The 121,896-nt window shown below is 41.3% G+C and overlaps 10 protein-coding genes, 1 long non-coding RNA gene and 1 pseudogene across 14 annotated transcripts in view; 6 read left to right on the top strand and 6 right to left on the bottom strand.

Moving 5' to 3' along the window:
• The window catches only part of LOC139632391 (olfactory receptor 11A1-like), a 2,900-nt gene extending 1,506 nt beyond the window's left edge, over positions 1-1,394 (top strand). Inside the window, exon 1 of the mRNA XM_071497312.1 lies at positions 1-1,394. This exon is cut by the window's left edge and continues 1,506 nt beyond it. The gene's annotated coding sequence lies outside the window, so the exon portion shown is untranslated.
• A 3,150-nt stretch (positions 1,395-4,544) lies between these two features.
• Positions 4,545-9,276, bottom strand: LOC139631937 (olfactory receptor 11A1-like). Its single transcript, XM_071496608.1, has one exon. It carries the CDS (start codon positions 6,519-6,521, stop codon positions 5,574-5,576), a length of 948 nt encoding a protein of 315 aa, XP_071352709.1. The 5' UTR covers positions 6,522-9,276; the 3' UTR covers positions 4,545-5,573.
• Positions 9,277-22,081: 12,805 nt separating this feature from the next.
• Positions 22,082-25,812, top strand: LOC139632080 (uncharacterized). The gene is made up of 3 exons (XR_011693497.1): positions 22,082-22,246; positions 23,631-23,746; positions 25,386-25,812. It is a non-coding gene; the product is annotated as an uncharacterized lncRNA (long non-coding RNA).
• An 11,985-nt stretch (positions 25,813-37,797) lies between these two features.
• On the bottom strand, positions 37,798-43,302 carry LOC139632109 (olfactory receptor 11A1-like). Its single transcript, XM_071496873.1, has one exon. It carries the CDS (start codon positions 42,483-42,485, stop codon positions 41,520-41,522), a length of 966 nt encoding a protein of 321 aa, XP_071352974.1. The 5' UTR covers positions 42,486-43,302; the 3' UTR covers positions 37,798-41,519.
• A 12,293-nt stretch (positions 43,303-55,595) lies between these two features.
• LOC139632224 (olfactory receptor 11A1-like) lies at positions 55,596-57,198 on the bottom strand. The gene has a single exon (XM_071497045.1). The coding sequence runs from the start codon at positions 57,196-57,198 to the stop codon at positions 56,233-56,235; it is 966 nt and encodes a 321-aa protein (XP_071353146.1). The 3' UTR covers positions 55,596-56,232.
• Positions 57,199-61,446: 4,248 nt separating this feature from the next.
• On the top strand, positions 61,447-86,041 carry LOC139632225 (olfactory receptor 11A1-like; annotated as a pseudogene).
• On the bottom strand, positions 63,154-65,744 carry LOC139632226 (olfactory receptor 11A1-like). The gene has a single exon (XM_071497046.1). It carries the CDS (start codon positions 65,343-65,345, stop codon positions 64,419-64,421), a length of 927 nt encoding a protein of 308 aa, XP_071353147.1. The 5' UTR covers positions 65,346-65,744; the 3' UTR covers positions 63,154-64,418.
• On the bottom strand, positions 79,759-81,848 carry LOC139632227 (olfactory receptor 10J5-like). The gene has a single exon (XM_071497048.1). It carries the CDS (start codon positions 81,032-81,034, stop codon positions 80,108-80,110), a length of 927 nt encoding a protein of 308 aa, XP_071353149.1. The 5' UTR covers positions 81,035-81,848; the 3' UTR covers positions 79,759-80,107.
• A 6,124-nt stretch (positions 86,042-92,165) lies between the features above and the next one.
• LOC139632061 (olfactory receptor 4B13-like) lies at positions 92,166-95,470 on the top strand. Its single transcript, XM_071496804.1, has one exon. It carries the CDS (start codon positions 93,026-93,028, stop codon positions 93,956-93,958), a length of 933 nt encoding a protein of 310 aa, XP_071352905.1. The 5' UTR covers positions 92,166-93,025; the 3' UTR covers positions 93,959-95,470.
• Positions 95,471-96,678: 1,208 nt separating this feature from the next.
• Positions 96,679-100,035, top strand: LOC139632142 (olfactory receptor 4B13-like). Its single transcript, XM_071496921.1, has one exon. It carries the CDS (start codon positions 97,697-97,699, stop codon positions 98,624-98,626), a length of 930 nt encoding a protein of 309 aa, XP_071353022.1. The 5' UTR covers positions 96,679-97,696; the 3' UTR covers positions 98,627-100,035.
• A 2,479-nt stretch (positions 100,036-102,514) lies between these two features.
• On the bottom strand, positions 102,515-121,422 carry LOC139632143 (uncharacterized). Of its 4 annotated transcripts, none has more exons than XM_071496922.1 (4): positions 117,357-121,422; positions 113,396-115,388; positions 110,178-112,697; positions 102,515-104,752 (listed from the first exon to the last, which is right to left on the bottom strand). In XM_071496922.1, exon 4 carries the CDS (start codon positions 104,750-104,752, stop codon positions 104,150-104,152), a length of 603 nt encoding a protein of 200 aa, XP_071353023.1. In that variant the 5' UTR covers positions 110,178-112,697; positions 113,396-115,388; positions 117,357-121,422; the 3' UTR covers positions 102,515-104,149. The 4 variants fall into 4 exon arrangements, with proteins under 4 accessions (XP_071353023.1, XP_071353025.1, XP_071353026.1 ...); XM_071496924.1 differs by having other exon boundaries at positions 113,396-113,556; positions 115,261-121,422; XM_071496925.1 differs by having other exon boundaries at positions 115,261-121,422.
• or60a1 (odorant receptor, family 60, subfamily A, member 1) lies at positions 104,752-110,184 on the top strand. Its single transcript, XM_071496920.1, has one exon. It carries the CDS (start codon positions 108,694-108,696, stop codon positions 109,621-109,623), a length of 930 nt encoding a protein of 309 aa, XP_071353021.1. The 5' UTR covers positions 104,752-108,693; the 3' UTR covers positions 109,624-110,184.
• Positions 121,423-121,896: the final 474 nt, after the last annotated feature.

Genomic DNA, 121,896 nt, shown 5'->3' on the forward strand with positions numbered 1-121,896 from the left:
TTTGGATTTGAGTTTTTCTTTTCTGGATCCAAAAAAGGAAATATCAACTGCTTTGTCACCAAAAACTGATATAAGTAATAAATAAAAGTAATATGACATATTAAATACAAAAATAAATAAATAAATAAATAGTTGCAATTTGTAACCATTATTCTACAAATATGTAGCTTCGTGAAATTTAATGACTCTAAATTTAACAGCCACCCAAAAACAAGGTTGACTGATGTTATCTACTGGATCCATTCTAGCCCCAGTACTGACCTTAATGAAGAATCAAGATCCTCATTGTTTGGTTCTGATCTGTTCATGTGCTGCAGTTACAAAAAGTGTGTTGTTGAGTTAATTTTGGATTGATAAAATTTTTCCTCCATCAATCTATGTTAAATTGATTTTAGTGTGGATTGATTGGGAAAAAATGTATTGAAAGACATAGTAAAGACCCACATCTGTGTATATCCACTCAGTAATCACTTTATTAGGAACACCACACTAACACTGGGTAGTTCCTCAGTTCCTCATGTCATGGATCCACCGGATGTTTCTCAGAACTTTCCTCTAAGACTCTGCTCCATGTTGACATGACTGTATCACATTAATGCTGCAGGTCTCGTGTTCTACCACATCCCAAAATGGGGCTCTACTAGATCCAGGTCTGAAGACTGGCAAGGCCAGAAGATAATATTAACCCAGCAGCAACTCTAAGTGTGTAATTTTCCACACTGATTGTTTGCCTTTTGTGTCACTGTCTACCAAAGCAGTGCTGGTAAATGATTTCTTTCTGGAGCTTAGTCTTAATATGACTGGAGCCTGTGCCAAGGCCACTCAGCATGTTAAGCAAGATGAGGTTGATGCCTAATTAACAATTTAGGCCTTTGAAGCACTTGCTTTATGTCCACCAGCCATGACTAGGTTAAATAGACTCCAATTTCATTTGACCATGTTATGCTCCATGCCCTGTGATTCATCACACAAATCACAATATGACATGATCGTTACAATTAGGGATCTCAAAGGAGTTTTAAATCGAAAGCAACTGGACTTGGTTATTTGTCTAGGAAGACATTTCACCTCTCATCCAAGAGGCTTCATCAGTTCTTTCTTGCACCTGACCAGGCTGGGACTGGTCTTAAGGAGAAAGCCCACTCCTTTGAGGACAGCAATGTTCACATCCTGGACAGAGAGGACAGGTGGTTCGAAAGAGGAGTGAAAGAAGCCATCTATGTGAAAGTAGAGAAACCATCCTTCAACAGGGGAGGAGGCCTCAGACACCACCTATCTCCAATTTACAATGCTGCCCTTTCATCCCTTCCCAGGAGATTCAACAATTTAACCTCTAAGAAAAACAACTGTTCACAAGTGGCATGTGACTCCAACGACTGTCGTTATAACACAATAGGGCTCTAACGAAGTCGAAACCAGCTCCACCAAGACAGTCACTCTAACAACTGTTGTTGGCACATGGAGCACAAAAGGAACCAGTGAGATCATCAGCCTTGTGAAAGCCCCTCCCAGAGGTTAAAAATACCTGGGTCTCCACACCAGATAGTTGGACCAGTCCCAGCCTGGTCAGGTGCGAGAAAGAACTGATGAAGCCTCTTGGATGAGAGGTGAAACGGCTTCCTAGACAAATAACCAAGTCCAGTTGCTTTCGATTTAAAACTCCTTTGAGATACTATGACCTGGACAAATGAGAATATTCACAGGCCTACAATTAGGGATGGGTACTGAACTTCGTATGTTTAAGGGTACCGACTGTAAATTGTATAGGAGAATTGAGAGAAAGAGAGAGTGACACTGACATAACTATGTCACCCAGGAAATGGGTGTGGTTACATTTTTCAAAAGTTGATGCAGACAACACTCCCTGCAAATACCTGTGAGGCGAATTGCAAAACTGGACAGGAAAACACATCTGATCTGAGCAAACACCTAGTCAAACAAAATATAGCAGCTGCTCTTTTAGAGCTGCCACAGCAGCTGCTGCTAATATTATAATGCCTGCAGCCAGTACCAAAGAACTTGAACCCTCCATTGAGAACAAAACATCAAGTAAGGTATTATCAAAAACTTCATCAACCAAACCTCCATCACCAATTGGGCAAAAGGCAACACAATTGCACAATTGACCCCAGTGTATGAATACTGGTTCTAAAGATGTGTTTTTCTTTCTGCCGTCTCTGTCCACAGCAGTGTATTGTAGCACTCCTGCCTGCCTCTCCAAACTGGGAGCCAAACCTACTGCAGGTATTACACTGACTTACAGTACCTCATATAACTCCATGTCACTTTAATGTAGGCCAGATGGTGTCAGGAGTAGCAAGTTTAGACTAAGATTCCTTTTATGGTCATTGCATAATAAAACACTTTTCACTCTCTCATACTAACAAAACCAACACATGCAGTTTCATACATGCACATGAATGCCAGCATATGCAAATCGTACAAATAAATAATAAAAAAGAATACTGGAGTGAAGTATGAGAGTTCTTATGTTGCATATTTAAGGGTTAGAATAGAATAAATTAAAAAGTGCAGTGCAGAGTTCAGGGTAGTAGCTTTGGAGGTGTGTGTTTGAGATTTTCTCTGCGATTTTATGATTCTCTGCAAGGCTTTTTTGTCAGCTGTAGAGCTGTTGCCATACCACACCAAGATCCCAAAAGTCAAGTCACTCAATGGAGCAGTGGTAAAAGGACACCAGCAGCTGTTGTGGCAAGTTGATCTTTCTGAGAGTTCTCAGGAAACAGTCTCTGTTGTGCCTTCTTAACCAGAGAGGTTCTGTTTCGTGTCCATTTTAGGTATCCTGAGATGTGAATGCCCAGGAATCTGAAACTGGAGACCTGCTCCACTCTTTCTCTGTCTATGTGCAGTGGGCAATGTTCATCCTGCTTCCTTCTGAAATCGATGATCATTTCTTTTGTTTTTTTGGTGTTAAGTATCAGGTTATTTTCAGTGCACCAGTCAGTCAGTCTCCTTACCTCCCCTCTGTAGGTAGACTCACCTCCCTCCATGATCAGCCCCACCACTGTTGTGTTGTCTGCAAATTTAATAATGGCACTGGTTTTATGGAATGTCATACAGTCATGTGTATACAAGAAGTAAGGAAAAGGGCTCAGGACACAGCCTTGTGGGTCTCCTGTACTGAGTAACAAAGTGGACAAGTGATGAGGGCTCATCCTGACTGACTTTGGCCAGTTTGTAAAAAAGCCCTGTATGCACAAACAGATGTTATGTTGGAGGCCCAGGTCGGGCATCTTGGAGAACAGTCTGCTGGGTATGATTGTGTTGAGTGCAGAACTGTAATCCCCAAACAGTGGTCATGCATATGTAGTGGGTTAGTACTCTCTCTTGCGTGTGTAGTTGAAATAATGGTGCACACACACACAGTCGCTGTCCAGCTCGACCCACATTAATTGCTGATCGTAAACACAGAAAAGTTAGCTCTCCACAGCCAGCCACAGTGCAACACAGCATACACACAAGGTCCAGTAACTGCAGACTGTTGACTAATTACGGGGTGCACCTGAGGAGTCTGCAGGGGCTTGTCAGAGTGTGGCGTTCAAATGCTTCCAAGAAAATACGGTAATAAATCTCAGTGGCAATATACAAAGCAATAAAAACAACAATTGAGACAGCAATCAACATAATATTAAGACAGGTAGCTGTGTAATAATAAATTAAATTCAGTGCACTTTCAAATATGACAGCAAGACAGGTAGTGATGGCGAGTCAGATCACTAACTCCACTAACTCCGTTATACATATGCCTCTCACTGTTCCAGGTGAAGCAGTGCAGTGTGGAGGGCAGTAGAAAAGGCGTCATCTGTTGACCTGTTCGTTCAGTATGCATATTGGTGAGAGTGCAGAAGTGGTGGGAGAGCAGCTTTGATGTATTTGGGAACAAGTCTCTCCAGGCACTTCATGATTACAGGTGTTAGAGCCACTGGCCTGTAATCATTGAGGCAGGTTATTACAGTCTGCTTAAGGCCTGGCACTATTGTAGATATCTTTAGGCAGGTGGGGACTGTGCACTGTGATAAAGATAGATTGAATATATTTGTAATTACCCCAGCTAACTCCACAACACAGTCCCTGAGAACCCGTTCTGGAACACCAGTCCAGCTGTTTTACACACGTTGATGTTCCGGAGTGTGTACGTGACATCTGCAGTCTGTATGAGTGTCTGGCTGATGGTAACTGGAGCAGTGGTCATGACTGTCTGCCTGTTCTCACCCCCTCATGGCAGCCAAAGAAGTGCTTGAGTTGCCCTGCCAGTGAGGCACTACTGTTGTTGGTCAAGTTGGTTATTTTTTATTTGTGATGTGGTGTATACCTTGCCATACATGATGGAGGTCTGGGTTGTCAAAATGGCTCTCAATTCTTCACTTGTAGGCTGCCTTGGCGTCTCTGATGCCCCTCTAGGTTTGACTTGGCTGCACTGTACTGCTGTGTGTTGCCAGCTTGAAAGCCATGTTGCAGTCTTTCAGCAGGAGCCGCACCTCTTTGGTTATCCTTGGTTTGCTGTTCGGGAAGACACAAATTTGTCTTGTGGTGGTGACAGTGGAAATGCAGCTTTTTATGTAAATTAGTACAGTGGATATGTAGGTGTCAATATTATCATCCTCAAATATAGTCCAGTCAGTGCATTTAAAGCAGCCCTGGAGCTGTTTAGAAAGTTGAGATGAGATCTGTATGCCAGAGTCAAAAACAGAGAAATGTGGACAGACTGGCCTAGATGGGGCATTGAACCTGTGCTTAATGTTACTGTACACTTGGTCAGGTGTGTTTTTTCCCTTTCATGGGACACTGGAAATGTCGGTAAAATTTGGGGAAGTCTTTAGGTTTGCCTGGTTGAAGTCTCCCGCTATTACAAACACTTTTATTCTCCAATTGACGCACTGGTTCAGTGGTCCACTCTGTAAAGTGGTCATGTATAGTAGTCATCTTGTTCCAGTTGCCATGGCGCCGCGGATGGCTGCCTCGGTGTGTTGGTGTGCACTTTTTTGCCTTATTTTCTTTATAAATTCAGTTTTCTGCCTTGGTTTCCGGAGCTCTTTCACCAGAGAAGAGCTCATTAACATCAGAGAAACAACTCCAGAGGATTTTTGATTTTTGTTAACCTGATAAAGGTAAGCATAGTCAAGGCAGCAGAATCTCAAAATGACTCAAAATTTCGCCCAATAAAATCTAAACAAATAAGTCTTTCACCTCTATACCCATATCGGACAACTGATTTACACATGCTGGTTTGCTACAGGCCTGCACCAGTTACCTCTGGCATTGCAATGCCCAGAATGCTAACATTTGAGGATTTTCATGTGCAGTTGCTACATATACAGGGGAATACATATAGATTAAAACACAACAATGTGAAAATAAGTAAATAAAAGTAGATCACCTTTCACTGAATACAGATAAAATTGTGTATCAACTGTTTGTCGTCAGACAGACCAAAGTTTTAATTTGGTAAAAACTTGGATGACAACTTTGCCACTATTTGATACAATATGTTAACTGAAGAAACTGATATTAGTGAGACTAGAGTAGTTAAAGCATATATTTATTGTCTTTTCTTGTTATTCAAGCTGTACAAACCTGTTGGATGATCTACAGACTAGACTTTTACATATCGTGCGTATTTTGGACAAGTCCAGGCCATACATTACAGGGTTGAAGAGTGGCTGGCATGTAAGAAAGTACAATGATAAAAATATTCGCAGCATATTGGGCAAACTGTTCATATCAAACCTGCTCTGTAATACTTCAAAGCAAACCCCAAAAGAAAAGTTCAGGACAGAAGCAAGGTGAGGTGTGCAGGTACTGACAGCTTTCTGTCTGGTCTGCTTAGAACCAGAAAAACACACTTTAAGGATCTTCATGTAGGTGTAAAGAATCACAGATACGGGAATAAAAACTGTCAGAGAAGCAGCAATGAGTTCATAGATGTTATTGATTCTGGTGCTATAACATGCCAGTTTTATGACTGAGTAGTTGTCACAGTAAACTTTATTAATGATGTTCCCACACAGCTGTAAAGAGGCACTCAAGAATGTTGTAACAGAAACAGCAACAACAGGAGGTGACCAGATAACAGCAATAAGCAAGGAAACCTTATTAGATGTCATATGGGCATTATACTGTAGAGGATAACAAATAGCAAGGTATCTATCATAAGACATGACAGCTAAATTAGTAAATTCTACACTTACATAAGAGTACACACAGAAAATCTGCAGGAAACAGAAAGGCATGGAAACAGTGTGAATGTCAGAGAGGATCTGAACCAGTAGGAATGGAAACAACCCTGTGCTACCATACAGTTCATTTACAAACAGGCTGCACAGAAACAGGTACATGGGTTCATGTAAGCTCCTGTTCATACAGATAACCACAATCAGCATAAAATTGGCACAGACTATTATAATATATAATGACATAACAATCATGAAAAATAAGTATTTAAATATCTCTGTGTCAAAGTAGGCACCAAGGGTGAAATATGAAACCTGTGTGGAGTTGATCATGATCCTAATATTGATTCAAATCACACTAACACTGTGCACAGAAAGAACTGAGTGTAATACAAATGTTACATTATGTTATAGATCTATAATTGTACAACTAGTTTAACCCTAACATTAATCACAGAGTACAACTAAAGCATCACCACAAACAATATTCAGTCTACTCACAATCGAGAAATTAGTGAAGGAACATATGTGACAAACAATGCAAACTTACCACTTTCTTATTTAAAGTCAACATAATGGTTAGGTGAGACACTATAAAATTTAATAACATTGTGATGATGATACTGTGACTGCTTCCCAACTGAACTGTAACTCTGTTTTTGCTTCTTTTAAACTTTTCAAGTCAGTGGAGCCAACAGCAGCAGACTGATCTCATTATCAGAGGAACCGCTGTCAAGGATTTTCTTATTGGTGCCATTGGTGGGTCCAGGGAGTGGCCTTGGGTGGCACGGGCCACCCCTGGAATCTGATTAGCCACACCAGGAGCCACTGCATTATTCTAAACTATGATTGCCTATCTGCCCAGTCAAAGGTGGGATTTAAATGAGTCTTTGGTGAGTAAACCTAACTTTCATTGAAATGTGCAATTCTGTCTTAAACTTGAGAGGCAGTAATGCACCATAATAGTGGCAACCATAGTCAGTCACGTCAGATCTCTGGATTCCTGCTGGCAGTGTTTTTATACTGGAGTTGTCTTGCTTCTTTTCACTCCTAAAGGATGTGGCTAAAAGCTGAAATAAACAACAGAGATGCTTTGCTACAAGCAACCTGCAGGAGCTACTAATCATGGTGTGACGACCAGTTCTTCCTCTTGATGGTATTGCTTGGTGACAGTGAGGTCAGAGCATTGTCAGAAACCCTTTTTCATCTTATGTCTACAGCCTCACCTGGATGGAGCAGCAAAGACTGACTAGCCTTCACCTGCAGAAGAGGTCCAATGTTGGCCATCTTGCGCTGGTCTCAGCTGCTGTTGCAATCTCTTCATTTCTTCAGTTATTTGGAGTCCAAACCAATCTCCTGCAAGAAATAGCACAGTGATGTTGCAAGAAAACTGCAACAGCTCACTTCGATGAGGAATACAGCTGCATGCCATCCTTTGACAAGAGCCTCATAGATCAAATCCTGGTACTTGGCTTTGTTCAGTTGGTGAGAGATAGAGAGCCTGTCTTCCCAGGGCACTCGGAGTTTGACTACTAAGATGGTTTTTGTGCCCCTGGATAAAAGAATCATGTGTGGCCCGAGTGAGGTTGCTGCCAATCCTCTGGGAAGACAAGTCTCTTCTTCAGGTCTACCTCCATCTCCCAGTCTGTTGCCCGATACAAAATATGGGAGGGATCTAGGCGGTTGCACTTTCTCTTCTCTCTGTAAGTGAATCACTTTGGGTGGTAATGCCTGGTGTTTGTCTTTGACCCTCTGTTGGTCCATCCCCGTTTGGCAATTTCAATAATTACCTTGTCGTACCTTCATTTGAATGGGCCTCCACCCACTACTTACTACTTACCAGTACTTTAGGACAACCAGTCAAGATGTTATTCAAGGTGCAGATGGTTGCTCAACGTTGCTTACGAGCTATGTGTTCTTCTTAGCCTGGTTCTTCTGGTTCTGGCTTCTGGTTCTTTGGAGTTGGCAGGAGGTGGGCCACAGCATGCAGGAGGAAAGTCAGCTTTACCCTGGTCAGTTGCCGAGAGTTCTTTCCAGAACAGTGATCCGTCGAGAGCTTGATCCCACGCAGTGCTCCTCTTCTGCTGCCTCTCAGAACCTCTGCACCACGAGTTTTCTCTTGCCTTTGGAACTGGCCTTGCTCCACTGCTTGTTTTGTTGTAGTTTCAAAGTCCTTGGTAGACTACCCTAACAATCTCCTGGTGTTTCCAGAAGGATTCTGTTTCTCTGACTGCTTGCTGGAGCTTCCACTTCCTGTTGTACTTGATAGTCTTGTTGGTGTGTCATACACCTGGCCACCCCTGCACAGATTTACTGCACAGTCTCTCCATTGCTTCTATTTAAGTCATGGGAAAATCGTATTACATGAATAGCTAATGCAGTCTGGTATGATGCTGTACTGGGAATATCATACCTTGAACTGCAGCTGGCTGTTGTCAATCACCTTGAGCCAGATGTTCAGTTGAGCCATATTGTCTTTGAGGCTACCACTGTCATTCAGTGTGCTGTCGAGTACTTTCCGATGCATCAGATTACCTGTTCTTGAATTGTAGAACTCTTAGACTCTTGAATATTTAAGGTGTTTCTATCATATTTCCTTTCAGGATACTTAGGCTGCTAGATTTTCTTAGGTTGAAATGGATCTGTTTCCATGCCACCATCTTTTCCAGTGAGTTTAAGATTCACTGTGTTGCATGGATCAGTGAAGTCATTACAGTTATGTCATCCATGAAGGCCTGCAGGCTGGATATTTTGTATTGTTGTCTGCTGTTGGCCATCTACACTGCATTGCTCTTACTTTAAGTAGTAGGTTCATGGCAGCCACAAATAGAATGACAGATTGTGTATCCTGCCATGATGCCCTTCTCAAACCTCTGCCATTTAGTGGTGAAATTTCCCACACTGAACCTCATCCTCAGCAAATCCATATGTTACATCACAAGCTTAACTACATCTGATGGTACTTGGTAGTGCTCCAGTGCATGCTGGATCAGCTGGTAGGGTACATTTAGGTAGTCTTTGGTGAGATCTAGCCATACAACTGCGAGTGTGCTCTTTGATTCTTCATCTGACCGATCACTGAGGTATGTTGAAGGCATCCAGAGTACCCTGGGACTCCTTTCTGGACATCAACATATTTTTTGGCAAAAAGATGTTAGTCTTATGGCAATGACGGACCAGAATATTTTTCCTTCAACTTCTAGAAGGGATATTTCTCAATTTTTTGGGAACAAAGCAGTCCTCAGCAAGTGTCCAAAGTCAGGGCTCCTTATTCTTTTTCCAGAGTGTCTGTGGCAGCTTTGCTAGCCTATTCAGCAGCTCTGGGAAGTTCTTGTAGATCATGTAAGAGGATGGCCTGATGGTCCCAGGGCAGATCCTGCTCTGTATTTTCTTCATCGAAAGTGAAGTCTCCCATGTTGAAAGGGGTGTGTGGTTTCAATGTTGGCAGCTGGAAAGGACAGTCTCTGCTGGGGTCACCATGGGCTGTCACACTATCATCCACTTCCTCTTTGGTGCATATCAGTCTGTCACTTTTTGGCTTGCTGAGGAGGTTGGCTGCAAAATGGAAGGGGTTGTTAAGGACGGATTTCCTCTGCCAATGCTTCTCTCTCTGCTTTTTCTTTATCTCCACCCTGCAAAGCTCAATTAAGCTTTTCCACAACTCTGAACTTAATTGGTTCAAATGTCTTCTCCTCATTATCTGCTTTCCACCACCTTTTCTTGAGCATCCCCAGTTCTTTCCACAATTATGTAATCTGACAGTGCCTGGGTTTGCGGTTTCCTTCACACCAAAGGCGTTTTTGCATGTCTGATAAACAATTTGTACCATGTTCTTTATCTTCTTGGTTGCATCTCCTTTCAGGCTTTTGTCAGGCTTTTCGCCCCCCCCCCCCCGGGGTGGTGTGTGTGTTTTCCTCAAGCTCAGGTTCTCTACCAGAGGCCTGGAAGTTTGAGGGTTCTGAACATTATCTTACCTGTTCCTAGGACTGTGCTCTTCTGGACAGAGACTTCAGATGTTGTACCTGGAATCTGCTAGAACCACTCTCCCAGTTTAGTGGTCACATCCCCCAGTGCTCCAATTACCACTGGCACCACTTTAATCTCCACATCTTTTTGAGCTCCTCTTTCAGCCCTAGATATTTTTCAAGCTTCTCATGTTCCTTCTTGATTTTGCTGTTGCTTGGGATTGCTACATCTATCACTACTGCCTTCTTCTGTTGTTTGTTGACCAATTCAATGTTCAGCTGGTAAGACATGACCAGTTTGTCAGTCTGGATCTGGAAGTCCCACAGGATCTTATCTTGGTCATTCTTGACCACCTTAGGAGGTGTCTTCCATTCTGACCTTGGGACTTCCTGCCTATATTCAGCGCAGATGTTCATTAACAGTTTGCCAGCCGCTGGGTTATGATGTTCCATGTACACTGTTCCTGCCTGCATCTTACACTGTGCTGTTATGTGCTGAACTGTCTCAGGGGCATCTTTGCGCAGCCTGCACCTGGGGTCCTGTCTAGCCTCTATTGATCTTGTACTACCATGATTAGTTCTTCTGTGCTATCTTTCAGTTCAGCCTTTTCCAGCCACTGGTAGGGTTGGGGTCTTGATATCAGCCACTTCTTCTATCTGTCGGTTACACATGCCATGCAGGGGCTTGTTGGCTTTGTTGTTTTATCCTGGACAGTGGTTCTGACGCTCACTAGTCCTTGGCCTCCCTCATTCCGCTTAATGTATAGTTTGTAGCTGTAGAGAGTGACAGATAAGAATTCAGACTGGACAGTACAGCAGTAAATTCAACACCAGACATTTGTTCTTCCTTCACTGGATCTTTCTTTAATAAAATTCTGTAGATCTAGGATGATCCCACAGATCACTGGGAGCTGTTGTCCTGAATCCACCCTGCTGCTCTGCTCCTCCTGTCTGTCTGCACAGTTACTGAAATATCTGGATTTTTCTGGATCTTAACTTCTTTTCTCTGAGAAGTTCAGCCACTGGTTTTTTTTTTTTTCACTTTGTTATTCATGTAAACGAGTCAGTCAGTCCACTGCTGCCTCAGTGTTTAAACTTTGATAAAGATACAAACACATAAAGGTAAGCAGGTGGACAGAGCTGTGGGGCTGAATCGAACAAACTTATGTGGGGACACAGTGAGGGAGATGATGGCAACACAAAGCCACAGTGTCAGTCTGCTCCACTGGGGTGATCGTTTGATAACTGTCTTTCTCTCCCTCCCTCGTGCCAGCGTTCAGCTCGACCCACCAGGAATCTTCCCATGTCTCCCAATCAGCAACTCCGTGCCAGAACATGTATCATTACCACAGAAACATCCACTACTAATCAGTGATATTTTTATGACCAGACACAGGTTAACGTGGTGAACGTGGATATAACTTACAGCACTACTGTTCACACACAACCTGTTTACTATGCTAACAAAACTACCAGAATGATATATTGAATTTGTCTAAATGTATGTTTTACACACGCACACACACACGGCCAAGACACATTCTATAGTATTTTTGCTAAGAAGTAACATTACCAAGCAGCTGGTGACTTTTAATTCAATGGCTAATAAGAAATATATCCATTAAATTGTGTCCATCAGTTAGCTCAGACTCTGGGTGCTCACTCTGTGTTCTGTTTAACCAGCACAACAAGCTGTGACTGAGGGGGTAGATGGACCAGTGTTATGAGTTAAGCACTGGAACATTTCAGCTCTCCTGCTGAGTGACAGTTTTTATAACTTTTTCCAACTTCAACTCTGCGCTTGGTTGAGTTTGTCATTTGCTAATTAAGTAAATTATAAATTGTAGGCTATAAATTCCTTCATCCTGGAGGCATCCTGGTTCAGATCTCTGTTCGTCCCGAATACATTTTCTATCATCCCTGGGGCATCCCTTGAGCCCTGCACTCTTTATGATGATCTTTCTGAGGGGGTTCAGGCCTATGCAGAACAGCAGCAGGGATAGTGCATCGCCTTGGTATATGCCTCACTTGGAAGTAATTTGTGATATTGGTTTTGAGTTGGCCTCTAAAGTTGTTTTCCACAGCCCCAATTAGTTGTTGATGAAGGATCTTAGTGTCCTGTTGATGTTGTGCATTTCCAGGTGTGGCAACCGGTTTGAGGTTAGCCAATTGATACACTCTAACCTTAGCTTAGTGTTGCCAGACAACGCCAGACAACTATTATAATCTTAAGGCACTCAGATCTGTCATACAACGGGGCAGAGATGAGGTAAAGTTACAAAATTACTAAACATATCTATTATATATATATATATATATATATATATATATATATATATATATACATATATTAAACATATCAAATAATAAAAAGGAATCCAATAGCATCCACACTGTTGTTACCAGGAAAATAAGGGAGACCAGTCAGGGTGGAGGCCTGCCAGCAGGGAGATGGGTCCAAGGAGTAAAAGGGGTCCCAGGAAAGTCACCCCAACACTCGTGACACACACGCACACAATAGTGAAAATCAACCTGGGGTGAAAACACACGCACAGCACACAGAAAGGAGACACCGCCACCAATGACACCACATCCACCACCATAGTCTCGACCTCTGAAAGGACAAAAACACAACTAAAAAGGTATAAAAACAACAAAAAAATATAAACAAAAATCTAACCTCCTAACTGTACAAAAAAAGTAAATAACTATACTGGGTAAATAAATCAATATAAGACAAACTGAATCATAATTGGACAGACAGCCATTATCAGCGACCTGCTCAAAGTAACCACAATACACATACAATTAACCAAAATTATTAATTGCAAGTTGCAGGCAACTTAAATTCCCACAAACCAAAACAACTCAAATAAACATCTAAGCTCAATTGCATGTGGACACTCACATAAGGCAAGTGGGCGCACACCACAAAATATAAACATATAAATTCCCTTCCCCAATTAACATCTATCATCCACACACACACACGCACAATAAAACACAGGGCTCAAAGAGGCCGACAGGCCGAAGGGAACAATGCCACGGGTGCAGACAACCCTCCGCGAGGCAAGGCAGTCCAAAACAGGGCAACAGTGCTCGGTTCCAACAGGCCAAGCTGTGCGGCAGAAACAAATCAGTCCCCACAAGTACAGTAATTCCCTAGAGAAGGCAATCCTCTAAAATTAGAGTATTTCTCTACAAACAAAGCAATTCTTATAGGCAAAGCAATTCCCCGTAGGCAAAGCAGCAGTGGTCAAGCGGGCAGTGAAATGAGAGCTACTCCGAGCTCTCTCCGCGACTCGGCTGCTGAAAGGGAGCAATCTGCAAACATTTGACCTGTTTCCACAACTTCTTAAAGCCCAGGTCACAGTCTTCCACTCGCAGGCCAAGCGCACACTCAAAAAAATGATTCTTGGCCCCAAACATGAAGCATTATTTTCAAGTAAATTGTAACTGAAATTGGTAAAACTGAAAGTTTATTTGATAAGAATAATTAAATAGTATGTAAATATGCTCTTTACAAACGGAATGTAAACAAATTGAGTAAACTTTATCTGACTGGATCCCATAAGAGGACAGTGGGGGTGTGCCAACATGTTGTCACCAAGGTAACTGCAGTAATCTACGGGTTCGCCCACCTTGCCTTCACACTTGACACTGCGGACCACATGTTGATCCTGACTGATGGAGGGCGACGACTGTGCTGTTTATGTGAAGGTAAGTTTAATTGTTTGATATATATTGTGTTAATGGTAGTAATATCCCAGAGGAAAGGAAAATTCGAAAAGAGATCTCAAAAATGTTTCATTTACTTCTCCTAGACAACTTTGAGATCTGTGTGACACCAAACTGAGACTAAGGTTTATTTCTCCTGTGTCTAATTTTTTTCTCCTGAGCAATAAGATGCACTAAATCTCAATTTAGTCTCCTTTTAAGTTTCAGAAGAGATCTCAACAAGCTCTAATATAATTCTCAGAGTTTCTCAACTTTTGTCTCTTTGTGATCTCAGGCAGAGAAATCAGAGAGCTCTCTCTATGAACTCAATCTATTCTCATCCCAGCTTCAGTTCATGCATCTCATACTAAGCTCAGACAGAACAAATGAAGAGCTCTCCACAAGCACTCATTGAATTCTCAGACTTAGATCAACGTCTTGGTTGCTTTTAATCATCTATCATGTTGACTTTATTGTAATCCACATCATATATTTTTTTAAATTATGTATTACTGTATGCAGAATGAATTGATTGAAAATGTATGCTTGTGGGCTGCAAAGACCTTCTGCTTTTATATTAATTACATTTTCAATGAATAATTTTAAGTATTCCACTACACATAATTCAGGTTTTTTTTCATGAACCACATAAAACACATTGTAAAATAAAAACAACAGCAATTTATTGGTAACTTGAGAGCAATAAAGTTACTATTTCAACAAAGTGCAATATCAGAATAACGCCCTTTTTATTTGTCACTTAAAAATACTACTACCACTACTATTGCCTCCAATAGTGGACACATTTGTGAATATAGTTAGGAAAATAACTATCAAAGCAGTAAACAGAATGCCACACTTTTGACATTTGCATTGCGGAAATTTCATTTTACAAAATGCCAACAAAAACCATTTGAAACAACAATCTGTTTCACTGGACATCTCAAAATCAATAATCTAACAATATGAACACATGTACATGGAACATTGCAGTTATAACAGTCTTTCAAGTTCATAAAACTATATTAGCATCCAACAATGTAGCCTTTAAGACCAAGAAAATACATTTCAGCTGTATCAAAGTTTAACTGCCAAAACTCAGACCATTAGTGGTGTCAATGTAGTATATTCAGATGTCTGTATCTTCTCATGTTAAGCCCCAAAGTGACCTTTTTGTGTGACAATAGATTTGCCCACGTAAAACTGTTGAGATCACTGACATTTGTCTTAGTATGGCATCACAATATAAACTTTCTGTCCATCAACTTGAGGCTTAACATTTTCAGTAAGGAATTTCAACTGGTTGAAAAAATCATGGGCTCTTCTGTTCACAATAACATCACGTCTTTGACTTCATAATATGTTTAGTCCCTTTCAAGTTTGTTAGGGAAATGTGCAGCAAACACAATACCAGGCATTGAGGACAAATCAATGAACATCAACTTGCCCAAAATACTTTCAAGTCCAACTACTGTCCTTTTTACAGGAACTTCCAGGAGGCTCACAATATGGAAACATGTCCCACCTGTCAAAGTATCCCGTAGAAGATTTATGCCTGCAACTGCAAATTCATTCACAAATGCAAGATTTATCTCATTCTGAGCTTCACTGGTTTCTTTGTAGGAACACAATAATTCAATCTGGCCATATTTGATCTGCATACCATCACAAAATAACACTGTGGAATTGTTCCGTCTTTTGGCTTTGACATACTGCTTGGAAGTGTAAACCATTTTCCCTATTTGAGCTCTGTTATATGCCTTGACAACATTATTATATAAACCCTGACCAAGAAACTGTTCCAGAAGAGACATATCATCAGTTTCAAGAGATCTATTGAATGGTACCCCTAACATGGCCACACTATTGACAACATTACTTGCTTGATAACTAACGCCATTTGTCATTCTGGTCAAAAACTCGGTAGCTACTGTGTTCAGCTTTATGTTTTGTGTGATGCTAGGGAGAGATTGTATAGTCTTTACAGCATTCAACATTTGGACAGGTATATTCTGGGTCCCATGTATAAGACGAAGTAAGTACCCATTTTTGTCTTCAAAGTGAAAGCAAGAATGTGTCCACAGAGGTCCAAGAGTTCTTACACTATCTGCTAAATGGACAAGTAAGTGCATATTGGCTGTCATGTATCATTCACCATAAAGTCCACTCATTTGAGAACAGAAATTCCAGAGTAGTTTTTCAGCATGATCTATTTGCGCAGGGGTTACTGACTCCATTGTAAGAATGAAGATTGCTTCACTAAGGAGCAGGAAATGGTTGTAGTACAGGCCTGCAAGAATGCCCCGGAATACAACTGGCCCAAAAACAGCAAAATGGACCGATACTCAGATGCTTTAAAGAACATTCTGTGAGAAGACACAGAACGAGGGAATCTAATCAAAAATGGCGGTCTTATTTCTTTCATCCGTTCTCTGATTGACCTGACCATACTGAATGCACATCGGGAAAACTCTGTGGAAAACCACAAAAACATCAATAGACGCATTACTCCCAGTAGTACAGAGTGCATATAGTCTATACCTGTACCCAAGACCAAATCATAGCTTTTTAGTCTACAGAGAAAGGTAGGTCCCTTCACCCCACGTACAATGCTGTTGGAATCATAGGCCATCTTAGCATTATCTACAAACCCTGTGTGGGTATGAGGCGGGCCTTTTGGATCTGTTTTCTGGAAAGGAAAGGCATGGACATGACCTCTTTCTCCTGTCTTTACTGTTTGACCTGGCTGTTCACACTTTAGACACCCAAACTGTCCATTGAATTGAACAGTATTAAGTACCATTGCTTTTGCGGGCAAATCGCAGGTTCCTGCAATGGTAAAGGCTTTGCATATGAAAGGCTCCTGAGCTCCTGCAAACTGAACAGAAATTCCATCTCTTTCGATTTTGTTCAGAGTGTCACATAGTGGTTCAAGGAATGTCAACATTGACGGCTTTGAGTCCCCAAACCAAAGACCTGCAAATATCATGTTTTCTTGTTTAGTGCGTTCAACAAAGTTTAGCTTGTTTATGACACAATAAAAAGGCCAAACAGAAAACTTTGAAGACTTAAAAATGAGTATGCCATCTGTGTTCCACATTAAAGAAATGTTTCTGGAATCACTGAGAGGCCCATTGCAAGTAGTAAATTTCTGATAGGCTTCTCTGTCATATATTTCCTCAATACTGTCATGACACTTTTTATGTCTATTAAACCTGAACTTGAGTTTTTCTTCAAAACCTTCCTTAGCAAACAATCTCTTCAGTTGTGCTTCAGTGGGAACCTCAATGAAATAGGAAGTTGACCCCTCCATCAACACATTGGCTTCACAGGTTTTACACTGGGTGTCTGTACTCTCAACAGTCATGAAGCATGCACTACAATATTTGTGCAAAAGCAGAGAGGAGGAATCGTCAAAAATTGTTTACATTTGTGTAAATTCTGAAGACATTCAGTCTGCATATCAGAGGGGCATTGCAGAGAGATTAGTGTAAGCAAGTCACTGAGAGCTTTTCCTGTTATTTTGTGTCTGTTTGCAAAAGTTATTATGAGGAGAAGACTCTCTGCAACAGAAATTGGTGCATTTCTGTAAAGTGGATGATCTACAGTGTTTGAAGAGCTTTTGGGTTCTGTTCCCTCATCTTGGTTTAGCTCTAAACCGTCCTCAAATGATAGGCCATCATCATCCAATGACAGGTCATTATCAAATAACACATTTTCATCTAAAGTCCCTTCTTCAACAAATTCAGGTAGGTGATCAACAAATGTATCTATGTGAAAAGGCTGTTCAGGCTCTGATTCAACATTAAGTCCAGAGTGATGCATCTCACTTGTGTGTCCATAGCACTGGGATGTATGGTTTGCGTTATGGAGGTCACACAAATTTGTGATTGAAGAGTCTTCCACATCAGCAACGTCATCAGCTTCCAGATTAGTGGAACTGGTCTCTTGCTCGGTACTTGTTGATTCTAGAAAAGAAAAAAAAAAAGTTGAAATATATTTAGCAAAATGTTAGAAAATTTGTTTTCTTATAGCAATGAGTCATTTACACCAATTGTCAAAAAGCAATATTGGTGCATTTATGGCTTACTAGTCTTGACATGTTTATTTTTCATTATACTTCTGCTAAACACATTACTAATTACTAGACTACTGAAGTGTTATAGTCACCTGAGCTGCCAGTAAAACCTTGACAAACCAAGTGAGGTTTGCAAGTCTCACATCAGTAACAGTGATTTATTGGATACATTAACTTTTCTTTCTTTCTTTCTTTTCTTTCCATTTAAAGCTTTACAACATGCAATTTCCTACATGTCTAACAGAGTTAGTTGTTTACATTTTTGCACATTTGTTACCTCTGTTCTCCAGTGCTTGTGTGTCCTGCAGAGAAAAATAATACATTTAAAATATTTAACACTCACATGCAATTTTATTAGGCATACCTGGGTAAAACTAATGCAGTATATGAGAAATCCTGCTATAAATCCTCCCTTCATGTGGATTAAAATGTTAATATTTTATTGAATCTGTTTGAGAGAGGTGATAATTTACTTGAATGGTTATTTTGGACGCTGTAATTTGTGGTGCTGCTGAACTGTACTAGGTTATGCTCAGGCATGTTCTTAATATTAATTAATAATTAATAATTAATTACCTAACTTAATTGCCCGACCAGAGAGGGGAACACTCTGGACCACTGTTACACCACAATCAGTGGTGCTTATCACGCCGTCCCCCGGGCTGCCCTGGGCCACTCTGACCATGTCATGGTCCACCTGATTCCCACATACAGGCAGAAACTAAAACTGTGTAAACCTGTTGTGAGGACATCGAAGCAGTGGAGCAGTGAAGCCATAGAGGATCTGCGGGCATGTTTGGACTGCACTAACTGGGAAGTGTTCAGGACTGCTTCCAACAGTCTGGATGAGTTCACAGAGGCTGTGACGTCATACATCAGCTTCTGTGAGGACTGCTGTATCCCATCACGCACCAGGGTGAGTTATAACAATGACAAACCCTGGTTCACAGCTAAGCTCAGTCAGCTCAGGAGGCAAAAGGAGGTAGCTTTCAGGAGTGGGGACAGGGACAAGTTTAAAGAGTCCAAGTACAGGTTTAGCAAAGCGGTGAGAGAAGCTAAACGACTGTACTCTGAGAAAGTTCCAGTTCTCAGCCAATGACTCTGCTTCTGTCTGGAAAGGGCTCAGAAAGATCACAAACTACAAACCTAAACCCCCCCCACTCCATTAACGACTTCCGTCTGGCCAACGATCTGAATGAGTTCTACTGCCGCTTTGAAAGACAATGGGACAAGCCTGACACTAACCTCCACATCAGAGCCACATCAGAACCCCCCTCCTCCCCTACCAAAGGAACGTCTCTCTCTATCCTGGAGAGAGATGTCAACAGGCTTTTTCAAGAAGCAGAACCCCCGCAAAGCAGCCGGTCCTGACTCTGTCTCTCCATCATCCCTGAAGCACTGTGCTGATCAGCTGTCTCCAGTGTTCACGGACATCTTCAACACCTCACTGGAGACCTGCCACGTGCCAGCCTGCTTCAAATCCTCCACCATCATCCCTGTCCCCAAAAAAACAAGGCCCACAGGTCTAAATGACTACAGACCCATTGCCCTGACCTCTGTGGTCATGAAATCATTTGAGCGCCTTGTCCTGTCCCACCTCAAATCCATCACTGACCCACTCCTGGACCCCCTGCAGTTCACCTACAGAGCCAACAGGTCTGTAGATGACGCCGTCAACATGGCTCTCCACTTCATCCTCCAGCACCTGGACTCCTCAGGGACCTATGCCAGGATCCTGTTTGTGGACTTCAGCTCTGCCTTCAACACCATCATCCCGGCTCTGCTGCAGGACAAGCTCTCCCAGCTGAGCATGCCTGACTCCACCTGCAGGTGGATCACCGACTTTCTGTCTGACAGGAGGCAGCACGTGAAGCTAGGAAAGCATGTGTCTGACTCCCAGACCATCAGCACTGGATCCCCACAAGGCTGCGTTCTTTCTCCTCTGCTCTTCTCCCTGTACACCAACGCCTGCACCTCCAGCCATCAGTCTGTCAAGCTCCTGAAGTTTGCAGACGACACCACTCTCATTGGACTCATCTCTGATGGCGATGAGTCTGCCTACAGGTGGGAGACTGACCGTCTGGTGACCTGGTGCAGGCAGAACAACCTAGAGCTAAACGCTCTGAAGACAGTGGAAATGATAGTGGACTTCAGGAAGAGCCCAGCACCACCCATCCCCATCACCCTGTGCGACTCCCCCATGGCTACCGTGGAGCATTTCCGCTTCTTGGGTACCACCATCACAGAGGATCTCAAATGGGAGCTGAACATCAGCTCCCTCATCAAAAAAGCTCAGCAGAGGATGTATTTCCTGAGGCAGTTGAAGAAGTTCAACCTGCCAAGGACTATGATGGTGAACTTCTACACCTCCATCATTGAGTCCATCCTCACCTCCTCCATCACCATCTGGTACGCTGCTGCCACGGAGAGGGACAATAACAGACTGCAGCGTATCATCCACTCTGCAGAAAAGGTGATTGGCTGCAATCTTCCATCCCTCCAGGACCTGTACACCTCAAGGACTTTGAGGCGTGCAAGGAAGATTGTAGCTGACTCCTCCCACCCTGGACACAAACTCTTTGAGTCACTCCCCTCTGGCAGGAGGCTGCGGTCCTTCAGGACCAAAACCTCTCGCCACAAAAATAGCTTCTTCCCATCTGCTATTAGCCTCATCAACAAGGCTAGAGAGCCCCACTGTTGCTGATCCCCCTGATCCTCAATTGCACCAATCACCAGAAAAAATTCCTTGTATGTGAAAACATACTTGGCAATAAAACTGATTCTGATTCTGATTCTGATATTTTGTAAACCCTACATATAAATGCGATCTTATCAGACTGTCATTTCAAACCAAATTTAATTGTTATATATATATATATATAAAATTATTGAGGAATGTTGTCAGAAGCAATGTAGCTGATGAAATGTAGCTGAGAGAAGAACATAACAGCTTTTAATAAAATACCTAAAAGTCAAGTCAAAAGTAAATGTAATTATATTCAATCACTGCAGGTGACAATATAAAAATAATAAAATGTACATTTCCATACCTTTCTTCTGTATCTTTTGCAAGTATTTTGTTGGCTCTTCACTTTTCTCCTCCAGCGTGAGTCGTGCCTCTGTGCCATTTTCAAATATGCCCAACTGTTTGCCTGAAATAATTTCAACAGTAGAAATAAGCACTTGAAAATTATACATATACAAATTATACAAATATAATATATAATATATATAAGGTGCGTTAGCATTGATTTTACAAGTTTCTAGAACTCTACTGGGGGGACGGGATAGCAGGTGGTAGAGAGTGCTGTCTAATACATCAGTCCCAAATTTCTCATAGGTGGTCAATTTGGGTGGAGTGAGTGTTGGTGTTGGTGTTGGTGAGTGTGAAGGTTGTGTTTTACTAGGTGGTGTAATAAAGACTCACCTCACTACCATCTGTAGCTTCTATTGAAGAGCAATATTCATGCTTGACTGGTGTCAGAAATGGAGCTGCAGGATGACACAAAAAAAATGCACAGATAGTTCATACATTTAGGAGTTTGCATATAGTGGTGCACAAAATATGATATGCAATTTATTCTGACTGAAAAGGGTTACAGAAATTGAGTAATTATACACATGTGCAACCTTTCCTATTAAAAGAAGATTGATTAAAGATGATTAAATCATAATCATAATGAAAACGATCACAGTAACATTTATAAGCTGGTAGGTACACTGATTTCACATTTTTAAAACGCACAAACTCTTACTGTCATATTATAATCACTAACTTATCTTTCTCACCATTTTATTATTGGGGTATTATAGGTTATTAAAGTTAATGAAAACAAAAAAATATGATATAGAAATAATGAATGTATAAAAAATAATTTCAGTCAACTGAAATAAAAATAAAAACAAAAACTAGTCATTACAAAACTAAAGAAATAATTGAAATGTATTGTATGTTTACAAAGCTAACTAAAATAAACTAAACTTATAAAGAAAATTATTAAGTAAACTTATTCTTTAGAAAAAGTTTAGCTTTATCCACTCTGCATCTTTGTTTTCTTTATGCATCAACGAGCTGCATTTGGCGCAAAAAAGTTGTGAACTTTGAAATCTGTAGATGATGCAGCCCCAACGTCAACATTTCATTGGTAGAGAGCGCCATCAGTCTCAAATGCTGTATCATGATTGGCTAATTGACATCGGGTTGCCTTAACGACGTTAAATCCTGCCTTAAATTAACGTATGGAGTTGCGGGCAGGAGGGATGAAGGAAGAAGGAACCGCCACAGGACGAAAAAGAAGGTAAGCTACATCTTTGTCAAACGTAATTTGGGTAAAACTTTGTAAAGTGTAGATGGCGAGTGTTTCTGATACTTTTTTGAAGAAACTGGTCGGCATATGTGGCAAATAGTGAAGCTAGCAAGTGAGGCTATAAGCCCGGACCACATGTGGCCATGAACTTGTTAAGGTTAGTCAACCTTAACTGTTAACTTAACTTAACATTTGGGTGACCAAACGTCCTCTTTTGCCTGGACATGTCCACTTTTCACGTCTTGTCACATCTTGTCCCGGTCGTCTGGGTTTTTTAAAAATATAAATTCGTGAAAATGTCCGGTTTTCATTTTCAAATTGACTGGCGCTTTGCACAGAATATGGTACTTTGTTGCGTGTGACGTCATCCTCTAGAAGCATCCATGTTGGCAGCTCTGCTACTCTGCTACAGCTAGAAAAAATCCCAGTTTACCATCCCGGTCAGGACTAATGGGAGACAAAGTGCACTGTATGCAAAACTGGCACTCATGTTTCCATGTCAAATAAAGGTGCCGGGGATCCGAAAGCTCACATGGACACAGAATAAAAAAACCTAAAGATTGAATTAATATTTTTTGTTTGTTAAACTAGTATCTCTGCGGGGTTACTGTTTTATTATTTACATTATTACATTGAAAAGATAGTAGGAGATATTTTGTTAATGATTTTCTAATACAGAAGAGGTATTATTTCTATCATTATTTCATTGCAGATATTTAAATTTTATTTTTGTACTACTGACACTTGTTAAAGAGAGATTATTTTAGGCATAATTAAGCATGTTGAATAACCTCTGAGAAGCCTAACTGAATTTGTATCCTTGGTTATACATACAGAGGAGGCATACTTTAAATAAATTAAAGTTATAAGGCATCTTTGAGTAAACTTCGAGTATCATTTAAGTATCTCAAGGTGGAGCCAAGTGTCCTCCTTTTTTGGAAATCAAAATATGGTCACCCTATTAACATTATAAACTCAAGACGTAGGGAATTGAGAAGGAGCATCTTTCCAAGATATGTTATCAATAAGCAGGGGTTTAGGAGCAATGTCCAGAGCAGAAGAGCCCAACGACTTATCCCAGAAAAGTGCAATTCTTACAGAAATCTCCAAACATCAGAAGTCACAGCCCGGATTTTTACTATGATGTTCCTTTAAGGCCTTTGTGTCTTATTGTGGTTTGTCTGGTGGATTTTAGATAATGTTTTTCAGTCCCTGAGTAGTCTGATATGGTTAAATTAACATAATCTGTGTATCCAAAGGTATCAACAAGTTGCTGTACCAAATTATGAGATATAATGACATGACAAAACTAAATAAGACATTGAACCACCTTTTTAAATAATTAAAATGTGTTGTACTTTTGTGTATTTAACAGGATGGATGGCCCAGCAGGAAATACTAAAAAAGAGATGCCTAAAACAGCGCGAAACCCACCGAAGAAGATGGGTTTTTATGAACCAGACCCCGGCTCACCCAGAGATGACTCAGATGGTAATTGAGTTATTATTTTACTACACGGCTTAGCAAAATTTTTTTTTGTTTTTTTTTGGGGGGGGGGCATTTTTTGCCTTTATTGATAGTGACAGTAGAGACAGACAGGAAACGGGGAGGAGAGCGGGGGAACGACATGCAGCAAATATTGACTCGGTCGGGACGTGAACCGGCAACGGCCGCAAGGTGCACGTGCCAACGCGGGACGCCCCAACCACTCGGCCATCGGGGCACCCCAGGCTTAGCTAATTTTTGAAGTGATTGTCATTTTTAACTTACTTTGGACACTATAATAACCAAAATCTTTGACAGTCTCTGGTCTCTTATCACTGGGATTATTATTATCAATATATTAGCAGCTTCAGGCACAAACATTGATTTACAGGATTTTTTAAAGAAATGTCAAGAAAAGGGAGAGTAACCCTCACTTGAAACTGTGTACATTTTAGTGACAGAATTTTACAACTCTATTGGTCAAATTATCCCTACATTTGGGGCTGGGAGATTGATTTAAAAATGTTATTTCAATAAAATAAAATTCTCATCAGAAAAAGTAACTACTTTTTTTCCAGGATAGGCATGAAATTGCAAATAGGTCTCTAATTGTTGATACCTGCAGAAACTCTGTTGCCACTTTATTGCAGATTTTAGAATTTAATTCTTTAAAATATATTGACAATTTACTGAACTGTTTCAGCAAACCATTATTTAAAACACATCAATTTGAGACAAAGTAAGACCAGGTGACTACAGTAAAATGCTGAAATATTAATAAAGAGTGCACAAATCAAATACAATGTTTAAAAGAGTCACATGAGTGAAGAAGTGTGAAGCAAATGCAAAAAGAATAAAGTTAATGCTAGTTGAAAGCTAAAGTGAAGAGATAAATTTTTAGCTTTGCTAAGGTCGAAGAGGATTAGAATTGAGACCAATAAGATATAGTAGCATGTTTAAGTAAGATTGATTTTTCTTATTACTTAGGGCACATCATCATAGGGCCAAATCAACAAAGATCAACTCCCATTTTGTATGGGCAACCTCTCAAATTAGTTGAGTACATGTGATAGCATTGTTAATTGTTGAAGCTTAATTAAGCTATAGTTTTCTGCTAAAATGTTATCTTAAATTACATTTTCATCTGTTTTTATTCATTCTTTTTTAGGTAGAACAGCTGAGGTTGTTACTGTTGTTACTAGGTTACAGGAATCAAACACTGCATTTTCAGAGACTGATTGTAAAGGGAGACTGTACACTTACTTTTCCAATGGGAAGTTTAAAAATGCAGAGTGGTGGCATATCAATGTATTGACTTGATTTTTTGTAGCTGCCCAACTTTGGTATTGATGGCTTGTGCAACTGCTCTCTATAGCTTGACAATCAACCTAGTATGAGGTGGCGAAGTGCTTATAAAACTGTGTTAACAGGAAAGGAAATGATAATATAAACCAGAATGTTGAGGATAGACAACTCCCCATTCAAGAAGACTGAGATGTGATTTATCTGCATTTAAGATTGTGCCCAAGTGCTAAATCTCCAAATTGTCTGTCCTTTTTCAGCCCAGAAATCCTCTTAAAGCTAGAAAGTTATTACTTCTTACTTCTCTTATTGACACCTCTTGTATCATTTTTTTCTCTTCTAGATAAATGCGGAATTCATGCACATAACAACTTTGCCACTTCAAGCCAAGTTTTTGGCAGAACTAGAAAAATACACACCTAACTTAATGAAGGTCTTCAGCAGTAGAGGAGGAGCTGCTGGAAGGAAGATCAGGCTTATCATGGCTCCAACAGCTAAGGCAAGTGCATTAAACTGTTGCATTATTTGGCCAAATAAGGTTTTTCTCCCAATGTAACATCTCTTTTTCCCATCTACTTTCCTCTGTTTAATCTTCTTCCTCCTCAATCCACTTTGACATTCTTTCATTTTTCTTTCCTTTGCCTCCATCCTTTATATCCATGCATCCATGGATGAGATGTTGGACCCCCAGGTGGACCCCCAACTAATCTTCTGAGACTGTATTTTGAGCCATCAATTTGGTCATTGGTCCCTGGTGACAGGGTGGTGCCCCGAGGTTACTACTTGTAGTAAACATTTATTTATATATATATATATATATATATATATATATATATATATATATATATATATATATATATATATATATATATGTATATATATATATATAAAAGTTGAAGTTTAGTTGAAGTTTAAGAAGCTGAGTTTGTGCTACTTCAATCTCTGCCTTTTCTGCATCAATTCTACTTTTAGGATGACCACCTAGACATCCTAGAAATTACACAGGGGGCATGGCGAGGGTCTCTCGGGGCAGAGGCAGGGGAGGCAGCGGTTGCCGAAGGTGGAACTATACGAGAGATCAGTGCTACATATGCCATGAAACAGGACATTGGGCTCGAGACTGCCCACAAGCAGACCAGCAGGGGCCAAGGCCATGGCAGCCTCCCAATCGCGGTCCAGCACCTCAGCCACAAGGACGGCGCATGCATCAAGCACCAAACTCGGGGACTGCACCACCTAGGGGTCAATACCCCATGGTCTCTGAAGAGTATGAGTACTGACGGGGCCAGAGAGCTCAGGAGCATGTGGGGTTGGCAGACCCCTACATGCCTATGATGGTAGATAACAAAGAGCTGCTTTTTCTTGTGGATACAGGAGCAAGATATTCAACCATCATTGATAAACTGTCTGAATCTAGACTTTCTTCTAACAGTGTCCAGGTTGTTGGGTTCTCGGGTCGACCAGAAGCTTTGCCACTCACGAAACCTCTCCGCACGGCGGTGGCAGGACAGGTGTTTCATCATCAGTATGTTCAGGCAGCATCATGCCCTGCTAACCTCATGGGTAGGGACGTCTTGATAAAATGTGGAGCTTCTGTGTTGTGTAGTCCGGAGGGGCTCACAGTCACATTTCCAAATGGCGTAACCACAAACTGTTCTGTTCCATCGTTACATACGACTTCACACATGATGCTGGCAGCTGACACGACTCCACAAGCGCCAACTCTGTGGGCTGACATCTACTGGGGTATGTTGGAACCTGAGGATGTGAAACAGAATGGTGTAGTAGCGTTGTTTACACGGTGGCGACCTTGGTTGCAGGCTTTGTGTCCCTATGCTTCCCCCATGGATCCTTATCATGTCACTCTGTTGTATGATAGAGAAGGTAATGAAATGTACCAACATGAGTTTTATGATGAGATTGAGGGGAAGAATTGGCAAATCACTTCTCCGTGTATTTTTGCAGGTCCAGAGGGTGTGGCTGCAGTCGTTGATCTGACACCAGAACAAAGTGTATGGTATGAGATGGCTGAAGAAGCCATACCTCATATCACCTTAATGGTTCATGCTGATCATCAAGCTAAAGATTTGGGCCCCATGACTAAACGGTTGAGTGGTGTCACAGATTGGATGCCAACTCAGATTTCTGGCCTTCAGTATTCACCTTCAGAATCTGCATATAAAATAACACATGCAACACGTGATGTAGTGACCCTGGAACACAGACAAATTGAGAGGTTCCATGGCAGAGAAAAAACTGACCATGAAGAGGCTAATGTGATGCTTAGCACATTACCTGACTCCCTGTGGTCCCAAGGACCCACAGATGTAGGTTTTTGCTCACACATTGATCCAATCACATTTGACTTATCTGACAACACACCAATTTGGCAATCTCAATATAAACATAAGCCTGAAGCTGATATAGGCATACAGGACACCATTGAAGGGCTGTTACAAGCTGGTGTTCTTGAACCCTCTTCCTCACCTTGGAACACTCCAATTCTTCCTGTGGAGAAGCAACACACAGGCAAATACCGCATGGCTCATGATTTGCGACGCATTAATCAGATCACAGCGACGCCAACGGTCCCCGTGCCCAATCCGTATACTGCTATGTCAACTCTCACACCCCAACACCAGTGGTTTTCATGCATTGATTTGGCTAACGCATTTTTCTGTCTTCCATTAGCTGACCATCTGCGTGATGTCTTCTCATTCACATACCAAGGACGCCGTCTTAGGTATACTCGTGTACCTCAGGGGTTCATCTTGTCACCAGGACTGTTTAACCAGGTACTCAAACAGCAGCTGGAGGGGCTGCACCTCCCACAGGGTGTGGTACTGATTCAATATGTAGATGACCTATTATTAGCTGCACCATCACCTGACTCTTGTCTAGAGGCGACGCATTCTCTGCTCATGAAACTGTTCGAGATAGGATTTAAAGTCTCAAAATCCAAACTACAGTGCTGTAGGCAGTCAGTGACGTTTCTAGGTCGTGTGGTGTCCTCTAAGGGCACTGCCATTTCTGGTAATCACAGATCTGCACTTCTTGATCACTCTAAACCATCCACAGTGAAGGAAATGTTGTCATTTCTTGGGTTGGCAGGATATAGCAGACATTTTGTTCCAGCATTTTGCGAAGTCACAGCTCCTCTGCGCCACCTAGTTAATGAACAAGGTATGAAAAATCTAACTGCATGTCTAAATTGGACAGTTGCAGCAGAACAAGCGTTCATTAGCCTCAAACAAAACATGTCTCAAGCTGCTGATCTCGCGGTCCCCGATTATACAGAACCATTCTTCCTTGATGTTTCTGTAAAAGCACATTCCGCGAACGGAGTGCTTTTCCAGAAAAAAGGGGGAGGTAGACAGGTACTGATGTATGCTAGTGTAACTCTAGATCCAACAGAGGCAAGACATCCACCATGCACTAGACATGCAGCAGGAGTAGCTAAGCTACTACAAAAAACAGCACACATAGTAAGGGGACATGCATTGACAGTTTTAACAACACACAGCATTGTGGCTTATGTCAATTCAGCTACATTCACGATGACATCACTAAGGCAGACTAGGCTAGAGAAACTTCTAGGGGCTGCACACATCACCTACACACATGAAGGCATCAACATGGCTGACAACATGGAGGAAGGAACACCACACCAATGTGAGGAAAGAGTGGAGCGAGATGTAAAGGTTAGACCCGACTTACAACACAAACCAATTCCAGATGCAGACGATACATTGTATACTGATGGGTGCTGCTATAGACATCCCACAAAAGGGCTGCAAGCTGCATTTGCCATGGTAAAACAAACATCCTTAGGACAGTTTGAGGAAGTCAGAGCAGAAAAAATGGAAGGGAAAGTGTCAGCTCAACTAGCTGAACTAAGAGCAGTGATAACGGCCCTTGAACTGTCAGAGGGAAGGAAGGTGAACATTTACACAGACTCAGCCTACATAGTAGGAGCAGTACATGTTGAGCTCAGCCAATGGATCAGAGCAGGGTTTTTGACATCAACCCAGTCACCTATCAAGCATGAGAAAGAAATGAAAGAACTAGCAGAAGCGCTAATGAAACCAACAGCAGTGGCGGTAATAAAATGCAAGGGACATGATAGGTCAAACACGCCGGTAGCCAGAGGGAATGAGGAAGCGGACAAGGCAGCCAAAAGGAAAGCAGGTTATCAGCCTCAATACCAGATGCTGCAGGCAGAAAAAACCATTCATGACTTGTTACCTGAGTGTAATGTAAATATGTTAATAGCAGAACAAAGACTGGCCTCTCCCTATGATATATCAATATGGGTTGAGAGGGGAGCGGTGAAATAAGAAGAGCTGTGGAGAGCACTGGACGGACGTCCAGTGTTGCCTCCAGGTTTGGTGAAATCGGTATTGACAGAAGCTCATGGGTTAACACACTGTGGTAAGAGACAGATGAAAAGACACCTCTGTCATTGGTGGCATCCATATCTGCCAGCAATGATTGAAACTCACGTGAAAGAGTGTTCAATCTGCAATGTATATAATGTAAAAAGTACTGTTAAACCTCACAAAGAAAAATTTCCGTTGCCCAAACTTCCAGGTCAGGAGATAGTGATTGACTATACTGACATGGTAAAAAGAGAAAGAGGTTACAGGTATCTTCTGGTGGCGGTGGATGCATACACCGGTTGGCCAGAAGCTGTACCAACAAAAAACGAAGATGCAAAATCGGTAATCAAATTTTTGATAAATCAATACATTCCATTTCATGGTTTTCCCAGAAGAATCAGATCAGATAATGGCACACATTTCAAAAACAAAGATCTACAGGAAGTAGAAAAGATACTCGGATTGAAACATGCCTTTGGAACAGTGTATTATCCTCAATCTCAAGGAAAAGTGGAAAGAATGAATAGAAACATAAAAGAAAAGTTGGGAAAAGTGTGTGCTCAGACTAAACTAAATTGGGTAGATGCACTGCCATTGGTATTGATGAGTATCAGGAGCACAGTGAACAGCATGACAGGTTTCACACCGTTTGAACTCTTCACAGGACAACAGTTCCCAGGGCCAGGAGCCAGCCTGATGGTGGGGAATTCAAAACAAAAAAACATTCATATATCCAGCTTATTACCAGTTGCATTGTTGGCTTAAAAGTGTTTTTATATACTCTGAGGTGTTTGTATGAACTCCAGTGAGTAGGGTGTGAGGGTTTTAAGTGCTCTCTGGAGAAAGGTTTTCTCTTAGATACAGAGGTTAAGGTTTAGTCCTGGAGTAGGAAGTTTTTAGTATCTTAAGTTTATATTTTGTATCTTCTCTCGTATTATCTTGTTTAGGAAAATAATAGAAGGAAATTTGTGACAACCATGACGCCTCCATCTAACAAATGGCACAGGCTGGTTGTTTTCTGTGTAATTTCTCTTTTGATTGTCGTACCAGTTTTGATTTGGGAAAAGACTGCTCTAACAGAGGGAGATCACGGACACCAGGCACAGGTAAGCCTAGCATCACAAAAACCCACCACCAAACGCACAAAGAGAGCCCTGACTAACAAGAATGGTAAGACAACTGATTTGTGTTTGCAGCAATATGGGGGTATGGAGTTGAATTATACCAAAGGGAGTAGCACAGGATGGCAGTTTGATTTGTGCCGTGTTATTGACTGTAAAGGGGTTGATGAGGAATGGAGAGGCTACAACCTTTACGTATGTGTACATACTGATTATGATCAATGGTGTCAGACGTGGAATGATGTGGTGGCTTATTCAGGAGTATGTACAATGGACATGGGGTGCATCAGGAGCCAATTTGGGGTGGCCCGGATCACTGGCACGAGTGGGGATGGATTGAATCCCATAATTCTTACTCTCCAAGGCATGATGGAAGACCCAACAAAAAACACACAGATTAAGCATTATTGTCCTGGAGACGCACTATTTCTAGTATTAGGAGTAGAGAAATCTGGCAGAGACACAATGGGTTTGATTAAAATTAATCTCCTCGAAACTGTGAAAGAAGTGCCTACTATAACCGCCAGAACCAAAGTTAACGCCCAAGTGCAAAAGCAAAGTGGTGTATTGAAATTGGATCTGGCCAAATTAACAGGCAAAGACATAGTCCAAATTTCAACTGGATATGCTGACAAAAACTTGTGGCTCGATTGGGTAACTGCTAGTGCCAATGAACGGGGTATGACTGACTGTCTAGTCTGCGCAGCAGCGAGGCCCATTCTACTAATGGTACCTGCTCCTCTGTTTCCAGAAGAAGATCCAACTGGTTTTCACTGTATGCTTGCTCTACATATGACAGCGGACCCAGCTAATTGTTCTGTTCTCAGTGCTGTTTTTCCACCCGCTAAGAACAACACCATCCCTCCAGTGTTCACTCCAAGACCAGGTAACTACACCTGCTTAACTAGAACTAATGTAGTTAAGATGGGAGAAGTCCCAGAGGAATGGTGTCAGGACACAGTAGACGTGACCTCGTGGACCAACGCTAGCACTCTGGTGTGGGCTAGAGCTGATTTGTTTTGGTACTGCGGAGGTAACACTCTGTACAACACCTTGCCTAATCAGTGGTCAGGAGTATGCACTTTAGTGAGACTAGCAGTACCGTTAGAGGTAGTAGGAAGAAGGATCAGCCAAGGCACATTGAATGGTAGATGTAAGAGAGATACTGATGGTACCTTTGATCCAATGAAAGACTCACCAACTTATATTGATTCCATAGGAGTTCCCCGAGGTGTTCCTGACGAACACAAGCTGGTGAATCAAGTGGCTGCAGGGTTTGAGTCTAGTTTGTGTTGGTGGTGTACAATTAATAAAAATGTTGATCGTATAAATTACATCTATTACAATATGCAGAGGTTGGGTAATCATACTGGGGATGCCATAATGGGATTGTCTGGACAAGAGGCTGCAAACTCTCTGATGACAGTCCAAAACCGGATGGCGCTGGACATGTTGTTAGCTGAAAAAGGGGGTGTATGTCACATGTTTGGAGAACAATGTTGCACAGTTATCCCCAACAACACTGCTCCAGATGGTTCCGTCACCAGAGCATTGACTGCTCTGCATGCCCTCAACGAGGAGATGGCATCCCACACAGGAATTCACAACCCATTCACTGATCTGCTTGAATCATGGTTTGGAAAATGGCGTAATCTGGTGGTGTCAGTGATTTCTTCTCTAGTAGCAGTCACGGGAATGCTTATTTTGTGTGGATGTTGCTGTATTCCATGTCTCCGTTCTCTCTGTGTACATCTCATCACTACTACCATCGAGGGGAAACAAGCTCCTCCTTCGTACCAGATGCCTCTGCTGGCGGGGGAAGTAGAAGAGGTGATGATCTATCGTGATGAGCGAGTGTAAGATTGGCCTCAGAATATCTGAGGCCAAAAGGGGGAATTGAAGAATATTTTTAGCATTTTGCAATAGCATTGCGTGTGTGTGAGGATTGAAAGGTTATGATGCTTGCTTTTGATAACTATAGGTTGGGGAGTTGCTGAAGTCTCAAAAGGGAGCAGGGTGTTACAGATAGTGAAGCCAAGGATGTGTGGAGGGGTTGTTCTTCAGATGCGGGGTGGACATGCCATGAATAGACTGCATAGGTAGAAGATGAGGATAGAAGTGTGCAAGGACACGGTTAACTGATAGAGGGGAGACAGCCCTGAGGGGAGGGGAGTGTTGTGTCTGTCTCTGTCTTCTCTTCTCTGTTCCACACACAGAAAAATCAGCTGTTACCAGGCAGGAGTGATGGAGGTCAAATGGAGTCAGATAACCACGAAGGAGGCCTGACATTCTTTCTTGCATGTCTGCCATTGTGATGGTTACTGGACCTTGTTCTGGGAGATTGCTGTGATGTGCTATAAAATCCACTAGCCACTGAGCATTGGTGTTATGTGTTGCCTCTCTCTGCAAAGGGCAGATGATGGTATGGGCACTGGAAACTTTAAAAAAGATGTTTCAAAAAGCATTGTCAGCAGGCCGGAGTACATGCTCAAAAAGTGATATTTTAATAACAAAATACTACAAAACAGATGACAAAATAAATCCTGGACAATTCAAAAAGAAAAAGAACCTAAGCCATAACAAACAAATTCTAAAACTGCAGCCTCACAGCAAGCTGCCACCTGCTCTACATCTCTCTCTCCTTTGACCACTGAATGGCTTACATTTAATTTTCTTCACCTACGTGGAGCATACCATCCTCTCAGGTAAGTATGGGGGTGAGCTAAAATGCTAGCCATCCCAAGCACCCGAACCCCACACTACACTAACCCACACTAAATTCTCCTAAAAGGACCTGATAGCACACACCTGTTTCCTCTCTCCCTGGCTGAGCAGCTAATTAACCCCACTCAGAGAGACAACTGAAAATATGCAAGGTGGGCTGATCCTTCCCACATAAACCACACAAAAATATCTCAAAACCCATATATAAAATAATCCCTGAAAAATGAATAGAAACATTTACTCAAAATATAAAATATTGCAACAATGATAATAACAACGCAATGATAATATGGGGGATCAGGGCACAGTGAAAAGGAGCAACCTTTTCACACCTCCTTCTCCCATATGTTCTTCCAGTATTGTTCAGCCCTTTGTGGATCTGTTCTTGTGTTATCACCCTGCCACTGAGAATACACTTTGGATGGTTCGGTGGAGAAAATCCTGTTTACTCTCCTGGCTTCTGCTTCTCCTGTGTATCTCTTCAACTGGGTAGCCAGACCTGTGAGTCTTTGTTCGGCAGTCTCCAGTGCCTCAGGTATAGACAATTTGTTGTACTTCATAGATACCCCTTCCTTCATCAAACCTTTCTGTAACTCTGGGAGCTGACTAACTTCTCTCCATGTTGCCATGATCTTGGCCTCCAGCCTCCTCCTCCTCCATGGGTGATAATGCTCTTTGTGGCTTATGGTGTTCATCTTGTAGCCTAGCATCTCTAGAATCACCGTTGCTGTGGTGTTTATCAGCTCATTGGTCTCAGTTATAGTATTAGTATGGATAGTATGTAGTGCTGCATTCACATCTTTAGCAGACCTTCAGAGGGTACTTTGTCACTTAGCCTCAGTAACTGGCCACAGGGGTACCAGGTGTCCAGCTTGGCCATGATTTTCAATCTCAGGTCAGCTGCCCTTGTGTTAAGGGAATTTGTGCTTGTTATTGAGGTTTTGTACCCAATCTTGGAGTGTGGGGATGATAATGATATCTCCCCCCTGACCCCTGTCATCCTGGCACCCCCTTGTTGTAGCATGTTTGTTGTACCTCATCAATCTCTAGTTGTGATAGCAGTTGCTGTTGACAGATGTTGGAACACTGGGCTAGAAGTTGTTTCTTTGTCAGCATAAATGTTGGGTTTTGAAGCATCCATATATCCCATAACCTCTGCATATAGCCCCTCTCACTGGGGTTGCTTGTCTAGTAGCATTCCAATAGTTGCATATTCTCTGTTCTAGCCCATACTGTATGGTAGTGTGTGTGTGTGTGTGTGTGTGTGTGTGTGTGTGTGTGTGTGTATGTGTGTGTTTAAACAGTGACTACATTTATTACTCAGACACTTTTTTATTGTGTTGTAGATTTAATTTTGAATGGATTAAATTTCCATGTTGCCCATTAATCTCTATGCTCAATAATCCATAATGCCAACATGAAAACATGTTTTTTTTTAATTTTGCAAATGTCAAACCTGGTCCAGAGCGCATGTATCCAAAGACTCGGGTGACAGTTCATGTTTCAGCTTGACAATGACCTGCTAGCATACAGCCAAGACAATGCGGGAGTGGCTTCAGGACTAGTCTCTGACTGTGCTTCAGTGGCCCAGTTAAAGCCCAGAGTTAAACACCACACAACATCTGTGGAGAGACAAATCATAGATTGTCTCAATCAATACAATTGGCTCAATCAATACCAAACATCATGTCTGGTTTCGTCCAAACACAAAAAGTGTTTTGTTACAAGAAACACTTGCTGACTGTGCTGACCAAGCTTGGGCTTCTACGCTGGGCAGGCCCAAAGGAGCCCACGGCCTTGCCTGATGCAGCACTGGCAAGGAAACACCGCAAGCGGTGTGACAGGAAAAGGAAACGGCGCAAGCGCAGCAGAGCGCATGCTTGGCTAATCACTATACCACACAGGCCAGCAGTTCCTACAATAATGCTGGCAAATGTTCGATCACTGGACAGAAAAATTGACTACATCAGAGTTGTGAGGGCTTCCCAGCACAGCATGAGGGACTCCTGCATCTTTATTTTTACTGAAACCTGGCTTAACCAAAACATCACTGACACAGTTCAGCTGGAGGGAGCTAGCACTCCACAGAGCAGAACGAGCAGCTTCGCCATCCGGTAAACTCAGAGGTGGTGGCCTTGTTGTGTGTATCAACAATCTGTGGTGCCATGATGCTGTGGTGGTTTCTATACTCTGCTCACCACACGTAGAGCTCTTGACTGTGAAATGCCAACCCTTCTACTTGCCGCAGTAACTGATGGCGATCATCATAGTGGAAGCCTATGTGCCATTGAGTGCTAATGTGAAGGAGGCAATGAACAAGCCCTACAACCACATCAGCATGCAGCAGATGGCCTACTCTGATGCTTTCTTCATAGTGGCTGGACATTTCAACCAGGCAAGTCTTAAGTCTGTTCTGCCAAAATTTTACCAGCATGTGAACTTTGCTACCAGAGGCAAGAACACACTAGACCTAGTGTACACAAACATGAAAAACTCTTACAAAGCAGCCGCCCCCCCCCATATTGGCAACTCTGACCACCTAGCTGTTATGCTCACACCTGCATATAGACCCCGGGGGAAACAAGAAAAACCAATGGTCAGAAAATGGTCAAAATATGCCCACGGAAAGCAATAAAAAAAAAACTACACTGTGGGACACTTTCAAAGAGGTAGCAACACATAACAGCGTCATTGATCTGCAGGAATACACAGTCTGTCATTGGTTACATCAATAAATGTATAGATGATGTGACTGTGGTTAAAACCATCAAGACGTGTGCCAATCAGAAACCTTGGCTGACTGGGAAAGTCTGTTCACTGCTGAGAGCCCAGAATGCTGCATATAAATCTGAGGACACTGCAGCATGCAGACTGGCAAGAAACCACCTGTCACGGGCAATCGGGGAGGCGAAAAGACTGTATGCGCAGAAATAGTCACTTCACAAACAAAAAAGAGTCATGATGTCTGTGGCAGGGATTTTAGACAATCACTGACTGTCTACAGCTGGAGTGAAGAAGGTCTTCATCAGCAACAGCACAACGATGTCCCTGGATGTGTCATAGAGGAGTGTGCAGAGCAGCTGAAGGATACTGTCTCAAAAGTGCCACCATCATTCCTGTCCCAAAGAAGGCAAACCCAGCCTGTTTGAATGACTTCTGCCCTGTGGCCCTCACTGCAGTTATAATGAAGTGCTTTGAACTGCTGGTCATGCAACACATCAAGTCCTGCCTCCCTGCCTACAAACCTGGATCCCCTACAGTTTGCATACAGAACCAACTGATCTACAGAAGATGCAATCTCCACCATGCTTCCTGTTAAAAGGGAGTTTTTCCTCCCCCTGTCGCCAAGTGCTTGCTCTTTGTGGGAACTGTTGGGTTTTTCTCCATAACAAAGGTTTCGACCTTACCCTATAAAATGTCTTGAGTGTATGTATATTATGATATTAGGTGCTATACAAAAAAAATTTAATTGAATTGAATCGAAGATGCGATCTCCACCATGCTCCATGTCACCCTGTCACATCTAGAGAGGAAAAACACCTACACTCGTATCCTCTTCATCAACTTCAGCTCAGCGTGTAACACAATTATTCCACACTAGTTAGTGGATAAGCTGAAACTGTTGGAGGTCAACACCTGCACATTCAACTGGTACTTCACATCAAGTAGGGGAGACCGGGGCTTGTTGTCACATTTTTTACACTCTTATATATTTCTTGGAATCAATACATCATATATTAAAAAAATGTGTACCAGTTGAAAGACCAAAGTCTCAGGTATATATTTTGTATTCATGTCATATTCATATCTTGTGTCAGTGCAGAGTTATAAGCAATCAAATAGAGATTGTGAACATGTGACAAGTTGCCCCACCAACGGGTAAGTTGTCACACTGTATGGGGTAAGATGTCACACTGGATTTTGCACTTAATAAAACAAGGACAAAATTATTGTTGTTACTTTTTTTACTTGAAAGTGAATAAACCTTGACATAAAACATTATGCAACATTAAACAAGTCCTAAACTAGTCCTGGAAGATCTTTTAAAAAAACTAAAACAAGACCTGACCTCACTAGTCAGTCCTGGAACATCCAGTCATAAAATCTCAAACAAAACCTGACCTCACTAGTCAGACTCCTCATCTAGGTCACAGTTCTGACATACGCACACTGATTTGCCAGGGGTGCATTCTTCGTGGACCCATCCTTTGCATATTATGCACTGCACCCAGGTTTCTCCTGGGCGGCTGTTTCCAAATGGCTCTACACAGACCAGGCACAGGTTCTCATCTTCTTCTGATGAGGAGTCATCTGGAGTTTTTGTTTTTTTACCTGCCCTCTGCTTCTTCCCTGTGCTTTGCTTCTTTGGTATTTTGGATTTGGTTGCCTTGCCTTTCTTTTTGAATAGTCTTTTTTTCCCTTGTGCCTGCCTTTCAGCTTCAAGTGCCTCATTCACAGGTGTGTCGGTGAGAATAGCAGTTTTTCTCTTTTTTTCTCTGCTGGTTAACTTGTTTTCTTGGACCAGCTTTTGGGTAAGGTCTAATATCCTCTGGAGTTAATGTGTTGGTGGAGGTGGCTGGCTTGCTAGGGCCTGGAGCAGCTTGGTTGCTTGGGCCTGGAGCAGCTTGGTCAGTGCTGGGTCCTGAAATGGTTGGGTTGGTGCTGGGTGGGTTGGTGCTGGGGCCTGGAAAAGATGGCTCAGTTTCGGAGCCTGGAATGGCTGGGTTAGTGCTTGGGCTTGGTAGAGGGCGATCTGAGACATAAGAAGGAGCAAATTCTGTCTCCAAGAACACATCCTTGTTGTAAGGCTGAATCCCTGTCGCCCGAAAGCCGGCCTGGATATTAAGAGGGGTTGCAGCCAGAGGATAAGCAGTGGCTATAATCCCAGGGATCTCATAGATGCTGAGTGTTTTACCTGGGTTGTTCCTCATCCAGGAATCAGAGACAGAATTCACGTTTTTTAAGTGGCCCATAAACACTTCTGTCCAAAGGCTGCAGCCTGTGTGAGCAGTGGGGTGGGAAGGACAACATGTTGATGCCATTTTCTTTGGCAAAATTCAGCCCATCAATAGAAAGATGTGAGCAGTGGTTGTCCAGAAGGAGTAAGCAGGGCTTCTCCTTTGAGCACTTGGCATGTTCATGTAAGTTGTCACATGTGACAAATTACCCCAGATGACTGAGACAAGTTGCCCCAAACTACCATGTTTGCCAATGCTAGCTCTATCTTAAAGTTAGCTTAACACAGAACAATGACTGAGGTATGACAGGATGCCTTAATCTCTTCTCTAACAAGTCCACATGTATCACTGCTAGGATATTTATCTGAAAGAAGCTTAATTTTAAATATATAAAGTTAACATTTTTTACTTTGGGTTGTGGAAAATGGTTAATTGGTGCTCATCTCAACTTACAACATGTTGTTCTCTTCTCACACAGGACATGAGACCTGACCATGTAGAGGAAGAAAACTAGTATTCCACTTTTTAGTTGCCCCCTCTGATGAAGAAGATAATTGCAATGTGACAACTTACCCGTGTGACAACAAGCCCTGGTCTCCCCTACCATCACTGTAAGCGCAGGCTCACCCCAAAGCTGTGTTCTGAGCCCTCTACTGTTCAGTCTGCTCACCTACGACTGCACTGCACCATTTGGCAATAATCACGTTATTGAGTTTGCTGACAACAAAACAGTTGTGGGCTTATCAGTGACAATGATGAGTCTGCATATAGGATGGAGGTAGAGACATTAACAGTTTGGTGCAGATCTCACAATTTTGCCCTCAGTGTGGACAAACAAAGGAGATGGTGATCAATTTCAGAAGAGCTGGCAGCCAACATCATACACCACTGACCACTGATGGTGTTGCAGTGGAGAGGGTCAGTAACACTAAGTTCCTGGGCACCCGTGTAGTGTAAGATCTGACCACCACCAACACTGTAGCCATCATCAAAAAAGCCAACCAGCAGTTATACCCCCTTTGTAGACTCAGGAAGGCAGGTCTTCCCACTCCACACCTGACCACCTTCTACAGGGGCACAATTGAAAACATCCTCACCTACAGCCTCACCTCCTGGTTCAGTTGCTGCAAGACCCATGACCAACAGCAGCTTGACAAGATTGTCAGGTCAGTCAGTAGAATCATCGGTGCCCCTCTACCCTTCCTAAAGGAGTTCTACCAGCAGCGCTGTCTTCAAAGGGCCATAGCAATCATCAATCCTATATTCATATCCTTCCCACAACCCACAGTAGAAGCTGTGTCAAAACCAGCTTGACAAGCACACTTTGGCTGTAGATAATCAACAGTCAAGGATCCAGGATTATCATCAATGTGCATGCAGAAACCTCTGCAGGCTGCTGGCCTCTCCGTTTGACAAGTTCCAGCCTTCGTGGATGGGACATGGTCACGCCCACCAAAATGACAGAAACAATAAATACAACGGCTGGAAGTCAAATGCGCTTCAGAGACAATACCCTGCTGCCACCACAAGAGGACAGTAAATTACATGTTGAATGCAAACAGGCATCAGATCCTTTATGGGACAGAAAGCTGTTCTGAGATCAGATGTAAGGAGAGATATCGCTTCCACTTTGGTTTCATTTTAATTTATGTATTTAGCTTTAACTGGGCAAACAGAGCTTGCCTTGCTTTCCCTGAAGGCATGCCACTGACAAGAATTGAGGCCAAACAGGTCAATCTTGATCTCAAAACACCAGAGAATCTTATTTCTCATAGTCCTTTAGGTACTTTTTTGCAAACTTTTACTGAGGAAAGGCCTCATCTGGACACTCTCAGAATTCAATCACTCAAGAGACTTTTCTTCATCTTCCGTTCTGTGCTTCACGGAGACGTGGCTGTGTGGATCGGTTCCGGACTCTGCGCTGGAGCTGGCCGGCTTCCAACTCTTCAGAGCAGATCGCGACAAAACGAAAGGTGGAGGAATCTGTTTTTATGCTAACAGTGGCTGGTGCAGAAACGTGACAGTGATCCTGCAGCACTGTTCTCCTGACCTGGAAACTTTCATCATAAACTGCAGGCCCTTCTACTCCCCCCGTGAGTTCACTTCATTCATCCTGGTCGGTGTTTACATCCCACCACAGGCAACAGCAGATACTGTGTGTGGAGCGGACCAACCCGGACTCCTTAGTTATTGTCCTTGGTGACTTTAACAAAGGTAACCTCAACCACAAACTGCCCAAATACAGACAGTTTGTTAATTGCCCGACCAGAGAGGGGAACACTCTGGACCACTGTTACCCCACAATCAGTGGTGCTTATCACGCCGTCCCCCGGGCTGCACTGGGCCACTCTGACCATGTCATGGTCCACCTGATTCCCACATACAGGCAGAAACTAAAACTGGGTAAACCTGTTGTTTACAAGAACCTCTAAGAACCTCCAATTGCACCAATCACCAGAACCAATTCCTTGTATGTGGAAACATACTTGGCAATAAAACTGATTCTGATTCTGATTCTGATTCTCAAGGAAAGTGTGGTCATATGTTGTACAGATGGTAATAAATAATCTAAGATGCACCCAAGTGCAGCAGCTCTTTGCTCTCTGGTTTTGGTGAATTTTTTTCTGTGTATTTCCTTTCTGTGTTTCTGTATATTTCCTAATTTCATTATATGCAGTGCAGACAACAAAAATAAAAGCTTTCTATTCAAGATTGTAAGACCTCTGAGTCAAATTTGTATTGTAATGTAATTTTGGATTTTGTGGTATCAATAAAACTTACTTGACATGACTTGACTCTTACAATGCATCAATTTTGGAACTTATTCTGTGTTTGTGATGTATACTTTTACTCCTCAGAGCCTCAGTAGTTGTATTAATCTAATAAGGGTAGTCAAGGCATTAAATCTCACAAAATAAAAAATACTGAAATTATGCAGCAGGATCTCAAAATGACTCTAAGTTTAGGACAGGTAAATTAACTTTTAATTTTATTAATTCTCAAAATACATTATAAAATAGCTTTCAAACTTTCACCCAGTGGCTGAGAGGGCACAGATTTTAGAATTTTAGGTGATGTGCCATTGCTTCATTTACAAGATTAAAACAGAGATCACCTTTCACCGAATACAGATAAAATTGTGTATCAACTGTTTGTCATCAGACAGACCAAAGTTTTAATTTGGTAAAAACTTGGATGACAACTTTGCCACCATTTGATACAATATGTTAACTGAAGAAACTGATATTAGTGAGACTAGAGTAGTTAAAGCATATATATTTATTGTATTTTCTCATTATTCAAGCTGTACAAATCTGTTGGATGATCTACACTTCCTAACAGAACATGAAAGAAGACCTTTACATATCATGCGTATTTTGGACAAGTCCAGGCCATACATTACAGGGTTGAAGAGTGGCTGACATGTAAGAAAGTACAATGATAAAAATATTCGCAGCATGTTGGGCAAATTGTTCATATCAAATCTGCTCTGTAATACTTCAAAGCAAACCCCAAAAGAAAAGTTCAGGATAGAAGCAAGGTGAGGTGTGCAGGTACTGACAGCTTTCTGTCTGGTCTGTTTAGAACCAGAAAAACACACTTTAAGGATCTTCACGTAGGTGTAAAAAATCACAGATACAGGAACAGGAATTGTAAAAGAAGCAGCAATGAGTTCATAGATGTTATTGACTCTGGTGCCATAACATGCCAGTTTTATGACTGAGTAGTTGTCACAGTAAACTTTATTAATGATGTTCGCACACAGCTGTAAAGAGGCACTCAAGAATGTTGTAACAAAAACAGCAACAACAGGAGGTAACCATATAACAGCAATAAGCAAGGCAACCTTATTAGATGTCATATGGGCATTATACTGTAGAGGATAACAAATAGCAAGGTATCTGTCATAAGACATGACAGCTAAGTTAGTAAATTCTACACTTCCATATGAGTACAAACAGAAAATCTGCAGGAAACAAAAAGGCACAGAAACTGTGTGAATGTCAGAGAGGATCTGAACCAGTAGGAATGGAAACAACCCTGTACTACCATACAGTTCATTTACAAACAGGCTGCACAGAAACAGGTACATGGGTTCATGTAAGCTCCTGTTCATACAGATAACCACAATCAGCAAAACATTGGCACAGATAATTAGAAGATACAAAGACATAACAATCATGAAAAATAAGTATTTAAAATGTCCAATATCAAAGTAGGCAGCAAGAGTGAAATATAAAACCTGTGTGGAGTTGATCATGATCCTAATATTGATTCAAATCGCACTAACACTGTGCACAGAAAGAACTGAGTATAATACAAATGTTACATTATATTATAGATCTATAATTGCATTTTTTATTTAAATTTTAACATGAATCATAGAGTACAACAAAAGCATCATCACAAACAGTATTCAGTCTACGCACAGTCGAGAAATTAGTGAGGGAACATATGTGACAAATAACTAAAACTTACCACTTTCTTATTTAAAGTCAACATAATGGTTAGGTGAGACACTATAACATTTTATGACATTGTGATGATGATACTGTGACTGCTTCCCAACTGAACTGTAACTCTGCTTCTGCTTCTTTTATACTTTTCAAGTCCATGGAGCCAACAGCAGCAGACTGACTTCATTATCAGAGGAGCCACTGTTAATGATTTTCTTATTGGTTCCATTGGTGGGTCCAGGGAGTGGCCTTGTGTGGCACGGGCCACCCCTGGAAACTGATTAGCCACACCAGGAGCCACTGCATTATTCTAAACTATGATTTCCTATCTGCCCAGTCAGAGGCGGGATTTAAATTTGAGTCTTTGGTGAGTAAACCTAACTTTTTTTGCAATGTGCAATTCTGTCTTAAACCTGAGAGGCAGTAATGTGCCAGAATAGAGTCAGCTGTTGTCAGTCACGTCAAGTCTCGGACTAGCCTTCACCTGCAGACGAGGTCCAACATTGGGCTCTCATTTGCCACAACTATCTTGCGCTGGTCTCAGCTGCTGTGGCAATCTCTTCATTTCTTCAATCGTTTTGGGTCCACACCAATCTTCTACAAGAATTAGGGCAGTGATGTTGCTGGGAAACTGCGACAGCTGACTTCAATGGGGAATACAGCTGCATGTCATCCTTTGACAAGAGCCTCATAGATCAAATCCTGCCTTTGTTAAAAGAATCATGTCTCCTCTTCAGGTCCACCTCCATATCCCATGCAAAATGGTGGGAGGGATCTAGGCAGTTGTGTCTTGGCGGCACTGTTTTGTCAACCTCTCTCGGTAAGTGAATCATTATGGGTGGTAATGCCTGGTGTTAGTCTTTGACCCTCATTTGGTCAACCCCTTTGGCAATTTCAGTCATGATCTTGTTGTAACTCCATTTGTATTGGCCTTCACCCAATACTGCTTACAAGCTGTGTCTTCTTCTTTTCCCGATGTCTTATGGTTTTTTGGGGTTGGCAAGAGGAAGGTGAGCTTTATGCTGGTCAGTGCCCCAGAGTTCCTTCCAGGACAGCGATCCCTCAAGAGCCTGATCCCACGCAGTATTCCTCTTCTGCTGCCTCTCCGACCCTCTGTACCACGAGTCCTCTCTTGCCTTTGGAACTGGCCTTGGTCCATTGCTTGAAGTTGTAGTCTCCAAGTCCTGGGAATCCTTGGAAGACTACCCCAACAATCTCCTGGTGTTTACAGAAGGATTCAGTTTCTCTGACTGCTTGCTGGGGCTTCCACTTCCTGCCGCACTTGATAGTCTTGTTGACATGTCGTACACCCAGCCACCTCTGCACAAATTTACTGCACAGACTCCATTGCTTCCAACAAGTCATGGGAAAATAGATAGATCTATAGATAGATAGATACTTTATTGTCATTGCACTGATAAAACAATACAACGAAACTCAGTTCAGCAGCACTCCATGTAGCAGCATCCTAAAATATAATGTCCTAAACTATAAATAGTTATAATCACTTAAATAAGTAATATAGCCTAAAATAAACAGTATAATCCTAAATTAAACAATATAATCGCTAAGGCTGAAGAAGCCATAATAAAATAGACATTGTCACATAAAAAAATTCAAAGTGCAGTCCATCGCCTGAGGGAAAAAACTGTTTCTCAGTCTGTGTGTGCCTGCTTCAATGGTCCTCAGTCTGCCTGAGGGGAGAGTGGAGAAGAGTGACTGTCCCGGGTGAGTTGGGTCTCTGAGGATGCTTTTTGCGCGTCTCTGTAGGCTGTAACTTTGGGAGAGGAGATCTGATGATCCACTGCGCTGTTTTATTTACTCGCTGCAGGTTCTTCCTGTCTGCAGCTGGAATACAACATTGTACAGCAGTGTGTAAAGATGGCGTCTATGGTGCAGCGGTAAAAGTTCATCAGTAGCTGTTTGGGCAGCCCACTGTGTCATAGGGTCCTTAGAAAAAAAGATTCTTTCTTGGGCCTTTTTTATGAGATGTGTGACTTTCAGGTGAGATCTTCAGAGATGTGGACTCCCAGAAATTTGAAGCTGGTAACCCTCTCCACCTCCTCACTGTTGATACTCAGTCCTAAATGGTTTGTCCTCCTTTTGCTGAACTCAATGACCATTTCCTTTGTTTTTTTGTGTTCAGGATCAGGTCATTATCCTTACACCAGATTGACAGGATGTGGACCTCCTCCCTGTAGGCCACCTTGTTGTTGCCAGAGATCAGTCCCATGATGGTTGTGTCATCTGTGAACTTGAGCAGAGCATTAGAGCTGTGACGGGCTGTGCAGTCATGTGTAAACAGGGAGCAGAGGATCAGACTGAGCACGCAGCCTTGAGGGACACCTGTGCTAAGGGTTATGGTTGAAGAGGTGAGAGGGCTAATCCTAACATGCTGGGGTCTGATTGTCAAAAAGTCCTTTATCCACAGACACAGAGGGGTCCCCATTCCCAGTGTCAATAATTTGTTTACCAGTTTGTTTGGGTTTATGGAATTAAATGCTGAGCTGAAGTGGACAACTAGCATCCTGAAGTAGGTATTTGGACTTTCAAGATGAGTAAGAGCTGTATGGAGAGTCAGTGAAACTGCATCCTCTGTGGATCTGTTGGTCTTATAAGAAAACCGCTGTTGATCCAAGTCAGAGGGGATGCAGGCCTTCATGTGGTCCATTATCAGTCTCTCAAAGCATTTCATAATTACCGGTGTTAGGGCATCAGGCCAGTAATCGTCCAGGCCTTTTGCTGCTGAGGATTTGGGCACAGGGATGATGGTTGCTGTGGTGGGAACGGTGGCTTATTAGAGAGACATGTTAAAAATGCCTGTGAATACCTAGCTGGTCAGCACGTGCCTTTAGGGCCTGTCCTGGGACCCTAGCTGGCCCTGATGCCTTTTTGGCATTAATCCTGCTAAGGACTTGGACTTGGTGGGATTGGAGAGTGAATGGCTGGACACCCTCAGGTGATGATGTAATAATGGCTGGGCCTTCAGTCGAACTATCCCCAAAACGAGCGAAGAATCTGTTGAGCTGGTCTGGCAGGGTGGCATCAGTCATGGGAGTGGCATGACTTTGTTTGTAATCAGTTAGTGTCCTAATGTCACGCCACATGTTCAAGCTGTTGTTGTCTCTGAAGTTGATCTCAACCCGCTCTTTGTACTGCATTTTGGCAGTTTTGATGCTTCTGTGTAGAGCAGTCTTGGCCTCCCTGTAGGCATTACTGTCTCTGGCTCTAAGGGCTGCATCCCGAGCTCTGAGCAGCACCCTCACGTTGCTATTGAACCAGGGCTTCTGATTAGGGAACATTTCGATGTTCTTGTTCTGGTTGTTACTGTGTCAATACAGAGATTGACATATGATCAGGGGCAGACTGGTAATCTGGAAGACTGGGCACTTTCCTGCTGGGCTGATGTGCTTTTTGGGCCAATACATCTTTTTTTATTTGTCTGACCGACCCATAAAACTCGTAGATCAGTGGCCCATTGAGCTCAGGCTGGCTCAATCACATATTTAAACACCTTCCCCCTTGGTCTCTGTGCCGGCGTACTGCATTCCTCAAAATAAAGTCAGCACAGGCCCATGAAACACAAATCAGTGGCCATTTGGTTCTCTTTTTTAATTGACACTGGGCCAGGCTGTGTGTGATTGTATATGGTGGGCTGGTCTGGACCAAAAAGCCAGGGCCAATTTTTTGTCCTAGTCCACCCCTGCATACAATAACACTGTCGAGGTGTATTGCTCTTTGTTGGATTCTTTAAAAAGTTCCCATCTGGTTTCCTCAAAGCCGCCCTTTAATGATGATATGGCTTCCTCTGACCAAAGCTGCACTGTCCTAATTTGGGGCTTTACTCTGGCAATGAGGGGTTTGTAAACTGGGGTCAGAAGCAGGGAGAAGTGATCAGACTAACCCAGATGGCAGCACAGATGGGTCTTGTAGGCTGCAGGGATGTTGGTATACACCTGGTCCAGTGTCTTCTTTTCCCTTGTTCTGACATTGATGTTTTTAATAAAACTTTGGTAAGACATACTTTAGATTGGCTTGGTTAAAATCCCACGCCACAATAATAATGCTCTCAGGTAGCTTGTTTTGCTCTCTATTGATGGTGTCACACAGTATTGCCATAGCTGCCTTAGCATTAGCTCATGGGTGTACGTAGACAGCTATTATGTATACTGCAGTCAATTCCCTTGGCAGGTAAAATGGCCTGCATTTAAGAGTTAGAAATTCCACGTCAGGGCAGCAGTGTCTCTGAATGACTTTTGTATCTCTGCACCAGTTGTTGTTAATGTACACACACAATCCCCCTCCTCTTGTTTTACCAGAATCTGACATGCGGTCCGTTCGGTATATGGTGTGGCCTACTAGCTCCACAGCTACATCGGGGATGTTTTCATGTAGCCAGGTCTCCGGTCTCCGCAGCTGTCTATCCAGTGGATGGTGGTGCGTAGTCGTAAGTCGTCCAGCTTGTTGACAAGTGAGCGAACATTGGCCAGGAAGACACTGGGGTTTGCAGGTTTGTGTTGGGTGGCTCTTAGCCTAGCCCAGATCCCCCCTGACTTGCCCCGCTTCTACTTCCTCTCGCTTCATCCCCTGTGTCTCCTCTCCGGCCGGCGTTTGGTCTTAATATGTTGCTTTGAATGAGTAATCCCCACCAGTATGATGTTAAAGTCCATCAAGGGACACTTAGTACAAAATTCTTTTGTTTTTTTCCATTACTGCCTTCTTCAAAAGTGAAGTCTTCCATGTTGAAAAGTGTGTGTGGTTTCAGTGTTGGCAGCTGGAAAGGACAGTCTCTGCGGGGGTCACCATGGGCTACTGTCACAGCCCATCATCCACTTCTTCTTTGGAACATATCAGTCTGTCACTTTTTGGCTTGCTGATGAGGTTGGCTGCAAAATGGAAGGGGTTGTTAAGGAAGGATTTTCTCTGCCAAAAGAGCAGAACATAAGCATATATAAGCACATTTTACAACACAATGACTCAAACAACTTGCTCCAGGGAAGGGGGGAGGAGGTGTTCCAGTGCAGACAGGCAGCCAGCCGCAGCTGCAGCCATTACGGAGCAGCCAGCGGACCCCGCCCGCCGCACTGGGGGGGTGGAAGCGGCGAAGGCGTGGGATGGGGTTGGGGTGTGTTGCATATGTACATGTGAGAAAGTGTCTGAATGTGTGTTTTTGCATAGGCCTGGAGAGTCGCTTCGTCTAGCCTCACAATCAGTGCCTCAGTTCGCAAGCTGTCATCGCGATGACACGGCAAGTCGCCATGGAGACATCCTTGATCGGGTCCCGGACAGAGTCAACAATCGACAGGTGTCCGTGGAGGAAGGGAGGGGGGGATAGGAGTAGAGAGCGTCTCACTGCAGCGATCTCATGGGGCTTCTTTATCTCTGCCCTGTGAAGCTTAAGTAAGCTTTTCCAAGCTTTTCCCCAATATTTGGGGATGGAGTGGAAATAAAAATCGGCCTAGGCCAAGCAGAACCCATCTGGAGGCACTATCACATGTAGCGTGTGTCACAATTTACAAGAATCATTCATCCTACTGCTTATTGTGTGAAACTGGACTCACTGGGAGCTGGACTGGGAGCTGTGGTCCTGAATCCATTTTGCTACTCTGCTCCTCCTGTCTGTTGTCTGCACAGTTACTGCTGCTGGATCAACAACAAGCCTACTTGAAATATCTGGATTTTTCTGGATTTTTCAGGATCTTAACTTCTTCTCTCTGAGATTTTCAGCCACTGTTTTTCTTTTTTTTTTTACTTTGTTATTCAGGTAAAACGAGTCAGACAGTCCACTGCTGCCTAAGAGATTAAATATGCAAACAAATAAAGGTAAGCAGGTGGATGGAGCCCTGGGGCTGAACCGAATGTAGATATCTGGGGAGACAGTGAGGGAGATGACGGCAAAACAGAGCCACAGTGTCAGCCTGCTTCACTGGGCTGATTGTCCGATAGCTCAACCCACCAGGAATCTTCCCATGTCTCCCAGTCAGCCACACCATACCTGGTATTCACTGTTTGTCAGAACATGAATCATTTCACCACCAACACTTCTGCTACTAATCAGCCATAAAAATAAAATAAAAATAAAGACGTACAACCTGTTTACAAATAAAACTAACAAAACTACCACAATGATGTATTGAATTTGTCTTGTTTTAGCTAAGAAACACACATCACCACCTATAACATTTTGCTAAGAAGTGATGTTACCAAGCAGCTGATGACTTTTATTGACTTAAATTGTGTCCATGAGTTAGCTCAGACGCGGGGTTTGAAGACCTCTGGGTGCTCACTCTGTGTTCTGTTGTAGCAAGGTTCAGAGACAATCAATAAACAGTTTTTTGTTATAAGGAACACCGGCTGACTGTGCTGACCAAGCTTGGGCTTCTATGCTGGGCAGGCCCAAAGGAGCCCACGGCCTTGCCTGAAACAGCACTGGCAAGGAAACACAGCAAGCGGTGTAACGGGAAGGAAACGGGGTAAGCGCAGCAGAGTGCATGCTTGGCTAATTGCTAAACCACACAAGCCAGCAGTTCGTACAATTATCTTGGCAAATGGTCAATCACTGGACAGCAAAATGGACTATATCAGAGTCGAGAAGGCTTCCCAGCACAGCGTGAGGGACTGCTGCATCTTCATTTTTACTGAAACCTGTCTTAACCAAAACATCACTGATGGAGGGGCCAGCACTCCACAGAGCAGAGCGAGTGGCTTTGTCATCCAGTAAGCTCAGAGGTGGGGGCCTTGTTGTGCATACAATCTGTGGTGCTATGATGCTGTGGTGGTTTCTATACTCTGCTCACCACATATTGAGCTCTTGACAGTGAAATGCCAACCCTTCTACTTGCCGCAGGAACTGATAGCGATCATCATAGTGGAAGCCTATGTGTCATCGAGTGCTAATGTGAAGGAGGCCATGAACAAGCCCTACAACCACATCAGCATGTAGCAGATGGCCTACTCTGATGCTTTCTTGGTCACCAATGGTCAGAAAAGTCAAAATATGCCCACGGAAAGCAATATCAGCACTACAAGAATGCTTTGAAACTATACTGTGGGACACTTTCAAAGAGGCAGCAACACATAACAGCATCATTGACCTGCAGGAATATACATCAATAAATGTATAGATGATGTGACTGTGGTTAAAACCATCAAGACGTGTGCCAATCAGAAACCTTGGCTGACTAGGAAAGTCTGTTCACTGCTGAGAGCCCAGAATGCTGCATTTAAATCTGGGGACACTGCAGCCTGCAGACTGGCAAGAAACAACCTGTCCCAGGGAATCAGGGAGATGAAAAGACTGTATGCGCAGAAACTTAACAGTCACTTCACAAACAACAAAGACTCACAACGTCTGTGGCAGGGATTTCAGGCAATCACTGACTTCAAGACATCCCCCCTGCAGATATGCCAGAATGACCCCTCTCTTCCAGATTAACTCAATAACTTCTATGGACATTATTTTGAAGCAAACACACAGATGCTCCCACCCCCACCCAGAGATCAGGCACTCCAGGGCCTTCACCAAGCATCAACCCATGCTAAGCTGTGGGGCTGGAAAACATTCCTGGATGTGTTATAAAGGAGTGTGCAGAGCAGCTGAAGGATGTTTTTGCAGACATCTTCAATATCTTGCTCAGCCCACCTGTCTCAAAAGTGCCACTATCATTCCTGTCCCAAATAAGTCAAACCCAGCCTGCTTGAATGAGTTCTGCCCTGTGGCCCTCACTGCAGTTATCATGAAGTGCTTTGAACTGCTGGTCATGCAACACATCAAGTCCTGCCTCCCTGCAAACCTGGATCCCCTACAGTTTGCATACAGAACCAACCAATCCACAGAAGATCAGGCTTAAAAATTGTCCTCTTCGATAAAGTTTATAGTTAGGGCTGGCTTGGGTATGTCCTGAACCATCCCTTAGTTATGCTGCTGTAGAGCTAGACTGCTGGGGAATTCCCATGATGTATTGGGCTCTCTCTTTCTCCCTCTCTCTCTCTCAACTACTTTATGCTATTAACTTTGTATTTTTTTTTATCTCCTGTACTTTGTGCTTCTCCTCTCTTTCCCTCTCTCTGTCCTCATTCTGCAGGTATCTCTGCCTCTGGAGTAGCAGGATCCAGATATACCACTACTCATCACTACTTTTAACACTGTTATCTGTCATTATTATTGATAACACCATTACCTATACTGCTGTTCCTGGTCTCTCCCTCTCTCTCTTTCTTGCTGCCCACCCTGAGCCCAGTTTCTTGAGGAGATTTCTTCCTGTTAAAAGGGAGTTTTTCCTCCCCCTTTCGCCAAGTGCTTGCTCTTTGTGGGAACTGTTGGGTTTTTCTCCATAACAAAGGTCTCAACCTTACCCTATAAAGTGCCTTGAGTGTATGTATATTATGATATTAGGTGCTATACAAAAAAAATTGAATTGAATTGAATCGAAGAGGCGATCTCCACCATGCTCCATGTCACCCTGTCACATCTAGAGAGAAAAAATACCTACACAAGTATCCTCTTCATCAACTTCAGCTCAGCGTGTAACACAATTATTCCACACTAGTTAGTGGATAAGCTGAAACTGTTGGAGGTCAACACCTGCACGTTCAACTGGTACTTCACATCAAGTACCATCACTGTAAGCGCAGGCTCACCCCAAAGCTGTGCTCTGAGCCCTCTACTGTTCAGTCTGCTCACCTACGACTGCACTGCACCATTTGGCAATAATCACGTTCTTGAGTTTGCTGACAACAAAACAGTGGTGGGCTTATCAGTGACAATGATGAGTCTGCATATAGGATGGAGGTAGAGACATTAACAGTTTGGTGCAGATCTCACAATCTTGCCGTCAATGTGGACAAAACAAAGATGGTAACTGATTTCAGGAGAGCTGGCAAGCAACATCATACACCACTGACCATTGATAGTGTTGCAGTGGAGAGGGTCAGTAACACTAAGTTCCTGGGCATCCATGTAGTGTAAGATCTGACCACCACCACCAAAACTGCAGCCATCATCAAAAAGCCAGCCAGCTGTCCCCTTCAGAGACTCGGGAAGGCAGGTCTCCCCACTCCGCACCTAAAAACCTTCTACAGGGGCACAATTGGGCCATGGCGCCGCGGATGGCTGCCTCGGTGTTTTGGTGCGCACTTTTTTGCCTTATTTTCTTTGTAAACCCAGTTTTCTGCTTTGGTTTCTGGAGCTCTTTCACCAGAGAAGAGCTCATTAACATCAGAGAAACAACTCCAGTGGATCTTTTTCCCACCTTTCTCGACTCACCTGTGGAATTATTGGACATTTTGGTCAGAGGTGCACTGACCGTTGCTCTCGCAGTGAAACGCCGGAGGAGAGGAAAACGTGCCGGTGCGCTTGCGCATCTCCGCCGACGCGGACTCCGCACACCGCTCCCAGGTATCTTTCTCTCCAACGTGCGTTCACTGCCCAACAAGCTGGATGAACTTCAGCTACTGGTGCAGAAGAACAGAGACTTTTCTTCATCTGCCGTCCTGTGCTTCACGGAGACGTGGCTGTGTGGATCGATTCCGAACTCTGCGCTGGAGCTGGCCGGCTTCCAACTCTTCAGAGCGGATCGTGACACAGAGCTGTCCGGCAAAACAAAAGGTGGAGGAATCTGTTTTTATACTAACAGTGGCTGGTGCAGAGACGTGACAGTGATCCTGCAGCACTGTTCTCCTGACCTGGAGACTTTCATCATAAACTGCAGGCCCTTCTACTCCCCCCGTGAGTTCACCTCATTCATCCTGGTCGGTGTTTACATCCCACCACAGGCCAACGTGCAGGAGGCACAGCGGGCGCTCGCCGATCAGATACTGTGTGTGGAGCGGACCAACCCGGACTCCGTAGTTATTGTCCTTGGTGACTTTAACAAAGGTAACCTCAGCCACGAACTGCCCAAATACAGACAGTTTGTTAATTGCCCGACCAGAGAGGGGAACACTCTGGACCACTGTTACACCACAATCAGTGGTGCTTATCACGCTGTCCCCCGGGCTGCACTGGGCCACTCTGACCATGTCATGGTCCACCTGATTCCCACATACAGGCAGAAACTAAAACTGTGTAAACCTGTTGTGAGGACATCGAAGCAGTGGAGCAGTGAAGCCATAGAGGATCTGCGGGCATGTTTGGACTGCACTGACTGGGAAGTGTTCAGGACTGCTTCCAACAGTCTGGATGAGTTCACAGAGGCTGTGACGTCATACATCAGCTTCTGTGAGGACTGCTGTATCCCATCACGCACCAGGGTGAGTTATAACAACGACAAACCCTGGTTCACAGCTAAGCTCAGTCAGCTCAGGAGGCAAAAGGAGGTAGCTTTCAGGAGTGGGGACAGGGACAAGTTTAAAGAGTCCAAGTACAGGTTTAGCAAGGCGGTGAGAGAAGCTAAACAACTGTACTCTGAGAAACTTCAGCTCCAGTTCTCAGCCAATGACTCTGCTTCTGTCTGGAAAGGGCTCAGAAAGATCACAAACTACAAACCTAAACCCCCCCACTCCATTAACGACTTCCGTCTGGCCAACGATCTGAATGAGTTCTACTGCCGCTTTGAAAGACAATGGGACAAGCCTGACACTAACCTCCACATCAGAGCCACATCAGAACCCCCCTCCTCCTCCCCTACCAAAGGAACGTCTCTCTCTATCCTGGAGAGAGATGTCAACAGGCTTTTTAAGAAGCAGAACCCCCGCAAAGCAGCCGGTCCTGACTCTGTCTCTCCATCATCCCTGAAGCACTGTGCTGATCAGCTGTCTCCAGTGTTCACGGACATCTTCAACACTTGACTGGAGACCTGCCACGTGCCAGCCTGCTTCAAATCCTCCACCATCATCCCTGTCCCCAAAAAACCAAGGCCCACCGGTCTAAATGACTACAGACCCACTGCCCTGACCTCTGTGGTCATGAAATCATTTGAGTGCCTTGTCCTGTCCCACCTCAAATCCATCACTGTCCCACTCCTGGACCCCCTGCAGTTCGCCTACAGAGCCAACAGGTCTGTAGATGACGCCGTCAACATGGCTCTCCACTTTAACCTCCAGCACCTGGACTCCTCAGGGACCTATGCCAGGATCCTGTTTGTGGACTTCAGCTCTGCCTTCAACACCATCATCCCGGCTCTGCTGCAGGACAAGCTCTCCCAGCTGAGTGTGCCTGACTCCACCTGCAGGTGGATCACCGACTTCCTGTCTGACAGGAGGCAGCACGTGAAGCTAGGAAAGCATGTGTCTGACTCCCAGACCATCAGCACTGGATCCCCGCAAGGCTGCGTTCTTTCTCCTCTGCTCTTCTCCCTGTACACCAACGCCTGCACCTCCAGCCATCAGTCTGTCAAGCTCCTGAAGTTTGCAGACGACACCACTCTCATTGGACTCATCTCTGATGGCGATGAGTCTGCCTACAGGTGGGAGACTGACCGTCTGGTGACCTGGTGCAGGCAGAACAACCTAGAGCTAAACGCTCTGAAGACAGTGGAAATGATAGTGGACTTCAGGAAGAGCCCAGCACCACCCACCCCCATCACCCTGTGCGACTCCCCCGTGGCTACCGTTGAGCATTTCCGCTTCTTGGGTACCACCATCACAGAGGATCTCAAATGGGAGCTGAACATCAGCTCCCTCATCAAAAAAGCTCAGCAGAGGATATGTTTCCTGAGGCAGTTGAAGAAGTTCAACCTGCCAAGGACTATGATGGTGAACTTCTACACCTCCATCATTGAGTCCATCCTCACCTCCTCCATCACCATCTGGTACGCTGCTGCCACGGAGAGGGACAATAACAGACTGCAGCGTATCATCCACTCTGCAGAAAAGGTGATTGGCTGCAATCTTCCATCCCTCCAGGACCTGTACGCCTCAAGGACTTTGAGGCGTGCAAGGAAGATTGTAGCTGACTCCTCCCACCCTGGACACAAACTCTTTGAGTCACTCCCCTCTGGCAGGAGGCTGCGGTCCTTCAGGACCAAAACCTCTCGCCACAAAAATAGCTTCTTCCCATCTGCTATTAGCCTCATCAACAAGGCTAGAGAGCCCCACTGTTGCTGATCCCCCTGATCCTCAATTGCACCAATCACCAGAAAAAAATTCCTTGTATGTGAAAACATACTTGGCAATAAAACTGATTCTGATTCTGATTCTGATTCTGATTCTGATTCTGAATTGAAAGCATCCTCACCTACATCCTCACCTCCTGGTTCAGTTGGTGCAAGCAAGTTTATTTTCCACACACGTTTGCACATGTGTATAATGCTGCAATATAATAACTGATCTTAGAACAGTAGAAGCTGTGTCAAAACCAGCTTGACAAGCACACTTTGGCTGTAGATAATCAACAGTCAAGGATCCAGGATTATCATCAATGTGCATACAGAAACCTCTGCAGGCTGCTGGCCTCTCCACTTGACAAGTTCCAGCCTTTGTGGATGGGACAAGGTCACGCCCACCAAAATGACAGAAACGATAGATACATCGGCTGGCAGTCAAACTAGCTTCAGAGACAATACCCTGCTGCCACCACAAGAGGACAGTAACACGATGAATGCAAACAGGCATCAGATCCTTTATGGGACAGAAAGCTGTTCTGAGATCAGATGTATGGAGAGATATCGCTTTCACTTTGGTTTCATTCTAATTTATATATTTAGCTTTAACTGGGCAAACAGAGCTTGCCTTGCTTTCCCTGAAGGCATGCCAAGAATTGAGGCCAAACAGGTCAATCTTGATCTCAAAACACCAGAGATTCTTGTTTCTCTCTTAGGTACTTTTTTGCAAACTTTTCCTGAGGAAAAGCCTCACCTGGACACTCCCAGAATTAAATCAGAATTCAATCATTCAAGGAAAGTATGGTCGTATGATGTACAGATGGTAATAAATAATCTAAGATGCATCCAAGTGCTGCTGCTCCTCGCTCTCTGGTTTTGGTGAATTTTTTTCATTGTATTTCCTTTCTGTGTTTCTGTGTATTTCCTAATTTTCATTGTCTGCACTGCAGACAATGAAAATAAAGGCTTTCTATTCAAGATTGTAAGACCTCTGAGTCAGCTGTACTGTAACGTAATTTTGGACTTACTTGACTCTTACAATGCATCAACTTTGGAACTTATTCTGTGTTTGTGGTGTATAGCCTTAGTGGTTATAACAATCTGATAAAGGTAGGAATTGTAGTCAAGGCATTAAATCTCACAAAATGAAAATACTGAGATGATGCAGCAGGATCTCAAAATGACTCTAAGTTTAGGACAAGTAAATTAACTTTTAATTGAATTAATTCTCAAAATTCATTTTAAAGTTTAAACAACTTTAAACTTCCACCCAGTGGCTGAGAAGGCACAGATTTTAGGTGATATGCCATTGTTTCATATACAAGATTAAAGAGATCACCTTTTACTGAATACAGATAAAATTGTGTATCAACTGTTTGTCATCAGACAGACCAAAGTTTTAATTTGGTAAAAACTTGGATAACAACTTTGCCACCATTTGATAGAATATGTTAACTGAAGAAACTGATATTACAGAGTAGTTCAAGCATATATTTATTGTATTTTCTTGTTATTCAAGCTGTACAAATCTGTTTGATGATATACACTTTCTAACAGAACATGAAAGAAGACCTTTACATATCGTGCGTATTTTGGACAAGTCCAGGCCATACATTACAGGGTTGAAGAGTGGCTGGCATGTAAGAAAGTACAATGATAAAAATATTCGCAGCATGTTGGGCAAATTGTTCATATCAAATCTGCTCTGTAATACTTCAAAGCAAACCCCAAAAGAAAAGTTCAGGATAGAAGCAAGGTGAGGTGTGCAGGTACTGACAGCTTTCTGTCTGGTCTGTTTAGAACCAGAAAAACACACCTTAAGGATCTTCATGTAGGTGTAAAGAATCACAGATACAGGAATACAAACTGTCAGAGAAGCAGCAATGAGTTCATAGATGTTATTGACTCTGGTGCCATAACATGCCAGTTTTATGACTGAGTAGTTGTCACAGTAAACTTTATTAATGATGTTCCCACACAGCTGTAAAGAGGCACTCAAGAATGTTGTAATAAAAATAGCAACAACAGGAGGTAACCATATAACAGCAATAAGCAAGGCAACCTTATTAGATGTCATATGGGCATTATACTGTAGAGGATAACAAATAGCAAGGTATCTGTCATAAGACATGACAGCTAAATTAGTAAATTCTACACTTCCATAAGAGTACACACAGAAAATCTGCAGGAAACAGAAAGGCACATAAACAGTGTGAATGTCAGAGAGGATCTGAACCAGCAGGAATGGAAACAACCCTGTACTACCATACAGTTCATTTACAAACAGGCTGCACAGAAACAGGTACATGGGTTCATGTAAGCTCCTGTTCATACAGATAACCACAATCAGCATAACATTGGCACAGACTATTACAATATATAATGACATAACAATCATGAAAAATAAGTATTTAAAAATCTCTGTGTCAAAGTAGGCAGCAAGAGTGAAATATAAAACCTGTGTGGAGTTGATCATGATCCTAATATTGATTCAAATCGCACTAACACTGTGCACAGAAAGAGCTGAGTGTAATACAAATGTTACATTATGTTATAGATCTATAATTGTACAATTTGTTCAAATTTTAACATTAATCACAGAGTCAACTAAAGCATCATCACAAACAATGTTCAGTCTATGCACATTTGAGAAATTAGTGAGGGAACATATGTGACAAACAACTCAGACTTACCACTTTCTTATTAAAAGTCAACATAATGGTTAGGTGAGACACTATAAATATTTTATGACATTGTGATGATGATACTGTGACTGCTTCCTAACTGAACTGTAACTCTGCTTCTGCTTCTTTTAAACTTTCCGTGGAGCCAACAACAGCAGACTGGCCTCATTATCACTGTTAATGGTTTTCTTATTGGTTCCATTGGTGGGTCCAGGGAGTGGCCTTGGGTGGCACGGGCCACCCCTGGAATCTGATTAGCCACACCAGGAGCCACTGCATTATTCTAAACTATGATTGCCTATCTGCCCAGTCAGAGGTGGGATTTAAATTTAAGTCTTCAGTGAGTAAACCTAACCTTCTTTGAAATGTGCAATTCTACCTTAAACCTGAGAGGCAGTAATGTGCCAGAATAGTGTCTAGTCTGCCAAAAACCCATAGAAGAATGAAACCTTGGTGCAGTGTTACTTTAATTTTTGGAGCAGAGCAGTCAGCCGTAGTCTGCCATGTCTAGTCTCTGAATTCCTGCGGTGCAACAGGTGTTTTTTGTTAGACATATTGTAACGGTGCTTAAAAAAGCTTAAGCTGTAGTAAGCTATAACCTTTTCCCATCTTTTTTGATTTTCATAATAAGGTGTTGGACAAGTCCGTCATCTCAAATTGCGAGCAAACCTGTTGTCATTGTTTGCTTACACAGCTATGCTAATGCTAGCTATGTAAATCTGTCTTGTGTAAGTTTGTAGGCCTGAATAAGGTTTGCATGCCCCATTCATTTAGACATAGATAATTAAATGTATTGTGTACATCAGAATATTCTAAATTTGTTCCAAAGAAATAAATCCAAAACAGAGCAGGACAGAGAACCCAGCACTGTCAGTCTGTAGGCAACAGATGAGGGCCAGCTTGATAATGGTAGAGATGAACAGCAGGTGAGAAACATTCTGTCTTCACTCAGAGCCTATTTTATACAGGAGCACAGAAGACTGATACAGAACTCTGTCAGATGCTGCAAAGACAAATATCACCCCCCTTCTTTAGTTACAGCACTGAATAATTACCAGAAATTTGTGTTTACATTTACAACATTATGATCACACAATAAAGTTGACCTTTGATCTTTTGGATGTAAACATCACTTAATCATATTATTCTACTAGATACTTGTGTTGAAGTTTGTCAGTTAGTGAAAAAATTGAGTTATGGCTAAAACCATGTTTTGTGAGCTCACAGTGACCTTGACCTTTGACCACCAAATTTTAATCACAGACACAGGGGCAGACAGACAGCCTGAAATAATAATGCCTGTTGCTGTGGCTGTCACTGCTGCAGAGGCATAAAAATGCCCATCTCAACTCCTCTAAGTCCAAGATGATGTCCTTAAATGTTTTGTTTTGTCCGACCAACCATCCAAAGTACAAAGACATTAAATATACTTAGATAAAAAAAACAGATAACAAATCCTCACATTTGAGAGGCTGGAACTAGAGAACCAGAGAATGTTTGAATGTTGATGATTGCTCGAGAAATTCTAAATTATTATCCACAGTAAACACATACAGTATATACAGACATATACACATATACCATATATGTATATACGTGTGTATACAGTTCGTTCATAAAGTATACTGACCCTTTCTTTATTGTGTTGTAGATTTAATTTTAAATGGATAAAACTGCCATTTTGCCCACTTTTTTTTTAATTTTTGCAAATGTCAAACCTGCTCCCTTCATAAACTATAGTGTACACAACCTGAGACTGAGGTGACGCTCACCTTTCAGCACAATGATGACCCAAAGAATACAGCCAAGGCAACACTGGAGTGGCTTCAGGACAAGTCTCTCACTGTCCTTGACTGGCCCAGCCAAAGTAAACCTCATACACCCTCTGTGAAGATACCTGGAGATGGCACTTCACATCTGCTTCCCATCCAATCTGATGGAGCCTGAGAGGATCTGCCAGCAATGGCATAAACTGGGTGCTCCCTCAGTGTGTCATGGCAAAGATCAGTTCTGGGATCCCTTTACTTTGCAATACACGTCATCTCCTTGGGTCTACTTATCCATTTGAATGGTTTGTCATATCACTGCTATGATGACAACAGCCAACTATACCTCCTGTTCCCACCAGAGAACCCCACGGTCTATATCAAAATCGCCTCTTCACCTGGGAGTCATGTTTAATTGCCTCACTCAGAACACCACCCAACTCTTGGTCCAGGTTATGTTATCTCGCACCTCGACTACTGCAACGCCCTTCTCGTGGGCCTCCATTCACGTACAGTGAAACCCTTACAGATGGACCACAATCCAACAGCACTTTCAGCACATTACTTTTACCTGATCTCCTTGCACTTATTGAATAGCTGTATTACTTGCTACTTACACCAAGGTCTCCAACTGCACTTGAGCTTTAGTAAGTTGTAAGTTGCTTTGGATAAAAGTGACTAGCAAATGAGTGAATGTAAATGTGAACAGCCCAAATCCATGTGCACAAAGCTTGTAGATTCTTCCCCAAAAAGACCCAAACCTGTAATTGCTGCCAAAGGGGAATCTACAAACTACTGACTTAAGGATCTGAATACTGAATACTAGGATCTAAATATGACCTCTCAGGTTTTGATTTTTTCCCTGCTATAACTTCCATGTTAACGAACTTAAATCTTGGTTATTCAGTTAGCTATTCCACATGAGTTAATGACCTAGACCAGCGGTACTCAACAGGCGGCCCCTGGGCCGCATCCGGCCCGCCGGCCACCTATTTGTGGCCCCCGAACTGTTATTTCTTCAGTACCGTATTTTCCGGACTATAAGGCGCACTTAAAAGCCTTTAATTTTCTCAAAAAACGACAGTGCGCCTTATAATCCGGAGCGCCTTATATATGGATTAATTCTGGTTGAGTTTACTGACCTCGAAGCGATTTTGTGTGGTACACGGCGCTCACGGCGCTCTGTCAAAATGTTTTAGTACGACTTTGGTAAACTACAAAGCCGCACCGCTTGCAGCATTACGGCTACCGTAGTCAGGAGCGTCGCGGAGTAATACATGCTGTGCTTCACCATAATATTACAGTGTGTGTGTATAAGGACCTATAAGGAGTGATTGTGAATACGCTAACGTTTGATTTAGCGGTATCAGACTGTGTTTTTTTTTACGTGTTACAACTGAAAAGGTTGGGAGTTATTGTGAATACGCTCATTAACGTTTGAATAATGTTGAGAGTTATTGTGAACGCGTTTAATAAAGTTTGACTGACTTATCTGACTGTTTTGTTTCGTTTAATGCGCCTTATAGTCCGGTGCGCTTTATATATGAAAAAAGTTCGAAAATAGACCATTCATTGACAGTGCGCCTTATAATCCAGTGTGCCCTATAGTGCGGAAAATACGGTATGTGTTTTGGTTGGGTCAACACGTATACCTATCCTATGTATCGTTGGCATGGACTTGTCTCCATGCCAACGATACACAGACAGCCTATTAATGGGTCGCGCTGCGAGCGCATTTTTAAGTTTCACTTTCGCTTTTGAAGCCGTTCGCATTGTCACTTTGTCAGAGAGCAGGGGAGGAGCCTAGATTGCGCACGAAAAAAAAGGTTGCACGAAAATGGCGTGTTCCAAATTATCATCAACCTACTGCTGCGAATCTGCGTTCTCAACAATAAATGTGGTGAAGAAGCAGTACCGCAGTGCGCTCACAAATGAACACTTGCAACAGTGTGTTCGACTGGCCATCACACCATTTGAGCCAAAGTTCCAAAGACTGGCAAAAGACACAAGATGCCATTTCTCTCATTAAGCTGTGTTTCACACTGACACACTTAGAATGTAAAATAGTTTTTTATTATATTTGATTCCTGAGATCTTGATATGTTTGTTTGTTACCTGTTACGACTCTATGGAGGTGCTGATTTATTTTTGTTAAACTTATCGGTAAACTGGCCTGACCGACCTCAATAAATGGATGTTTGAGTCACTGAAAATCATCTTTGTGGCCCTTGAAGATTTGTATTTGAGTACCCCTGACCTAGACCCACAGAAAAACAAAGCTAGGGATGGAAATAATCTAAATGAAGTTTATTTACTCAGACACTAATGTAATGTGTACGTACTAAAATGTACAGGAAAGCTGAAAGACACAGTTTGGTAGTGGGCACTGTTTTCCCCCCTCTCATTCTGTGAAGATTGTCCAAAGGTGGACTGCAGTATCTGCATTTTTCCTAAGGATTAGTAGATTACATGGCCATTCTTTTTGAGGTACAATAATCAGCTAAAAAGGCAAACAAAGGTATTACTGCCTTTCAAACTTTAACATCATTTGCCAAGCAGCCTGAAATTATTAAATCATTTTTTCCCAACTTTCTGCTTGTGTGGTTACTGCATTCTACCTTCGCAAGCCAATATAAATACAATGTAACACATACATATGTACTTATATGCACACGTGTATATAAATATTAAAAACACACACACACACACACACACACACACACAGTTAGACCTCTGATAATGTGGTCAGTCTGCTGCTGTGGGCGTCTCTGTCTTAAAAACATTAAAAGAAGCAGGAGCAGAGTTTCACCTCACTGCAGGAGGGATTCAGTATGATTGACACACTGTCATAAACTATGTAAGTTTGTAAGTTTTAGGAATTTGTCACATTTAAGTTCTTGATCATTATTTTGTTTTATAAAATTAGTTTGTCCATTGAACAGCGTTATGATTGCTTCATAAGCTAGAATGAGGATGAGGATGAACTCTACACTTTCATATTTCATACGGAGTGCCTACTTTTACACTGGGCCTCTCAAATATTTGTATTTAATGATGCTCGTGTCTTTATATATTTCAATTATCTGTGCCAATGTTTTGCTGATCGTGGTTATCTGTGTGAACAAGAGCTTATATGAACCCATGTACCTGTTTCTGTGCAGCCTGTTTGTAAATGAACTGTATGGTAGTACAGGGTTGTTTCCATTCCTTCTGGTTCAGATCCTCTCTGACATTCACACTGTTTCTGTGCCTTTTTGTTTCCTGCAGATTTTCTCTTTGTACACATATGTAAATGTACAATTTTGTAACTTAGCTGTCATGTCTTATGACAGATACCTCGCCATTTGTTATCCTATATATATTATCCTAATATAACACATGTATGACATCTAAAAAAGTTTCAATACTCATTGTTGTAACATGGTTTTTACCATTTCTTGCGATTGTTGTTTTGTTATCATTGACTTCACCTTTACAGCTGTGTGGGAACATTATTATCAAAGTTTATTGTGACAACTATTCTGTTGTTAAACTGGCCTGCTCTGACACCAGAGTAAATAACATTTACGGACTCATTTACATAGTCATTTCAATCATCATTCCTCTCCTTTTGATTCTTTACACCTACATGAAGATCCTTAAAGTGTGTTTTTTCTGGTTCTCAACAGACCAGACAGAAAGCTGTCAGTACCTGCACACCTCACCTTGCTTCTATCCTGAACTTTTCTTTTGGGGTTTGCTTTGAAGTAATACAGAGCAGATTTGATATGAACAATTTGCCCAACATGCACCTCATTTTGTTATCACACAGCCACACACACTCACATGCACACTGATTCATATACATATAATTGTAAATAATTTTACTGTTAGGACTTTGTGGTGTATTTATTGTATATTTCAGTAGAGCTAATTGCTGCTGAATGATGATAAACCCCTGTTACAGTTTAACAATAAGTGCTCCTGATTGTTTGTCTGAATGTGTTGAAACCAGCTTCTGCCACATCAAGAACCTTCGACCCACTGTCACTTCATTATAAACCTACTGTAACCACATTATTATTTAGTCATCAATAATTTGACTTGTTTCTATGAATCCTGATTGAATTAAATTGTTAATTAGTTTAAATACATCTTATTCTAAATCACTGAGATCAATTTACAAATTTACCGATTTAACAACAATTTAGTTAGAAAGATACTTATGTGTTAAGTCGTCATATCTGATATGCACTTCCTCAAAGATGCAACTAGAACCACAAGAACCACCACAACAACTGAGTGGTCAGCGTGGGCTGTTTCCTCCTACATGCTGGCAGAGCTTAGACACCCACGCCCCAGTGTAAATGCTGTGACCGCACCAACTACTCTCATAGTCAGTAATAAAACATGATAGATCTCACAAACAATAAAAACACAGTTTTAAAGTGGGAATATAATTAAAGCACAATAACCCAATATCATATATGATACACATGTCTAGCATTGTGGAGGTGATACCAATGGTCAAAATCAGATGCTAAATGACAAATCTAAACTTACACTGCAGGTATCTGCACTGTAACCCCCATGAATCCCTTGTATCAAGCAAAAATCTGGCTTCATTATCATTATCTTCATTATCCAGTGTAATATGCAGAGTTACAGATCACAAGCAAATAGAGTCATAATGAGGTCTTCAGTATCACACAGCTGAATATTGCAGAGAACACAGAGAAACACTGCTAGTCAGACTCTTAAAGAAGCAATAAGCAAGCTTTTCGATTCATCACCAAAATAGGGGCCAAGGTTACCAAGCCACACACATAAACATATTCACAGCAACAGGATATTTACATCTTTAAAATCACCTGATTTCTCAGGCTGAGAGAGAAAAAAGAGGAGGAGGCTCAGGCTACACATATAAAGCTGACTATGTCTGCTACTATCATGGAGATGATGTGTTGCTCATGTGTGGACTAACTACTGCTTAATCTTAATTTAGCACTTGTTGTTTGCATCTAGTTTCTGTTCCTATGGATTTATTGTAAGTTACCTCAGACAGAAGCCTCTGACCACATACCAACACCATCACCATGTCTCTCAATGTGAAAAAGAGAAAAACATAACAAAGATCATCTTTCACAGAGTACAAAGACATACAGTGAGGTCCAAAACATCATTACTGTTAATTATGATGAAGTCATGAAAGAAATTAATTTATTGCTTTTTCATGGAAGTAAAGCTGAACAGCTCTTCTGGCTGTCCTACACTTCACCACACAGCAGACGTTTACATATGACATAGATTTTGGACATTTTCAGCCCGTACAGTACAGGTGTAAAGAGTGGCTGGCAAGTTAGAAAGTATAATGACAATAAAATATTCAGCATATTGGGTACACTGCTTGTATCAAATCTGCTTTGTAAGATTTGAAAGCAACAACCAAAGGAAAAGTTGAGCAGAGAAGCAAGGTGAGGTGTGCAGGTACTGACAGCTTTCTGTCTGGTCTGTTGAGAACCAGAAAAACACACTTTAAGAATCTTCATGTAGGTGTAAAGGATTAAAAGGAGAGGAATAATGATTGAGATGACTGTGTAAATGAGTCCATAAATGTTATTTACTCTGGTGTCAGAGCAGGCCAGTTTCACAATGGAGTAGTTTCCACAGTAAACTTTGTTAATAATGTTCCCACACAGCTGTAAAGGTGAAGTCAATGATAACAAAACAACAATGGCAAGAAAAGGGAAAAACCATGTTACAAAGATCAGCATGGCAACCTTGTTAAATGTCATACTTGTATTATATTGTAGAGGGTAACAGATAGCGAGGTATCTGTCATAAGACATGACGGCTAAGTTGAAAAATTCAACACAAACATAAGAGTACAAGGAGAAAATTTGCAGGAAACAAAAAGGCACAGAAACAGTGTGAATGTCAGAGAGGATCTGAACCAGCAGGAATGGAAACAACCCTGTACTACCATACAGTTCATTTACAAACAGGCTGCACAGAAACAGGTACATGGGTTCATGTAAGCTCCTGTTCACACAGATAACCACAATCAGCAAAACATTGGCGCAAATTATTAAAAGATACAAAGACATAATAATAGTAAAATATAAGTACTTGAAAACACCAGTGTCAAAGTAGGCACTTAGTATGAAATATGAAACCTTTGTAGCATTTCCCATGATCCTTATGGCTCATGAATCAGTAATAACAGTGTACAAGATTAACTAACAAACTAACATTTTATTTTTGTAGGTTTCTAAAGGTTTAGTCGAACCTTTAGAAAGCTTATCTTGATTAGGACTGTGTGCAGCTATAAGAATATTTAGTTTACAAACAGTAAAGAAATCTACTGTCTAGAAAACAATTTTGAAACATTCCCCTAAGTTACCATTTGCCAGTTGAATACTAAGGTAAACAGTTAACGATATGTGAGTCCCAACATTCACCTAACCATAACTGAGCCGAACCTTTGCTTCTGCCTCTTTTAAGCTTTTAAAATGAGGAGACACCCTCCACAGCATCACACCATGATCACACCGTGACTGACCTCATTGTCAAATAATCCATTGGTTGATACTGATTTCTCATTCATGACTAAAAAAAGTGAAAAAAGTGCAAAGATAGCTCATTGAAAGAAAATATAAAGAAAGTGAAATAGTTTAGATTTTTTCTTCTCTTTCTGGAACATTTCAGTCTTTATCTGCATGTCATTATCAAATACTACAAATAATAGTGCTATCACACAAAATTTTCTCACTATTCCTGTTTCAAATTTATCTCTCTTTGATCACATCAAGAGTTTAATCTCAGTCAGCTGTGACCTGAGATAAAGCAATGTTCCAGTATGTCCTGTTTCTAAAAGTTAAAATGAAAAGTTCATTCATTCATAAAGGTATGCTTCAAAGTTCAAACCTGTAATGTTGGTTTTGTTAGCTTGGACGCTTCAGTTTTTATCTGTAATTTCAAAGGCTGTGCTTGAAAATACAGTTTTGTCCCTGTAATCCTAATTTTGTAAGCAGTGTACATTTGATTTTTGTCTTTTGTTACTATCAAAACGTTAATGTTACACTTGACACAAAGTCTACTGGTTTATGTATTTTGTTGATACTGGCAGTCACAAAGTCCTAGAAGAATCTGTCATTTTGGACTCGAGTGTGAAGAGAGCCCTAGGTGGTTGACAGTGTTGTGTAGCCAATTGTGTTTTTTTGTAGCTATTACAAGGACACTGATTGGTCAGAAGCTGAAAATCCCACCCCTTCTCCTTCTTGGCTAACATTCTCCTTTGCAAGACACTGGGCTCCATTATAACAGTACAAAGTACATAGTCTGAAGTGCATGGAGCAAGTGCATTTAGGACATGTTCATATCACCATTGCTATTTTAACAGTGCAACAAAAAGTTGCTCCTCCAGGCGCATGGTTCAAAAGGGTTGTACTTAGTCCCTTAATTATTTGTGGGAGTGTTTTGGGCATAACATACAATAAACCAATCAGAGTGCCATCTCCCATTCCCTTTAAAAGCCAGGTGCAGTGCCTGCACTTTAGTGGAATGCTTTTATAATGGGGCAGTGTTTCACACAGAATTACAGCCCCTGAGATCTTACTGACCAGTGAGTGTTGGTCATTGTGTGCTATGTGACCGAAGGTGTTACCAGACTAACGAAATCCAGCTCTTTCCTTTGTTCCCTCTCTCTCTTCCGGACTTGTTCAGGAACAACACCTCTTCTCTCATCTCTACTCAGCTCTTCCAGGGGCCACAAGGCTCCCAGCTCATCTCTGCAGGCCTGCTCACCCCAGACTGCTCCACTTCACTGTTCCCCAACAGCAGTGACACAAGTCCTTGCTTAAGGTTAATCAAGAATGATCAAGTTTAACTTAACGCCAGTGGCCAGGACAAAAAGTCTGCCAGCTGATTTTAGAAGCAACAGGGGCCAGAGCAGAGTTAGCATTTTACCTTTGATTGTGTCCCCACAGACACACATCTACATACAGACACACACCTGTAGATTAGACATTGTATCTTCTTGCTTTTGTTATTGTAAATAAATGTCTTTAAGTATATCTGCTGTTGTGTTTAATAATGCACAAGGAGGAATATTGCCACCCTTTACATAACAGAATTTAAGTGTTACATTTTTACTTACTTTTCACATGGTGATTTTGGTTGTGGTTAATAAGATAATTATTAATCAAGATTCCAAATTAATAATTAAATTAAATTAAATTCTTTACTACTTTTTCAGGATGGTGATGCCAAGGATAATTTGAATTCATTTTAGAGTCACTATTTAATAATATTTTTGATATTAATATTTTGGTAGCTGTAGCTTGTTAAACTAACAATTCTAATGTTTGTTTATTTATTTATTTATTTATTTATTTATTTATTTATTTGGATCCCCATTAGCACTGCCAAGGTAGCAACATCACTTCCTGGGGTCCTTGCAATCAAACGTTACAATTCAAGACAATAATCGAAATTAAAACCCAAAAACAAACAACAGTAAAAATACTAATATTGATAATAACAATGACAAGTACCCAACAGTCCATAAAACATTTAATACAGCTCAGAAATAATAGGAAGTACCACTAAAACAGCATATACAGTGACTGAAAGAAATGAATAAAATGAGGTTAAAAAAGAAGAAAATGAAAAATTAACCATTAATGACCATATAGTCAAATATAATGTAGCAAGACATGTCCTATTTATAGAGTTGCTGGTGTTCTGTACCATAAGATATTTCTTTAAATTCTTTTTAAAAACACTTTTACCTGTTACTTGCAAAATATTTGATGACAAACCTCTATATTTTGGTATCTCTGTACATAACAGTACGTTGTTTCATATTGTGTTTGAAACAGGAAGTAGAAAATAACCTCTTGATGCATGGTTCGTATTAAAGTTGTGGCCATTACTACAACATAAAAATGATGGTACAGGACACTTGGGCTTTTCGACAATGAAATATTTCTTATAAAACTAAGCAAAGAAGTAATCGTCCTGTCCTTCACTAAGGTTATGTGCATTCTAATAATGTTAGCTCTTCTGTTACAGTTCAGGGCCAACTGTGCAGCCCTATTCTAGACTAACTGTAGTTTTTCCAAATCTTTATTTGTGGCACTTGACAACACTGCTGAGCAGTAATCCAAGTGAGGAAGAACTAATGTTTGAACAATGTGAGAAATCTATTGTTGTGGTAGAAATCTGCTAAAACTGCCAGAAAATTGTGTATTTCTCCTGAAGATACCTGAGTGAGCATGTGGTAGGACCACCACATAATGGACTTTTTGGAGCCATGCACTTAGCTGGAGGGCTGATTGAGAATGGTGGTGAGGTACTAACCAGAAGAGGCAGAGAGGATCATGAGAGCGATGTGGAGAGTGGTGTGCCCTTCATCAGCATTAACCTGCAATTAATCAGATGAGATTCCCTGGAAAATGATGGCCCCTTCGTGAATAAATAGGAGAAAGCAGCTATTCAAATTTTTTTACTTGATCTGAGAGATGTGGTAGTCTGTGATGTTTCTGTCTGGAGTAACTTACAGTAAGTGAATAATAACATGTATTTAGCTACATGCTTGATTTTCTGTTATCAAACTGTTTAAGCGGTAGTTAGTCCACACATGAGCAACACATCATCTCCATGATAGTAGTAGACATAGTCAGCTGTGTAGCCTGTGCTTGTTCCACTAAAACCTCCTCCTCCTGGGCTACTCTTTTTTCTCTCTTGGTCTGAGAACATTAAGTTCAGGCGATTTTAAAGATGTAAATATCCAGTTGGTGTGAATATGTTTATATGTGTGTTATAGGGATTGACTGATATGGTTTCAGCCAATACCAATTATTAGCCCCATTTAGATCCATGAAGGCAGGCTGAATAACAGAAATACTTTCTGTATAATGTAATACTCCACACACTGCATCTTCCACAATGATCAGACAGTTGGCTCAACAACTGTTTAAAACAATTTTATTCTAAAACTGAACATTAAAATATTCATGAAGGAGGATTTATTGCAGGAATGTTGTTAATACAACTTAAGTGATATCTGCTGTCTCACTCTCTAACCGGAGCTGCTCTCATCTGTGCCTGTTTGTTTACATAGTAGCCTGCAGTGTCCTACAGTACCGCTGCCTCGTCACAACTCTCACCTGTCTGGACACTCGGTGTGGGTCATACACTGTCCTGCCATGAGAACCCTTAGCCTTCACCTACTCGTCCTCTCTCCTCTCCAGTCACATTAATAGTCAGAGATTCCATAATTAGGAACACGTTTCTTCAACACAGCCACACACTGTTAACCTGGTGCCTTGGACCCATCCATTGTGAATAAACTCCCTGGCCTGCTGCAGTCACTCCACAATATATGTGATCTTAGACCACATGGTTATAGCGACACAGCTCACCAGCTGAGTTGACTAGAAATGATTTTAATGACCTTTTTTATCTTTTTAAGTATCTGTGAGAAGTCCAGGGCACCTGTAGAGCTCATAACACTGGTTTTGTTTACAATTTTAATCTCTTTTGTAATTGTTCCTCCTTCTTCAGGTCTAACAGTGTCCACCCCAACTGGCTGGGTAGCTACATGCTGGTGGCTAACATGCAGCATGCCGTCCAGTCTGCTTCACGTGACTGACTGTTTACTTCCTACACCCCTTCCTGGAGCCGCTTTCTTCTTCTTCTCCCCCTATAGTGGCAGCTCACATTACTCGACCCAATTGGTCGAGGCAGACGGCCACCTACACTGAGCCTGGTTCTGTTGGAGGTTTTTTCCTGTTAAAAGGGAGTTTTTCCTCCCCCCTGTCGCCAAGTGCTGCTCTGTGTGGGAGCTGTTATGTTTTTCTCTATAACAAAGTAAGGTCTTATCTTGTAAAGAGCCTTGAGATAATGTATATTAATATTTGGCGCTATACAAATAAAATTGAATTGAAATTGAATTGAATACTGTTCCACCCACTAGCTCCCCCCAGAAGCTTCATCTTTTTCTACCATTTTCAGTAGATATACAGACATACAGACCATTACTAAAGCCCATCACCCCTGGAGCTCCCTATCTGCTACATTCTAAAGCTGATGATTTCAGCTGAACTCATCTCAGCACCTACTTCAGGAAAGTGAATGCAGTTACTGTGCCAGATGCTTTTCCATTGCCTTGTATGGAAGACTTTGTAGATCTTTTTCACACTTCCATTATTTTCAACTGGAAATCAATGAGGACAGGTAGCATAACTTCTGTATATCATAGTGACATATCTGAATTTCTGAAATGGCAGAATCAAAAAACTGAAGCTTTTGTAGCATGCCTCAGTGCTTGTGTTCTACACAGAAACATCCATATCTTTCTTTCCATTCATTTCAAATGGACACAGAATTAAGACGTAAATGGATACGGGCAATACAATGAGAGGAATTTTCACGGTAAAAAAAAGGCAGCTCCTACGTCTGTAGCCAGCTACGTTGAAAAAGGCTGCAGTTATCTGAAAAAAGGTGTTGGTCCAAGCCTCTTTGCCTGGAACAGTTTTTCCCCACAACAAAAGAGGGAGAGTGCTTATGAAAGGACTAATAAACACCTGAGAGTCCATTCTTAGTACAATTTTACTGTAAACATGTCAATAGATAGATCATTTTAAAGTGGATAAAACATGAGCAGTTTTTAAATTTTAAGTCTGTAATTGCATAACATATTTTTATAACAAAAGAATATGTGAACATAATACCAAGACAGTTATCATTTAATATAAACTGAATTGTGCAACACTAAAAAATGCAAACATAGAGTGCCTCTAACAAGGGTTCTTAAGAAGAGCTACAAAATATTTAAATCATTTATCATCATCAACTGAAAGTAATAAAAACAATGTTTTCTAAACAGAGTTGCAGGGGGACTAAATCCATTTAACAGTTAATCCACAGTGAATTACATTAAATATCAAGACCATCACCTGAACAAAGGTAAGATAAGTGAATAATAAACTGTTCACCCTAGTGTGAAGTACACATTTATGTAAGTGTTGTAATAGTACATGTCTAACTTTGCCTTCATTTCAGCAATGAATGCATTGTCACATCACACTCTCTCTACTGTCAAATCTGTCTTTGTGTCACACCATTCAAGTCCAGTCATTGTCAGCTGTCCCTGAACCTCCCAGTAATACCTATGTGAATGCCTAAGACTCGCATGGCCATCCTTGATCTTGACATCTCCCACCTGGGAGACATCATGTTAAAAACATGATGATGACTTGTTGAGATGAAGAGCAGCTTAAAAAGCTCTTCACCTCAACAGGTCCAAATGGGGGGTGACTGTGGGATCATACACCCTCCTATCTGGACTGGTTGCAACATGCGGGGCTTCAGGGTGAATGACAAATCCAACAAGCAGGACATTGACACGTGGCAGTTCAGCATAGTTTGCCAGTACTTCAGACTCCACCAACAGACCATGTTTCATTGCAACGGTTTGCTTTGTGGAGCCTCTGATCATTTGAGCTGCTAAGGCCTTGGCTTCAGGCTCTGCCCTTCCCTTCCTGTGACAACATGTCTCACAAAAAGAAAATGGCTGTCAGCCTTGGTTGCCGTAGCTGTGCCCATGCGAGACACTTGGACTGCTGTGTGGTTTCCTTCTCAATCTCTTTGGACATTTCTGGTGAAGCTTGTAGCAACTAAAGATGCATGAGCCTGGGACAAAATCTAAACTAATGGTTCCCAAACTGTACTGCATCAAAAGAAGTGCTGGGAATTCTGGAGCTATGTGATGCAGGATGATGTCACTGGAGCTTTCTGGTGGACAGTGATAGGACATTGGTGATCCATGTGGGACAGGTCCAAATCTAGATGGTCTAAGCTCCATGTTGGAAAAGCCATCTAACACAAGAGCCACGAGAGGCTGGGGTTGCACCTGACTTAGTTTGGCTCCAGATGCCATTATGTCAGGATCAAGAAGAGGTCCTGGAAAAAAAGAAGAGAGAAGAAATACACTAGATACGAATTCAGTTATTGCTATATGAAGGAAAAGTTAGACAATGATGGGCTCATTTAGTATGAGTCCACTAGCTCTATTTAGGATATTTAAACAGTCAAGATATTTGTCACCTGTATATGCTTTGTACAGTGTGGACCTCAGGCCAAACTTGCCCACTGTTTTTGGTTTATGCACAACAAGCTGACTGACAATGTGAAAATATACATTGTCAGTAGCATTATTAGGGGAAGTATAATCTCTTAATAAGGCTTTTATCATATTTAGAATTACACTGAAACAAACCCACCCGTGTTCTTGGTCTGTGCCATCTTTGTAAGCCACTTGTGCAAGCCAAAGGTGGTGGAACAGTCTGCATGTCGAGCTGGGAATAGTGTGCTGTCTAGTACAGGAGTGCAACTGTGTGGTTGCAGAATCCTTTACAAGCCGCGCAGCTGCATGAAAAAGCTTTAAACTCTGCCAGCTCCCGCTCTGCTTCTAGGGATATCTACACAACAGTAAATGTAATAAGTTACACTAAGTCATACTTATTTACATTGTAATTGGAAAAATCAGAAACATCCTATCTCTAAAGGATGCTGACTAGTTCATGCATTGGTTAACTCTAGACTATACCATAATTCTTTATTATCAGGATGTCCCAGTAATTCAGTGAAAAGTCTCCAGTTCCAAAATGTAGCAGCACCAGTACTGACAGGAACCAGGAAACAATCACATCTCTCCCGTTTTAGCTTCTTTGCATTGGCTCCCTATAAAATCCAGAATAGAATTTAAAATACTCCTCTTCACCTACAAAGTCATTAATGGTCAGGCACCATCGTATCTTAAAGAGTTTATAGTTCCCTATTATCCTAACAGGACACTTCACTCTCTAAACGCAGGTCCACTTGTGGTTCCTAGAGTTTCTAAGAGCAGAATGGGGGGCAGAGCCTTCAGCTATCAGGCTCCTCTCCTGTGGAACCAGTTCCCAGTCTGGGTCCAGGATCAGAGCCTTTAGTTGTCAGGCTTCTCTCCTGTGGAACCAGCTCCTAGTCTGGGTCCAGGATCAGAGCCTTCAGCTATCAGGCCCCTCTACTCTGGAACCAGCTCCCAGATTGGATTCAGGAGGCAGACACCCTCTCTAGCTTTAAGATCAGGCTTCAAACTGTTCTCTTTGATAAAACTCATATTTAGGGCTGGCTCGGGTATGTCCTGAACCATCCCTAGATATTTTTGGGCGTTTGTGCCTTTATTGTTCGATAGGACAGTAGAGAGTGACAGGAAATGGTCAGAGAGAGGGGGAATGACATGCAGGAAAGAGTCCGGCTGGTCGGGAGTCGAACCGGCAACTCGCCTGCTAAGAGCATCTGCGCTCATGTGGTTCGCACCCTGACCACTCAGCTATTGGGTTGCCCCATCACTGTTATTTATTATTATTATTATTGATAACACCATTACCTATAGTATATACAGCTGTTCCTGGTTTTTCTCTCTCTCTTTTCTCCTCTGTCCTTACCCCCAACCCCTCTGTCTCCTCTACAACCCAACAGGTTGAGAAAGATGGCCGCCCACCCTGAGCCTCCCCCCTGTCGCCAAGTGCTGCTCTGTGTGGGAACTGTTGGGTCTTTCTCTATGACAAAGTAAGGTCTCATCCTTATCCTGTAAAGAGCCTTTAGATCATTTATATTATGATTTGGCACAATACAAATAAAATTTAATTGAATTATATTACAATTTACTGTTAAACCAATTTACATAATAACATGTCATATGAGGCTGCAAATTACAAGATTTCAGTAAAGAGTAAAATGAAGGAAATGTGCAAAATGCTGAGTAAAGCGAAGTTCTGCAACCACAGTAAGAAGAGAAGAAGGAGTCACAAGAACAAGCAACTTGTTTTAACCCTTGGTAACCGGAATTCTGTCTATTGTCAAACCTCTAGTTTGTGAGGCTCCTCATTCTTGCTCATTGACCTGTAGCACCTAGCTCTGAGAAAAACCTGTCTCTTGAGTACAGTTGATACTATAAACTGAAATCATGAAAAACATAAAAAGATGTTATCTGATTTAGACAAGACTATTTAACTTACACAGCAGAATGGTATTGGCAAAGCTAAAGCTAGCTAGCATAAACTTTCACAAAAGGCTTTACTTACCTTGGTAATTGTGTATTAACACTTATTGGAAGAACTTGTGCCCCTTATGATATTTACTCTTCTGTGTTGATGAATGTGACTTCATCTTCACAACTTGGAAAATGGGGAACTTCAGGAGGGTCAAAAGAGAAGCTGAAAATACTCTGCGGCTATCCATTTTACTGTGAACTAAACACAGCATTGCTTACAGTGGAAATTGGTTTGGCTTGAAAATCCTACAGCATTTGACACACAGGGTGTTGAGTGATATTCCCCATTGCAATGTGTATCTAGATGACGTGGTAATACACTCAACTGATTGATAGGACCATATTTATAATTTGAAAACCATGTTTCATGACTTACAGATGCAAAGCTGACAATAACACATGTGAGTTCAGCAAGGCCACTATGACTTATTTGGGTAAGCAGGTTGGTCATGGGCAAATCTGTCCAGGGACGTAAAAATCACTGCAGTGTTATCCTACCCAGTACCCACTACCAGACGTGAACTGTGCCATGTTTTGGCCATGGCTGGTTACTAGCAGTGTTTCTGGAAAAACTTCTGTGAGTCTCTCCTTTGTAGTGCCCTTGTTGTAGTTGCCCCTAATCTCTCCCTTCCCTTCAAGTTGGAGGTTGATGCTAGTACCTGGAGCTGGAGCTGTGCTGCTGGAAGACGATGCTGGTGGTATACCTTATCCAGTGTGTTTCTTTTCTGCTAAGTTCCAGTGCTATCAGCTGAACTATTTAATTGAAAAGGAAACCCTGGCCATGTTGCTTTACTGAGTTTTGAGGTCTATGTCATATCGAGTTCACTATACCTGACTGTGTACACTGACAATAATCCACTTGTCTTCTTGGGTCACCCCACCAAATGCTCCAACTGGCCCACCAAACTAGAGTTAGACCCTTTCCGTATGATAAGGGATTGTCCCATATTTGTGTACGTGTCATTTAATCTATACAATAAATGTAAAAACCAGACCACTTATAGCCTACTAGTGGATTGGAGAAGTTTATTTATGAGCAGTACACTGACAAGCTATGTGTGCTGTGAGAAAATGCACATTACATCAGTGTTTGTCTTCCACAGTTAGTAATAACAGTAACGCATCCTGGTGGCTCACCTGGTAGAGCACATTCCATAAAGGTTTAGTCCTAATCACAGCGGCACAGGTTTGAGTCTGACTCGGCCTTTTGCTGAATGTCATGCCCTCTCTCTCCCTGACTTTCCTGTCTCTCTCTCTCACTGTGGTTATCAGAATAAAGAAAAAGCCTGTTGAGATATAGGGCTGAATGAGAGACAGAATGTTGCTGACTCAGCGCTGTTCCTGGCAATGCATACAGCTTTTTCAGTCACCCATGGAGGATGTCTGATCTTAAATGGGATGTTACCCATGTCCAAGCAGCTGAAGAGCAGATTGCACAGTGTGAGTGGAATAGTTCAATACCTTACATCAAAGACTTCCCTTGAGGCAGACATGGTACAGCCTATTGTTTAATTAATTGTATATTGCCAACTGTGGCCTATGTTATTATCTATGTTAGCCTAAATTATACAATTACCAATGAAGGTAACACGGCAATATGTCATATAAAATTAAATGCATTATATGCTTATGTATTATCATATCTATGGCTATAGTTTTAGGTAACATATAACACATATAAAAGTGCATGTTACAGTTCACAGTCCTAAAGAACACCCAGAGAGTACCCCAGTATCAAGTCTTGAAGTCTGACAGTTAGTGACTAGTCAGCATCTCTTAATGCTCACCCAAGCAAAGCAGTCTAGAACTGGGCCTGTTGAGAGATGACCTGAAGTCAAGTGGGTCACCACTTCTCTATCTTGCTTCCTCATGGATGCCTTCCTTCTTTGCAGGAGTGTAGTACATGTGTGCATCATCAGCACATTTGTTCATAGCACCATCCTTTTCCTGGGCTTCAAATCCTTCATAAATTTTGATTTCAGCGCTGCACAGGAACGCCTACTGCCAGACCTTGATCCACTATATTTTTCATGCTGGAGACACTTCCTTGTGAGGTTCAGCATCCTTAATCCACTTTTCAGATCTTTGAATTAAGCCCTGAAACATACCTGACTTAGACTTGAACAAATCTTCTTGGTCTGCCTCTTTTTCATCTTTGTTAAAGTTCTCTCCAGACATGTTTTAAAACTATGTAAAAATACCCTGGAAACGCATCTACAATTACTACTTCATATGAGAAATTCTGGACCAGGCCTTGTGGCTCGTCCACCATCTGCTGGCTCCAGCTGTCCAGGTGAAAAAGCAAAGAATATCAAGATGGTTAGAGGAAGAAACATCAGAGAGACTCAGCCACAGACTCAGAGAGATGTATAAGAATTGTAAGTATAGTTATTCATTTAAATTGTTTGTTAGCTTGTAACTGGCAGTGGCTGACACAGTGTTAGCAGCTGTGCTAATGCAAACCCTCACACTCAAGGTTTCAGTGACCAGTTAAAAGAGCAGTGCATATCAAGATAGTAAGCTTTAGTGGTTAGCTTTAGCAGAAACAAAGAGACTCAGCCACATGTTAAGCCTCAGTCAATTCCAGATTCAGATGAGTAGTCTGTAGTCTGAACTAAAATCAGTGACCAGCAGATATATCGGAACGGTTAGCATAGTTAGTTTTTTTGTTAAGTTGTTTGTTTGCTTGTAACTGGCGGTGGCTGACACTGTGTGGTTTGTGACATATGACTAAATCTCTTTATATGAGACCATCATTGATTCACTGCATTTCCAAGGTGGAAATACTCAGTCATGGCCTTGACTACATATTTTGCTCATGATGTCTGGTATTATAGAAAAAACATCATATGGACATGTTAACAAGGATAAACACTTGATTTTCATTGGAGAGAGTCTTTAAAATAAAGCACAACTGAACTGTCGGAATCTTTGAACTCCTCTAAAGTTGTTTGGAAAACTTTAATCCCTGACTTGACTTCTTTTAAGATGCATACATTTTCCATTACTGCTCCATTTCATTTATTTCAAAACATAAATCTATAACAATAACAAAAAACTGTCCGGTGTTTTGTCCCACTGTAATAGTGTATGCTGTCATGTCATGTCATGTCACTGTCTTTGTCTTTGTCTTGCTTCACCAAATAAATAACTTCTCCATTTCATTTGATTTTGCTGTTAACTGCCTTCATTTGCTTTTCCTTGTAGTGATAAACTTTCAGCCTTTCATCCATCAACTTTTCTGTGTGTTTCACTGCCCCCCTCTGGTCCTCATCTGTAAGTGCATCACTGCTTACATTTTCTTCCACCATGATGCAGCCTCTAATTAGCTCACATGAATTCTTTCTTTACAATTGATGTGGCCAGTAACTTTGTTCCATGAAAGATAAGCTTATGGCCAATATGGCATCCATATGTCCATATGGCACTCAATAATCCAAATTATGCTTGGTTTCTGCCACAGCTGGCTCGACAGTCACAGGCACAATCCTGTGGCTCCTGTAATTAGTTCAATCTCCCAATGTCATTATCCCTGCATAGTGCATCCTAATCAAAAGTTTTTTACTTGATGTTGTGGCCTTTTTACTATGCTCAAAGTTCCTTGGCCACCTGGTATTTAGAGTACTTATGAGAATTTTGTTTTGACTTGTGTTGAATTAAATCCATCATGATTGTGAAAACCCAATGTACTCAGGCAAGAAAACTTGATCAAGGGTTTGTTTGCATATACCAACGTCACAGCAGGTAATTCAATCTTACATTTCAGCCTGGTCCATTACCACCACGATGTTCTACATAGTCATTGTGGTAAACCCGTTAAATATAGTATGGTCAAAAACATTCGGATCCGAACTCCGCTGACTTGTCAGTGTCTTATTGGCTTATTGACTGAATTATCCAAAGCACTACACTGTTTTATGCTATAATCGCCTCTAGTAACTACAACCATATACCTGTTCTCTAATACTTTACAGAAGAATAATAAACCAAGAAGCATAACCATAGCATAGTCCACTATTTAACACATTGACTATTGAATACACTTAAATAAATTTAGAATGTAAAATATTCCTAAACATGTCCTAACAGAATATTTTATTTAAAAAAAAAGGAAATGTATTTGATTGGCCCTTTCAACATGTAACCTTCCATTTAATGCCTTTTTACAATACACCTTTACACCAGGCTACTTTGATAAGAAGACTGTGAGTGAAAATTGAATAAAAGGCACCGTGTTTTTCTTACAACGTCATGTTAGTTTATCAGGTCCAAAGCCTGTGCTGGCACCCTACTAGGCTCCTCCTTGTTAATGCCTCTGACATGGATTTATGATGGCCTCATGCTCATTTGTCATACTGCAGAACAGTGCTAAAGCAGCAGTCCACCTCTTTGCAGGGACTTTGTCGGGTTTGTGCTGTGAAAGACTGTATGACTGCAGTCTCTGTGATACAGTTACACACTGTAATGTTACTGAGAAGGATTACCATCAACACACCCTGATAGAGGCAAAACACAACACTCTATTATTTATACTGCCCTTTGAATCAATTGCCAATACTTTCATTAGCACTGAACTGACATGTTTTTGCACACAGCCTCCTCTCTTTCACTATAACACACAACTGCAAAAATGGTAATAATAATAATAGCAGTCAAATTCCCAGCCTGAATTATTGTTTCAGTCCACTCTTATTAAGTCAGATTGGACACACACTGACACTCTTTCTCACACACTCCCACAATTGCATTTTAGTGTCTCTCCACTCAGAAATGTGTTCTTTGTCATACAGTTGGATATTTGAACTTTACTGTGCATTTGAAGACTGTTCTTCCATTCATCTGCTGAAAGTTTCTCTGAAATGAAATATATTTATATATTCTGATAAATTCATACATGGTGTACTGCATCTTAAAACATATCTTTCTTGTATTAAAAAGTTAATAATTTAAGATTTTCATGTCATTTTTTTCATATTAGAAAGTGAAATTTATTTGTAGGCATCAAATCACTCAATACCCTTTGTGCCCAAAACATTTTTGTGACAATAAAGGCAAAATGGCCTTTGCCTTAAAATGATGAAATTCCCAGCCTGATTAGAGCAGCGATTTTTAAATTCCCTTTTTTTGTTTGAGTCACCAAATATGCAATTATGGACATTTTACAGAATATTTATGCATTATTATATAACATGCTAACAAAGTATCTGCCTTTTTTTTTTATTATTATTTGATGTCCTTTCAGGAAAATATGCATAGTCAAATCAAAAAGGAAACATAAACGTGATGCTCCAAGATATTATAAAGAGATATAGCTAGTTTTGTAGATATAAACACATATACACATATATTTGCATACATAAATTACGTACAGAATTCATGTGAGGATCCTGAAAAGGTTTTGCAATAAGATTATATACACTGCCTTTTTTATTTTACTTAACTTTTTCAACATTGTTAGGATAACAGGACTCAGGACATAAAACTTAAAATGTATTTTAAAAGCACAGCCTTAAAGCACATTTTATAGAAAACATTGACACTGTCTTCATCAGAGGTTTTCTTTTGTGTTCTGTTATTATTCAGACTGAGCAGATATCAGTTTTCGCCTTTCCATGAAAACAATGCATCATAATTTTATAGTTTTCTTTCATACAATGTAATTCAAAACGCAGTATCATGCAAGAAAATGTGCATTCATCTGAAAAACTAAATTGTCTAATCATAGGGAAGCTTGGGAATCCACAGTTATGCAGCTGAATTTCAAGTGTTACAGTTTTGACTTTAATCAGCCACAAATGCATTTCAATGTCTGGGAAATAACTAATTCTGTTGAATGGTTATTACATAAGTGGCCTACATTTCAGCAAAGACAAGACTTTTACATATGATTCGGATTTTGGACAAATTTAGACCATAGAGTAATGGGTTGAGAAGTGGCTGGCATGTAAGCCAGTATAATGACAAAAAAATTCTCAAAATATTGGGTAAATTATTCATATTAAACCTGCTCTGTAATATTTCAAAACAAGCCCCACATGAAAAGTTCAGCAGGGAAGCGAGGTGAGGTGTGCAGGTACTGACAGCTTTCTGTCTGGTCTGCTTAGAACCAGAAAAACAAATTTTAAGAATCTTAATGTAAGTGTAGAAAATCAGAATTAGAGGGCAAAAGATTGAGAGTGAAGTGATAAAGAGTCCGTAGATATTATTGATTGTGATATCAGAACATGACAGTTTGACAATGGCATAATTGTCACAGTACACTTTTTCAATAATGGTCCCACATAGCTGTAAAGAGTTACTCAAGGATATCATCACAATACACAAAAGTAAAGGGTAAAACCATGTTACAACAATAAGGATGGCAATTTTGTTAACTGTCATATGGGTGTTATATTGTAGAGGACAACAGATAGCAAGGTATCTGTCATAAGACATAATGGATAAGTTTAAATATTCTACAGCTCCATAAAGGTATAAAAAGAAGTTCTGCAGGAAACAGAAAGTCACAGAAACATTGTGAATGTCAAAGAGGATCTGAACCAGCAGGAATGGAAACAACCCTGTACTACCACACAGTTGATTTACAAACAGGCTGCACAGAAACAGGTACATGGGTTCATGTAGGCTCCTGTTCATACAGATAACCACAATCAGCAAAACATTGGCACAGATAATTAAAAGATACAAAGACATGATGATCATGAAAAACAAGTATTTAAAATGTCCAGTGTCAAAGTAGGCAGCAAGTGTGAAATATGAAACCTGTGTGGAGTTGATCATGATCCTCTTTTTGCTTCATAAAGCAGTTTTTAACACTGTTCATAGGCTTAAGGATGAAGGAACACATAAATTGTTACATTTTGCTTAAGTACAACTGTCTATAAGCTCTGTGCTTGTTTGGGCCTATGTGCAGCCTAAGTACTAAACACATTAATAATATTCAGGCTTGGCACAGTTAAGAATTGCATTCCCTTATCTAAAGTCTATATAACACTAAGTTAACAGTTTATGACATTATGTGGATCCTAACATTGACCTGTTGCAGTGAGACAATGAATCCCTCCTAACTTAGCTGAAACTCTGCTCCTGCTTCTTTTAACTTTTTCAAGTCAGGGGACGCCCCCAGCAGCAGACTGACCTCTTTATCACAGGAACCACTGTTGGATAATGATTTTTATTTGGTGTCAGAAAAGTTATAATTAGCTAGATATTTTACATTTGTAGAAATGACAAAAAGTTTGTAAAAATCTTGCAATCTTTTGTATTTGTCATTATGCCAAACCTGGTCATTGACATGGTAACCTTACATATTGGGATTTAGTGTATGTCACACCAAAAATATGTATGATTAAATGATAAAATGTTTATTTTGATGTGACAAATGAAAATATTTATTTCTTTATGGTGGCGTGTTAAGATGTACAAAAGTATATTCCTGCCACGCCAGAAAAAGAAAAAAGGATCAGCATGATATTACAAAGTGAAAAGTTTATTGTTATAATAAAATGTTTTTCACATTATAACGATATTTTCACATTATTACATTGTTACAACAATAAATACAAACAACAAACAGACAACCCAACACCATAAGAATATAGACAATATCCAGCTGAAATGTGATATAAGTGTAGAAATACTGAAAATCCAATTCAGATGCAGAAACAGTCACAATTCTCAAAACGATCTAATATTAAAGTAAAAACAATAAACTTTAAAAGCAACATCACATAAGAGTACAAGTAAATATAGGTTGATACATGCTCCTGAGGGCTGCATTTACTGTAGGTTTGCATGGAGCATGGTGTTGTTCGGAGACATTCACACAGCAAGATTTTTACTATACAGTCATGGTCAAAAGTATTAACACCGCTGAATTTCAGGGACATAATTTACAATGTCTTCGGAGATAGATGCAAATGAAATAATTGTGTACTACCAGATTATTTAGATAAAATGTCCATAATTATTGAACGACAACAAAACAAATGTGTTCATATAGTGAAATATAAAAGACATAAAGATGTACATTCCACATAATTATTACAAATTTCAATTAGGTCTTCAAATAAAATAAACTAGAATTACCGCCTTGCGGTTGCCCCAACAACTCAGACTGATTTCAGATTACATTCCTGTTTATCCAGAGACATATAAAATATTTGTGTGACTTTTTGTCATAATTGCTGTGTTAAGTCTTGAGTGATGGCTAAAAAGTGTTTTGTGAGGTCACACTGGCCTTGACCTTTTACCTTTAGCAACCAAAATCAGATCATCCTTGAGTCCAAGTGAATGTTTGTACCAAATTTGAAGAAATTATAGATAGCACATTCACAAGGGCAAAAACGGGTTTTGTGAGGTCACCACAACCTTGACTTTTGACCTTGGATCCCCAAAATCTAATCAGTTCATCCTTCAGCCCAAGTGGACATTTGTGCCAAATTTGAATAAATTCCTTCATGGCGTTAACGAGATATCATGTCCACAAGCCCAAAAACAGCTTATGTGAAGTCACTGTGACCTTGACCTCTGACCACAAAAATCTAATCAGTTCATCAGTGAGTCCAAGAGAACATTTGTGCCAAATTTGGAGAAGTTCTGTCAAGGCGTTTTTGAGATATTGCGTACACAAGGCCAAAAGCATGATTTGTGAGTCACCATGACCTTGACCTTTGACTTTTGAACCAAAAAATCTAATCAGTTTATCTTTGAGTCGAAGTGAATGTTTGTGCCAAATTTGAAGAAGTTCTATCAAGGCGTTACTGAAAAATTGCATACACAAGGCCAAAAGCATGTTTTATGAGGTCACCACGACCTTGACCTTTGACCTTTACCTTTGACCCCAAAATCGAATCAGTTTATCCTTAAGTCCAAGTGAATGCTTGTGCCAAATTTGAAGAAGTTCCATCAAGGCATTACAGAGGTGTTGCGTCCACAAGAAGGTTGCAAGGCCAAAGATCCTGAAATCCTTGAATCTCATAATGTTACTAAGAGGTTGAAAACTCATAAAATGGTTAAGATGCTTTCATGACATGGAGCTAAGAAGAAAATCAATGAGAGAAGTCAACCTCACCAACCTGGGGCAATCTGGAGTGGCAGTTTCAGCCCGTACTATATGCCACACACTAGACCAAATAGGGATACAAGGGCAAAGATCAAGGCCAAATACCCGTGTCTACTGCAAATTCATTTAACCCGGCTGTGAATGCTGATTAAACCCTTCATCACTGCCAACAAAATCCCGCTGTTTGAGGGACTTTTGACCGGTGGAAAACGGGCTAAGTTAGCTCCGTGTGTAGCTTATAAGCTATTTCTCTTACCGATTAATTTTATATATTTGGCAATATTTTTATTCATTCAAATTTGGCAGGGGGTTTAATATGCCATTTTTCTGTGGTGTGGCAAACTCAGAACTCAAATGTTTTTCTGCTTTACAGAATCTTTAAGGTTAACAGAAAAGCTTGGTGCTAAAAAGTGGTAAATGAAATTCATACTGAGATGTTGAAGACAGAGGGGTTTGCTCCAGTTATCACAATATCAGACTACTCAGCCTCCCCAGAAAAACTTAGTCAGTGAGCCACAGACTCAAGTTGACTGGCAAGCCTCAGATTCAGCAACAGCAACATGAATTCTGTCCCAGTCATAACCAGCTATTCCATCATACAAGGCTAGAGGTGATATGGTAGGACTCTGTGACTTAATGGCCAAGCAGCAGCTTGTGCCCCCATGTTGCCACTGTAAAGACACTCAAGGGACAAGGTCATAAGCCTTTGCTAAACTAATCTATTCATGTTTTGTTAACTTGGAGAACTCCCATGAACCCATCAGTATCCTTGAAAGAGTAGAGTTCGTCCACTGGTCCAAGGCATGGACAGAATCTGCATTGCAGTCACCCTTCCAACGCTGTGGCATATGCTCTTCCGAGGAGAATGAGCAGTTCGAAATAAGTCTCAAGCCACAGTTTCACATGGCTACAAACAAGTCAGGACCTGCTTTTCACATATTTTTTGCTGTTGGGTAGGATTAAGTGGTGGGGGGAAGACCTGGTAAAAACAAACATAGTGAGTATGAATTGGGAAATGTCCTGTCTACAGAGTCTTTAACTCCCACCACCAGAAGAGTTTTTCCTGCAACTTTTCATACCAGCAGACAGGTATGAAAAAGCCAAAAGAACTGAGGCTTCTGTGGTTGTACATCTATATCTCTGCAAAGGATTTCTGAAGCTCTGTTAGAGTGAGCACTGGGTTCTTGGTCACCTCCCTGACCAAGGCCCTTTTGCCTGGTTACTCAGTTCAACTGGACGGCCAACTCTAAGAAGAATCCTGGTGGTTCCACACACAATTATTGAGGTTACTATGCTCACTGTGTGAACACTCAAAGCTTTGGGAATGATTTATGCGTGACCAGTTTTAGGAGGTCTACAGTTAGTTCAGCCTCAAATTAGGGTCAATCAGATTTTGAGCTTGTAAAGTGATGTTCAAAAGTAATTCCAAAGTCTGTAGTTGTAAATCAACCATTGGAAACCAGGAAATCTGCCTGTGCCACATGTAGAAAAGATTTGTTGAAAAAAAAGCATGTGTAGAAAAGATTTATTTTTGTAAAACAAAAAAAGGCAAGTCTATAAGAATAAAATTTGTGAATAAATTATTAGTGGTTAAGTTCCAAAAATACACTGTGAAAAGAGAAGTGCTCTGTGAACATCTGTGAACAAAGCAGAAAACTGTGTGTAAAAATCAGTACTCGAAGTTCCCACACTGTGTGTGATGCTCAAGTTACGTGCAGGTATTTTTGCGTTGCTTTTACACCTGAATCTGATTGGACAGCGACTCCAATTACCTTCATCTCCACCACAGATCTTGAAAGGTGTAGTAGATTTTTGAGATGGACAACAGCACAGCCTTTTCAGCAACCCAATGTATGCTTGAAAGTCCTTCAGGATCTACAGTGGAGATGATGGTAATGGAACCTCTTGCTCTCTGATTGGACTCCGCTTTGTAATTACTTTGACTTACAGTATAATCAGATTCAGGTCTAAAAACAGGGTCAAAATTCATACTTGTAACTTGAGAATCACATACAAAGATTCCTAAAGTTTGTTTTTCTGGTTCTAAACAGACCAGACAAAAAGCTGTCAGTACCTGCTTACTTGACCTTGGCTTACCTTGTCAACTTCTATTTTGGGGCTTTCTTTGATATAGTACAGAGCAGGTTTGGTATCAGTAATGTTTATGTTGCACTTTATTTTACATCATTATACTGGCTTACATTTCAACCGCTCTTCAATCCTGTACTGTATAGATTGAAAATATCCAAAATACACATCATATCTAAAAGTCATCTCTTAGTTGACCTCAGAACAGTTCTGTTCTGAGATTGTCCAACAATTCAGCAAGGGGAGAAAAGCCATAGTCTGGGCTGTTTTTAGTATGGGGGCGTAGAACTGCAGACCTTGACTGAGTATATTGTTTGACAGTGGATGAAACATTTTGAGGAACTCGTGAACACCCTCTGTGGAGGAGTCAGGGTTGAAGTACTTGGGGGGAAAACTTATCCTGTTCCACTGAGGTAGTTTAAAAACTGCAGTGGAGAGGCACCAGTTATTCCTGATACGCTTCCTCTTCTTTGTTGTTCCTCTTCTGTGTCCCACTGTAATTACCTTCTCCTTCATACTCTAGTAATATAATAGTTCAAAACTGTCTCAAGATTTGGACTCCAGGCAGTACCTCTTTCATCTCCTGTACATTCCAACCCTCTGTCACTGATAGGGCTTTTGCAACCTGGGCAGACCATGGGATTGCTTCAGTGAGGCATCTTTACACTAAAGGAACTTTGTTCACACTTCCCTCACTTTCCTGCTATCCCTCCTTCCACCTTGGTCGACACTATTCTTACTTTTAATCCTTACCTTAAAAGTGCTTTTTCAAAGTTGTACAGCACTCTCTTCACATGCCACCCCTCGTCCGCTGATCATTTATGCACTAGTTGGTCAAAGGATCTCAACAGAGCCTGAGGTCTGGCAGCCAGTTCTGAGGTGGTTCCACACATCGTCCATTTGTGCCCGGCATAAGGTCTTATAGTGTAAAGTGGTCCACAAAGCACACTGGTCTAGAAGCAAACTAGCCCGCATCTACCCTGGAGCTCATTTTAATTGTGATAAATGTCATTCAGGACCAGCTAATCTCACTCACATGTTCTGGGCCTGTTCTGGAGGTCTGTTATTGATTCATTCTCAGCTATAACATCCACCAAAATTCAGCCCTTGTTATTAGTTGCCCTGTTTGGTGTCCTACCCACTGGCCATTGACTGCCCCCCTATTTTGTTGATCTTCTAGCTTTTCTCTCATTATTAGCAAGGAGTGTTATTCTGATGCACTGAAAGAGCCCACAACCCCCCTCTCATATCCATTGCATAAAGGATGCCCTATGATTTAAGTTAGAGAAAATTAAACTCTTTCTTTGTGGCTGTAACATAAAATTTTATAAGATCTGGCAATAGGTCAGATCCAACAACTCAGCAATAATATAACATTAACAAAAGTTTATTTGCTTTCTTTAAATGTTGCTTGTTCTCTTACATTAAAGGGAAACCAGTAGCCATGTGTCATTTGAAAATGAGGTCAGTCTGCTGCTGTGGGCATCCCCTTACTTGAAATGGTTAAAAGAAATAGAATGAGTGTCTCAGTTCAACTGGGGAGGATTACAACACTACTACAACAAGACTACAATGAGCAAGCAAATCAATGTAGGGATTCATTCACTGTCACAACCTGCGTTATATTGACTTTGAGTAAGGTATTGGTAAGTTTAACATATGTGTGACATTTGTTTTTATTTAAATGAATCTGTTTGGGATTGTTATACTTATTATGGGCATAGCCTGTCTGTCTAGACTGTGTGGGTACCTGTGTGCCGAGTGGGAGAAAACAGAGCGAGAGCAGTGAGTGTGCGTGTACATGGCAGAGCTTGTGCGGCAGGTGAAGATCGAGAGGCTTGGTTTAGGATAGGAAGGTTACATCGAACTTTGCCACTGTTCATGTTAAATGCTGTCAGAGGCGAAATAAAAGTTACTGGCATCACAGACACGGGCAGATTCATCCCTCTCTTCTGTTTGAGTGATCTGGACCGGAGCTAAGTTACCGGCAGTTCAATGAGCAAAGCCACCTGAGACTGGAGCCAAGCCGCTGGGCAGGCTCAAGCCAAGAGACTGGAGCCAAAAGACTGGAGGAGGGAAGGTAACACTGGGGACTCATCCGAGATTCACTCTACTTCGGAAGAGGGAGAAGAAAACTGCCGTAACAGAAGAAGAATGGGGGTGCTTGGCAGTGGTGCTAATGCTAACGCTAGTGATGGAGCTGAGGCGCACGTTATGACAGCAGGCCTGAATGTCAGCATTAATCCATTCTGGGCGAATATAAGTGAGACTCTGAGAGCTAATATGGATATGAATATTAACGAAGTCGATGGCCAGCACTCCAACAGCACTAATCTTTTCCTGACTAGCATGGAGCTAACTCCCACGGCATGTGGAGCTGCTACCCCCGCACCAACACTGTTACCCCACCTAGCCTGGTCCCCCGCACACATGTCTCCAGCTAGCCCCTTCTTGGCGTCAACTGAGCTGCGAAGCACGGCGGAGGGAGCCTAAAGTTCTTCACCAAAGAGACTGTGACTGCAGCAATAAAGTGTTTTTGGAGAGACTTCCTCTTTCAGTTTGAAACCTGTACTAGAGCCAACCACTGGTCTGAGAGAACAATGGCTGCACAGCTCAGATTCAGCTTGACATGTACTGCTGGTGCAATCCATAAAAACCCCAGATCTGCTCAGTGGAGCTACCAGCGAATTATAGATGAAGTGGATGCCATTTACGAGCCATGCTCAGAATATGCAGCCGCCCTTCGCATTGAACTGAAGGCTCTGTTCTTCTGCCCACACCTGAATGAACTGAATTAGATGTGTTCAGTCAATCAGTAGGTGAAAGGCACAAACTGAGAGAGAGGCTCTACTCTGGATAGTCAGGCGTGGGCAGAGCAGAGGGAGATGTACAGTAAGTAGGACAGAGAGTCCTCAGAGGCAGAGCTGGGAACAACCAGACGAATTAAAACCACTTCATCATCGTAACTCTTAAGTTTGCTTTAAGATTTATTCATCAGCTGTGACTCAGTAGCTGTAGACTCACCCTGTTTGCACAATCTCACCCTGGTGTCACACACTGAGGAGCTCGAAATAGCTTTGTGACAAACCTAATGGGGGGGGGGCGTCCTCCAACCTCTCCCTTCTTGCAATAAGAATATTTTGAAAGAGTGAGATTTTTACAAGGATGACATTTCATTCTTTCTGGTAACAGTTTCAGCCTCGCACTGTGTTTCCTCTCTGGTTTGGACTTGTGTAATTCAATGTCAGCTCAGTCACTGTCTGTACTCGATGTGGGGAGGCGACTTCCTGTGTGTTCCTGCTGTCCTCGAACACTGGGCCGAGGAGGTAAATGGCTCCTGATTACATAATGCTGGTTGATGTATGACTCAGGCAGATGAGCAGCTGTTCAGAGTTCATCAGTTTCTCTGTAAACACCACAGGAGAAAAAAAGTACTTGACTTAGATCCTATTTTCACCAGTAAAGAAAAAAAATGTCATGAGAGTTCTGAGACACTTATTTTTAAGAACTTTTTTCTAACCTGCTTTGAGTGAAATATTAGATAATTATAACTCTTGAATATTTTTTTAAATTAAACCATCAGAGGAGTTTAGAGGAAAGCAACTCACAAACATCTGAAACCTAACATATAAACACAGCTTCGTAGTAAGAGGTCATGAGGTTTAATGTTGAAAAGTCATTGTTTTTCACTTTTATCATGTGTTTTTTTCATGTAAAAATCATGATCTGAAAAGTGCCTGTGAATGAGTAAAGGAGACAATATATTTTCCTGAACAGAAAGTGGAGATGGAGAAGAAGCACCTCAGCACTGCATCTAAGTACAGTACACTTACAGTACAGATGCACTTTAGTGTCTTTAATCAGTCTTTTCCTTATCAGTGACGTGTCCTCATCCATTCATCTGACTGTAATCACAGCTGACTGCTTACAGTAAACAGAAGTGACTCTTCTCCTTTTCATTTCCTGACAATTCACAATGAAGCAGGCTGTCTGACTTTTAACCCCTTAATCACCACTGTCAGTGCTTGAAATTATTCTCACAGGAGAGATTCATGATGTTTCTCTGTAAAGGAAATACATTCATGTTTCCTGGGAAAAATCCTCAGCCTCACATTCTTCCAGTTTCTATTGAAACTCCAGCTGTTCATGTCCAGTGGATAATCTTAAAGTGGTAAACTGCTACAAGTTGTAAAAAGTTTGAGTCACCAAAACTGAAGAGTCATAGAAATCAGGCTCCTCTCGGGACAAAGAGACTGCTTAACGTACAGCTTTTTCTGCAGCAGTGGAAGTAAATGAAGTCTTGAAGGTCAATGCAAACAGTTCCTACAGGTTGATGACTCACAGATCCTCTGTGTGTACAAAGGCAGTGCTGGAACAAACAGTGTCACTACACCCTCTGATGCATTATTAGGACAATGCTGTGCTGCAGGAGGCAGCTCTGTGTGTTGCTGTCAGAGTGGTGAGAAATGAACAGAACCAGACGGAGGCTTCACGTGATGACGTCCAGCACAGTCTCCAGACTTAGACCATGTGGAGCTGGTTTGGGATGAAGTGGACAGAAGGTGAAGGCAAAGCAACATTGTCAGGGCAAACTTTCTGAGTAACATTTGATTTCCATTGTAGAAAAAAACATCACACTTGCGTTCAGCTGCTGGATCAGTCAAAAGTTCAGAATAAATTTAGGATTTAAGATTCTACGATTTCTGGATCTTATGTTCTCTCATCACCTGGAATTTTAAGATTCACAACATGCACAGTATGAAAATTAAAGTGGTGTCTGCAGGTCTCAAAAAATATAATTGTAAGTCCTTAAAAGAGACTTACAAATATGTGAGGTCTGGTTCTGCAGTAAAGAGAAGAAGTAGAGATTCCTAACCTTTATTTCTTACATTCACCAGGTCACATTAAATAGTCTAAATGTCTGAAACTCAGCTGATCTTCACTGGATCTCATTCATGATGCTTTTATCTCTTAATCTTTCATTAATCAGGTCTGTTGTTGGTGTGTGTATGTGTGTGTGTTTGTGTGCATGTATGTGTGTATGTGTTTGAGTTTGCATGCTGACCTGCAGCAGGCGGAAAGGAAAGGTCGATCATATCAGGAACAACTTTGTCTTATGAGGAAAAAAACAGGTTTTTCAGCAGGATGTGGAAAACCACAAAAACAGTTTTTTTTAAAACGTGCAGATGACAGACTCTGCATCTGATTTTTAACATTTTAACATTTCCTGGCTTCAGTGAAAACCATCAGATTCTGCGAAGATTCTTGCTGTTATCCTCTGAGAAAACTGATAAATGGTGAGAGAATATCAACTATAATCAAGATCTGATGGTTGGATGGTGGTTAATTTAGCTTTTCGCTTATAAAGCAGACTGAGTGCAAAATTAAAAAGAAAGTAATACAAAACATCAGAAGTGTTGGGAGTAAAAAGGAAAGGATTTCTTTACCGTCCTGCCTTGTGCTAACACACCTGCCATATTATACACTGAAAAACTCAGCTCATCAAATTAACCTCAGTTAAGTCACAAACAAGATGGAGGATATGGAACAAAGAATCTTTTCAACATTTATTCATATATAATTCTGTGCAATAATACAATGTACAAATAATCATTCTGTAAATATTACAATCCATATAATAATTAAGATCTTTTGCCACAAAATAAAACATAAAATACATTCAAGGTCTGTGAAGGCGTCAGTCGCTCTGCAGGGTCACAGAGAGGGAACCAGCGAGGTGCAGAGAGGACAATCAGAGTTTGATCACTGAGGAGTTTCAGTTTTATTTGGAGGATTTGGTCCCAAACTTGTGCATCTTGTTGGTTTGTGTGTTTGTTTTACTTCATACTGAATGAACACAGGAGAAACACTTTCAAAGACTGTGCACAGTCTGAGAGATGATATCTACTAGAAAGTCTCCATTGTGTTTGCCAACGACACAGAGCTGGAGCAGGATGCTATCGGCGCAGAGATCTGTGTTAATGCCCTGGCCAACGCCGACCTAGTGCAGTGACTCCTGGATGAGCAGCCACGCACCCTGGCTAGAGCCCATGAGATAGCACACAGATATGAGACAACCAGAAAAGCAGCCAGAGCCATCACACAGCTCATGCAGCGGATTTCCACGGAGCGGAGAGCCCGAGCAGCCCCAGTACGTGAGAACACAAACACACTGATGGGTGGGGAGCCAGTGGGGGTGGTTGTCAAGTACACTCACATGCCTGGGGGCTCACCCAGGTTTCACCAGCAGCGGCGGCTCAGGAGAGACAGAGACACAAAAATTAACTTTGGAGTCCTCTGCTATAATTGTTCTGGGGTTGGACACATTCAGAAAAATTCCCCCTCACCCTGTCAATCCAAACAGCCTGCCCTGACTTTCACCATGAACCCAACACAAAGCCCCAGTGCTGTAGTGACCTGCACTAAAAACCCGGAGGATGAAATGAGTGAGCTTATCATAATATATGGACTACACATGTGCGCCCTACTGGATTCTGGTGCTCAGAGGAATGTGCTTCCTCTCCACCATTAACAAAGCTCTACAGGATTGACACCCAACATGTTTCCCTTTGGCCAGGAGATAACTGAACCAGTCAACCTGGTTGCTGGCTTGTCCTCCACAGCAGACAGTGTTACCAGTCCTCCTGAATATGTCATGCAGCTGCGAAAGAGGCTGGAGCTTGCTCACCAGGTGGCACAGGAAGCTCTAGGGAAGCGTGCCAAGCGGCAGTATGATAAGAACATGTGTCAGGTTCAGCACAAAGTTGGGGGGTGATGCAGTGTGACACCTGATCAAGGGCACCCAGAGGGTGAAAAACAAGATGCAAAGGTTCCTGCCTTCCTACAAGGGTCTCTACTTTGTTCTGGGCCAACTGGATGAATTGGTCTACCGGACTAAAAAGGGCCCACGAACCAAGGTCAAAACAGTCCATAATGACAAGCTCAAGGTCTTCCAGGATAACACCACCTGGGTGCCAGTGGAGGCGCTATCCCCACCACCAGACAGTGGCTCTTCTGATTCAAACATCGGTCCCCAGAGCCCAGTGGACACTCCATCGGACACTGAGGATTCTGCTGTGAAGGACGTGCCAGGTTTCTTCTCTTCTCTGGACCAATAATATTGCCCTTTTTTACTCATTTAGAATCGGTCAATAGTTATATGTTGATTTGTAGCATCACTCTTGGTATATGCATGAGTTTATATTCTATGGACATTTAATTGCATTTATATAGATGCTGAGTGATATTAAGGGTTTAATTATCATCCATAGTGGGGGTAGTGTTACAGGCATAGCCTGTCTGTCTAGAGTGGTGACTGTGTGGTTACCTGTGTATGTGTGTGTGTGTGTGTGTGTTTGACGTCATCAGCTGAGTAAGAGAAAACAGAGCAAGAGCCTCATCCCTCTCTTCTGTTTGAGTGATCTGGACTGGAGCCAGTGTACTCCCAACTACGGTTTTGAGCCGAGAGACAGGAGCCTGTCTGGCGAGGGAAGGTAACACGAAGTGTGTTCATACATTATTGATGCTTTATATCACAATCATGAGAAAACATGTAAATGCGTAATGTGTTGATCCCTTAAATAGTGTTAATATTCACTGAAGGAACTAAAAGGAGGATCATGATAAACTCTACCCAGGTTTTATATTTCACCCTTGGTGCCTACTTTGACACTGGGCTTTTTAAATATTTATATTTCCTGATTATTCTGACTTTTTATATTTCAATTATCTTTGCCAATGTTTTGCTGATTGTGGTTATCTGTGTGAACAGGAGCTTACATGAACCCATGTACCTGTTTCTGTGCAGCCTGTTTGTAAATGAACTGTATGGTAGTACAGGGTTGTTTCCATTCCTGCTGGTTCAGATCCTCTCTGACATTCACACTGTTTCTGCTTCATTTTGTTTCCTGCAGGTTTTCAGTTTGTACTCTTACGGAGCTGTAGAATTTTTGACCTTAGCCATCATGTCTTATGACAGATACCTTGCTATCTGTTATCCTCTACAATATAATACACATATGACATCTAATAAGATTGCCACGCTAACTGCTCTAATATGGTTCTACCCTTTTCTTAGCAATATTTTCATAGTGTATTGTCTGACTGTCCCTTTACAGCTGTGTGGGAACATTATTAACAAAGTTTACTGTGACAACTATTATATTGTCAAACTGTCCTGCTCTGACACAACAATCAACAATGTCTTTGGACTTGTTCACATGTTTACAGTAATCTTTGGCCTAATCATTTTGATTCTTTACACCTACATGAGGATTCTCAAAGTGTGTTTCTCTGGTTCTAAACAGACCAGACGGAAAGCTGTCAGTACCTGCACACCTCACCTTGCTTCTCTGTTCAACTTCTCCTGTGGGGCCTTCTTTGAAATAGTGCAGAGCAGGTTTAATTTGAACAGTTTACCCAATATATTACGCATTCTTTTGTCATTATACTGGCTTACATGCCAGCCACTCATCAACCCTTTAATGTATGGACTGAAAATGTCCAAAATACGCAGTGTATATAAAATTCTACTCTTTAGGAAAAAAATGTGACAGCCAATGTTATCTGACAACTAACAGATTTGCTCCTGATCTTGAACAAAATAAAATGAAGATATGAAACCTTTTGACAAATACATTTTTAAATATAATGATATATTATGTGACAAACTGTAATTGACATCTAATAAAACAGAGAAAAAAATGTTTTGAATCACTGAGACACAAGTTTTCTTTAAATCACCAACAACATATTCATGCACCATTTTATGCTGTATTTAAGTGTTTTGATTACTCAGTTTTACTGTTACCTTTTTTGTCATTATTATTATTATTATTATCATTAATAATAATAATAATACATTATTTTTGTATTATTATTAATTTGACTCTCATAGTGAGTGCTAATGCATTTTAATCCAGTTGATGTCTCGTGATAACTTGTTAACTAAACCAAAATATGGCAAGAAGCTCTAAAGGTTTGTGTGAGTTTAGATTATTTTGTTACATACTGCATACTACATTTAAGATTTATGTTTACTTGAAATGTTGAAATGCACAATGTGAAGCAGCTACTATGAATGATCAGTGTGTGACACAGAGAGATGTTATCAGATATTATAAAATTAGACTTAAACAGTGGCATGACAAACCAAGACACACCATATTTGAAATAACACTAAGTTTCATAATAAGTTCTGGGTACTGAAGCTCAATGCTTTTTTGGCAAGTGAAATGTCTCTAAGTATCAAAACCTTTAAAAAAACAAAATCTTTTTTTTTTTTTTTTGAAGAAAAATAATACACCCCAAAGTGAGATACTTAAAAATTTCTTGTTTTGGAACCTGTACCAAAATGTATCAGCACTTATCTTGAAAAGTTTAAACCCAGCTCTATTCATAACTCATAATTCCAATTTTGTTGATCTAACACATTCAAGTCTATAAATAAATTATGTATGACACCAGACTTGCAGTATTATACACAGAGTAACCAGATAAATTAAGACTACTACTACATTTCTTCTACATATATTCTAGTACTACAGTTGTCTAATAAAGCTCACATTTGTGAAACTAATCAATCAGTTCTACGAATGTCAGTAGTTTTCCATCTACTTCAGTACTGTGCAAAATGTCTGCACCCCCATTTGCACCTCGGTGAAGCTCAGGGGGTTATTGCACAGGTGTGACCTGGGCTGGTCACATTTTGAGGTGATGTGCAGAATGTCACCAGAGCTGTTGTCCCTGAAATGAATGTTCATTTCACCATCAGACAACTCCAAAGTGGTTTCTGAGAGTGTGTCAGTTCATCCATAAGCCTCTCACTTGTCAGTCAAGTGACCCACTGAGCATGTGTGAGATGATCTGGATCTGCGTGTACAACAGCATGATCCACTTCCTGTCAACATCCAGCAGCTTCACGCTGAAGAGGAGCAGACCAACAATCAACAACCTGTTCAACTGTGTGTTGCACCAGAGACTGAAGTAGTTCTCTGATCCAAGACCCCTAACCCCTGACCCTCCACCCCCTCAAAGAAATAAACATCTGTAGTCCAAGTCACACAGTTCAGTGTCTTATAAATGTCCTTTTTCAAAAATAAAACTGCCCATTTTAAGTGACCTTTTATTTTGACAGCCCAAGGTACAACCGTACAATAATCATGGCTGTGTAATCAGAATGACTAACAGTGATTTGAACACTGCAAATCACAAACACTGTTGTGAAGAAGACTGAAGAGAAATAAACCTTCTGTGTGGTTGGAAAAAAATTTGATCTTTGATTTCAACACATGAAAAACAGGAGTAAAAAAACAAGGTGTTGCAATTATATTTTTGTTCATATATACAGTACACATGTATGTATAAATTTTAATCTCCCAAATATTCTATATTATCATTTGACCAGTCAATTAATTAGGGATATACAGTGAGTTCCAAAAGTTTAAGAGCACTTTCCCTTTGACTTGAATGGGAAAGTGGTCTAAGACTTTAGGAAGCCACTGGATATTCCACGGAAGAAAATGGCAAATGTAAATTTTGGCAGTTAAGAACATACATAATAATTTCCTGGACTGGGACACAGAAAATTCTTGAATGGGAGGATTTTTAGTAATTCAGAAGTATTTATTTAGCTTGACTAGGCTACCTCATGTTAGTTTCAGTTCTGGTCAGACTTTAATGAATCATTTTAAATATGAGGGTTCATCTCTCAGTAAGGGATGGGTTTTACTCAATCAGGACCAGTTCATAAACATCCAGCAACCTAACAAATGTGTTTATAGTTATAGTGATATGCATGTCAGTGGTATCTGTAGCTGCATTTGCTGTGTAAGTCTCCAGGCATTCTCCAAAAATATTAGAATTTTTGAACAGGCCTAAACATGTGGTAGTTCTCAGCCTTTACATACCAACAGATCCTGCTGCAAGTGTGGCTCTTTGATATGTTTTCATCTTAGGAGTAATGAAAGAAAATTACAAGATTCTTCCAACACAACATTAAGCAGAACAAGTAGTGGAAAAAAACAGTCTCACACGTTATCCCATTGTTGGGTGATTATCTAATCTCATTCTTTTTCCCATCTCTCTCTAATATAATTTGTTTTAGTTCCTCTGCCATTTATAATTCCTGGATAAAGTTGAAATTATTGATTTAAATCCACCATTATATGATTGTATAATCAACTGCATTAATCCATTAGGTTTTATATCTGTCTCACTTTTGCTCATTTCTTTTAAGAAGTATTGGCGTAACTGAATATCCAGAAGAAAAAAAAAGTCAGGCTTTTCCAGGTTGTATTTTTCTCTTAGTATTTTAAAGCTTTGTACTTTGTTCTTTTTCATTATTCTACAATAACTAGTGATTCTTCTACTCATCCAGTACTTAAACCTAGAGTCCATACCATTTGGTTTGAATTCTGTGTCATTGGCAACCCATTTAAGTTATGTTTATCTGAGCCCATAAGTTTAATTGTTTTATAACATCAAACCTGGTAGGCAGGATAAATGAAACCAAGGGATATAAGTCTTCTTAAATATACATCTCTTTCCCTTTGGCGTCATATCTACTGTCACACCACAGAATTACATTCATCTGGGCAGAGAGGAAATAATCCCTGAGATCTGGAAGTGACATCCAACCTCCTTCCTTACATATGATTAGAGTACTGTATCTAATCCTCGGTTTCTTCCCTTTTCAAATAAACTCTGAAATTTGCTTGCCCCATTTGTGGAATTGATTGACTGGGATTTTAACTGGAAATGAATTAAATAGGTACAGTAGTGTAGGTAATACAAAAATTTTAATGGTGTCAATTCTTGCACTAAAATTCAACACAAAGGTTGACCACTATTCCCTGAATAATATTGTTTTCTCTTATTGCTTGACAATGAGGTGTGATAATGACATCAGTCTGCTGCTGTGGGCATCACCTCACACTTAAAAGAGGCAGAAGCAGAGTTTGTTTGTTATGAGGGATTTAAAGTGTGACTACAGTACAACAGGACGGGAGATGAATATTAGGTCGTATCATTGTATTGTACAGATGTTTTGGGGTTTTTGGGGGTTTTTTTTAAGAATGGTAAGTTTGGGGAATTATTTGTTTCCATAATGATAGATGAATCTGTTTAGTGCTACTGTTATGAGCTCTGTTTATATGTTAATGTTTTAGCTTCACACAAGTTTGGAGTTTTAACTGCACCTACATAAACTTGTATCAAATGTCACACAATAATTAAGATAAGATTGTCCAGTGAATGATGTTATCATCACTCAATGTACCAGATAAGGGATCATGATAAACTCTACTCAGGTTTCATATTTTGCATTTGTTGCCTACTTTGATGCAGGGCTTTTGAAGTATTTATTTTTCATGATCATCATGTCTTTGTATATGTTCATTATCTGTGCCAATGTTTTGCTGATTGTGGTTATCTGTGTGAACAGGAGCTTACATGAACCCATGTACCTGTTTCTGTGCAGCCTGTTTGTAAATGAACTGTATGGTAGTACAGGTTTGTTTCCATTCCTGCTGGTTCAGATCCTCTCTGACATTCACACTGTTTCTACTGTCTTTTGTTTCCTGCAGATTTATTGTGTTCATTTTTATGGGAGTGTAGAATTTTTTACCTTAGGTGTCATGTCATATGACAGATACCTTGCTATCTGTTATCCTCTACAATATAACACACATATGACATCAACTAAGGTTGCAATCCTTATAGCGTTTGCATGGTTATACAGTGTAATCGCAACTGTTGTCATGATATCTCTGAGTGCCCCATTACAGCTGTGTGGAAACACAATTCACAAAGTTTACTGTGACAACTACTCTATTGTCAAACTGTCCTGCTCTGACACAACAGTCAACAACATCTATGGACTTGTTTACATGTTTACTATAATAGTTGCTCTTATAATTCTAATCCTTTACACCTACATGAGGATTTTAAGAGTGTGTTTCTCTGGTTGTAAACAGACCAGACAGAAAGCTGTCAGTACCTGCACACCTCACCTTGCTTCTATCCTGAACTTTTCTTTTGGTGCTTTCTTTGAAATAGTGCAGAGCAGGTTTGATATGAGTAATGTACCAATTGTGTTGCGAATTTTTTTATCCTTATACTGGCTTACTTGCCAGCCGCTCTTCAACCCTGTCCTGTATGGACTGAATATATCAAAAATCAGAATCATATGCAAAAATCTTACTTTAGGTAAAATAATGTAGCATATTTACTGTATGCCATCCATCACCTAACAAATGTGTTTCTTTGGAATAACAAGAAAATACATACAAGGGATGCCCCATCAAAGGTAATGTCAACAGTGACAAAGACCATGTAATGTGTGTATTAAATGTGTTCTAAATCACTTAAAATTTAACATATAAATAGAGTAGGTTTGTATCTTTCACTGACAGGTTTTTAGTTTAAACACCCTTAACATTTTCCTAAGGTCAGTGTTTCTATGTTTCAAAGCCTTGTAGTGGTATGGTCAGTCTTTTGTCTGGACTGTTCAGTTTATTCATAAGTTTTGTAAAGTTTGATATGTCAGAGGGATAGGGGTAATAAAATACTGCTTCAGTCCAAACTTTTTCAATCACTGCTATAATCTTTTCTGACCATGAATATGTCATTGTCATTGTTCTTTATTTAACTTTGTTTACATAGGAACGAACAACCAATCAAAGTCTTCAAACTTACTCTAGAAATATACTGACGTCCTCCAAAACATGTGGTAGTAGTCTTATGCAGAAATAATAAACCTTTGGGTTAATTACAATTATTTCTTGATTCAGAACAGATCCATATGAGGATCCTGACCGGGGAGCACTGTTGGCAAATAACTCAAAACACTCAATGTTACAACAGGTGAAGGTTGGGATACCAGGCTGTGCATGTTGTGAAGGGTAGTCCAAACTGGGCAGCCAAACTAATCACACAACACGCCTATTTTCTTTATGTTGTGAATGTGCAAACTGTATCTAGAATATTGATCAACATTCCTAGTTTCACTGAGATTTGTGGTAAAGTCTGTGTGCACAGTAATAAAATATTCCACAAATAAACATAATGAAAATCTGGGTTCTTTATACTTTTTTAAAAATCCATTTGAAAATTATATTTGAATAGGCCAGTAGATTATGGTCATATCTTTTATATTAGTCAATCAGAGGTCTGTACTACAAAGCAGGAACTGGGGTCATTGAGGTAACTTCAGGTTTAACTGTTTAACTGTTTTTCAGTCCTATGACCAGGTTAAATCACCATGGTAACTGATGCTGAACTCCTAACGTGCTCCAGGGCAGGTTAACTTCAGAGGATCAGATCAAAACCTTTCAACAGCCAAACTACTCAGGATCTTGACAGGGACAAAAGAGTTGAGAATAAAATCTAATAATATAGATCAGTAGATGTTTGTATAGATCAGTGGATGTTCTGCGGTTGGAGTCTTTCCACGTGTCCTCTCTGGTTTTAAAACAGCGCTTTGAACAAACAGAGGAGAGTTTATCACTAAATAATCAGATTCAAAATCAGAATCAGTTTTATTGCCAAGTATGTTTTCACATACAAGGAATTTGTGCTGGTGTTTGGTGCAAAACAGTAACATAGGAAGAAGGAAAAGAGTATAAACAAGAGTGAGAAAAAGAAACTTTAATATGAATAGAAGAATAAACTTAGTAAAATTAAAGGTAAAATTAAAAGTAAAAAATCAAAATAAAATATTTGCAACAAAGATGTGGAATATTTACAATAATAATAACGATGTGGGAATGCAGTGCAAAATATAGAAAATATGAAAAAAATATAAATATATACTGTATGAATATTTACAATGTAACCGTGCGTTCACACCAAACGCGATGGACGCGATGTCATCGCCCATAACGCGAGTCGACACATTTGTGTCACATTTTTGATCATCGCTTCATCACTTCAATCGCGCGATGACGCAACCCACCTCCAGCTATTTTCTTAACATCCTGCTGTTTTATTTCTTTCTCTTGTCAACCATGGCTGAGTTAACAACCGTAGCTGCGCTTTATCTGTTGTGGACGTCTGATTTGGATCGTAAACCCAAACACCGCCGTGTCTGGGTTCATGATATCCTTCCAGGCATTAACATTAACATCTTTTTTGTTTCTGTCCCGGTAAAAGTGGGACGTTGTGTCGTATAGCTCTGTGTATCCACAGACAGCCACAATAATTTTCTCCTCCATTTTTTGAAATGTGCGTCTGACGTAACTACGTCGGTGACGTGGTTTGGACATCAACGCTGATTGGATGTCGCGGCACAGCGTCACGCGATGTCGCTTGAAAAGTTCAAATTTTTCAACTTCAAGCGATGCACGCGATGGACGCTTCATCGCTTCATCGCATCGCTCCTATCGACCGAAACGCATCGCCCGACGCAGCATCGCATGTCAGCGCGTCATTTACATTGACTTTGAATGGAAACTTGTGGCGTTCATCGCGTCCATCGCGTTTGGTGTGAACGCACGGTAACAGGAATGTGCAGTAGTTCTATAGGGGGGCAGGGGGGATCACCTGCTTTTACAGGTTGGTAAACGGTGTGTGAACCGCAAAATGTTTTATGTTATCACCCTTTATTAACTCTAATGTAAACAAGAGTTGAAGATGGTTTGCCCGAGTTATTTACAGGTAAAATGTGCTAGAAAGGGGAAAAGTTTCCCACGTGGTCGCCATTGCGCGCCGAGCTCATTTTCAGTTAAGCGGTTGTTACCGAGGGATCGCTTTATACATTCTGCAACTATGAGTTATTGGTTGTATATTTCCTGTTGAGATTAATTTTTGTTCATTTCCAGTTATACATGTAAAAGGTGACTGAGTTGATTACCTAGTGTAGCACAAGCACTTTCGAAGCAATTCTGTTTATCTGTATAGCTAACAGATGTACTTAATGGTTGGTCCAATATGCTGGATAGTCATGATGCACTGTGAATGGCGATTTCTACCAGTAGATTACTGAGGAAGACAAACGTAATGTATTTACCAATATTGTTTATTGAATATAAATGTGTAAAAGGAAATGTGATGATTATGGGAACAGAAGCAGGTTAAAGAGAATATGTTTAACTGAGACTGTGGAGTAGATTATTGTATATGATGTGAACAAAAACCAGCTGAATTGCATAAGGAAGACTGATGTTTTGTGTTTACATAATTTTGATTTTTGTTAAATAAATCAAACTCTGACACACTCTGGAGGAAACAGAGAAGCATGGTGTCTTCATTACTCCGCTCTTCACCTGCTTTTACAGGAAACATATTTGTCACCGCGGTCCCCGTCCACGGGTTCCATAACACTAGCTTCATGTGCTGCCCCCTGTCAAACAGGAAGTCAGTGATCTACCTGCAGGTGGAGTCAGGCACATTCAGCTGGGAGAGCTTGTCCTGCAGCAGAGCCGGGATGATGGTGTTGAAGGCAGAGCTGAAGTCCACAAACAGGATCCTGGCATAGGTCCCTGAGGCATCCAGGTGCTGGAGGTTAAAGTGGAGAGCCATGTTGACAGCATTGTCTACAGACCTGTTGGCTCTGTAGAACTGAGTCCAGGAGTGGGTCAGTGATGGATTTGAGGTGGGACAAGACAAGGCGCTCAAATGACTTCATTACCATAGAGGTCAGGGCAATGGGTCTGTAGTCATTAAGTCCTGTGAGCCTTGGTTTTTTGGGGACAGGGATTATGGTGGGAGATTTGAAGCAGGCTGGCACATGGCATGTCTCCAGTGAGGTGTTGAAGATGTCTGTGAACACCGGAGACAGCTGATCAGCACAGTGCTTCAGGGTTGATGGAGCGACAGAGTCAGGTCCAGCTGCTTTGCAGGGGTTCTGCTTCTTAAAAAGCCTGTTGACGTCTCTCTCTCCAGGATAGAGAGAGCTGTTCCTTTGGTGGGGGAGGAGGGGGTTTCTGCTGTGGCCAGTTGTGGAGGTGCCAGGGCCCCTTCTGAGGTGGGGGAGGAGAAGCTGGTGGTCTGGAGATGGTGGCTGGACTCACAGGAGATGGTGTCAGGACTGTCCCATTGTATTCCAAGCAGCAGTAGAACTCATTCAGTTTGTTGGCTAGGCGCAAGTCCTTAATGGATTGGGGGGGGGGGGTTTAGGTTTGTAGTTGGTGATCTGTCTGAGCCCCTCCCAGACAGAAGCAGAGTCGTTGGCTGAGAACTGGTGCGGAAGTTTCTCAGAGTACAGTCGTTTAGCTTCTCTCACAGCCTTGCTAAAACTGTACTTGGACTCCTTAAACCTGTCCCTGTCCCCACTCCTGAATGCTTCTTCCTTTTGCCTCCTGAGCTGACTGAACTTAGCTGTGAACCAGGGTTTGTTATTGCTATAACTCGCCCTGGTGCGTGATGGGATACAGCAGTCCTCACAAAGGCTGATGTAGGATGTCACAGCCTCTGTGAACTCATCAAGACTTTTGGTAGCAGTCCTGAACACCTCCCAGTTAGTGCAGTCCAAACATGCCCAGAAATCCTCTATGGCTTCACTGCTCCACTGCTTCGATGTCCTCACAACAGGTTTACACAGTTTTAGTTTCTGCCTGTGCCTGGGAATCAGGTGGACCATGTGGTCAGATTGGCCCAGTGCAGCCTGGGGGACGGCGTGATAAGCACTGTTGATTGTGGTGTAACAGTGATCCAAAGTGTTCCCCTCCCTGGTTGGGCAATTAATCTGTATTTTGGAAGTTTGTAGCTGATGTTACCTTTGTTAAAGTCACCGAGGACAATAATTTAGGAGTCCAGGTTTGTCCGCTCCACACACAATACCTGGTCAGCGAGCACACGCTGTGCCTCCTGCACGTTGGCCTGTGGTGGAATGTAAACATCGACCAGAATAAATTAAGTGAACTCAATGAACAGCTACATCAAAACTATTACAGTTTCATCTGAGCTGAACAAAGATTCTTTAATCCACATAATCCTGACAGTAATGAAGCTATGACTCTCCTCTTCATCACTGCATTTCAGAATAACATGGGGAGACTCTGTGAGCAGAACTGGAAATAAAAACTAAACCTGTGATGTCTTCAGATCAATGATCCACACACTGATCAATATTTCATTATTAGAAATGAACAATAACAAAGAAACTTGATGATAATTCATCTTCTTATTCTGAACTTGTTCAGAACACTGTTCTGAACCCGATCCAACCCGGCTTGCAGGTGAACTCACAAGTATGAGCTAGATGGTCAGACAATATGTTAGCATGTCAGTGCTACAACTCATCAACTACAGCAGACCAGAGCAAATGAACTTTAGGTGTGAAAATGCCCTTAGAGGGCAGTTCGGCCAGCCACCATCCTCTCAGCAGTAAAGCTCCTTGTGAGTTCTGATCACAGTGACCATCGAAACCTAGGTTGAAGCTGTTGATTAAATGGATGGACACAACACTAGCTCTACCACCATTACTTTCCTCATATCAAAGGTGAGTAAATCGGGACTCAGATGTCCAGTTTTTGTTTCTGCTACGAGTCAGAATCAGAATCAGAATCGCCTTTATTGTCATTATACATAGTACAACGAAATTTGAGCGCTGCTCCCTTGGTGCAAACAATGGTAATTAAATAAAATAAATAAAAACCTAAAGAGAGCACAAAATTAAAAATAAAGGAGGTATAAAAAGGCAGGTAATATGTACAGATATTTACACATGGTAAGAGTGAAAAACCCGATTATTGCACTTTAGGCCCAGTTTTATTGCACAGGTAATTGGTAGTTATTCATTGTGATCATGCGGTCATCCGGATCTTTATGTCTTTGTTGACTGCAGTGATAGCCCTCAGGAAGAAGCTATCCCTGAGTCTGTTGGTCCTTGTTTTGTGTGACCTGTACCTTCGGCCCGATGGTAACAGGTCAAACAGGTGGTTACAGGGGTGGGAGGGGTCCTTGATGATGTTCCCAGCTCTGCTCAGATAGCGAGAGTTGGCAATGTCCTCCAGGCTGGGCAGAGAGCAGCCAGTGATCTTCTGGGCTGTGCAGACAACCCTCTGTAGTGCTCTCCTGTCAGCTGCTGAGCACCCCGCGTACCACGCTGTGATGCAGTACGCCAGGATGCTCTCTATGGTGGCTCTGTAGAAGGTCACCAGCAGCCTCTCCTCCAGGTTGTTCCTCCTGAGCACTCTCAGGAAGTGGAGACGCTGCTGGGCCTTCCTCTCCACCGCCGAGGTGTTCGCAGTCCAGGAGAGGTCGTCAGATATCTGCACACCCAAGAAACTCATGGTGTGGACTCTTTCCACACAGTCCCCGTGGATGTAAAGTGGGGCCGGGTCTTCTCCGCCCTTCCTGAGTCTCCAATCATGGCAGTTTTTCTCTGAAACATTGTACTGTAGCATCTGCAACAGGTAAACAGATTAGTGACTCTACATCTGTTCAGTTCTTACTTGCCTTTTAAACAGTGTATCTCCTTTCAGAAACCCCTCACCAGATGATTATGTTTATAATATCAGATGAGCATCCAAAGAAGCATTAATGAACAAACAAAGCAGCCACACATTCAGTGTTTATCAGTAGTTGGCAATGTCTTACACTGTGTTGTGTTCACAACACATTTTAATCTGCCTTTTTACGCGAGCAGAACCTGTTCACACTGTAAGGATCAACAGCTAGGAAATGGAGCTCAGACCAAAGGTAAGCATGGAACCCCTGGCCAGTTTTGTCCAGTACTCAGAGTTCTGACTTTCTGCCACAACTTCTAGTCAATATTGAATATTTGGTAAGGTAAGAGTAATGCAACAGTAATAATCAAGTTTTACAACTGTTTTTGAAAGCACTTTGCATCATTGCTGTGTCATTGTCATTGCCATGATTTATGAACTTTACATATTGGAAATACACACAGGGAAAGGCAAGAGCCAGATATTGTCAGAGCAAAGGTTTTTCTTGCTGTTTAGATGGTTCTAGGCAACCAATGTCCTTTTTTTGCTTTGAAAAATACTAGAATCACCTCCTCGTGGTTGTATACCTTCACCAACCAGCCAAGTTGCAGGAAATACTGGCACAATCTCTACTTCCTGACTTACAGTGATGAATAAAGGCTAATCTTCTCTGATGCCGACTGAATGACAACTGAAGTATTTCTAAGGTAGTAGGTAGGTTCAGTGATTTTCTGACTGCCCACTGGTTAGTTTCATGCAAGAGAAGACAGACAAATGCATCGGTCACTTACATACAGTGACAGGCAGATGATGCAAAGGTACAGCTTTCTTCTCTGTCTTGTATTTGCAGCCGAGTCACGTACGATCTTGCAAGAATATGGACCGGAATGGGGAGAGTCAATTGAATCAAATTTATTTATAGAGCACATTTAAAAACAGCCAACAGCTGACCAAAGTGCTTTACACCATCAAGACAAATACAATCAATATAGAAAGATCAACAGACATCAAAATAGCACAACAAAAAGGAAGTTAAACCATACAGCCATAGCTACACCATATTATCGCTATCTCAATCTAAGATATAAATAGAAATATCAAGAAAACGTCGCAAAAATGCACGCCACGACCTTATAGGATTAAAGGACATTAAAAAAGGTCTTTCCACCTTTTATTCAAGCTTTGGCTCAAACAAGTATCAAAAATTAAGTATACTTTGTAAACGCACCCCAAATTTTTATACTAAAAAGAAGGAATAGGCAATAATATCATATCAAAGATTGATGAGGTACAACAAACATGCTATGGCAAGGGGGAGCCAGGACGACAGGTCAGGGGGGACATATCATCACCCCCCCCCCCCCCATCAAATCCCCACCCATCCACTCCAACATTGGGTACTAAGCCCCAATAACAAGCACAGACCTCCTTAACACAGCTGTCAGAGTTACAGAGAGGTGTGATGAAGAAAGCACCACAAACTGTCCATACCTGAGGCACTAGAGACTGTCAAACTCTGGCTACCTGAGAATAAACAAGATGTTCTCCACCGAACCATCCAAAATGTACTCTCAGTGGCAGGGTAATAACACAAGAACAGTTTTACATACGGCTGAGACCTGCGCTCTCTAACAGCAGACCACAGCAATCTTCCAGAACAAGATCCGGTAACCATCACAATGGCAGACAACCAAGAAAGAGTGTCAGGCAAGAAGAACTGGACATCACCAGGCACTGACATTAAACTAACTGCACTCCATGAACACCTAGCAGCACAAATGAACCAGCTGCTGATGGATGGGACCCACCCAGAGTTTAACCACTCTGGGTGGGTCCAAGGTCCAAGGATGGACAGTCCTGATCATGGCAGATCCTCAGATGGCAAGAATTCTATCCAACTACCAGCCAATAAGCTGCCACTGCACAACATGGAAGGTCCTGTCAGGCATCATAGCAGCTAAGATGAGTAGGCATATGGCTCAATACATGAACAGGGTGCAGAAAGGAATTGATAGCAATACCAGGGGAGCCAAGCACCAGCTACTGGTCAATAGAGCAGTCGCTTGAGACTGCAAGACCAGGCAGACCAACTTGTGCACCACCTGGATTGACTACAAGAAAGTCTACGACTCAATACCACACACATGGATATTGGGATGCTTGGAAATTTATAACATCAACATGACACTAAGATCCTTCATCAAGGACTCAATGGAACTGTGTAAAACAACCCTAGAGGCCAACTCAAAACCAATTGCACAAGGTACCATCCAGTGCAGCATATCCAAGGTGATGCACTATATCCGCTGCTGTTCTGCATAGCCTTGAACCCCCTCAGCCAGAAGAGAGATACCGGTTCCGAAGTGGTGCAGTCAGTCACCTCCTCTACATGGATGACATCAAGATATTGACTTACTGATCTACATCACCAGCGTCTACAGCAACAACATCTAAATGTCATTCAGACTAGATAAGTGTGGTCAGATGGTGACAAAGAGTGGAAAGATGATCAGAACAGAGGGAGTTAAACTACCAGAAGACACCATTGCAGATGGAAACTATAAGGAGGCCACAAGGAAGTCAGCCACAGCCAAATACCTACACAGATTAAGGCAGGTCGGGAAAAGTCAGCTGAAAGGGAAGGACTAATTCTGAGCCATCAAGGAGGTCCTACCTCATGTACATTATTTTCTCCATCGTCAGAAAAAACAGCTATGCAGAATAAAAACATTAATTTTGGCGCCCATGTTAGCAGGTGAGAGTGGACTATTTTTCCATCCATAAATATCCATCCATAAATCCATCCATCTATCAATCCATCCATCTATCCATCTGTCCATCAATCCATCTATCTATCTATTCATCATTTGTCCACCCATCTATCATCTATCCATCATCTATCATCCATCTCTCCATCTATCTATCCATACATCCATCTATCCACCATTTGTCCACCCATCATCTATCCATCATCTATCATCTATCATCCATCTATTATCCATCTATTATCCATCTATCCATCCATCATCCATCCATCCATCTATCATCAAGCCATCCATCCATCCATCATCCATCTATCCATCAATCCATCTATCTATCCATCAATCCATCTTTCATTCATCTATCCATCCATCCATCCATCCATCCATCCATCACCAATCCATCTATCATCCATTCATCATTCTATTTATCCATCTATCTATCCATCTATCCATCCATCCATCAATCCATCTATCCATCCATCCATCCATCTAAGCATGACATGACTGTTATTGTATTGATGAATTAGTGCAGTGGACATGACTATTATACTGAATTTACCAAAGCAACAGATAAAAATAGAGCAAGTGAATTAAAGCGGGAGGCAATCAGAAAACAGGACAGACTGTTACTGAAATATTATACAATTTAAAACAAAAGAAATTAGAAATAACAGCCTGGTTATCTCACTTCATTATATTCTTATCATTATATTCTTATGGACTTTTGTGTTAAATTGTGTTGTACATACATAAGTGTATACATTTGTGAATTGTGGACAAAAACGTGTTTTGTGAGTTCACAGTGAAGTTGACCTTTGTCCAAGGTCAAACCCTGCCTGTCAGCCTCCACTGCAGTCGGTAAATGGGACTATCTCTGGATAATTTGACGTCAGCTGCCCAGAGAAGACACCTGGAGATGAATATCACAGTAATGATTACAGTGCTTCATAGTTCACTCAGAGGAGGAGGAGGTAAAAGCATTAGGCTGGCTTGGAGATTAATACCAGCTTAGTTACCATGTCTAAGTAAATGTGTTTCTCCGTGTGAACTATAAGAGTCAGAGCTGGCTGCGGAGGTCCAGGACTGCTGATGAATTATTTGATTATTTCTTTCTTGTGTTATTTTTAATGTTTCACTATGAACAGCTCTGTGTCTACAGTCCCAATTATCTTTACAATCTATAGCTCTCTAGGTCTGTATAATTTTGCACTTGTCATTTGTATATTAGTCTTCTACATTTCAGGGTTGTGTATTAACCTTATCCTCGTTTTGGTTATTTGTATGGAGTCTCGCCTTCACAGACCGATGTACGTTCTGTTAGTGAACCTGGCTCTGAGTGGAGTGATAGGCAGCTCATCTGTGTGTCCGAACATTATCATACATCTGTTAGTGAACAGGCAGGAAAGTTCTCTGGAAGGATGTTTAATACAAGTGTTTTTCACCAATGTGTACGGGGGCTGTATATTTTGTATCCTGACGCTGATGGCGTACGACCGTTACGTTTCCATCTGTAAACCTCTGCTGTACCACTCCATCATGACGCCTGCTAAAGTCAAACTGATGCTGCTGATGGTGTATTTCATCCTCAGCTCTTCCTCGGCTGTCCAGGTTTGTCTGACCTCCAGACTCAGGCTGTGCAGACACACAGTCGATAAGCTTTTATGTGACAGTCTGGTGATCGCAAACCTCTCTTGTAGAAAGACAACTCTGATCAGTGTGTACGGTTTGTGCTGTGCCATCTGTGTCATCATTTTCCCTTGTTTTCTGGTCATTCTGTCATACGTTCACATTTTCATGGTGATCCTAAAAACCTCAAATGAGGCTCAGAAGAAAGCGATGCAGACCTGCACACCTCACATCATAAGCTTTATTAATTTCTCTGTGGCATCATTTTTTGGCGTCATTTATAATCGTCTGACTAATGAAGTTCCTAAGGCAGTGAATATTTTCACTTTTGTGAATTTTTTTGTCATCCCTCCTCTGCTCAATCCCATAATTTATGGCATTAAAATGCAAGAGATTCGGCAGAGTATAAACAAGATCATGAGAGATAAAACTATACAATAGTGAATTTACATATTTTTACCTGTGGGTTTTTTTTATGTCATAGTTAATACACTGACTGATGATTATTATGGTAAATGCTGAATGTTTCCTAACCCTCTGAACCTTTGATGCTCAGTAATACTGCATCAGGACCATAGACTGTATATAAAAATGGACGTCGACGCCGGCTCCGGAAAATGAAGCCAATGTGGAAGTGCCTTAAACCTGCATTTTATCGAATGACCATCGGGGGCAACTCCACAGGTTGCAAAAAGAAGTCAGATTGTATGGAAGTCTATGAGAAAATGACCCTACTTCTCACTTGGTTTATGACCCCAGTAAATGTTTTCATAACGAGTTTATGGTCTCAATCGCTAGTTTCAAGTCTTCTTCAATACAACATGATGTTCATTTTTTAAATCATAGTCCCATTTAATTTAAAATAGACGATAAAGTCGGGTATGCATTGGGGCATGGCTAACGTATGATTGACACATTTTGGCTTGTCAATCTAGAGCAGTCCCTTTTAACTATTAACTATTGAAAGTACTTTAACACTTTGTAATAAAGTTTACCTCGAAAATGACTTCGGATTCAGCAGTGCTGCATAGCCGAAAGATTGATGTCGTTGTCAGGTTGACAGTTTAGGTTGGGGGGGCATAGTGACCTCGGCTCTCAGGTCAGCCCCACCCCTCGCTCCTCCTCAGCTCCACCCTCTTCTCCAAATATGGTTTCTTCTGGTTTCAAAAAATCAAGATGGCGGCGGCCAAATTGCAAACTCGAGGCTTCAAAACGGCAATTCGCAAACCAATGGGTGATGTCACGGTGGGTTGCCACTTGATCAGGACACAGCATCAGATAACTATGAGGACATGAATAATGTCCATCAGTATGGAAACAAGAGAAATTGTACAATTGAAGGTGAAACTGTTGACCACTGTTGACTGTTGAAAAAAAACTACATGTTCAAAGTTAAATTTAAGAAATCCAAAAAGAAGCAAAAGACTAGTAGTGGATGGCTCATCTGCTGCAGCAGGTCGACACTTTAACAGCTTTTTACGGGTTGATAAACGAAAGGATATAGCATTCAAGCTTTCACAGCTATAATGGCAAAAATAATTTAATTAAATAGGAAATCCATAGAACCATAGGAACCATAGAATATTAAGTTTGTGCTGAGTTGATGTGAAATATCTAATAGCTTGCATAAAGTTATTTTTTGTTTCTGAAGTGACTATCATGTTTGGACTGGGTTAACTGTCATGATGTAGTAACAGAATTTGTTCAATAAAAACATTTTGAAAATAAAAGAGGGGAGGAGGAATGTTTCATTGGGCTGAGTTTACATGAGCTTTACATGATGAGGAACATTTTATTTTAAAATGTCAATGAGCCGTCTCCCTGTACATTAATTCATGCTACACGTTTTAATCATGTCCTCAATCAGGTTAACAAAGGGAGAGAGGCAGCGTTACTCTGTTCAGCTCAACCTGAGTCCACTACAGTTATACTGCAGGAATACTAAAACCAGGAACACACTGCCTGCTGTTTCTCTACATAGAGTTTACTGGTTACGAAAATGTTGGATTTCTCTTCATTATAAATTAATTTGATTCATTTTTGACAGAAAACGTCTCTAACACTGTTTCCACATGCAGCCACTGACGTGGTAAAAAAACATTAGATTTTTCTGTGTCATGTTCAGATTCAGCCAAGACATTGAAACTATAGTGGAAGGTCAGTTTTATGTGAGGTTGCTGGTATGATATCACAATGACATCATCAGGTCTTTTTCTCTCTCTGTATTGCTGGGAGCTACACATCATGAGTGAAAAATAGGTGAGACACCAAATCACATGACCCAGAGGAGTGAGACGTGCAGGCAGTGTGCTCGCTCTAACCCGTTAACACAGGCGCTGAAATGAAGACCAGGACGGTCCACAGCTGCCACACAGCCAGTGTGTTCCCAGCCTACAACAAGCTCAATACAATTTATCACAGCTCTTCTGACAGCAGCCATGTTGGAAATCAGGTCAGGTTGTTACTCATTCAGGAAATTAAACCTGAACCATCAGACAACAACAGACTTGGGCCATTTCTGAAATGAGCTGTCCCTGGTGCTCCTCTGTCATAATAAGAAGTACTGAAGAGACCCACTGGGTACAGACCCAGGACCCCTGGACAGGACCCTCTGTATGAACAGTGACTACAAAGAGATTTATTGTGTCTCTTTCAGTCTGGGGGGCTTGCTCCTATGTAGAATGGGTGGGGCCCTTTTACATGTCTGTGTCCAAGAGCCCGTTGTCTCATATGGTGTCCATGGCTGTAGGACATTTAGAGTTACAAAACAACTATTTATTGATGTTGTTTTTTATTAGACCTTAAAGTTAAGTTACAGTCTATCAGTTTGGTCGTCTAAAATTTCTGAACCCTCCCCCATTCTCAGCCCAAGGATCTGTCAAACCTGAGCAGAGGACTGCAGCTGATGTAGTTAAACACAAATGATGGTCAGTAAAAAACCATAACCTCCTGTGAGCGACCCAAGGTCAAGTCTGACGTTAGATGTAGTGAACACAGGACAAATTCTTCAAGGGGAAACAGGAGTTTAGACAAAGGCCTGAAGTTGCTCTGTTTTCAGCAGTAACCAGGGCGACAGCTGTGTGTCCTCCCATGATTCCCTAATGCTGCTAATTGGCCTGTTCGTGAAGCTGATTATGGCTTCCAGAGTGTCCCAGCGTCCACACGGACTGCAGCCTCTGGGGTCTGGTCTTGTGTTGTTACAAATGGAAATAGAGGAGCTCCACTGAGGCTCATTACTGTATGATGATGAAACCACACATCAGAGTCTCCACTGACCCTCTCTGTCCACCAACCTCACACTGAGGCTCAGTCCAAGACAATTAAACATGTTTACATGTAGAACTTCTAGATTACCTGCAGAGGAAATAATGTTATCACCTACCTTCCTCACAAGCTCAGTCCAGACTGTTCTTACCTGTGAACAGGTGATTTCTGAGCTCCTGCAGTTCTGCTGAGAGTTCAAACCCTGATGCTACAACTTCCTGCTGCTGAATGAATACTGCAGCCATGTTGTCCTGAAGACATAGAGGAAGTGCATCAAGATAAAATGTTCCAAGAGAGAAACATCAGGTTTCTTCAACAATAATTCTGCAAACAAGTTGTCAGTCATTGACTTACATGTATCACAGATCTAATCCTAAACAGCTGTTAGTGTGAGGAACATCAGCTCACTGACGCTGAACCTTTATAACCTGATAATAATGACACTATCTAATTAGTATCAGTTACCAATATTAACTAGCTTTCAACAAAATGATATCAACACAAAGTACGTTCAGTGGCTTTTCTGGAGCTTTTGATCCTATGACATGCTCTTTATCAACAGATGGAGAACCCAGTTGTAGAACAGCTGCTAAATGGACCAACTGCTGTTTCCAGGTCATAATGAAGACTGAACAGAAAAATGAAGTAGCTCAGGTCAGAGGGTTTGGGTTCAGTACTATTTAATCGATTCTGAATTAGGATCAGGTCAAATCTGAATCCTTCAGTGCATCTGTTACAATTCCTACAGTTTATATTTAACATTATTTATTATCTAACATTAATGAAGCTGGTCTAATTAATGTTGATGTCATCATTTCAACTGGAGAAGCAGCACCTGAAAAATAACTGGGACAGGTGCAGACAGGTGACAGTCAGGTGTTGTTCCTCCAGAGCAGTTTCACTGTCTCTGTGTCTACTGGAGGATGAACTCCATTCTTCATCAACATACATGGTGTGTGATGATGATGATGATGATGATGATGATGGTGGTGGTGGTGGTGGTGGTGGAGAGTCTGCCTAACTGGACTGAGATCAGGTCATAGAATATGATTCACATCATCCTCATCAGACCATCAGTGACCCTGTAATCTGAGGATGGAGACACTGGTCCTGAAGAGATTCCTCCCATCAGGACAGACATGTGTCACCATAAATCCATTATTCAAAGTAACGTCACAAAAATCTGCTCTGCTCATTATGATAACAGGTTTGGCTGCAATAATTCATATTATGAAGACTATGAAAAGTCATGTTTAACCATCTGCGAGACACAGACAATATAAATTCATTTACCAACTTCAATGACTTGTGAACAAGCTAACTTGCAAACACATAACGTGAGGATAACATTAATTCACAATCTCAGATTTCCACATCCTCCCTGGTAGGAGTGAACAATATGCAAAAAAAAAAAAAAAATCATATTGTGATTGTGATGAGTCACAATTTCAGTTGAATGGTCTTTTTAATTTGATGTTCACTGAAAAAAATAAATAAATGATTATGTGATTTTTGTTGGGTCATGTTCTCTTATGTCTGGGGAACATAATTTATAGGCCGGGCGTCAACAATGCTCCAGTTATGGTCTGTTGTTGTGAGTTTTTACCTTTATCAAACTAGAGTTACCTCCTCATGGTTGTTTGCCTCCACAATTCAGACTAGTTTCAGATCACATCCCTGTTCATCCAGAGTCAGATCAAATATGAACCATTTGTGTGAACTTTTTTTAGAATTGCTGTGATAAGTTTTGAGTAATAGCTACGTTAGGTGAGGTAACACTGAACTTCATCTTTGACCTTTAACCACCAAGGTCTAATCAGTTCGTCCTCGAGTCCAAGTGAACATTTGTGTCAAATCTGAAGAAGTTCCTTCAAGGCGTTACTGAGATCGTGTCCACGAGAGTGGGACAGACGGACAACCTGAAAACAACATGCTTCCTGCTCTTCCAGCTCCTGTGATTTGGATGCTGCACTTGCACTTAGCAATTTTGATAATATTAGAATGAATCATTGAGCCTTACTCCCTAGTCTGTTGATCACAAAGGAGTTCAAATAACGGTCCTCAGCTGAGGAACCAGTCACAGTGAGGAGTGAGGAACATAGATACAAAATCAAGGTCAATGGTGTAGCTGGTGGATTTTCAAATCCTGGTTCCTGTCTCATTCCACATTCCACATCTGTCAATCATCCCCACTGGCAAATCGCTTTTTCATAGGCAAGTACAGGCAAGGGAAACAAATCTGGTGCCGTGATTGGTCAAACTGTTCTTCTTCATCTGCTCTGACAGGTCAGATGCTCCTTGGCGTAGACATGAGTCCTGCTCAGAGCCCTAGGGTGGCACCAGCTCTCTGCATATTTTAGAGAGACAAATGGTACCAGCATAGTTTGATGTAAGAATGCAGCCTGAGGGGTTCATCACTGCAGCTCTACTGTAATATCCCTCTGTGTGTAACTGTGGACCACTGATGATGCTGACTCAGTCTGATCATATTGACAGGTCACACTAATTCCTGCCCCAGAGCATGATGGAACGTTAACTGCTTATCTGTACCCTGCAGTCACCTGAGTGGAAGTGTCTGCATTCCTTATGTGTGTGGTAGGTTTTTCCTTTAATTTGTCATCAGTATGTAAAAAGGTCATTATGATATTTGTCAGTGACCGCACTTCATGAATCCAGGTATCACCAGATACAAAACGGAGCAGCTACCTGAACCCCATCCTAACGATAATGTTTGTTGTTTGCTAAAGTAGAACTAGAATAACTTAACAGCAGCTACAAACTGTTTTTGCTGACATCTTGTGGTGGCCCTCTCACCTTGCTTCAGGGATGTGGAGGTGTCCTCCCAGGTGTCACAGCACATAATTACATCACATAAACCAGGAGCCAATCAGCAACAAAGAGCAGGACACAGGGGGCCATGAACCACAAGATGAGCTGTTGGTCTGTAATCACAGAGGGATGCAGCTTGAGGTGTGAGAGCACACAGACAGACACAGAGAGTGACCTGTAGAGCTGATGAGAGGGAGACATGACTTCACTCCGAAAAGTGGGTCAAAGTCTCAGTCTGCAGCACCATCCTCCCAAACATCAAATCTGTGTCTTTCAATGTGTTATCAACAGAACAGAGTCTTCTACACAATCATCACATCCTGACTAGTGTGCAAAAGTCAAGCAGGAACCTTCAGTGCAAACCTCTGTCCACACATATGAATATAGTTTCTTATCATTTCTGGTTTTAGTCCTGTATTTGACCTCATCATCCATACAACTGCAAATATCTGACTGTGTTGTATAACTGAGTTGTGTGTTCAGGGTATAAAGGGTTTATCTCCGGTGTCCAGGGTTCCTCTGTGGACAGTGTAAAGGGACCTACAGTTTGGTGACTTGAAGGTCTGGGATGGAGATTAAACTTTCCTGCTTTAATCGTCTGTTAAAAAGATGCACATCTATGTTAGAAAACATCTGGTTCCACATCTGGACATTAGAACAAAAACTACCTTCAGCATCTATCGTAGAACATGTGTCCTGGGTCTGAAGAGCCAGCGTCTGAGTGCAGACCTTATGGATTTTATTAGCAGAGCAAAAGCTCCACTGACTGCTGTGATACATGGAGAAGTACTAAATGCCAGTGTTCTTAGACATTAGTGAAAAACAAAGGGAAACATTTTTCTACACTCTAACTTTAACTTAATTTCTCTGTAGCACTTATAGCACTTATAATCCAGCCGTTAATTTACAGTTTCATTGTATGACTCAGGTCTAATAAAATACTGACTGGTTCTTAAATGTAGGTTCAGTGGAACAAGCATGGTATTTTAGAGGAAAAGAGAAATACATGACATTTCTGTAGTGTTACCTACAGTTACAGGACTGTGTGAGAAACACGGTGCTGACAACAGCCCACAGGCTTTATTCTTATCGTACAATGTAAAACACACGTTGCAGTTTTCACTCATTAAAAAACATGATTTTGATGAGTAGCAAGAAACTCAGTGCAAAAGATCGATTTACTTTACTCATTTAGAAGTATTATTTCAATGTATATGTGTGATGCAATATTATGTATGTAATATCCTCTCCTCTTTAATTACACAATATGAAAGAGGTTGTTCACACCAATTTCCCACTCTTCAGAGTATTTACCAAAATACTTAAGATATCATTTATTTTTGTCTTTCTTCTACCATGTTATACTCTCCTGTTCTGCAGTCTTGTTTTCTTCCACTGAACCTATATTTATGAACCAGTAGGAACCAGTCATTGGTTTACTAGGACCTGATTCATATCATGAAATGAATCACTCTGTAAATATTGGTTGATAATATGTTCTGTTAATTCATGTCCACAAAGTAGTTTTTAAATTTTTTCTCCAGGGCTCCACACTACTGAGTGTGGTGGTGCAACAAAACACATCCACCAGGATTTCATATATATCTGATAATAGAAGAGAAGCTCCAACAGAGTACAACACATTTTTCATTTTCAATAATCATTTCAGATAATTTCCTTCTAACAAGTCTTTATGGACTTGAGATATCCATAAGATAACATCAGAAAACCTGTAGCAAATGTCTTACAACAAATTCAGTTTCTTACCAACTTATGTGACCCAGATCACACTTCATAAACTATAATGTTGTAAAAGTCTCTGATATATTTTGTTTTTCTTGAAAACATTTATAGGGTATTCACATTTTCCACCACCTGATGAAGACATGGTACACTGATATTCTCATTCAGTATCTTGACACTGGATATATAGGCATAATTGCTGGTGTATTTGGTCTTCACTCAACGGGCCAATGTTATACTAGCCTAGTGTATATACTGTATAAGTTCTACACACTGCAGTTACAGATACTGTGTAACTAGCCCAACTGCCATCTTAGCTGCCAGCTAAACTAACTTACCCTTTTCACAGCTGACCTGAGTCCTGTAAAACTGCAGATCCAGATAAAACCACAAACGTCGTCACAATGGTGATTTCCTCAGTCAAATGTAAATGTGTTTAAAGTTCCTGTTGTATTTTCCCATGGACAAAAATAAAAACAATAACTAAATAAATGAAGTCTACCAAACAAAACACGGTCAGAAGGGCAGGAGTTGTTGTGGGATATCAGATGACCAATGAGAGACGCAAACTGAAGGTCCTGTTTATGACTGGTGGTAAGCCAGTTGAGCATGTGTTGCTAGGCAGATTTTGCTTGTTGAAGACGGACATAGAGACAACATTAGATCAGATTATTGATGGTTTTAACCGCATATTTCATCATCAGAAGATTAAATTGATAATTAATTAAAGAGAATATTTCAATGTAATGGGTGTGTTAAGGGGAAAGTTGTGTTCCCCTTAAAGTTTACTTAATCTTAACATAATCCTGTTCACATGTTTTGGTGTTGTTCAATATTAAAATATTTCTGGTCAAATATGTTTGGATAATAGTCTCTCTATTACTAGGCTCGGGTCTAGGACTTTACAACTTTACTGGCCAGACGTTTGATCCTGCTGAAATGGAAGCACTCTTCTTCCCCTACACAAGCACTGGATTGAGGAAGTTTTACAGAATGTTAAACTTGAGAAACTCTTGAGATTCTCTCTCATGGGTTCAATAAAGACATTTTAAAAAACCTGGAACCCCTTTCTGAAATATATTGATCTGCTTAACATTTCACCAGACACGGGAAAGGACCGAACAGGGTTATTTTTATAAGTATCCTGTTCCCCCACTTGTTTTATTTACTGTATTTATAATCACTTATTTTCTTTTTACTATTATATCATTTTTATTACCATTATTGTATTTACTTTTTCTCATGGCGTTTTTTTTTTTTCTCTCTCCCCAATTCATATTTCATGAATTGAATATGGTGGGGGGTGAAGGATAGGGGTTATTAAGGGATTTAATTTAATTTTCTTATTTTCATCTTAATGGATAAATTATAGTTTGACATTTTTGAGCACTTTAGGGGAAAAAAATTAAATTTAGAATATCTCTTTTTGGTCAGCTACAGAGGAGTACCAGGAAGACAAATCATTTTTATTATAGCTGGTGAAAGAGATGCACATACTTAAGAAATGGAGTAGCTATGTGTCATTTAGTGTTAATTAACAAAGGGATTTTCAGTCCATTACACCAACAGGGTGATGAGGTGTTGGACTTTGTCTCTGCAGCCAATCATAGCGTCAGACTGAGAATACTAAAGTGCTGAGTCAGTGGTTCAGGAGGCACAGGTGGATGGAGGAGAGGCAGCTGACATCATCAACCTACAGATGAGACACGTTTAGAGACAAATTCCCAAAAACAAGTTATAACGACTTGCCTGTCCCTGTGAAAGTCGTCCGAGAGGATGAGGTGAGGGCCTGTCTTGTATGACGCGCTGCTGCCGGGTTCATTTAAGCTCGCTGAGTCCAAGTGAGTTATTTAATGATTTAATAAAAACAGCACAGCTACAATCAGCAAATTACACACTCGCCTAAAAGATGGAAACGTGCATGCTGGTGGTGTGTAACTAAACAACAAACTGAACAAAATGCGGTCAACAAAAATTGCGGCTACCCACACTCGCCTCTCTCCAACCCCAGTGCAGGTGAACCAGCTCCCTGTCTCACCTACGGCAATCATCCCCCAGTGCCCATGTGACCCAAACCCTGTGCATCACCGTGGCAACCAGACCAAACAAATCGAGAGATGAATCGTCCACCAGTGCCACAGGCCACAGCTCCTACACAAGTAAAACCTTGGTTTAACTCAGACCAGTGCAACAGAGGGGGAGCAGACTGTTTCAAACATGGTGTCATGGATTGTACTGCAGTGTTCTGCCTAATTCTGAGCAAAGGATCCTGAACTCAGTGTTGCTGGCTGAAGGTGGTTGTGTTTTGTACTGTGTGTGAGTACAGTTTCCTGAATTCCACCAAACATGTTTGGACTGGTTCCACTGTTGTTCAGAGAAGAAAGACTCTGCAGAGCGTGTGGTATATTACACAGGAAACAAGCTTGAGTTGATTTATCTGACTAAGTAGAGAGGTGATTTCAGAGTCTGGTCTTTTCTTGATGTAAGACTACCTACAGTACTTCTGGGCTGTGTGTCTGCTGAGGTGCTTTGAACCAAAAACACATTTGTTTGACAGGGAGTGGTTTCTGTAACATAATCAATTGGTAGTTTGATTCCTGGCACCTTGTCCACATGTCACAATGTCTTTGTCTCAATACGATGAATCCAAATTACCAAACAGGTCACTGTTCAGTGAGCAAGATGTGTTACTGTCAGCTGAAGTTAAAAATGTTTTCTGACACTGTTAAAGGTCTGTTTACATCACCGAAACTCAGTATACAGGATTTTCAGTTAGGCTCATTTTGAAAGACACAAAATTCAAACTTCATATAAAGTACAAATTTAATGTACACCTGTACATGGTCAAGAGATTATTAATTGGGCCTTTGATGAAGAGCCCTCTTCACTGAACATTATGTTTCTATACGACTAAACGGCAAAAGCAAATACATTTTGTAGGAAACATGACTGCCCAGATCATGTTTAACATAATGAGGAAATGTTAATTTACGTATTTTGCGAGTTACAGACCCTTTGACACTGAACACATCAGAGATCTCACAGAACAATCTCCATTTTCATTAAACTGGTTTCTGGTTCTGTTCAGACTATCACAGGATTCGGTGCAGGTCATGGAAAGTTGCAGTTTAGTTGTACAGAAATGTAATTTCTAGGACACAGAGTGGGTTGATGGAATGAATGTGTGTATTTATGTGAGGTCTGTGAGAAAACAAAGAAAGAAACAATTTAATTAAATTTGTGATCATACAGCTGAGACTCAGAAGAAACTGCTTTACAGTCTGTTCATTTCATTATTTAGGACATTATCAGAAGAAACCACCAGAGGGGGCTATAAATCCACAACAGATTCATTGGAGGTTTTCCAGTGCAGTTGACTTTGTGCCTCATTGATATACAGACATTACAGTGACAGACTCTGGAATAATCTCCCTGTAAATATAAGAACAGTAAAATCTGTGTACTCTTAAAGGTTGTCTACCTTTATTAACCTGCCTCCAATGAGTGTTGTTAAGTATAAATGTTGTCTTTCTGCAGTAGGAACATGATGAATCACTGTTTCTGTGAGCACGTGGCATTGGTGGAGCTGGCCTGTGGGAGCACTACCATCAACAATCTGGTAGGTTTGCTCACCGTCTCCTTATCCCTGTAGCTAACTTCATCTTCATCACAGCTTCCAATGTGGTGATATTTAGTTCCATGATAAGGTCAGGCAGATCAGGCGTCAAAGCTCTTCACACCTGCATCACTCACATTGTGGTCATGGCCGTCAGCCTGACCATCGCACTCATTGCTTTCCTGTCCTATCGAATCAGAAACAGTCTCCCTGCAGCTGTTCGGGTATTCTTCAGCACCATGTACCTGCTGTTCCCGAGCTGCTTGAACCCAATCATCTACGGCGTCAGAACCACGGAGATACGACAATACATCCTGAAGACACTAATGTGTCTAAACTGTGAATTATTCATAAGAAACTATTAAAAATCAGAGATATAAAAGGTAATCAGATCCAGTTGCAGAGTGCTTTCAACAAACTTTGTCCTTTAGACTGCGCAAGTACATCTGCTGATGCATCTGGACATATCCTCAGTGATGTTCCTGGAATCATCGGGTGTTTCAGGTTTTTCAAAATCATACAGCCTCCTCCAGGTGACCCGGCTGAGGCTGATCAGACCCCATTTTGTGTTCTTGGTTCTCCTCTTTTGAGTCGCAGCCAAAGGGCTCTCTCTGCTGCAAAAATGGCTTTGCAAATGGTTTTTCTCTTCCTCACTTCTTTAAAGCCCAATGAATTAAAGGCTCTAGGCAGGTATCAGGCTGCAAAACTCCTGCATCCATCCTTTACTGGGAGAGTTGCTCTACGTCTGGCTTATTGACATCCACTGACCAAGCCGCCATACTTGGAAAGTTTCCTTTCAAAGGCTTCCTCCAAGCAGCCCTCACGAGGCCAGGATGCCTGCAGATGGTTTTGCAGGGGGTCCTGGCTGCTCACCAGCTCTGATGAAGGTGATGGCTTGCTTGGAGGGGTGGGAATGCTCGGCCCATTCAACTCCTGCACTCATGTCTTCAGCAGTGGCCTGGTCAGAGCCTGGTCATGCCCCCATCTGTACTGTCCCTCCACTGGTGCCTTCAAGCAGCTGCAAGACTGTGGTCCAGTGTCCCATGCTTGGAGCACAGTGGACCTTCTGGTGACTCCAGTTTGCCCCACACAAATTTGATGGGCTGGGAAGCACATCATGCACTGCCTGTTAAGAAACTTGATCCGCTGTGGCTTAGCTTTCCACAGCTCAGCTCAAGTCACTTCCCTCTCAATCGCGTTCTCCCATTTCGTCCACAAACGGCCTCCTCTGCCCTCCATTTCTTGCCAGTTCTCACTTTAAT

Source organism: Trachinotus anak, unplaced genomic scaffold (assembly GCF_046630095.1).
Source record: "Trachinotus anak isolate AG129_WGS33_773 ecotype Australia unplaced genomic scaffold, CSIRO_AGI_Tana_v1 ptg000014l, whole genome shotgun sequence".
Lineage (NCBI taxonomy): Eukaryota > Metazoa > Chordata > Actinopteri > Carangiformes > Carangidae > Trachinotus > Trachinotus anak.

Excerpts from the sequence above, each read along its gene's own strand:
- or60a1 (XM_071496920.1), top strand. The coding sequence starts at position 108,694 with ATGAACAGCTCTGTGTCTACAGTCCCAATTATCTTTACAATCTATAGC.
- LOC139632224 (XM_071497045.1), bottom strand. The coding sequence starts at position 57,198 with ATGATCAACTCCACACAGGTTTTATATTTCACTCTTGCTGCCTACTTT.
- LOC139632109 (XM_071496873.1), bottom strand. The coding sequence starts at position 42,485 with ATGATCAACTCCACACAGGTTTTATATTTCACTCTTGCTGCCTACTTT.
- LOC139632061 (XM_071496804.1), top strand. The coding sequence starts at position 93,026 with ATGATAAACTCTACCCAGGTTTTATATTTCACCCTTGGTGCCTACTTT.
- LOC139632227 (XM_071497048.1), bottom strand. The coding sequence starts at position 81,034 with ATGATCAACTCCACACAGGTTTCATATTTCACACTTGCTGCCTACTTT.
- LOC139632226 (XM_071497046.1), bottom strand. The coding sequence starts at position 65,345 with ATGGGAAATGCTACAAAGGTTTCATATTTCATACTAAGTGCCTACTTT.
- LOC139631937 (XM_071496608.1), bottom strand. The coding sequence starts at position 6,521 with ATGATCAACTCCACACAGGTTTCATATTTCACCCTTGGTGCCTACTTT.
- LOC139632142 (XM_071496921.1), top strand. The coding sequence starts at position 97,697 with ATGATAAACTCTACTCAGGTTTCATATTTTGCATTTGTTGCCTACTTT.
- LOC139632143 (XM_071496922.1), bottom strand. The coding sequence starts at position 104,752 with ATGCTACAGTACAATGTTTCAGAGAAAAACTGCCATGATTGGAGACTC.